The sequence below is a fragment of the Opisthocomus hoazin genome, chromosome 32 (genome assembly GCF_030867145.1).
Source record: "Opisthocomus hoazin isolate bOpiHoa1 chromosome 32, bOpiHoa1.hap1, whole genome shotgun sequence".
In the NCBI taxonomy this organism is placed as follows: Eukaryota; Metazoa; Chordata; class Aves; order Opisthocomiformes; family Opisthocomidae; genus Opisthocomus; species Opisthocomus hoazin.
Window position 1 is genome coordinate 2,528,298 of NC_134445.1, and position 138,912 is coordinate 2,667,209.

The following is a 138,912-nucleotide window of genomic DNA, read 5'->3' on the forward strand; positions in this document are numbered from 1 at the left end:
CGCACCCCCTCCTGTGCACGCACCCCCACGCGTGTGCACCCCGCGAGGCCGCGTGTGCGCTGGGGGCACGCGGGCGTGCGAGAGGGTGCACGGGCGTGCAAGGGGGAGCGGGGGCGTGCAAGGCCGTGCACGAGCGCGTGTCAGCGCGTGTCAGCGCGTGTCAGCGCGTGTCAGACCATGTCAGCGCGTGTCAGACCATGTCAGCGCATGTCAGCACGTGTCAGAGTGTGTCAGCGCGTGTCAGCGTGCAGGGCCATGCGTGAGCGTGCGAGGGGGCGTGCAAAGGGGCGAGGGGAAACTGAGGCAGGGCCGGGGAGGGGGGCGGGGCGAACCCAGGCGTCCGGGGGGGCCCCCAGGGGCTCCGGGGGGGGGGGTTCGGGCCCGATCCGGCTCCCTTGGCAATGGGGGGGGGGGGTGTTGCCATGGCAACCGTGGAGCCGGATGAGGTCATCACTAAAATTAGGGGGGGGGTGTGAGTCACCTCAGGGGGGGGGGGGGCGTGGGCGGGGCTTAGCGTCACCTCGAGGGACCCAGGCCCGGGTGGGGGTGGAGGGGGGCACGACCCGCCCCGCCCCTCCAGGTGTCGTGTCCCCCCCCCGTGGTGACATCACGTCACGCGGTGACGTCATCCCGGCAAGGGATGGAGCCTCCCCCCCCTGCGCCCCCGCCCCCCCGCAGGAGGCTCCGCTCGGGGAAACTGAGGCAGAAGCGGGGAACCAGCGGGGGGAGGGGTGGGGGGCGGGGAGGGGCGTCTCTGTCACGACATGCGACAGCGCCGGCTCCCTGTCGCGACAGAGCGGAGCTGGGAGGAGGCGAGCGGGGGAGGAGAGAGCGCCCCCGCGCCGCCCCCGCTGGCGCGGCATGTCGGGACACGACGCCCTGTCGCGACAGGGGAGGGGTCCGGGGGGGGGAGGGGAACACGCGCGTGCAAGCAGGTGCAAAGGCCCGCGGGGGGGGGGGACGGGGGGTGCAGACCCGCGCGGGGGTGCGTGCACGCGCATAAGGGGGGGGGGGGGCTCCCACGCGCGCGAGGGGCGCGCCCACGCGCAGGGGCGTGCACGCGCGTGCGGGGGGGAGGGGGGCCCACGCGTGTCAGGGGCCACGCACTGCCCGCCCGCACCTGCAGGCGTTGCACACGGGTGTGCAAGGCGCGGGGGGGGGCCCACGCGTGTCCACGGGGGTGCAAGCACGGGGGGGGGGTGTGGGGGGGTCCCACGGGTGCAGAGGAGCTGCCCACGCGCGTGCAAGGCCCCCCCTCCCACGCGCCCCCGGCGGGGGGGGGGACCCAGGCGTCCGGGAGGGGGGAGGGGAGGATGCCCGCCCCCCCCCCGCTTTGGGCCCGCTCCGCCGGGGGGGACCCAGGGGTGGGGGAGGGGAGCACGTGACCCCACCCCCCCATCCCGGCCTCATCCCTGGTCCTACCCCCCCCCCGTCCCCCCCCCGCCCCCCTCCCCCGCCGTACCTGGGGGTCCGGGCCCCCTGCCCGGCGCTGCCGGTGCTGCCGCCGGGGCCGGTGCAGGCGGGGGCGGGGCCGGTACCGGGCCCGGTGCCGCGGTCAGGGCGAGCGGAGCGGAACGGCCCCGCCCGGCGCTCGGCGAGGCCCCGCCCCCCCCGCCCCGCCCCGCCCCGCCCCGGCCCCGCCGGCACCGGGAGAGGGGCCCCGGGACCCCCCGACCGGCACCGGCACCGGGACCACTCTACCGGCCCCGGGATCCCCCGACCGGCCCCGGGACCCCCCCAGCAGCACCGGGACCCCCCGACCGGCCCCGGCCCCGGGACCCCTCGACCGGCCCCGGGACCCCCCCCAGCAGCACCGGGACCCCCCGACCGGCACCGGGACCCCCCCCAGCAGCACCGGGACCCCCCGACCGGCCCCGGGACCCCCTCAGGAGCAGGACCGGGACCCCCCAGTGTCCCCGGGACCCCCCGGGCACCGGGACTGGGACCCCCTGGTATCTCACGGTGCCACACGGGGGTCCCAGTTCAATCCCAGTGCTCCCAGTATGGGTGTCCGCCTGTCCCCAGTGCTCCCAGTCCAGGTGTGATTCTATCCCCAGTGCTTCCAGTTTGCTTCCAGTACTCCCAGTCTGGGGTGTCTCTCTGTCCCCTATGCTCCCAGTCTGTTCCCAGCACTTCCAGTCTCTTCCCAGTGCTCCCAGTCTGGGGTCTCCCTCTGTCCCTTCTGCTCCCAGTCTCTTCCCAGTGCTCCCAGTCTATTCCCAGTGCTCCCAGTCTGGGCTGTCCCTCTGTCCCTTCTGCTTCCAGTTTGTCCCCAGTGCTCCCAGTCTATTCCCAGTGCTCCCAGTCTGGGCTGTCCCTCTGTCCCTTCTGCTTCCAGTCTGTCCCCAGAGCTCCCAGTCTATTCCCAGTGCTCCCAGTGCAGGTGTCCGTTTGTCCTCACAGCTCCTTGTCTGTCCCAGTCGGTCCCAGTCTGACCATTGTCACCGCTGGCCTGTCCCTGTCACTGCCCGTCCCTCCCAGTCCGTCCGTCCCAGTCATCGGTCCCCATCCCCGTCCCACCCTGTCTGTCCCCACCTGTCACCGTCCACCTGTCCCGTGTTTCCGTCTGTCCCACCCCATCTCTCTGTCCCCATCACGCCACGTCCCCACCATCTGTCCCCATCCACGGACCCCTGTCCATCCCTGGCCCATCCTGTCCGTCTGTCCCTGGCTGTCCCCATCTCTCCCAGCCCGTCCGTCTGTCCCTGTCCCACCCTGCCTGTCCCCACTGTCCCCATCCATGGCTCCCTGTCCGTCCCTGTCCCACCCCGTCCGTCTGTCCCCGTCCCATCCTGTCTGTCCCTGCCTATCCCAGTCTGTCCCCTCCGTCCATCCCCACCGGTCCCCCCATCCGTCTGTCCCCATCCCATCCCACCTGTCCCCATCGTCCCCATCCACTGACCCCTGCCTGTCCCTGTCCTATCCTGTCTGTCCGTCCCTGTCTGTCCCCATGCCACCCCACCTGTCCCCACTGTCCCCATCCATGTCTCCCTGTCCATCCCTGTCCCACCCTGCCCATCTGTCCCTGTCCGTCCCCATCTCTCCCAGCCTGTCCGTCTGTCCCCTCTGTCCGTCCCCATCAGTCCCCCTGTCCGTCTGTCCCCATGCCACCCTGCCTGTCCCCATCCCCATCCATTGACCCCCGCCCATCCCTGTCCCACCCCGTCTATCTGTCCCTGTCCCATCCCATCTGTCTGTCCCCATCCCACCCTGCCTGTCCCCATCCACTGACCCTTGTCCATCCCTGTCCCCCTGTCCTTCTGTCCCCATCCCACCCCGTCTGTCCCCATTGTCCTCACCCATGGCTCCCTGCCCATCCCAGTCCCCTCCCTCCGCCTGGCCCCATCCCACCTCGCCTGTCCCCACCATGGCCCCCTGTCCCCCTCCACTGCCCCCTCTCCATCCTTATCCCCCCCACCCCCGTCCAGAAAGGGGAAACTGAGGCACACCCCCACCCGCGCAGCCACGGGTCCTCCACCTTCCCAGCGTTCCCAGCGCGGGGGGGTGTGGGAAACGTAGTCCGGCGAGGGGGCGGAGCGGCCGCTCCGCCCCCTCGCCGGACTACGTTTCCCACACCCCCCCCGCGGCGCCCCGCTTTCCCATCGTGCCCCACGGCGCGGCGCGGCGGGCGCGGCGCCGGCGCCCCCTGGCGGCGCGGGCGGCGGGACGGAGCGCGGCGGGGATGAGCGAGGAGGGGGCGGGCGGCGGGGCCAGGCGGAGCGGCGGCTTCCCCAGGTACCGGAGAGACCCCGGGATAACCCCCTAACCCCCCTCCCTCCATCCCGGGATACCCCCAGACACCGGGATCCTCCCCCTTCCCAAACCGGGAGCGCTTCCTCTCCTCACGGCGGGGGGGGGGGGGGGGGGGGTTTGAGGCCTAGGCCAGGCCTCTCGGTTACCGGGCCCTGAGGCGGGGGGTGGTTTGGGGCCTAGGCCAGGCCTCCCGGTTACCGGGCCCTGGGGCGGGGAGTGGTTTGGGGCCTAGGCCAGGCTTCCCGGTTAGCGGGCCCTGGGGTGGGGGTGTGGGCTACAGGCCTGGCCCTGTGTCCCCACGCTGTAGGGGGGGCTCCAGCCCTGTCCCCGCGGTGTTCGGTGGTGCCACCCGTGTCCCCGTGCCGTCTGGTGATGCCAATTCTGTCCCCAAGTTCCCATTGCCACATGGTGCTGCCACCCCTATCCACATCTCCCTACACTACAGGGCAGTGCCACTCCTGTCCCTGTGTCCCCGTGCTGTTTGTCGGTGCCACCCCTGTTCTTGTGTCCCCATGCCATCTGGTGATGCCATTTCTGTCCCCATGTCCCCATGCTACATGCTGGTGCCACCCCTGTCCCCATACCCTAATGCTGAGTGGTGATGCCACCCCTGTCCCCACATCCCCACGCTGTGTCACACTGCCATCCTCTCCCACCAGCCCGCTTTCCTGCCTCACTGGTCCCCTCTGACCCCTCCTGGGGCTGGGGACAGCCCTGTCCCCACATCTCTTTGCCATGTGGTAGTGCCACCCCAGTCCCTGTGTCCTAATGCTGTGTGGTGATGCCATCTCTGTCCCCACCTCCCCATGCCATGTGGCAGTGCCACCCCTGTCCCTGTGTCCTAATGCTGTGTGGTGATGCCACCTCCGTCCCTATGCCCCCATGTTACATGGCAGTGCCAACCGTGTCCCCTGTTTCCCCCCCTCGGTCCCCTCTGACCCCTCCTGGGGCTGGTGACAGCCGTGTCCCCATGCTCTGTCACGCTGCCATCCTCTCCCACCACCCCGCATTCCCACCTTGCCAGTCCCCTCTGACACCTCCTTGGGCAGGTGACAGCCCTGTCCCCATGTCCCCGCACTGTATGTTGGTGGCAGCCCTGTCCCTGTGTCCCCAGGCTACATGGCAGTGCCACCCCTCTCCCCGTGCCGTGTGGCGGTGCCACCCCTGTCCCCATGTCCCCGTGCCGTCTGGTGATGCCACCAAAGTCCCCATGCTAGATGCTGGTGCCACCCCTGTCCCTGTTTCCCCAGGCTACATGGCAGTGCCACCCCTGTCCCCTGTTTCCCCCCCTCGGTCCCCTCTGACCCCTCCTGGGGCTGGTGACAGCCCTGTCCCCAGCCTGGAGCAGATGCTGGCCGCCAACCCCGGGAAGACGCCCATCAGCCTGCTGCAGGAGTATGGCACTCGCATAGGGAAGACCCCCGGCTACGACCTCCTGAAGGCCGAGGGCCAGGCCCACCAGCCCAACTTCACCTTCCGTGTCACCGTTGGGGACATCAGCTGCACCGGTGGGTCCCCGACACTCTCCGTGGCCAGGCTGTCCCCCACCCCTCATCCCCACCCCGGCGCGGGCCCCGCGCCGGGGTGGGGATGAGGGGTGGGGGACGTGGAGGGGGACAGTGGGGACGCGGGGATTGTCCCCAGGGTGGTGGGGATGTGCTGGAGGAGCCCTACAGGTGGGTGTGGTGGTGGGGAGATCCCCTGGGATCCCCAAAAAAGTGGGTGCTGGTGGGGGACTGCTTGGGATCCTGATGCTTGGGATACTTTAGATCCCTTGGGACCCCCAAAAGTGGGTGCTGGTGGGGGATCGCCTGGCATCTTGATGCTTGGGATCCCCCAAAAGTGGGTCCTGGTGGGGGATTGCTTGGGATCCTGATGCTTGGGATACTTTAGATCCCTTGGGACCCCCAAAAGTGGGTCCTGGTGGGGGATTGCTTGGGGTCCCGATGCTTGGGACACTTGGGATCCCCAAAAGTGGGTGCTGGTGAGGGATCGCCTGGGATCTTGATGCTTGGGATCCCCCAAAAGTGGGTGCTGGTGGGGGATCACTTGGGGTCCCGATGCTTCAGATACTTGGGATCCCCAAAAGTGGGTGCTGGTGGGGGATCGCCTGGGATCCCGATGCTTGGGACACTTGGGATCCCTTGGGATCCCCAAAAAAATGGGTGCTGGTGGGGGATCACTTGGGATCCCGATGCCTGGGATACTTGGGATCCCCAGAAGTGGGTGCTGGTGGGGGATCACCTGGGATCTCGATGCTTGGGATCCTCCAAAAGTGGGTGCTGGTGGGGGATTGCTTGGGGTCCTGATGCTGGGGACACTTGGGATCCCTTGGGATCCCCAAAAAAGTGGGTGGTGGGCGGGGGATTGCTGGGGATCCTGATGCTTGGGATACTTGGGATCCCTTGGGACCTCCAGAAGTGGGTGCTGGGTGGGGAGTCGCTTGGGATCCTGTTGCTTGGGATACTTGGGATCCCTTGGGACCCCCAAAAGTGTGTGCTGGTGGGGGATCACTTGGGATCCCGATGCTTGGGATACTTGGAATCCCCAAAAGTGGGTGCTGGTGGGGGATTGCTTGGGATCCCGATGCTTGAGGGACTCAGGGATCCCTTGGGACCCCCAAAAATTGCTTCCTGGTGGGGGCTGCCTAGGATCCTGATACCTGGAATGCCCAGGGACCCTAAAAAAGTGGATTGTGGTGGGGGATCCCCTGGGATCCCTAAAAATGCAGGGGCTGGTGGGGGATCGCCCGGGACCCCGATGCCTGGGAGACTCGGGGAACCCTTGGGACCCCAAAAAAGTTGGTCCTGGTGGGGGATCTCTTAGGACCCTGATGCCTGGGGATCCCCTGAGACCCCAAAAAGTGGGTCCTGGTGAGGGATCCCCTGGGACCCCCGCGCCTGGGACACTCGGGGACCCCCTGGCGCCCTGCTGCCGGGCTTATGGCAGAGAGATCCCCCGGGACCCCAACCCCTGGGCCATGGCAGCCCTGCCCGCAGCCCGTGGTCTGCGTTGGGTTTAGGGGGGCCCCAGGCGTCCCCCCACCCCACTCAGCCCCCGGCTCCCCCAGGGCAGGGGCCCAGCAAGAAGGCGGCGAAGCACAAAGCGGCAGAGGTGGCCCTGAAGCTGCTGAAAGGGGGGGACATGCTGGAGCCCACCACCCCCGAGGAGCCCAGGTGACGGGGGACGGGGTCCCCAGGGTGCCGGGGGGGGTCCCCAGGGTGCTGGGGGGGTCCAGGTGGGGGTCGGGGTGCAGCGCAGGATGGGCTTGGAGGGAGCTGGGGGGGGTGTGAGGGGTGCTGGGTGCACAGGGGAGGGCACTGAGCGTGTCCGGGAGGTGCTGGGGGAAGTTTGGGGTGGTCTGGGGGGCGGTGGGGGGGTGCCCAGGCGGTCTGGGGGTACCCAGGGGTGCTGGACACCCAGGCCTGGTGAGTCTGGGGGGGGTTGAGGGCACCCAGGGGAGTTTGGGGGTACCCAGGGTGATTGGGGGATGCCGAGGGGGTTGGGCATCCCAAGGGATTTGGGGGTGTCCGGGGGGGGGGGAGTGAGGGTACCCAGGCTGGTCTGGGGGTGCCCAGGGTGGGCCCAGGGGTGCATGGGGGGCGGGGGTTAGGGGTGTCTTAGGGGGTGCCAAGAGAATTGGGGATGCCCAGGGGCCTGGGGGTGCCTGGCAGGATTTGGGGGGCTGGGGGTGCACGGGGGGGGCCGTGGAGGGTGGTTTGGGGGGGCCCGCTGGGGTGTTAACGTCTCACCTTTTATCCCCAAGCTCTCCTTTCCCCCCAGAGCCCCTGGCTGAGCTCGGCCCCGCAGCCGCCCCCCTGGCACCCGCCGTGCCCCCCCCCCTCGCCCAGGTAACGGGGTGGGGGGCACCCACGTGCCGGGGCTGGGCTGGGGGGAGCACCGATCCCCCCCAAACCCTCAGCTCCCGGCACCCCGTTACGCCTCCTTGCCTCCTCAGCCTGGGGGGCCTGGCATGGGGGGGCTCTGAGCGGCCCCCCCCTCACGCCGCGCCCCCCTGCCCCACGCAGGGGCACCCCCCTGGAGATGAAGACGCCCGTGGCCCCCCCCCAGTCGGAGTGTAACCCCGTGGGGGCTCTGCAGGTGGGTGACACCACGGGGCGGGGGGGACGGGGGGGACGTGGGCCCCCCCCCCCCGGCTCGGTGCCCGGCCCCAGTTTGGGGGTGATGAGGGGGTCCGCTCCCTATCCGGGGGGGGGGGGGCATGCTGCTTTGGGGGTGACCTTACCCATTTTGGGGGTGGCGATGACCCTTGGGGGCTGCCTCTGCGCAGCTCGGGGGGCTCTTGGGCATTTGGGGCCGGTTACCCCCGTTTTGGGGCCGGTTACCCCCGTTTTGGGGCCAGTGGACCCATTTTGGGCACAGTTATCCCCATTTTGGGCACAGTTTTTCCCATTTTGGGGGCGGTTATACCCAATTTGGGGGTAGTTACCCCATTTTAATGCCAGTTGTCCCTGTTTTGGGGATGATGGACCCATTTTGGGGGTGGTTATCCCAATTTTGGGGCCAGTTATCCCCATTTTGGGGCCAGTGGACCCATTTTGGGGCTGGTTATCCCAATTTTAGGGCCAGTTATCCCCGTTTTGGGGCCAGTGGACCCATTTTGGGGACGGTTATCCCCATTTTGGGGATGGTTATCCCCATTTTGGGGCCAGTTATCCCCGTTTTGGGGCCAGTGGACCCATTCTGGGGACGGTTATCCCCATTTTGGGGGTGGTTATCCCCATTTTGGGGACGGTTATCCCAATTTTGGGGGTGGTTATCCCCATTTTGGAGCCAGTTATCCCAATTTTGGGGCCAGTTATCCCCGTTTTGGGGCCAGTGGACCCATTTTGGGGCCAGTTATCCCCTTTTTGGGGCCAGTTATCCCCGTTTTGGGGCCAGTGGACCCATTTTGGGGATGGTTATCCCAATTTTGGGGCCGGTTATCCCAATTTTGGGGGTGGTTATACCCATTTTGGGGATAGTTATCCCAATTTTGGGGCCGGTTATCCCTGTTTTGGAGACAGCGGACCCATTTTGGGGATGGTTATCCCCATTTTGGGGCCAGTTATCCCCATTTTGGGGATGGTTATCCCAATTTTGGGGCCGGTTATCCCAATTTTGGGGGTGGTTATCCCAATTTTGGGGCCGGTTATCCCTGTTTTGGAGACAGCGGACCCATTTTGGGGGTGGTTATCCCCATTTTGGGGGTGGTTATCCCCATTTTGGGGCCAGTTATCCCCTTTTTGGGGCCAGTGGACCCGTTTTGGGGCCAGTGGACCCATTTTGGGGACGGTTATCCCCATTTTGGGGATAGTTATCCCAATTTTGGGGCCGGTTATCCCTGTTTTGGAGACAGCGGACCCATTTTGGGGGTGGTTATCCCCATTTTGGGGGTGGTTATCCCCATTTTGGGGCCGGTTATCCCAGTTTTGGGGGTGGTTATACCCATTTTGGGGATAGTTATCCCAATTTTGGGGCCGGTTATCCCTGTTTTGGAGACAGCGGACCCATTTTGGGGATGGTTATCCCCATTTTGGGGCCAGTTATCCCCATTTTGGGGCCAGTTATCCCCGCTTTGGGCCCAGTGGACCCATTTTGGGGATGGTTATCCCAATTTTGGGGCCGGTTATCCCTGTTTTGGAGACAGTGGACCCATTTTGGGGGTGGTTATCCCCATTTTGGGGGTGGTTATCCCCATTTTGGGGCCAGTTATCCCCATTTTGGGGCCAGTTATCCCCGTTTTGGGGCCAGTGGACCCATTTTGGGGACGGTTATCCCCATTTTGGGGATGGTTATCCCAATTTTGGGGCCGCTTATCCCTGTTTTGGAGACAGCGGACCCATTTTGGGGACGGTTATCCCCATTTTGTGGGCGGTTATCCTCATTTTGGGGGCAGGTGACCCATTTTGGGGCTGGCCCTGCCCAGCTGGGGGATGGCTCTCCCCATTTCGGGGGGCGGCCGCGGCCCTGCCCTCCCCAGACCCCCCCCTCGTTGTGTGTCCCCCCCCAGGAGCTGGTGGTGCAGAAGGGCTGGCGCCTGCCCGAGTACACGGTGACGCAGGAGTCGGGGCCGGCGCATCGCAAGGAGTTCACCATGACGTGTCGCGTGGAGCGCTTCGTGGAGATCGGTACGGGGCCGGGGACCCCCCGGGGGGTTCGGGGGGGGGACGCAGGACGGGGTGCCAGGCTCACCTGGGTGTCCCTCGTCCCCTGGGCGCAGGCAGCGGCACCTCCAAGAAGCTGGCGAAGCGCAACGCGGCCGCCAAGATGCTGGTGCGGATCCACAACGTCCCCATGGAGCCGCGGGAGGGCAGCGAGGCCGAGGTGGAGGAGGACCAGTTCTCCATGGTACCGGGCAGCGAGCGGCTGGCGGGGGACACGGGCACCCCGGGGGGTCACCGGGGGGGGACAGGCACCCCAGGGTGGCCCTGAGGGGTTAGCAGGGGACATGGGCACCCTGAGGGGTCACTGGGGGGGGGGACAGGCACCCCAGGGTGGCCCTGAGGGGTTAGCAGGGGACATGGGCACCCCGAGGGGTCACTGGGGGGGGGGGACAGGCACCCCAGGGTGGCCCTGAGGGGTTAGCAGGGGACATGGGCACCCCACGGGGTCATGGGGGGGGGGACAGGCACCCCAGGGTGGCCCTGAGGGGTTAGCAGGGGACATGGGCACCCCACGGGGTCATGGGGGGGGGACAGGCACCCCAGGGTGGCCCTGAGGGGTTAGCAGGGGACATGGGCACCCCGAGGGGTCACTGGGGGGGGGGACAGGCACCCCAGGGTGGCCCTGAGGGGTTAGCAGGGGACATGGGCACCCCACGGGGTCATGGGGGGGGGACAGGCACCCCAGGGTGGCCCTGAGGGGTTAGCAGGGGACATGGGCACCCCGAGGGGTCACTGGGGGGGGGGACAGGCACCCCAGGGTGGCCCTGAGGGGTTAGCAGGGGACATGGGCACCCCGAGGGGTCACTGGGGGGGGGGACAGGCACCCCAGGGTGGCCCTGAGGGGTTAGCAGGGGACATGGGCACCCCACGGGGTCATGGGGGGGGGGACAGGCACCCCAGGGTGGCCCTGAGGGGTTAGCAGGGGACATGGGCACCCCGAGGGGTCACTGGGGGGGGGGGACAGGCACCCCAGGGTGGCCCTGAGGGGTTAGCAGGGGACATGGGCACCCCGAGGGGTCACTGGGGGGGGGGACAGGCACCCCAGGGTGGCCCTGAGGGGTTAGCAGGGGACATGGGCACCCCGAGGGGTCACTGGGGGGGGGGACAGGCACCCCAGGGTGGCCCTGAGGGGTTAGCAGGGGACATGGGCACCCCGAGGGGTCACTGGGGGGGGGACAGGCACCCCAGGGTGGCCCTGAGGGGTTAGCAGGGGACATGGGCACCCCACGGGGTCACTGGGGGGGGGGGACAGGCACCCCAGGGTGGCCCTGAGGGGTTAGCAGGGGACATGGGCACCCCGAGGGGTCACTGGGGGGGGGGACAGGCACCCCAGGGTGGCCCTGAGGGGTTAGCAGGGGACATGGGCACCCCGAGGGGTCACTGGGAGGGGGGACAGGCACCCCAGGGTGGCCCTGAGGGGTTAGCAGGGGACATGGGCACCCCGAGGGGTCACTGGGGGGGGGGACAGGCACCCCAGGGTGGCCCTGAGGGGTTAGCAGGGGACATGGGCACCCCGAGGGGTCACTGGGGGGGGGGGACAGGCACCCCAGGGTGGCCCTGAGGGGTTAGCAGGGGACATGGGCACCCCACGGGGTCACTGGGGGGGGGGACAGGCACCCCAGGGTGGCCCTGAGGGGTTAGCAGGGGACATGGGCACCCCGAGGGGTCACTGGGGGGGGGGACAGGCACCCCAGGGTGGCCCTGAGGGGTTAGCAGGGGACATGGGCACCCCGAGGGGTCACTGGGGGGGGGGACAGGCACCCCAGGGTGGCCCTGAGGGGTTAGCAGGGGACATGGGCACCCCGAGGGGTCACTGGGAGGGGGGACAGGCACCCCAGGGTGGCCCTGAGGGGTTAGCAGGGGACATGGGCACCCCGAGGGGTCACTGGGGGGGGGACAGGCACCCCAGGGTGGCCCTGAGGGGTTAGCAGGGGACATGGGCACCCCGAGGGGTCACTGGGAGGGGGGACAGGCACCCCAGGGTGGCCCTGAGGGGTTAGCAGGGGACATGGGCACCCCGAGGGGTCACTGGGGGGGGGACAGGCACCCCAGGGTGGCCCTGAGGGGTTAGCAGGGGACATGGGAACCCCATGGGGTCATGGGGGGGGCACATAGTCACCCCAAGGTGGCCCTGAGGGGTTAGCAGGGGACACGGGCACCCTGAGGGGTTAACAAGGGACACAGGCGCCCTGGGGGGTGATTGGGGGGCACTCGGGCACCCTGAGGGCACCCTGAGGGGTTAACAGGGGACACGGGCACCCCGAGGGCACCCTGAGGGGTTAACAGGGGACTCGGGCACCCCAAGGGGTGATCGGGGGGACCCAGGCACCCCAGGGTGACCCTGAGGGGTTAACAGGGGACACAGGCACCCTGAGGGGTGATTGGGGGGGGCTCGGGCACCCCAGGGTGACCCTGAGGGGTTATCAGGGGACATGGGCACCCCAAGGTCACCCCAAGGGGTTAATGAGGGACACAGGCACCCCAAGGTCACCCCGGGAGGTTAATGGGGGGGGGACAGGGGCACCCCAGGGGGTTAACGGGGGGGACACAGGCACCCTCGGGGTCAGTGGGGGGCACGGGCGCCTCTGTACCCCCTGTTTCAGTAGGGCAGGGGGACACCCAAGAGACCCCCCGGTCCTCCCTGGGTCGGGGGGACCCTCTGGATTTCAGGTCCTTGGGTGGGTGGGGTCCCCACGGAGGGTCCCTGAACTGGGGGGGTCCCGCAGTCCCCAAGCCCCCACATTCCTGGCGTGGCCCCCACAAGGGGGTCCCCAAGTCCCCTTGGCGCCAGGGTGTCCCCACGTAGGGTCCCTGTGGTCCCTGAGCCCCTGTACTTGAGGGTGCCCCCGCTCGGGGGTCCTGGTGCTCCCTGGGGGGGGGTCCCCACGGCGGCGTTCAGAGGGTCCACGAGACCCCCTGTGCCTTGGGTGTCTGGGTGGTCCCTGAGCCCCCCCAGTCCCTCGGTGTCCCTGCACGGGTGCCTGGGTGGTCCCCGAGTCCCCCTGTCCCATGGGTGCCTGGGGGGTCCCCAACTCCCCCCATGTCCCTTGGGTGTCCCTGTCTGGGTGGTCCCTGAGCCCCCCTGTGCCCCTGCACGGGTGTCTGGGGGGTCCTCGAGCCCCCCTGTGTCCCTTGGGTGTCTGGGTGGTCCCCGAGCCCCCCTGTGTCCCCAGGATGTCCCTGCACGGGTATCTGGGGAGTCCCTGTGCCCCCTGGTGTCCCTTGGGTGTCCTTATATGGGTGTCTGGGTGGTCCCTAAGCCCCCCCCATCCCATGGGTGTCTAGGGGGTCCCTCAGCCCCTCTGTGTCCGTGGGGTGTCCCTGGGGTGTCTGGGTGGTCCCCGAGCCCCCCCATGTCCCTGGGGTGTCCCTGTACAGGTTCCTGGGGTGTCCCTGAGCCCCCCCTGTTCTTCGGGTGTCCCTGGGGTGTCTGGGTGGTCCCTGAGCCCCCCCATGTCTCTTGGGTGTCTGGGTGGTCCCCGAGCCCCCCCATGTCCCGCGGGTGTCCTTGTACGGGTTCCTGGGGTGTCCCTGAGCCCCCCCTGTCCTTTGGGTGTCCCTGGGGTGTCTGGGTGGTCCCCGAGCCCCCCCATGTCCCTCGGGTGTCCTTGTATTGGTTCCTGGGTGGTCCCTGAGCCCCCCTCTCCCCGGGGTGTCCCTGCATGGGAGCCTGGGTGGTGCCCGAGCCCCCCTGTCCCCGGGGGCAGTCCGGGTGCCCCCCGGGGGGGTGGGCTGCCCCCCCAGCGCCCCGTCCCCGCAGGCGGGCCCCCGGCTGGAGGGGCTGCGGGGCCGCGCGCCCGGCTGCACGTGGGACTCGCTGCGCAACTCGGCGGGCGAGAAGATGGTGCAGCTGCGGCGGCACCCGCCAGCACCCACGGGCGCCGGGGCCTGCGCCCTGCTGCAGGAGCTCTCCCAGGAGCAGAGCTTCGCCATCAGCTACCTCGACATCGGTGAGCGGGCCCCCCCGGCCCCCTGGGCGCCCCAGCGTGGGCGGGGGGGGTCGGGGAGGGTGGGGGGGGTCTCCACCTCTGGGCACCCCTGGGCCCCGTGGGTGCCCCAGTGTTGGGATTGGGGGGGGTCTCCACCTCTGGGCACCCCTGGGCCCCGTGGGTGCCCCAGTGTTGGGATTGGAGGGGGTCTCCACCTCTGGGCACTCCCCAGCTCCATGGGTGCCCCAGCACCGGGTTCGGGGGGGGGGGACTGGAGGGGGGTCTCTGCCTCTGGGCACCCCCCAGCCCTGTGGGTGCCCCAGTGTGGGGGGGGATCAGGGAGGGGGGGGTCTCCACCTCTGGACACTCCCCAGCTCCGTGGGTGCACCAGCACCGGGTTCAGGGGGGGTCTGGAGCGGGGTCACTGTCTCTGGGCCCTCCCCAGCCCCATGGGTGCCCCAGCTCTGGGTTTGGGGGGGGGTCTGGGGGGGAGTCTTGGCCTCTGGGCCCCCCTCCAGCCCCGTGGGTGCCCCAGCAGTGGGATTTGGGGGGGGGGGGGGTGTCTCCCCCTCTGGGCACCCCCCAGCCCCATGGGTGCCCCAGCGCCAGGATTGGGAGGGTCTGGTGGGGGGGGGTCTTGGCCCCTGGGCACCCTTCCCAGCCCTGTGGGTGCCCCAGCTCTGGGATTGGGGGGTCTGGGGGAGGTGTCTCCACCTCTGGGCACCCCCCAGCCCCGTGGGTGCCCCAGCGCCGGGCTCGTGGGTGCGGTGGGGGGGGGCTCTGGGCTGACCGTGCCCCCCCCCGTGCCCCCCCAGACGCGCTGAGCCTCAGCGGGCTGCACCAGTGCCTGGTGGAGCTGTCGACGCAGCCGGCCACGGTGTGCCACGGCGCGGCCCCCTCCCGCGACGGCGCCCGCGCCCAGGCCGCCCGCAACGCCCTCCAGTACCTGCGCATCATGGCGGGGGGCAAGTGACCCCCCGGCCCCCGGACGGACCCCCGGACGGACCCCCAGCCCCCGGGCGGACCCACGGACGGACCCCTGGACAGACCCACGGCCGGACCCCTGGACCCACGAACAGACCCATGGACGGACCCCTGGACAGACACCTGGACGGACCCACAGACACGCCCCTGGACAGACCCCTGGACGGACCCACAGACCCACAGATGGACCCCCAGACCCCTGGACAGACCCACGGACAGACCCACGGACCCATGGATGGACCCCTGGACCCCTGGACAGAACCACGGACAGACCCACGGACCCATGGATGGACCCCTGGACCGACCCATGGACAGACCCACGGACCCATGGATGGAGCCCCAGACCCCTGGACAGACCCACGGACAGACCCACGGACCCACGGATGGACCCCCGGACCCCTGGACAGACCCACGGACCCACGGATGGACCCCTGGACCCCTGGACAGACCCACGGACAGATGGAGCCCTGGACGCAGCGAGCGGGAGCTCTGGGTGGGCGCCTGCACCCACCCGGACCCTCCCACAGACACCCCGGCCCCGCGGGCAGACGGACGGACGGACGGACACGCTGACAGACAGACGGACATGCAGCCCCACCCCCCCCCCAACCCCCCCCCCGACGGAGCCCGGACAGAGCCCAGCGCCGGGGGCGAGGGGGGGTCCCAGGCGCCAGCCACCCCCTGCGAATAAAGCTGGGGGGGTTTGTAAACTTCCGGCGTTGGTGTCTGTTTGGGGGGGCAGTTGGGGGGTGTTGGGGGGCAGAAAGGGGCCGGGTCCCCCCCACCACCAACCCCTCACCCCCCCCTCACCCCCCCAAATCCCCCCTCACCCCCCCCAGCCCCTGCGCCCTGGGTGCAAAACCAGAGTGAGCGGTCGGGGGGGGACGACTGGCACCAGTTTATTGGGTGTCGGGTGGACCCACGGACGGACGGACGGAGGGACTCACGGACGGCTCCCAGGACGGACAGACGACGGACAGATGGCCGGCAGGACGGACGGACGGACGCTCAGCGGCGGCGGCCGAAGCGCTGCGGCGTCGCCATGATCCAGAACGGGGCGGCCGGAGGGTCCCAGCTGCGGGGGCTGAGCTGGGCCGGGGACCCCCCCTGCGGCCCCTGCCCCAACCTGCCCGGGGACAGCGCGGCGCTGGCTGGGACGGACGGACGGACGGACAGACGGACACGGGACAGGCAGGGCTGGGTGGCCGCGGACGGACAGGCGGGAAGGGGACAGACTTGGTGCCATGGACACGGGGACAGCGGACGGACAGGGACAGACGGACGCGGGATGGACAGACGGACAGGGACAGACGGACACGGGACGGACAGACAGGGACGGACAGATGGACACGGGATGGACAGACAGACGGACAGACAAGGACAGACAGACGGACGCGGGACGTTTGTGGACAGACGGACACTCTCGGGGACCCCCCCCGTCCCCGCACCGGCCCGGCCCCCGCCCCCCCCGGATCCTTCCCCACCGCTGGGTACCCCCGGGGTCCCCCCCGGTCCCCCCCGCTCACCTCTGCGGCGGCCCGGGGGGGGCCGGGCTGCGGAGGGAGCGGAGCAGCGCGCCCAGGGCGGCGGCGGGGGGGGGCCCCGGGGGGGCGGCGGCGACCTGCGGGGAGGGGTGGGACAAGGGGGGGGTCACGGCAGCGCCGGGGGCGACCCCCTTCCCCCCCCCCCAGCTGCCCAGCGCCGCGGGGCTCACCGGGGCCGGGCCGGGGGGCGCGGGGCAGCCGCGGGCCGCCCGCAGGGTCCCCGCCAGCAGCAGCAGCAGCAGCCGCCGCCCCGCCATGGCCCCGCCGCCCGCCCCCGCCGCCGCCTCTTATGGCCGGGCCGGGGGGTGGGGGGGGCCCGGGGGTCCCGGGGGATGGCGGGGAGCGGTCCCGGCCCCGCCGCTGATGGAAGCCACTGAGCGGCCGCGACCGGGGCGGGGGGGCGGCTCCTCACCCCCTCCCCGCCTGGGCCCCTCCACCCGCACCCGGGCCGAGCCCCCCCCCCCCCCCGGCCCGCACCGGGACCCCCCTCTCCCCGCTTCCCCCGCCGCCGCCGCTCGCTGTCGCCCTCGCGTGGCCGCGCCGCCATCCCGCAGCCCCGACGGGGCGGCCCCAGCCCCGCCGCTCCCCGCAACCCCCCAGGCTCGGGACCTCCCCCCTCCCCGGGAATCCCCCCCCCCGGCCCGGGACATCCCCCCCCTCCCCCGGCCCCCTCTGCCCCAAACCCAGCTGGAATCGCCCCAAACGCTCAGCCCGAGGGGGTCGTCCCCGTGTGTGTCTCCCCCAGCCCCACCCACGGTGTCACCCAGAGGACGGTGACACCCAAGGGTGACACCAGGGCTGTGTCCCGTCCCCCCCCCCACCCCTCCCAAGCAGAGGGCAGCAGCCACCGGCTCCTGGGTAATATTTTAATGTGATATTTGCAGCATAAATAAAAGGCACATTACATGTTTGGTACGACGCGGCCCGGGGGGGGATGTGGGACGTGGCCCCCCCCCCCCCCCCCCCCCCCCCCCCGCACCCCCCCGGGCCCCCGCGGGGGCTGTGAGGACCCGCTCACAGGAGCCCATGGGCAGGGGGTCCCTCGGGGGGGGGGGGTGTCACAGCTCGCAACGCGTTCGGCTGCGGCGGGAGGCGCGGTGCCGGTCGCTATAGGGCTGGATATATGCGTAGATACGTGCGGGTATAGATACTGCGCCGCGGGGTTAGTTTTTTTTTGGGGGGGGGGGCGGGGGGCAGTTTCCTTTTTCTTGGCTTCTTCCCTTACTGATCGTCAAAGCTGCTGGGGGGGGGGATGCCCGGGACCCTCCTCCCACGCCCCACGGACCCTCGCGTCCCGCTGTCGGAGCCCGGGCGTGCACAGAACCGGGGTGGCGGGGGGGGGGGGGGGGGGGGGGCGGTGTGTGGCGGGGAGAGACGACACCAACCCAAAATGGGGCCACAAGTCCAAAAATCACAACTTTCCCGGCTGAGCCATCGAAATCCGGACCCGAGGAGCCAATCTGGGGGGCAAAAGGCGGCGCCGAACCCTCCCAACCCCCTCAATCCCGAGGGATTTGGAGCCCAGCGAGATCTTCGTCTCCCCGCCCCCCCGCCCCGAGCCCTCCCCGGGGTTCAGCCACTCGTTTCTGTCCCCCGTTACGGCGATGATGGAGCACGAACCCCAACTCCTGAGGGCCGACGTCCGCGCTTGGGCTCCCCCCAGCTCAGTCGCGCGCTCGAGGCGACGCTTGAAGGCCGCGGGGCTTTCCCGGGAGGACCCCGAAGGTCGCTGTTCCCCCCCCATTACGACCCCTGAGACCCAAACACTGCAGAGACGGGGCCGGGGGGGGGACACCCCAACACGAAGTGGGGGTTCGGGTAAGGCACCGTGGCCGAGGGCCGGCAGAGGAAAGCGCAGGTGCCCAGCGAGCGACTGCCGACCCCGGGAGCCTCCGAAAAGCCGGAGAAATCCTCCTAGAGCAGAAATGGGGGTTGGTTTTTTTCCCCCTCCCACCCAAAGACACCCGCGAAGTCTTCAAGCCAGAGTCGAACCAGCGTGGGAAGAGGCGAAAAAGCCGCTTCCACGCTCGCCCATGCTCACGGGTCGGGGGGGGGAACCCTGCGCCCGCCAGAAGTTCGTCTTCCCACCCAAAAACCCCCCAACCGCCACCAAAACCAGAGCACGGCCCGCGCTGGGCTGGGGCAGAACCGGGGAGCGAGGAGACGCCGGCGCAGACACCCAGCCGCCCTCCGCGCGGGTTTCCAGGCCTCGGAGCCCGAAGGCTCCCCGGGAGAGGAGACCCCACCGACGGCGGGGTTCCAGCCGCCGGAGTTCACCCCCCCGGGCAGCCCGAGGTATCGGAGAAAGGGCGGCTGGAAAAGGCGCTCCCCGCGTAACGCCCGCTGCGGGGAGCCCGGGACGTCGCCTCCTCAAATCCAAACCTGTCCCTGCCGCCGGAGAAGCGACAGCCGCCCCGCTGCGGGGACCTCCAGCTCCTTCTCCGGTCTCGGACCGGCTCTGCGACGCCGACAAGGGACGGACCTCACCGAAGGGACGCGGACGGCTCGCGACGTCCCTCGCCGCACCGGGACGCCAGCGGAGCAGCCCCGAGGCTACTGGCCGAGGGCCACGCTGGGTTTTTTGGCTGCCTTGGGGATTTTTGGCTGCCTTGGGGATTTTTGGCTGCCTTGCTCACGGCCCGGGAGGATTCCTGCGCCGCGGGGACGCTGCCGGCGAGAGAAACGGGGACGCGAATCCTGCTCTGGGCCCTGCTCGGCGCGGGTGTCGAGCGCTGCGGGGGTCAGACGCCGGCGGAGGGACCGGGGAAAGCCGCAGCCCTGTCGGTTCGGGAAATAAAGAGGTTACGGTGCGGCCAAACGCTGCTTCCCTGATTATCGGTGTCCGGGCAGGGAGAGCCCCGCGGGGGGACGCCGGCCGGGGGGTCTGCGCTCGCCGATCGCGCAACGTCGGGTCACTTCCAGGCCCTAACGGTAAAAACGAGGGGCGGGGGACGCCGACGCTGCCGTCTGTCCTTCTGTCCCGGATCTGCTGCCGCTCCGACGTCCCCCTTCGCCCCCTCCTCCGAGCTCGCCGGCAAAGCCACCGGCTGCTCCGCGGCTCGGCCTCCTGCGCCGGAGCCGACAGCACCCAGCGGGCACGCAGCCCGGAGCCCAGCTCCTCCTTCCTCTTCTTCGAGGAAGGCTTCTCCTCCGGAGCCGGGGCTTTGCCGCGGAGCTCGGAGGAGCTGGAGAGCTGCTCCCCGCACGCCGGCTCCCGGCACCACGGGACAGGGACCCAGCGCGGAGGAAATCTCTTTATGTTTTTGTCCTTCCTGCTGCTCCCGCCCGTCCCCAAGCCCCCCGAAGCCAAGGGAGCTGCTCCGACCACCGGCACAAGCCCCTTTCGCCGCGAAACGGGGTCGTTTTGACGTCGTTCCGGACCCCCACGAAGGAGCGCGGGGTTTTCGGCCGCTCCCCGTCGCGGCTCCGCGCCCCGCAGCAGCTCCGGGAGGGGAAGCGGAGCCGGGCTGGACCTCGCACCTCCTGCGAACCCTCTGCCGTAGACCCCGGCCCCCCCCCAAAAAAGGGTCCTGACCCCCCGCCGCGCCTCGCCCGGCTGAGACCCCTCATCGTCCAGGTCGCGCGGCGTTCAGGCGCGCGGGAAACCCCGCGTCCTCACGGCTTGCTCTCGCCGCAGACGCACACCCCGCGTCGGGACAGCCGAAGCCTCTGCCTGCACGCCGGCCCCGCGGCAAGAGCTTCCCAGCAGCGGGCGGCGGGGCCGGGGGGGCTGCGCGGGATCCGAAGCAGAACGCGAACGGCCGAGGCCAGAAGCGAGCGCGGTTGCACCCAGGACGACTCTCGAGACGAGCGAGAGCAGCTCGGCGTCGAGACAAACCAAACCCAGCCGACGCCGCGGCCGCCGAGGAGAAGCTGCCGAAGAGCGGAGCGGGGAGCGGGCGGCTCGCGTCGAGCGGAGGAGCGAAGCGCTCGCCGTCCCCACCCTGACGGGAGCCGTCCCCGCGCTCAGACTTTGGGCTCTGCTGTCCCTGGGAACCTTCCAAGTCTGGCTACGCCAAACGGAACCGCTTTGACAAACCAACTTGGCTCGAAAAGTGGCGAGTGCAACCTGAGGTGGGCGAGAGCTCGGGCCAGGAGGGACCTCCCGAGGAGGAGAGGAAGACCAAGGGCTGATGAAGCTCCGCGGACTCTGACGAGGTTCCTTCGCAAGCCCGAACGCACGCAGCACCCCTTCCCCTTCCCAAACTTGCCCAGGGCCAGCGGCGGCCCCGGGAAGCAGACACAGAGACGCCCGCCCGCTACGCCCGCCCGGCAAGACGCCTTCCTGCACCGGGGGTGGGTTCCTCACCCGCCCCACGGAACTGGAAGCTCTGCGAATCCTTCGTCCGCTCCGGCTGGGAAGCGGCGGGTGCTCCAGCGCCAGGAGCAGAAGATAATCGTGAAGAAGAGGTAAAAGATGGGGCAAAGAGACACCGCTTCGTGCTCCCTCCTCTCGGAGCAGGCAGCCAACCCGCGATTTAAGGCCACCATTCTTAAGGTCATCGGGGTTATGCATCAAGGAGAGGGTCCTTGGGGATGGAGGGGTTGGTTTGCTGCGGTGGAGCTGGGAGCAGACGATGGGTTCCGGGACTCACGTTGTCTGGATGGCTTCTCCTCCCGTGTACCTCCCAGGGAGCCTTTCCAGCGGCCCCAGCTCGGCACTGATTCACTGAGGAAGACTCGGAGCGGCCCCTCGCCGCTCGAGCAGACGGTACCGTTCCTCCGGCGACCGCCGCACCCCGTTCCGAGCGCCGCACGCCAGCAGCTCCCGGTGCCAGGCACCAGGAACACGCGTGTGCGTGTGCGTGCCTGGCCCCGCGTCCCCCGCTCCCAACCGATCTACGGCCGTTACGCTCCCACCGCCTCCGAGTGCGCTCCAGAATCCACCGCCGGCACGCTGGGAGCTCACGTGCGACGAGGCTGAGCTCGCTCCCGGTAACCTCAGAGCTGAAGGAGGCTTCTCGCGCGGAGGTGCGACGTTTCAGGCAGCGAGAGCCAAGGGGGGAGCAGATGCCTGGAAGCAGCATGCTGTTAAAAAATAAAATGCATTGACAGCACGGCGAAATGTCACAGCCTCCCAGGAGCTGCGTTTTCCTTCGCTGAGAGAGGAGGAGGAGGGAGCCGGGGCCGGGGGGGGGGGGACGTGGAAGAGTGAAAGCGCCAAGGGGAGCGGCCAAGCGCGGAGGTTTAGTGTTAACGTAACTGATACCTGGAAGCGACCCTTTCAAGGTGCTTTGCAAAGTGAGGCTCTGCGTGCTCGGCGGCCTCTGCGAGTTGACGGATCGTCAACCGAAGGACCGAGGACAGGGCTCGACCCGCGGCCGTCCTGCGGGGACGGGCGCTGGCCGGGCAGCGGCTGCGGGCTGGGAGCTGTACAGGCTACGCAGCGTAAGAAGCGCCATAGCTGCCCTTAACTCGCTTGGAAAATCAAAAAACAAAAGAAAGAAGAAATAAAAATCCTTACGGGCCCCGACTCGTCAGGGCCTCGGTTATGCTCAGTCTCTGCGGCTGTGAGTCCGTGGGTGGCTCCGCGTCCCCGGCACGGGCTGTGCCATCATCTGCCAGCAGACTGCGACTGTGGAGCCATGATGACGTGTGACGGGATCGGCAGGCCCAGTTCTGTCCTTTGGCTCGCCATCTGCGTCAGCACCGACGTGGCCACGGCTTCCGCCGCCGAGCGGACGCTGAGCCCGTTGGGGGAGGCCGTCACGGAGCTGTGCTGGATGACGGGAGCGGGTGAGCCGGTGGGCTCCGAGCTCTCCTTCGGGCTTTCTGCTTGACCAGAGGAGAAGGGGATGGAAAAAATAAAAAGCAGGTTAGAGAGGGGCTGCGCGCGTGGCTCCCGGCGTTCGCGGCGAGGCGACGGGACGGGAGACCGCTGCTGCCTCGGAGGGCGTGCGGAAATCGGTCAGGTATTTAACTCCACGCTCATCTTCCCCGCCGGGAGCGGAGCGGCTGATCCCTCCCGGAGTCCCAGCTCCCCCCACCAAGCCGGGCCCCCCCTTAAGCAGCTGCTTGGCAAAAGCAAACGAGGACTGGAAATGAAAGCGATCGGAGTCGGGAGGTAACGACGCAGCGGGTGCGGCCGGCCCCGTGCCGCGGAGCATCGCCACCGCAGCTCAGCGCCTTCGCGCCGGGGAGGCATCGAGCGCAGGCTCCCGGGGCGGGACGGCAGACCCGGCGCAACCCCTGCCGCAATAAATCCGCTTCCTCGTTACGACAAATGAACTTTCCTCCGCGTCGCTCCCCGGCGTGGCACTTGGTTCAAGGCCATTTAGCCCAGGGACGGAACGGCTCCTTCCGAGCCCTCACCATCTGTCGGGCGAGCGCACCGGAGAGCGCGCGGCACAAACCCTTCCGCAAAGGCAGGGGCAGGGGGGGTTTTTTTGGCTATTTTTTTCTATAAATTACCAGGTTTGCTCTTTATCGTTCTCTAGAACATTAAAATCAATTAGAGCCCATTACAAACTGCTCGATTTCCTTCGGCGACGCGAAGCAACGCGACTGACCAAGGCAGAGCCCTTCTTCCGCGCTCTTTTCCGAGCGACGCAGATCGGTCTCCGCAGCTCCAGCTTCTCTCCCACCCGCAGCCCACTGCGCCCAGGCAGAGCTCCTGACGCGGGGGATAATTTGCGACCGCTCAGACGCCGAGGCGAGCGCGATCAGGCCGCTCTCTTTGGGGGTACGCACTCATCATCTGCGGATGTCAGGAGGAAATTCCCTCCTGTGCACTTGGCTAGATGAATTACGGGCAAGATGCAGTCACCTTCCTTTAAAAGAGCAAAATAACGGCAGGAGCCGGGATGCTTCTTCCACGTCAAGAGGGTAAAACCCCACGACACCGGGGAGGGGGTGGGGGAACGAATTAAAAAACTAGAGGAGAGGTTTACAACATTACTGGGCACCCGTGAGCACATTTTAGGGCTCAGTTTTCTCCCAGGAGCGTGGCTATTGCAGCCCTTTCGCAGACGGGCTGCGCCTTCCCCACGAACCCTCGGCTCGGCCCCCGCCAGCGCGCTGAAAGACGCGCCCGGCGCCGCAGGTCTGCAGACCGGTGAGCGCGAAGGTCGAGCGGAGCAGTCTGGCACCCCAAAAAAGGAGATTTACAGGGTATCACCAATAAAACGTCCCGACTGCACACGGGGCAGCTGTAGCTCCGTCGAGGGAATCTGGCGTTTTTGTTTCAGGACCTGCTCGGTCACAAATCTCAATAATAAAAAAGGCAGCCAGGGAGCTGGGGCGGGGGCACGGGGAGGGAGGTGTGAATTTCCCTTTTATTATTCAGCTGTGTGATGAATTCCTGTGACTGGAGCAGACGGACCGCGAGGAGTCATAACAGGAACCGTAAACCCTGGAAGCTAACAGGGAAAATCGTGTTGCCTCTCCGCGTCCCGCGCGGGGCGAACCCCCGTCTGCGCGGGCTGGGGGACAGCGAGGGCTTCACCACCGCGTTGCTCCAGCTCCCACTCACCCTAACGAGTGAAAATAAAGCGGCTGCGCCGGGCCCTGCACGGCACCGAGTTGTGCCTCGCCGCGCAGGCGAAGAGCGTCTCGGAGACCCCGGAGATGGGAAGCGGGAGGTGATGGGGAAGGAGAGCGCCTGCCTTCCCGGCTTTTGTTTTCTCCCCCTTCCTTTCCTTCCCTCCATCCATCCCTGCCCGGCGTCCCGCTCAACCCAGGCGACGCGAGGGGCCTCCAGCACCCTCCCACAGCCTCGGCGCGACTGCCACAGCGTGGAATTGTTATTGCAGGGATGACATCAGAATCCAGACATAATGTTTAGCTCCCGGGTTGATTATAATGAAATAGGCAGCATTAAAAAAAAAAAAAAGAGAAAAGCAGATAAAAAAGAGGCTTTCTTAGTTCCAAACCCGAGCCAATTTGATGTGAATTGCAGAGAATGAGCTATAGAGCCCCATGATGTCATTTATAGAGTCTGGCCTTTCCCGACTCCGGCTTCGCCTTCAGAGCAACAGTTTTTAACTTCAAAGCGACTACCGAGCGCCTGGCGCGCTGCCTGGGAGCGGGCGGAGAGACGCCGGCCCGCGCTCCCGGGAGCAGCGGCGACACGGATCTCTTGTCCAACATCCCACCCCACCCAGACGCGGAGAGGGCCGCACCACCTCCCTCCCTCGGCGCTCTCGCCCCGGGGTTGCCCTCGCTGCCTGGCTGCAAAACCTCCCAAACCGGGTTAAAGCGGCAATTTGCAGCGCAAATTCGCAGCTCCGGCCCGGGCGACCCTCCTCAGCACCGAGGCTGTGGAAGCAGCAGCAGACAGAGGACCAAGGTCTGTCCTGTCCTGCTGGGCGCAGTCGCTGGAAGGCGACGGAGCAGAGACTGAGGTGAAGACTCCCCTCCTTCACACCTCAGGCAGGTTTTGTCTGCTTGGAGCCGCTTAACGGGCCGGAAGGAGCAGCGGAAGGCATCACTCACCGAGATAGCCCTGTGTTTTCTTCTGTAGTGCAGTGACGGGGCAGTCCTTGTGGGCCAGCAGGAGCTGTTTCAGTTGAGCAACCTCGTTCCTCAGTAGCGTAACTTCATTCTGAGATTGAAACACAAAACACGCACTTAGGCGTCGCTCACGCTCTCGACAGCAGCCTCCGGTAACGGCAGGATGCTCATTTACGTGCCCTGGAAACTTCTAATTTGTTGTCTGATTTGAGATGCCTCTGGCCCAAGAACACCCAGCAAAGTTTCTGGGTTTGGGGGATGCGGTGTGCAAGAGACGGACGGCGGCGTTTCCCTCCGGCAGCCCTCACCGCTGGCTGCAAAGCCCCTCGTTTCGTTAATCATCTGATCCCGAGCCCTCCTGCTAATGCCAACTGCTTGAGCCAGACGCTCCGGCGTGCCGCTGGCTCCGACGGAGAACCAACCAGAGCGAGGAGCCGAGTGCGCACCCAGCTCAGCCCCTGCCAGGTCGTGGGGAACATCAGGGCCCCTCCAAGCTCTCGGTACCTCTGTGAGCTGCCGGGTCTACTCCCCTGAAAACTGTGCAGCGTGCAACTCCTGCACTGAAATGTTTGGAGCAACAGCTGAAACTGAGAATCCCAGAATCCCAGCATGGTTGGGGTTGGAAGAGACCTCTGTGGGTCCCCCAGCCCAACCCCCTGCCCAAGCAGGGTCACCCAGAGCAGGCTGCACAGCACCGCGGCCAGGCGGGGCTGGAATATCTCCAGAGAAGGAGACTCCACAGCCTCCCTGGGCAGCCTGGGCCAGGGCTCCGTCACCCTCAGAGGGAAGAAGTTCTTCCTCATCTTCAGCTGGAGCTTCCTCTGCTCCAGTTTGTGCCCGTTGCCCCTTGTCCTGTCGCTGGGCACCACTGGAAAGAGTCTGGCCCCGTCCTCCTGGCCCCCACCCTGCAGATATTTAGAGGCATTTCTCAGGTCCCCTCTCAGCCTTCTCTTCTCCAGGCTGAACAAGCCCAGCTCCCTCAGCCTCTCCTCGTAGGAGAGATGCTCCAGTCCCCTCAAACTCAGTCAAAATTTCAAAACTGCCTGAGGAAACAGTTTCTATAAATGTCTTGGGAAAAGAATAAAAATACCATGATTGAAAAAAACCCCAGCGCATGAGTCACCGGCCACCAGCGAAAGAAAAAGCCCAGAACTGACACCAGTTCAGCCTCTGCGGCCCCTCAATCCCTGGCCAGACGGCAGTGGAAGCAAACGCTGTATTTTCAGATGCGTTGCACTTCCGTCAGGCACACAGAGGGTGCTGCCAGAGAGCCAGGGAAACCCAATTCTCCAGCAAAACCAGTAAGGCTGCAGCTGCAGAGCTGCCAAGAAAGCCACTGGAATCCTGGGGTGCATCAAGAAGAGTGTGGCCAGCAGGACGAGGGAGGTTCTCCTTCCCCTCTACACTGCCCTGGTGAGGCCCCATCTGGAGTACTGTGTCCAGTTCTGGGCTCCCCAGTTCAAGAAAGATGAGGAGCTGCTGGAGAGAGTCCAGCGCAGGGCTGCGAGGATGATGAGGGGACTGGAACATCTCCCCTACGAGGAGAGGCTGAGGGAGCTGGGCTTGTTCAGCCTGAAGAAGAGAAGGCTGAGAGGGGACCTAATAAATGCTTACAAATATCTGCAGGGTGGGTGTCAGGAGGATGGGGCCAAGCTCTTTTCAGTGGTGCCCAGCGACAGGACAAGGGGCAACGGGCACAAACTGGGGCACAGGAAGCTCCAGCTGAACCCGAGGAAGAACTTCTTCCCTCTGAGGGTGCCGGAGCCCTGGAACAGGCTGCCCAGGGAGGTTGTGGAGTCTCCTTCTCTGGAGATATTCAAGACCCACCTGGACAAGGTCCTGTGCAGCCTGCTGTAGGTGACCCTGCTTCGGCAGGAGGGTTGGACTAGATGACCCACAGTGGTCCCTTCCAACCCCTACTATTCTGTGATTCTGTGATTCTGTGCAGAGCCTCCACCGTGCAGCGCAGGGAACTGGGACCGCTTCTGCTGACCCAGTGCTGGCAGAGAGCTCTCCCTCGTGCAGGGGAGGTTTCCACGCTGCAAATACAGCTGGGTGCCCTGCTCGGAGGCTGGCACCGCTCCTTGAGCCGCGGTGGGGAAACGCAGAGCCCTTTCGAGGGCCGCAGGGCTTGAAATGACAGCACTGGAGCGCTCCTTCCCCATGGCCTGCTCGAGGCAGAGCATCAGGATGGAAAGCAGGGAGTGAAATCTGGGCGCAGAGGCAGCAATCCCGCTCCGGAGAGCGGCATCCGAACGCGCGTTGTCTCTGCGGCACGGGGCAGACGTTCCCTCCGGAGCGACGGTCCTAACGCTGGCAAAGGGCTGCGCTCAGCCTCCACGGTTACATACTCACGCTCAGCTGGATGTTCTGGGTCGTGAGCTCCTCAGCTTTCTTCTCCAGGGAAGACACCCAGAGCTTGCGTTTCTGACGGCAGCGGGACGCGGCAGCCCGGTTCCGCTCCAGGAACCGCTGCCGGCGCTCGTCCGGGTCTTCGTCAACCGTGCGTCTCCGTCGCCCGCCGGTGCTGGGGGTGGGCTGGGCAGGGGAAACCTGGAGATGGGGCAAGTGGAAGAGATGGTGAAAAGCGGGCAGACACCGGCGTCACCGAGGTTTGGCAGAGGAGACGCCAGCTCTCGCGGCTGGGGCAAAAAAGGGGATTTGCTTCCGTGGAATCGCACACTGCGGCGAGGGACCGAGGGCAGCCCCTGGAGCTGGGGACAAAGCCCCCTTCACAGGCACAGCCGAGGCCGAAGCACCCTGCAAACTCACGGCATGAACTGACACGAACTCCCCCAGACCCTGAACCCGGTGAATGCCAGGGAACCAGTTCAATCCCAGACTCCTCCGGTCGGCTAACGGCACGCAACCGACAGCAGAAGCTTCCCCCCCTTCGCGCCGAGGAGCTAACGTGGCAAACGATCACGGCAGCAGCCTTCCTTTTCATTTCACTTAAGAGATTTTAAAAAGCACTTCACACTGCGGCGGCTTGGGAGGTTCCCCCACGGCCAGGGACGGGCTGGGAGCCCTCGGTCCCGCTCTGACGCACGGACAACGCGCCGTCTCCCTCTGGGTTCAGTAACTCGCCCGCGGAGCGCAACCAAACGACAGCTTTTTGAGCGGGCAATTTGGCTTTGAAAATTAATCCGGGTTCAGTTTTCCCTGGATTATCTTCAGCTAAGCAAGCTCTCAGAGGCAAGCAGTCGAAAAAGGTTCTGTAACGCCCCACACTGCCCGGTTTGTTCGGGAGAACAAAGGAAAAGTCAGCGAGTGCAGAGTCCTGCGGCCGCAGCCTCGCCGGCGCTCCGGCGCGGGCTCTGTAATTACACCGCCGCGACCGGGGAGCGCGGTTACGCTTCGGCACTCGCTGGCAGGCAGCATATGGATATTAAACTTTTGGAAGCCTGTCGGAGTGCCGGAGCAGGTGGCGATCCTGATGGAAGGCTGGCATTTGGTTCGCTGGCAGGAGCCAGCGGAGCTGATTGCCTAAGAGGGGAGCGTTTAACCCCTGTAATTGAGCAAGGAGAAGAGAGCAAAATATTCTTTCGAAACTCCAGACCTTGTCAAGCAAATTAACATGTTGCTGAAGTTTTCTGCCCGGTGGTGTCTGAGAGCACTAGTGCTGAAGCAGCACTGAAAAAACAAGCTTTTTAACCCATTCTGCAAACCAGGAAGCCGCAAGGTTTTCCTGCCCTTTCCCCGAGGCCCAGAAACCCCCCAGCACCCCCAGCCCAGCCTCGCGGGCTGAGCAACACAGCAGACCTGTGGCTGGGCTGGGGAAGGGGCGTCGGGGTGCTGGACAAGTATCTGACTCTGCTCCGGACGTGCGGTCACCATCGTGCTGGCTGAGCCCACCACCAGGTTGCTGCCATTCAGCGAGGAAGATGCTGTCAAGCTGGCCTTCAGCCTCTGTGAAGGGAGAAAAAAGGACGTCAGTGGGCGTGTTCTCCACGCTGTTAAGGCTTTAACCAGCTCTTCTGTCGCTGCAGGAGCCAGGCCGCCGGGGAGCTGACTTCTGTTCATAAGAGGCCAAACTCGGCCCTGTTTACACCTGGGACCTAACTGGCTCAGAACCAGACACATGAACCAAAGAATTAACAGCAGTTTCCACCCCAAAACTCCCTTTCATCTGGCTCCAAACAGAGAAAAATTGACGCTGTTTGTCTTTGCTAAATATTCATATCATGTCAATTCTCTTCACCAGGGTTCAGGTTTCTCTGCATGGGTGTATCTGCCATCCCAGAGTTATCCCCGTCAGCCTTTTCACGCTGTCTGGTACTAGAGTTTTGTGACCATATTCCACGGATATCGTTTCTCTGACATAGCCTACTGCAAAACTCTTGATAACAAAGTTTTCTGATTTTGAGTAATATATAAAGCCATTTATGAATCCTCTAATTGCCTTAAGGAATGGAGAGTGACTTTTCTTCAGTCTTTGTTGGGGGGTTGGACTAGATGACCCACAGAGGTCCCTTCCAACCCTGAATGTTCTGTGATCCTGTGAACGGGCCCTTCGGGGACTGCGGCCGATTCCAACCCAACTGAGAGCCGTCACCATCTGGCCTACCCAAAGACAGAGAGCGGCTGCCAGCTTCGGCCCGAGCAGACAGGTGCCTGCATCCCCAACCCGCGACGGCGGCTGGCACCGCTCCGCTCCCCGGCCGGCAGGCTCTGAGCAGGACCACGGGCTGAACACTGCCGAGCCCCAACCGCCCGCTGAGGGGTTCTTCTGGGACGGAGAAGGACCTACGCGTGATGACGACCACGTCTTGCAAGCTCCTTCTCCGGGCAGCCAGACACACGCCGGCGGGGCGGGATGGCTGCTCCACGCCTCAGGCAGCGTTTCGGGTCCCTCATCCCACTTGTAGCTCGGATCTGCCCACGAATGGCAGATCCGGGCACAAACTGAGGCACAGGAAGTTCCGTCTGAACATGAGGAAGAACTTCTTCCCTCTGAGGGTGACGGAGCCCTGGAACAGGCTGCCCAGGGAGGTTGTGGAGTCTCCTTCTCTGGAGATATTCCAGACCCGCCTGGACAAGGTCCTGTGCAGCATGCTCTGGGTGACCCTGCTTGGGCAGGAGGGTTGGACTAGATGACCCACAGAGGTCCCTGCCAACCCCTACTATTCTGTGATTCTGTGATTCTGTGAATCCCGCCGGCACCTCAACAGGGTGCAACGGGAGCAGGGATGACACGATGGTGAGCAGCACCGCCGTAAGAGGGGGGTTTGCCAACGCCTCCACCCTGTCTCAGCCAAAAAGAGCAGGGGGTTTTGCCGCGCTTTGTTCGCAGACTCCGGTTTCCGTCCCTCCTCTGTGCGCAGCGAGGCTGAGCCATGAAGAGCCAGCGGAGGAAAATTCTTTCGTAAACTTTTATCTAAACAGGGCTCCACGAGCAGCACTACCAGGATCCTTGGATGACAGCACATCTTTCCTCTTGGCTCTCCCTTCCTCACGCCCACCTCCAACCCATCTGTTATCTTGGAACCAGAAGCGCCAGCTTTACAAAACAGCCGCGGTTAGGACGGGGCTGAGGTTCGCCTCGACCGCAGCGTGCCTGCTCTGCCTGCCAGAGCCGCAGCGCTGATGAGTCTCATATTCCTGGTGGCACCGGGACCACCTGCTCTCGCTGCGGCCAGGCACTCCGCTGCGATGGCTGCGCAGGGGTTCGGAGCGGCGGCGGCACAAGGCGAAGGCTGCAGGAAAAAAAAGCCTCCGGACGCAGTGTCTTCCGGAGGAGCTTAGGGACAACGCCGTGGCCGTGACTCCCTCCCCAGCGTGTGTGTCGGACACTTACCATTTTGGCTTCTGAGTGCACTGGAAGTCCTGATGGTGAAATGGACCCGCTGCTGTTGATGGGCGGCCCAGGAATACCGGGAATGTTCGGCACCATGGACATCGGCCGAGCCAGCTATCGGGGAGGAAGCGACGCACGGGTTTTGGAAGCTGAGGTGCTTTCGCTAGCACGCTCCGCGAAGCGGCTCTGTAATAATTCCCCGACCGAGCACATTTATAAAACTTGACAAACGTTCAGCGTTTAACTGCTGCCATCAGTCATGCCTGCTGTCACCGAAGGCCAGCAGCCACTCCTTTGGTGGCCACGGTGGCTGTTCCGGAGTCACCCAGCCGTACCAGCCTAGTGCGGAGGAGAGGGAGGAGGGCAGCCCGAAAGCCTCCCCCCTTCCCTTCCCTCCCAGAGGGCTTCTCCCCACCACTACAGGAGAGTGGATGGAGAAGGAGGGTACGAGAGCCCCTCTGGTTCTCTGCCCGGCTCTGTTCCAAAGCTGCCGTAACACCACGGGTAAGTCGCGGCATCCTCTCCTACACACGGAGAGCTTTCTCCCTCACCAAAGAGGGGAAAAACCAGACTTTGCGCTTGCTTTTCTTGCTTTTTCTTTGCAGCTCAGGTAGGCTGCTGCAAAGCACTCCAAACGCAAGGCGTCTTTCCAGAGACCAGCAAGGCGCAAAGACGTTTCCGTGCCCGCGAGCTACGCCGAGCTGCCTGCGGTCTGCCGGCTTTGACCTCAACATTCCTGTTACATTCTCCACTACGAGGAGAGGTTGAGGGAACTGGGCTTGTTCAGCCTGAAGAAGAGAAGGCTGCGAGGGGACCTTATAAATGCCTACAAATATCTGAAGGGTGGGTGTCAGGAGGATGGGGCCAAGCTCTTTCCAGTGGTGCCCAGTGACAGGACAAGGGGCAATGGGCACAAACTGAGGCACAGGAAGTTCCGTCTGAACATGAGGAAGAACTTCTTCCCTCTGAGGGTGACGGAGCACTGGAACAGGCTGCCCAGGGAGGTTGTAGAGTCTCCTTCTCTGGAGATATTCAAGACCCGCCTGGACAAGATCCTGTGCAGCCTACTGTAGGTGACCCTGCTTCGGCAGGGGGGTTGGACTAGATGACCCACAGAGGTCCCTTCCAACCCCTACTATTCTGTGATTCTGTGATTCTGTTACCCGAGGCAGCAGGTCTGGGCTGTACTCACTCAAAACCCAAAAGACACGTCCGGCAGGCCAAGCAGGACTCGCACGGGCTGCTTGGTCGGGAGCCGAAGCGCTCGAAGACGTACCAGCCACCCAGCAGGCAAACCTGCTCGCGGGTTCTGCACCACGGAAAGGCCTCCGTATGCAGAAAGCACAACCGGCAAGGCCGATTTTCAGAGCGCTCTCTAGCACGCTGGCAAGGTTAGGGTGGCTTTCCTGGCCTGCAAAGACCAACATGTTCTCTGCAAGCTTGAATGGTTTCAATTGAGGCACGCTGTTCCAAATGGAAGCAGCTAATCAGAGATCCTACAGTTCCCAGCCCTGGATCGATGGCATGAGCCATCTGTCCAGGCAAGGCTTTGTTTTTTTCCAGACTTATTGCCCTCTAGTGCGATCGACATGTTGTTGCTACCTTGCCAGAGCTGGCCCCCCTCCTCCTCCTCCTCCTCTTCCAGTCTTACATAGCACAGAGGGGGAGATATATTTTAATTTTTACAAAATGGAAGTGCCTGCGCAGATTTGGCAGGGGAAAAACACTGTCCCCTCCTCCGCCACGCAGAGCTGTGCTGGAAGTTCCTCTCACCGATATAACAGAAGGCATCTGTACGGGAGGGCCTGGGAGGACGGGCATGGTCTGTCCGTTTGCGAGCTGCACGACAAGTGGCAGGGAACCTGTGGGAGACCTGGAGAAACAACAATTCAAGTTCTCATGGATTATTCCAAGTTTATGCCGTCCCAGCAGCCCCGTGAGCTCAAGGGCAGAAGCGTGAATTAATTCTGGTTAGTGCATTTGGGCTCGTTTTCCCGTTTCTGAACGGGGGGGGTGCGAAGCCCAGCTGAGCACGCGTTACGGGACTCAGCCTCCCGCACGGTCACCACACGGCAGCCAGCACGTGCCAGCGTCACGCCGAGGAGACCCAGGCTGCCGCTCCTCGCTCGGGGCCGGCAGCGACGGGGTGGCCAGCGCTACGACGTGCCCTGGTTAACTCCTGGGCGTACCACGGCTGCCAAAGCCCCGAGACACGATGCCCACCTGAACACGACAGCAAAGCACGCCCGGGGGGCTGCTGCAGCTTCTCTTCGGGGAGATCAGAAGTGCCCGCCCGGGCTGAGCTGGTCTGGGCAGCTGCTCCTGCCCACCAGTAGCTTCTCGGCCTGCGAGCCACGTCTGCTGAGCTCCCACGAGAGGGTTTGCCTCCTAAAACCTCCTAAACCTCTTAAAGATGGAGTCGATGTGGGGCTGGCTTGTGTCTGCCTGGACAATGGCTCCGGGAGATGGGGACGGCCCCGCGCACCGCGGGCTGCGGCGATCGTGCCAAAGCCCGATTGTGTCAAATTAAAAATAATACCAAGGACTTTTTCCACCGCAGATCACTTCGCAGCAAAAGGCGGCGTTTCTGCACGTGGTGACAAACCAGCACACGCACCCCGGCCTCTGTTTCGGGGCGTCACAAACCTCGCCGGCTCTGACCCTCCGGACTCAGCCTTTCTAGGAGAGCGGAGGAGAAGCGGGAGCCGCTCCGCTCCGGCCGATGGCGAGAGGAGGGAAACCATCGCTGCCAGCAAGGGCTGATCTCCCGCTCGCCCTCAGCCCGTGACAGCGCAGCAGGGAGCCGAATGGAGGCAGAGACGAGCCGTGCAGGGAAGAGCAGAGCTGCTGGGAGCCTGACTCTGGGGGAGGGAGAAGAAAAATTTGCTGCTGCCTCCTCTACCGAGTCCAGGGACGGACAAGGCTGGGCTGCTGGGGATCCTCGGAGGAAGCCGCACTGGCACGGGGAAGCAGGGGATGTGGGTCAGGGCGGGGAGTTCATCGCGCCAATAACTCAGGCTGGAATTTTTAAGGCTGCCTTGGGAACGTGAGCGCTCGACTCCTTCATTTCTATTGGGCGTCCCAAATCCTCCAGGCTGCTTTGAAAATCCCAGCCTAACAAGGCGAGTTACAGGGAGGTCACAGCCTCCCCTCCATCTCTGTCACGCCGACAAGCCCACCGCGTCCGCTGCGGCCCCAACGCAGGGACCCTCGTTAAAGCCGCAGCCCGACCTCTCCGCAGAGCAGCTCGCACGCCCTACGAGGGACCTACCCCTGTGGGCTGCAAAGGGCGCATAAAATCATATTAAAGTCTAGCTCGCTCCAGTTCTCATTTTTTTTTGGTGCCCTCCAAGCGCGAGGGGACCCGGTTCCAAACAGCCCCACGAGTCTCTGCCTGCGCTGGGTCACAGAAGGAATACAACTGCCCTTGCAGAACCCCAGGACAACCACTTAACCCCTTAATACCTCAAGACAGGATTTAAAACTTTCCGTCAGGAAGCCTGGATTGATGGTGCCAGAGGGTCAAAGCAAAAACACACACAAAAATATGAACTGACAGTCGAAAAAAATGGCCTGGTTAATGCAAGGAGCCAGCCTCGAACAGGGGGAATTAGCAAGAGGCCAGGACCACTGCGACAAAGACGCATCCTGACACCAGAGAACCGACGTGGGGCTGCACACCCGTCTCCTGCGGGCTCGCCGTGATGTGCTTCCTGCACCCTTCAGGCTCCTGCCTCTGCTGTGAGGGCCGGAGCTCCCGAGCGCTGCGGCAGGCTCGCAACCGCAGCGAGTGCTCCGGAGCCCCCGCTCCAGATTGTTAAAGGGGCAGAAAGGAGCAGGTCATTAGATCTGCCGAAACTAACAGCTCCCGAGGCAGAAGCTGACCATGAAGGAGGCCAGCAGGTTGCAGAAGAGGTTACACTTCAGAGGCAACAGCTGTCTGAGAAAATCCCAGAGCCATTAAAGAGCCAGACAATTTCCTACGGCCGCTGTAGCTGAGCTCCCTCCACCGCACCAGGCTGCAAAAGCGACGTGGAAGTCCCCCGTCAGGCCACGCTCCCGATGCAGACAGCCAGTGTCATGCCAACGTGTTTGGGGATTGGCTTTAATTTCTCCCCGTGGTGAGTTTTGCCTCGTTTCGTTACACTACGACAATTAGTTCCTGCTTTCTGCACTTACACCCCATTCGGCTTTCGTTGACAGCGCTGCAACGAGGCCCTTATGCCCAAGCAGCCGCAGCAGGAATCGCGGCACCTCAGTTGTTCTGACAATCAAGGAACTTATTTAGGTACCTAATTACTGCCCAGGAAGCCTGACGGTACGGGAGAAAAGCCTCAGCACACGCATCCCTCTTCCACACTTACCCAAGCTGCCTGTTGGAAGGGGGAGCCTGGGTAATGACCGAGGTCGGGGAAGGCAGCGTAGGGTGGAGCGGGTCGTAACCCAAGTGCAGCGGCAGCGAGCCGGGACGCACGATGGTTGGAGTCGGCGTAGAAATGATGACAGGCTTGGGGGTGATCTCCTGAAGAGGACCAACAGACACAAGGAGACACGCTCTTACTTATTGGCTTCATAATCACCTGGCTGGCTGCTCCTTCTGAGGGCTTAAAAGCGATTTAGTGAAAATTCAGGCGCCTCTGCCGCAGACACTGAGGCACAGAGGGGAGCAACTCACCCAAAGCCACACGGATTTTATGTCAGTGCGGGGAGCGGGGCAGGGAAACGCCAGGCTCCCACTGCCTGCAGCGGCCTCTGGGAAATAACCCCCTCTCCGAATGCCCGCTCCAGCCCCAGCAAGCGACTGCAGAGCGGGAAGTTGTTCAGACGGAGACCGCGTCACCCGGACCGCCGGGCTCCGAAGCCCCAGCCAGCCCCCCAGCACACAGGGAGCCGGCCTCGGAGCACACGCGCTACTTCTTTGGCACTTTCGCCCCGCCAGAAGAGCATTCCCAGGGTGAACAGCGAGGTTTTTTCGTTAGCCAAGTCCACGGGGAGACTTCAGGGCAGCAAACGTGCATTTTGGCGAACAAACTTTCCTCTTTCTTTCTAAAACGAGGGGAAGCTCGCAAGCCCGAATCGGGCCTTGGCACCCAAGTGGAAAAAAAGCTTGTCCTCATGGGAGAGACGAGACAGGCCGTGGTCAGGGGGACCTACCTTCTCCTTGGTGGGTGGTGACTGCGGGTTAGACACAGGGCTGTCCGGCGGGGAAGAGTCCACCTCCACCGGCTCTTCCTCCTTTATCTTGACGTCCAGGGCGGAGGGGAGAGACATGTCCAGGGCTCCGGCACTCTACAGGAAAACCAGCCACGGATTGAGAGGACAATTAGCTCATATTGTTTGTGAAACATTCGGCTGCTCCCAGAGGAAGAGCTACAGCTCTGAGCTCTTGCCAAATTATTATTATTTATTTGTACTGAAGTAGCATCTGGGAGCCCGAGGCGGAGAGCGGTGCCGCGCCGGCCGCGTCCAAGCAGAGACGGAGGGCTAGGGAAGACGGTCTCTGCCCCAGATGGCACCATTTTGTGGTTTCTCAGTAACACACACCCCAACAATTCTTTCCACGGGTTAGTCGGGGTTTTTTTTCACATAAACGGGCTCTGCTAAGGAGAACAGGTAACAAAGCCAAATGCCTGCGAGTTACAGAAGGCACTTTCATTCACAGAAGAGCTGTAAAGCATTGTATAAATCAGCCTGAATTATTTTATTACCCGATTATCAAAAGCAAACAAAGAGCCATGCAAGTTATTAAATATCTATGAGCGCCCCATTAAAATAAAACCCAACCATATGCCTGAACCTGGCAACTTGCCACCACCCTGGGTTCCAGCAGTGCCACGTGCCCCATTTTAACCAGTTAATGACTTGCTGGGGATGGGAAAAGGGCAGGGTGACAACAAGGTGGGGGGATGACTAAACCAAGCAGCCACCTCTCCCATCCCCAGGTCCTGGAGGAGGAGAAGACCTCGGAGAAGATGGCGTACGCAGCGGAGGAGCGCACATCGGAGCGAGACTCCGACCGCGGGATGCCGCATTCACCGGGCTCCAACCCACCTCGCAAATCACCCGGTCCCTCCCTCCGTCCGGGGCCAGGAGAAACTCTCCCTAAATCAGTCGTGACGGCTGTTTGTCCAGCCTGCTCCCCCTCCCTCCACAATCAATCCCAGCGCTTTCCTTCACTCGCCCGACCGCTGACAGTTTGTCCCAGCGCCTAACCTAAGCCTCCTCCTTTGCTGCATTTTAAGTGCTCTCAAGGGAGGGAAAATTGCAGCAAGGGGGTAAATCCGGGCGCCTGCAGATGCTCTGGGCTGGGGTGCGGCTCCAGCGCCTCTGCACTGATTTACGCAGGGGCTTTGCTCGCAGTCCGCGCAGCAACCGTTTACCTGCCCTCTTCGGCAGGGATGTTGCACTGGGAATCACAAAGGAGAAGGGATTAACACGCAGGAAAGTTTCAAACCACTTAAAATGCCTCCAGGGAAGCTTCTGCTGCGCCTATGTTTTTAATTAACACGCTGGTGTCGAGACCACCCTCGGAACTGGAGGACAAAAACACAACCGGGCTGGACGCGGCCAAATGTGGAAAGCATCTCGGCAATGCGGCAGGCGGCTGCGGCCAGGTTCGGCGCGCGACAAGGCGTCTGGGGCCGGGGCCCTCGCCTCTGCGGAGATTTTCTAGGGGGGATACGGCTTTCCTTAACGCCTGAAACCACCCCAAGCTTCACGCCGCCCCGTTCGCCCGCCCGCCGGCAGGAATATTTAGACTGCAGTCATCCGAAAGCGGAAAAAAAGAAAACACCGTGCAGCCGCGGCACCTTAGGTAGCACGGCGCAGGAGATGGGTGGTCTCACACATAAAACGACTGGCTAGACTGCGGGCTGCTCCACCATTTAGACGTGAAACCGCAAACGAGAAGCCACCTTCTCCCAGCGCTCGGGGCTCTGGGCTGCAGAGAACAAAAGGCAGGGAATTCAGAGCATAAAACGCCCCGCAGCCCCGCCAAGGCCCTGCAGCATACCAATGAGAGAGATCAATTTATGCTTTAAAGAGCCCTGTTATTAGGAGAGCGGGTGAAAGACAGTTTTCAGTTTTAATTCTGAATTCCTCCGTTCCCCATCTCGGGGAAGATTTACGCGGCTGTGCTCCCGCAGTTTATTTCCGAGCAGCGCCGCTGACTGTGAGCGTATGTACGTACATACATCAATTTAGTAAATGTATGTGCCAGTCTAAGAGCCCAATACGCATCTGCTGCTCCTCAGATTCTAGCAAGGAGGGGGGAAACGTCCTTAATTAGCTGCTATCTGATGAGATCCCGTTGTCCTTCAGACCCCTGCGCTCCCCAGGTTGGCAGGGCAGCCGGAATCGATACCGCCTGCGTACGAGGGAGCTCTTTGTTAGAAAAAGCCTCACTCCTCCATGGAGCCCCTCTCTGTCTTTGCACGTACCGTGACATCGCTCCAACGCGAAGGGCGCAGGGCTGAGCTCGGTCCCTTCCCTCCTGGCTGCACCTTAAAGGCATCATCGTTAAGGATCCCGATCCCCAGGGAAGGTCTGAGGGAGCTTTTGCTCACATCCTGAGCGCTTAACAGAGTCCTGCCCTGTTCCTGCATCTCCCTCCCACGGTGCGAGGCATTTCGGGCACTGCCTTTTTTTCTTTTTTTGGAGTGAAAAGCCAAAGGAATAATAAACCATCAAAACCCGCTCTCACCAGGCCTCCTCTTGCAGGACAGCCAGCCAAAGTCACCCGAGTTTAAAAAAATCAAGTCCCATGTCAGCCAGCGGATTAAATCGCGGGCCACACTTTGTCGCCCTGCCAGGTAACGCCTTCCCCCAGCGCAGCCCCGTCCCCCCGCCAGCCCCCGCAACAGGCACCCCCGGCTCGGTTTTACGGCGACGCTGGCCTTTGCCTCTTGCCTTTTTCTCGTCATCCTCCGCTGCTTTCTTGAACTCATGCTCAAAGGAGCTGGCCAGTTCATTGAAGAGTCCCACTTCTTCGCAGTTCTTCAAGAACCTAGTTGGGGTCGGAGTCTGATCTGTTTGGGTTGTAACACCAAGCATCGGTCAAAGAGAACTCATTTTAACCACCTTAGTCCTCTCCGGGGACCCTCAGCAAGCGTGGCCTCTCTTGTGGGAACCCTGGGTGCGTTTCTGCTAAGGTGTGTGTCACGTTCACAAAGCAAGTGACAGTTCTGAAAGGGGAAAATGATTCCTCGCCGTTTTTCTTTCTCTGGTAAACGCCGTTTGAAAAAATAACCATTGTGGTGAGAGGCGTGCAGTGATTTCTGAGAAATACCTGCCTGCGGGTCGTGTCCCGTCCCTCCCACCCCGGGATTTCGCTTGTCCTCGTCTGAGCTGCTGCTGCAAGGAAGGGAAATAGCGGGGTCTGATCTCCCTGAAACAGCAGATCTTAAAAATACGGAGTGATGAGAGGGGAACCGGCTGATGGGAGCAGCTCCACCGCTGACGTGGAGCAGAGCCGGGCAGAGCCACTTCCCTCCCTGTGCCGGCTCCGTACATGAACGCGCATCCTAGGACAGACGCCTACGTGGGAGTGCTAATAATTACCACCACTGTCCAAAGCAATCCCTCCGGGGCTCGTTTTCCACCATATTAACACGTTGAGTCATGATCTCTCTGGCCATCACCCAGGCTATAAAGCAGCAAGAAATCTCCCCGCTCCCAGGGAGCCTCGTTTTTCTGCGTGACGTTAGGTCAGGAGTCCAGGTACTAGCGGGAGCCCGGCACGAGCACGTTACACCGAGAGAATCCATCTGGCAGAAAACTACATAGATTTTTAAGCACAAAGGGGATCCCTGGGATAGTTCAGCCTGACCTCCTGCATAAAACATCGGCTGTTTGGCACGGAGGCTCCCCGCTCGAGTGCAGTAGCTGTGCTCCAGCTCAAGCGTCTACGGAAAACATCCCGTTTGCTTTCGAGCTGGCCAGCGGTGGGGAGTCTCCCGCAGCCCTCGGGAAGCGACTCCGGCGATTGCTTCGCCTTGCTGTGGCAGAGCCACGCTTTGTTTCCAGCCTGACTCCAAACCCTGCCCTCTCGGTGTTGTTCACATAGCAAAGGCCTCCTCCGAGCACACTTCGCTTCCCCCCATATCTCTCTTCATTAAACCAAGGAACTTTGTCAGCTACAGATCTCAGCAGGAGGCTGTTTTTCCAGCGCTTTAACGGCTCTCGGGGCTCTTTTCGGACCATTCCCCATTTAGCAATGTCCTTCCGAGCCGCGCACGCCGGCCCGGGGCCCGCATCTCCGGCAGACGTTTGCAGAATGCCGCGAAGCAAAGCCGCGTCACCTCTCTCGTCCTCCCCTTCCCCAGTTTGTACCTCCAGGAACTGCAGCAGCTCTTCCGCCCACAGCATCACCCCAGAAGTGAGCGTTCTCATTTAAATGAGTCTCTCTGCTGCCAGCCATCACCGGCAGAAAGAGAACAATTCTTTACGGTTCTCTTTAGCTGAACCGCAGAGTTACGGCAAGAGACGCACGCTGAATCCTCCTGCTCATTAACACACGGGCTGCTGCCCCGGACTCAGCACAAAGCAAGAGGCAGGGAGAGAACGAGCAAAACCCAGAGACAAAATGGTGGCTTAAAAAAAAAAAAAAAAAGAGGGGACATTAGGAATGTAGGGCAATAACGCCCTGGGTCTCACTGCTCAGAGCCAGCACGCTTTACAGCCCTCGCAAACCCCCCCGCGGCTCGACCTGCCGTCCGGATCTCAGCCGGGGAAGCCTGCGTGAAACGGGCTGGTCTCGCGCCGACCACAGCTGAACAAGTTCAGGGGGGGGGGGGGTTTCGCTTTGCGGGTTACCCCGGAGCAAAGCCACCGAGCATCAGCCCGGAGGAGCTGGGAGAGGGGGTCGGACCCGCTCTCACTGCTGTTCCTTGTGCTAAAACCGAAGCGTTTCACCCCACCCGCAGCTCTGCCCGTGAGCACCCGCGCGCAGGAGCGACGCAGAGCTCCGGGAGCCGCAGAGACCAGGGCTGTCAGTGCCGCAGCCCTGCTCGAGCAGGCGGGACCTCGGCTGGAGATGGGACCGTGCCCCACGTCTGCTCCCCCATCCCCTACCTGGGGTTTATCAGGCAAAAGCTAACTCTCCCCCCGCGCACCCTGATTAGAAAGGGGGGGGATGACTGGGGGGAACTGGAGGAACAAGGACCTTTAGGAACCTGAGGTTTCTTTCAGCCCCTGCCCCAAATTCTTCGCCATCAACTCCCATTAGCCTGATCCCACCTGAAGTTCATTCTCCCTCTGGGAGCCCGTTTCGTCTCCGAGCCCTCCCCGGGGGAGGCTTTCTGCCCCTCCAGCACAGGCTGCGGGAGCTCTCTTCCGACCCTACCCACGCCCGCAATTAACTTGCAGGCTTCAAGAAACCGCCTGAATTGCTCTTTCCTACTCCGACAGCAAATCCGGGCTGGAGATGAAGCAGGGAAAAGGCTGCCAGGCTCCCGCAGCAGACCCTTCCTTTCCCCTTCCGAACTCTCGAGGCTTCAGAAAGCATCTCCTCCTCTCTTCTTGTTCTCAGCCTTTTCCGGCAGCGGTAACGCAAACCTCACGCCCTTTTAAGCTGCCTGAAGCAAAGGGGACTGACAATGCAGGAGAGTATCCGTAACCGGCAGCGATCTGCTGCCAGACAACAATTTGGGGTTTTTTTCCCCCCCCCCAGTCTTATAAAGGGTGCATTGACCGTGCTCTGCCGGGGTGCCTCACTGGGGCTCCGCAAACGCGCTCTCGGCAGTAGCCAGTGCACTCGATGGCATTTTAATTTATTAACTGCTAGCCTAAAAGCTCAAGAAAATTGACACCTGGGCTGAGGAGAGGAAGCTGGGTTTGTCAGGTTTTGTTCATCGTCCTCAAAGCACACGCAGAAACGCGAAAGACCTTTTGTCCATAAATCTTCCAGTCTTAATAAAAAGGGCGAGAGCTAAAAAAAAAAAAAAAAGAAAAAAAAAGCCAAAAAAAAAAAAAAAAGCCCCACAAAACCTGATACTACCATAAAAAAAAAGAAAAAAAAAATAGAAACTTGGAAGCCTCTGGCTTTCCTTTCCTCCTGATTAAATGCAGATCACAAGAGCTTTTTATGGGAGGTAGAGACGTTTCTCAGTGCATCTGGTCCCCGGTATTAATCTTGCAGTCATGCTATATTAATGTGCACCATTTTCAGCGCTGGCCTGGCTTGCACGCCGCATACCTGCTATGATGACTGAGTCGGTTCGAGCGGGGCCGAATTTCAATGTCATCTCATGCTTGTGTTTATGAACCGCCAGGTGGTCCTCGTTTGTAAACCTCTGAAATGAAACAATTTAGAAAATCGTGAATAAATGCATTTTGCGTTTTACGGGGAGGTCCTGCAGCGGGGTGGGGGAGCGAGCCGCCCGGAAAGCCGCCGTAACGCAATCGCCGCCGAGCGTTAAGCAAAACCAGAGCGGGACAGATTGTGTGAGAAGCCGCCTGCGAACGCATTGCTCCAAATGAAAAAGCTGCCGCGCGGGGCTTCGGGGGAACGGAGGACAAATCTTTTTAATAATCCGGTTTTCGAGGCGGCGGGGCCACGCGGCGGCCGCGGCCGATCTAGGAAATGCAAATCCGCCCGCTCGGCGAGACGCGCCGCTTTATTGCTGGCTAACGGGGGGGATGAATTAGGTGCTGTTAGGGGGGGGGTCAGGCAACTTTTTTTGGCCAACGTGCAGCGGAGCTGGCACTCGCCCGGCAATTCAGGCCGTGGCTTTATGGAGCAGGACGGAGGCGGCTGCCCGCGGCGGCACGGAGCAGCCCCAAGCGTGGCCGCCGTCGAGCTGGGCGTGGGATGCATTTCGTGCGCCGTAAAGACGCACGAAAATCCCACCTGCGGGAGAAGACCCCGCCGGCGACGGCTTTCGGGATGCGCTGGGTCGGGGGGCTCGCGTCCACAGGGGCAGGGCTGGGTGCCGAAACCCAGACAAAAAGGCAGCGTCGCCTGCAGCGGGGCCGCTGCGAACGGCCGCGCCGGCCCCAAGCATCGAGGCTGAGAGGCAGGGACGGGGTTAAAGCAAATAATCGTAAAGAGCCGAGGATGGATTGCGCCTCTCCTAATAGACTGCGACAAAGCGGGCGGCTGAGGGCACGGCACCCGGCCGCGCCGCAGGGTTTTTACGCGCCCCGGAGCTGCGCAGCACCGCGCTGCTTGGTTCTAGAAAGAGCTGCCGCTGCAGCAAAGGCTTTCTGCCCTTTTCCCCTTCCTTTTTTCTCCCTCTTTAACCCGACCAACAAACAAAACCAACCCAACGCCACCCGTTTCGGTGAACTGGCTCCAGCGTGACGCCTCGGCTCCGCTGCTCTCCCCGACGCTTATTTACGACTCCATTTTTTTTTTTTCAGTCGAGCAAAGCTGCGTTTTCCAGGCTGGAAGCGGCGGGGATGTCGAGGGACAGCGCTGCCCAGACAGCGGGCGCAGCCCCGCGGCCCGTCGGCCGGCCCCTTCGGTGCGGTAACGCGCGTCGCGCGCAAAGCACCCTCCGAGCAGGCTGTCGTGGAAGGCGCTTCCGAGGGCGACTCGTAACCGGGGCTCAAATTAAAAGTAATTAGAGCTGGCGGGTCTTAACACACTCGCGGGGAGAAAACCAAAGAGGTTTTTGCTGGTGTAAACCCAGGCGCACGCACACACCCCCCGGCGCTCCCAGCCACCGCGCCCCGATCCGCTCCGTAACGAAACCTTAAATAACGTTTCTTGAGGGTTTTGCTAACGACACGCGTGCGGCCGGCTCCCTCCCTCCCCGCAGCTCCCGAAACCCCGCTCCAGCCCGAACGCGGCGCGTTCCCGCACAGCGTTACAAATCTCGGCGAGGCCAAAACGCCACCGAACAAAGGCGAAGCCAGCGACCCGCGGCCGCTTGCCGAGGGAGACGGAATCCGCAGCATCGTGCCGCAACGCACTGGTGGAAGGGGGGGGACTGGGGAGAAAGGGTGGGCACTGGCACTTTGTCACGTTTCTGGCCCAAAACCGCCCTGGTTTTTAACGTACTCGGCTGCCAAGCCCGCTCGCCCCTTGCGACGCGGTGACGAGCCGCTAGCGGAGGAAAATAGGTGGGTTACGGTAAGCGGAGAAAAATAAATGAGGTTTTTTTGTGAGGACAGAGGAGCAGCCGGTTCCAGATGAATATTTAGCAGGCAGGCGGCCGCTGCGTCTCGAAATAACGAACAGCCAGAGACAGGGGGAAAAAAGGAAGAAAAATCCCAATTCTCCGACTCCGTTTTGTACTGGGTAAAGAAACGGGAGATTTTTTAGGTCAATGAGGGAAGCAGCGAGAGGATGAGGTAGGGAATGGGGTCACATTTCTCTCCCGCCCCAGCCCAGCGCACGATCCAGCCCGGCCTCGGCACCACTGAATTTATTTTAATCTTTTCATTTTGCTCCATTGCAGGATTTTTTTTTTTTTTACTTTTTTTTTTTTTTTTTTTTCTGGGGCACTTTTCCTGCTTTCGGCGTGCGTTACAGCTCTATTTAACATCTTTATGTGGTCTCCCTAGCTCGGGAGCTCTCTCCTTCTCTGCACAGAAATGCTCACAGACACAATATATCTTTCTACGTGCATTTCCAAACGCCGAAACCTAGAGGCTGAGTCTGGCACTTCGGCTCTAAATCATGTCATTTTACACCGAGAAGAAAGCCGGGGGGGGGGGAGAAAGGGGGAAGAGCAGGGGGGGAAAGGAAAAAAAAAAAAAAAATTGAATGAGTTAAAGCCACAGCACCGGCTTTAATATTTAATCTCCTTCCATCAGCAGCTGACATACAGCAGCGTTATTTCAGCCCGCTATTTTGCGGGTGTCTGAATTAAAAAGGAGACGCAGAGTGTGAACTCTTTGGGGCGCGGGCCAGGCAGCGGGCGAACGCCGCCATGGCGAAGGGCTCGAACGCCGCCCGCAGCCCCCGTTTCTGCCTTCCTCTCCCCCCCCGTGACGGCCCTGCGGCCGCCTTCGGCGCAGGGGACGGAGCACACGGATGGCATTTGGGGTCTGGGTAAACGCGGGGCTGGGTTTATTTACCCCGAGGACTGCAACAGCTTTTTGGAGAAAACAGATTTGAGGCAGACTAGGGCTGGCCAGCTCGCATTCTTTACTCAACAGGCTGTGACAGCTCGATGAATAAATGTGCTCATTTAAAAATCTTTATTTAATCGGACACAATACTTCCAGCTGGACCAACGCTCCATCTCCATTAGAGCAAGAGAATAAATGCAGCAGGCTGAAGCCTGGATCTTTTGTCAGAAGGAGATTTTTCCATCGCTTTAATAAGCACAACATGAAAAATCAAGGGGTGGCTCAGGGTTTTTCCTTGCTTTTGTGAAGCCTACCGCTGCACTCGATGCAGAAGGAGGGTCAGCGAGCGCCGAAGCCGCCGCATCCAAGCCTCCGGCCGGGCAGGAGCCCAGGCGCTCGCCGGCAGCTCTGGCGCACAAGCTGCACGGCTATTTTTTAACCTTGACAGTAGTTTTCAGAGAACATAAACACCGGCTGCGCACGGAGGCAGCTGCCTGGCCAAAATTCAGTTTTACTACAGACTGGTTAGAGGCTGTCACAGCACAAACTGTTCCTTGGGCACACGCTTGGAAAAAGGGGTCTTTACCTTGCCCAAACCACGCGCCCTGGTACGGTCTCAGCAGACCCGAAAGGAGCGAGGAGCCAAACCCGTCTCACCAAGCCCATCACACGGCTGGATTAAGAAGCTGTCACAGAATCACAGAATAGTAGGGGTTGGAAGGGACCTCTGTGGGTCATCTAGTCCAACCCCCCCGCCGAAGCAGGGTCACCTACAGTAGGCTGCACAGGATCTTGTCCAGGAGCGTGGCTCCAACCCTCACACCGGCAGAGCGGCGCGTTACCTCGCCCACGGGCACCGCGGTACTGCCGTGGCACGGCTGAAACGCCTGGATACCGGGGCAAACAAAAGAAATCGGCACGTGTCTCGCAGCGGCAGTGCGGGAGGCAGACGACTGCGCTGCACGCTCCGGTGTCAATAAGCTGAGCTCAAAGTCACCAACTTCCTAAGGAGCCACAAGTTTCGCTTCCAAAGTCCGTCCGGCTGCTGCGGTGCCCTACGGCGAGCGGCTGCGGTGCGATGAGCCCGGGGCGAGGGGACGGGGGGATGCCCGGGGTCTGCCTCGCTCTCCCGGCACCACTTTAGGTGAGCGGCACCCACCTCCTTCATTTGGGGACCTCCTGGACCTCCCAGCCCACCCAGCATCCGACGCAGCACCTCCTCCCCGCGCTTCCCGGCTGCGGCAGACCCGCTGCCTACGCCCTACCCATACATCTCGCCGTGACAGGGCTCAGATGGATTTCGAGCCACGTGGCAGGCTGGATAGATACTCCCCGTTCAGCTCGGCACAGCCGCAGAGGTAACTAATGCGGGGTCACGGATGCCCCCAAGGGCTGGGTGCCCAAAGGTTAGCTGTTACGGCTGTGAGTGATGTGACCCCCCAGTTCTCGCGCAGATCTGGGCTCCATCTCACCCATTTCCCATCTGAGCAATGACAACGATAATTCCCTCCCTTGCAGAGAGGCTGTAAGGATTAATTCGCTAATGTGCATAAAGTGCCCAGATACTGGAGTGATTCATAGATTTTAAAGGCCGGGGGGACCATTACAATTATCTGCCCGGGACCACGTGAATCCCCAGCTGGGCCCATTTCCATAGGAAAGGAGGTGTCACGAGACGGCGAGGAGGTACCGCCGCAAAGACTTGTTGGTCTGAAAGAATGCAACCACAGCTGTCTTATTTTTACACTTACGAGAGACGACCCGCAAAGATTTCGGACCCGTTTTCTCCCGGAGGGTTCCCCGTACGGCAGCACGCACCGGGCCAGGTTTCAGAAGAGCTCGGGGCCCTGGTGCTCCCACGGGAAAGCTCGTGGCTACGTTTTTCCAAAGCAGCCAAGGCACTGAGTCCGTGCAGCTCGACAGTGGCCGCAGCAACGGTTACCGAGCGCTTCTGCAAAGCTGGTTTCAGCGGCAGCATCCTTCTGCCAGAGGAGGGACGAGACAGCACCTCCACCAGCCTGAACGAGGACAAACGAGAAGAAGAGTGAAGGTTTACGAGCCATCAGCTCGAGAACAAAAAAAAAAAAAACCACCAACCCACCCACCCCAGATCACGTAGTGCACGTACACCGATCCCACGAGCGCTCCGCCGTCCCCGCTCGAGCACAAAGCCTTTCGCAGGAGGGGGAGCGGCTGCTCGGTGGGCTGCGAGCGCAGCAGAGGCTTTCTCCCGAGAACGCCCCTGAGCCAAGGTCGTTTCACCCCAGCCCACGCAGGGGAGAAAAGCCGACAGAGGGGAGCGAGGGAATCCGGACCCCAGCTCGGCGTCCGCTGCAGGGCTCGGCTCTGTCGCTGCCGCGGCGGGGCCGTTTCTCGCATTGCGGCAGGGATGCTCGCCCGCAAAACGTTCGGGCATGAAGTGCCCGGTGCCCTTCCCACGTTGGAGGCGGCAGAAAAAAAAACCAAATTATTTCTGCTCTCTTGAGTCCTGTGAAAATCAGCAAGGCCACAGCCAGCTCAGTCGCTCTGGAGAGGAGTGGGCTCGGATGCATCCTGTGCGATGCCCCCCTGCAGCTTCCCCCCTCCCCAAACTGCATCGAGATTAAACCTTGAAATGTTATGCTTGGCTCAGGCAACTCCAGGGACCCATGTGGCTATGCCTTCTACTTCAAAAATCTGCTTACATCCTGCCCTGTGATTAATTCACGTTCCTTTCCCTGTTTTTTAAAAAAAAAACAAGAAAGAAGAAGAAAGGATAAGAATAACAATCAGAAAGCTCAGCCTGTTCGCAGGCGGCACCCAGCGCGGGTGCCAGGAAGCCCCGTCCAAGCAGCCAGAAAGCCCTTTAACGAGCACTTTGTTTAGGATCAACATTGTGCAAACCACAAAAATTTGCCTTTTTGTTTTTTTCCTCTTCTCGTTAGAGAGAACCACCCTCCTTCAGCTTTCGCTTTGCCGGGGGCCTGCGCGTCCCGCTCCTAGGCGGGCTCTCACAGACCGGCGCTGCACAGCAGCATCTTCTCAGTGCCACGGAATCCACCTCCACGCCAGCCTTCGCCCAGGGAGAGCAGCAGCAAGGTGAAGCTGCCAACGCCGGACACCGGCCACTTCGGTTTCCCTGAGATCAGCACCGGGGAGGTGATGGCCGAGCTCTGTTTTATAAAAGGCAGCGAGGACCAAGGCTGGAGGGAGCGGATTTTTATGGGCAGCTCGGTAATCAGCTCCTACCAAAACCCCCGGCAATTAGTGCTGAGATACCTGGGTTGCTCCACGAACTTCCCTGCAATTTAAACAAAGAGTTAAGCAGGTTCTGGAGCCCGTCCCATCCCGTTCCTCCTTGGCCAGAAGGGCAGAGCGTTTAACTCGGAGTAGGTAAATAATTTAATTTACATTTCTATAGCTTCACTCCTCCCAGAGGGCTTCTCATACACATGCCCCTCCGCAGAAATGCAGGTGTTTCAGCAGGGGGGAAGGCAGCAACCATCTGGCCCACAGCACACCGCGTAGCGCGAGGAGGGAAGCATTCGGCCAAGGACATACGGGGCAAACTCTTTAATAAACTCTCCATTCAACTTTCGCTTCTTTTTTCATTTTAATAAAGTCTCCTCGGGTAGACACAGCCCCTCCTTCACCTCCAGCGCACCTGCGTTGAGCACCAGCACGCCTGGGTGCGGACAAAACCAACGGCCAACGCTTCGGAGCGGGCAGCGGCCGGCCCGCTCGGCCAGGACGGCATTTACCCCCGTGGGATCGAGCCGGGGTCGGACAGTGGGCGCTGTACCTATCAACCCGACCCTCCGCCACCAAGGAGTTTCTCTGCGGCAACACCGAAGGACCACGAACCAACCTTCCCCCCTTTTCAAAAAGGAGCTTCTGTAGAAAAATAGCAGATGGTCGAGGTGGTTTATGAAGCACCCGGGAGGAAAGCAGCCCCTTGTTTTGCCCAAAGTACCCCCAGCCCCGCAGATGAGGAGCCCTCGGTGCCTCGTAGGCACAGCTCCTCCGGGACGGCCACTGGAATTACAGCCCAAACGTTAATTGGAATTACAGATGCAAACCTAAGCTGGGAAGACCGGGCTCCTAAATCTCCAAGGGGTCTACGCTACGTGGGCGCAGGCACGATTTCCTAAGACGCCGATAGCCGCCCCGGCTGCTGGAGGGGCACGGACACCTCGAGGGGTCTGTCTGCTCCTCCCGAGCTCTCCCATCCCGCCGGGAGCACATCTCCGCAGCCAGACGCGGGCGAGCGACGCGGGGACCTGCCCGCAGCCGCACAAAGCCCGCAGCGCTGGGCTTCGAACCTGGAAATGCAATAATTATTGACTTCCACAGGGTGGAGCATTTTTAGCCTTGTTCCGACAAAAGTGAAGGTTATTAAAATACATGTATTAATTACCGCTGCCACATAACTTAAGAGGAGAGGCACAGCGGTAATTAACGGAGGTGAGCGAGGGGGTGGAGTTGCAGAGCGTCAGCGACTCCGCAGCCTGCGCCGACGGATCCGCGCCTGCCCCACGGGAACCCCCCGATAGCTCCGGCGTGGATGTGAATCATTATTACGTCCCCGGCTCGAATCCCAGCAGCACCGCAGCTTTTCAGTGTGACCTTGGGCAAGCCATCAATTCTTTCCCTACCTACCCGAAAGAGCACATAAAAAGGGAAAAGCGCCCATACTTCACGAGGGCGTTAGGAGAGGAAGCCGACCGCGCATGCAAGTACCGGGAACCATGTGAGAAGCACTGCAGAAAAAAAAAAAAAATATGTATTAACAAAGGCAATTACAGCTGTGTTTCCCCAACCGTATTTCAAGCACGGGCGCTCGGTGATTCATTAAGAGCTCGGCATCTCCTCCCATCACAGGAGCTGGGGAACAGAGACCAGGGAAAACGGGCAGAGGCACGGCGGAGGGCAGGGAGCTCGGGCTGAGTGAAATTCCTGCCCTGCCCTACCGCAGCGAGTGGCTCAGGCCGAGCAGTCTCGGAAGCTCTGCAGCGTTGGGTGAGGAACAGGGTGAATTACGCACCCGCGCCGAGGGGTTATTCCCGGGGCCCTGCAGAAAACGAATCGTGAGCCCTAGAGCTGGTGGTAGAGAAGAAAGGGTAAAAAAGAGGGGGGGAAAAACCCCATGTATACCCCCCAAAGGCTTCCGATCGACCACAGAAACCCAATCTGGGCTCCTGCCTTCCCCTGCGAGCCTCTGCTGTTTACCAAATGAGTCACCCTTCCTGCCTTGAACGCTCGACAGCTCCTGAATGAATAATCGGGGAGCAAAGACTCTTTCTCAGCAAACAAACGGCGTCGGCAGCAAGCCCCGCACGACGCACGCACGCACGCGAGAGATAATTTATAGAGCGAAAAGAAAAGAATAACAGGAAACTCCTCTGCGTACCCCGAGAAACAAGAATGTACGTGCGAAAATAATTAAATCCGAACTGGAGTCGATTAATTTGTCTCCGGGGCTGAGGATTTGTGCTTCGGGAGGCTGCGTGGGGATCTTAAAAAGTCTCTGGACAGTGGCCAAGCCCGTCGATACCGCCCGGGCGAGGAGAGGCTTTGGCAGCAGGTGCCGGAGCACGCGCGGCACCGGGGTACGAGCCGCGCCGGCTTCCCCGCTCCCGGCCAAACCATCCATCGCTGCCGAGCGCTCGGCCTCGGTGGACACGCAGCCCTCGAGCCCGGGGTGACAGCGGGGAGCTGTGCACCCGGCAGGGATGCCGCTGTCGTAGGGAAAGGGAAACCGAGTGGTTTGAGCCAGCAGAGCCGAGCCGAAGCCAGGGCTCGGAGGCGTCCCTTGGACCCGAGCTCCCCAACGCGGCCGTGTCGGAGCAAGGGGCTGCGGTGGGGTCCTCGAGCGGCAGGACAGCGATATCCCTCCTTCTGTACTTACCCTGGGAAGAGCGCAAGGGAAAGCTGCGCTGGGAGAGCGGGACTCCGGCAGCGGACTCTGCTCCGAAGAGCCGGTCCCTCACCTCCAACCCAACCCCCCTACGGCCATTCCCAAAGCGGGTTCTCACGGGGCGAGGGAGCGGAGGTTAAATCTGGTCTCATCCGAGAGGTTTGGCAGTTGGCCTCTCGGAAGATGCCTTGCACCAGGCTAACACCACCCTCTCGGCTGCACTATTGTCTCAGGGCTACAAGAAAGCTGATCCTAAAAAAAAAAAAATCAAGTTAGCTCCAATGGAAAAAAGCGCTCATGGTGCCAGTACGCCGCGGCTCGAAAAAGCCGGCGTGACTCAGCCTTGACCTTTGAACAACACTGCAATCAGAGGGAGGATGCCAGGGCCCCCATTCAGTTTTTTCACGCACTACAAGGTCGATTTCCTTCAATTCATCGGCGATATTGGGTCCGTGCCCGCCCATTCACGGTGTGCGAGCCTCTCCTCGCAGGCTCTACTGCCTGAAAAGAGGGGTGGCTTTGTGTGGACCCCAGCTAGGACCTCACCTGGGGAAGCTCCAACAGCGACCGTCTGGAGAGGGCTTCATGTCAAATGAAGACAGAACCGAAGCGGCTTAGGAGCTCGGGTTTCTCCCCCTGTTAACATCGGCCTTCGCTAGTTAGAGGGAACGAGCTGTAAGGAAGTGCAGACCCACACCACCGGAGGTGGACTGGCCTCAAACACACTCACGCAGCCTAAAAATCGGGAGGGTAATCGCTGAGGGTGGTGGATGGGCTATCACCGGGCGGAGAGGGACAAAATACAGGAGGTAAATTGAGCTTTATGGATCCCTGGCCAGCTTGAGAAGCGACTGGGGCATTCTGGAAACGAGCCGTGGAAATACCCAGGGTCTGGCCCCCCGGTCTCTACGGGAGGTACGAGCTCTCCACAGGAGCCCAGCAGGGATGGCCTCGGCCAGCGCAAGGCGCGAAACGAGAGAGCGAGGAATCCACCAAACCCCTCGTGCCCCTTCCAGCCATTAACAGAGCTCCCAGATCCTACCCATGGGTGGGATTTCCCCCCACGACCAACCCCCTCGGTAGCTCCCTTCGTCTTCTTGCTTTCGAGGAGCCCCCGAAGCACCAGCAGCTTTCCAGCACCGACCTCCCCAATGCCACGGATGGAAGCGCACCCAGCCTTGGTGCCTCTCCACCCTCTTCCCCCGGAGATTTCACCCAACCCGCAGAGCCCTTTTATTCTTTCTCTGCCCCTGATCTGCAGACACAGACACAAAACTAAGCCCTGTATTTTATAAAGGGCTGCGACTGCCCATGATGAGTGGTCAGATGTCAGCGCACCGCGGTAATTAAGCTTTTAAAAGGAGATAGGCAGCAGCAGGGGGGAAAAAAAAAAAAAAAATCCCCGGCGTTTGACTATTTTTGCCTCTCGGAAGAGCCACCTGTTTTATCGTAACAGGTAGATTTATGGGCGTATTAACGCGGCGCTGCTGCTCCCACCCTGATGAGGTTCTCGGTGACCCTCTTCTCTCTTGAGATTTATGAGTTCGCAGAGCAGACGACTGCAGAGAGGTCTCACTCCGAGCTCTGCCCGACTCCGTCCTGCACCCGGCGGCGTGCCGGGAGATGTCCCGCAGCCAGGATCTGGATTCCTCCCCCCAAATCCTCCGCAATCATTAAGCAGCCGCGCCGTCTTTCAGAAGGTGCCCAGCTCTCCCCGGCAAGCCGGGTCAGCTTGGTGGGGAGGCAAAGCCTCCTCGCTCTCCTCACGCGCGCTCCCGAGCTCCTCGCTACGCCTGCCGTTGTGGGAGCTCACGCCGGGCAGGGCGCAGCTCTCCGCACAGCAGGATTACGCTCGAGGAGCGCGTTAGCAGGCTCCCAGCTCTCCGGCGCTTGGCTGTGCACTTACTGACCCGACCAAAACCCCGGCCAAAGCCTCTCTGCGCCTGCAGCAGACTCCCCAGCTGCAACTCGCACCAGCCCAGGGCTCTCGCTCGCTTCTAATGCCTCCTTTGCCGCTCCCGGCTAACGTTAAACCCTTCTGACATTACTTTCACAGAATCACAGAATCACAGAATAGTAGGGGTTGGCAGGGACCTCTGTGGGTCACCCAGCCCAACCCCCTGCCCAAGCAGGGTCACCCAGAGCAGGGGGCACAGCACCGCGGCCAGGCGGGGCTGGAATATCTCCAGAGAAGGAGACTCCACAGCCTCCCTGGGCAGCCTGGGCCAGGGCTCCGTCACCCTCAGAGGGAAGAAGTTCTTCCTCGGGTTCAGCTGGAGCTTCCTCTGCTCCAGTTTGTGCCCGTTGCCCCTTGTCCTGTCGCTGGGCACCACTGGGAAGAGTCTGGCCCCGTCCTCCTGACCCCCACCCTGCAGATATTTAGAGGCATTTCGAAGGTCCCCTCTCAGCCTTCTCTTCTCCAGGCTGAACAAGCCCAGCTCCCTCAGCCTCTCCTCGTAGGAGAGATGCTCCAGTCCTTAATAAAAATTAAGTGGATAAACTCTGAAGTGCAAGAAAAATCAGGCGAGATGGAGCCAAGCATAACGCAAGCAGCTTTCTCCCCGCGCTGTTTGATCTACGGCCCCCTCCCCAGCCCCGGCTGCGCTCCCGGCCTCGCGAGCAGAGCTTGCCCCCGCCGAGGTGCCAACTGGGTGATGATTCAGCGATGTAGAAATATACAGCTGAGGTCACCAAAAACGCTTTACTCGCATCCTTAGGGTCTTAACCATTTTTTCCGCCTACGTTACGGGCCGCAGATAATAAAATTTCGCATGCGGTCAAAGCAAAACGCATTTAAATTTTCTTCTAAAGCTTACAAATGCTGGAGGTTTATAGCAAACATCGCACAAACCTCTTAAAAGGGAGACAAGCTAACGCAGCAATCGCAAATTGCGTTTAATACCTCGAACGTGCGCAGCGAACACCTCCCCCAGCCGCAGCAACAAAAGCTGGGATTAATACCCCCGCGAGCAGGCGCGTCGGCGGATTTTACAAGCGCAGAAGCCAGAAGGAAGACGGCGAGCGCGCCGCGGCGCAACGGGGAGCGGGCACCCGCATCCTCAGCGCGGGAAGGAGCTGGCGGCACCGCGCGCGGGGCCGTCGCGGGCGGCCGGGGCGGCAGCGGGGAGGGCAGGAGTCTGGCGACTGGAAAAGCAGAGCAAGACACACACAGGCAAGATGACAGCAGAACGATCTGCTCCTTACTTTTAAGTCTAGCTTGGATTGCTCAAAATCCAGTCCTTTGAATATTTATTCTTATAACTGAGCTTTTTCGGAGATCGAACCGCTCGCCTCCCCCCCTGAAGCCCGCAGGCAGGGGGTTTAAGCAGATGAACACGACGGGTGATGCTCTGAATTCCTGCCCATTATTCCGGTGACCAGCAAACCCTCCCGCCTACCCCCCAGAATAAACCCCGCTTCCCTGCCTAAAAGCGGCGACTGCCACAGCTACCCGAGACCCATTTCCCATTTATAAATAACCCGAAGAAGTTAAGCAGCCAAAAATCTCTTAACTGCCCCAAAGACAGACTGATTCAACATTTTGCAAGAACTTCATTTTATGAAATGGTTTAATTTAGCAGGCTTTACTGCTGAGATTAATTTATAGCTTGTTTTGTACTGCTGCAGAACTCCCCACCCCATCCCCTACACACACACAATTCTTTATTGTCTAGATGTTTACTCTCAGGGGGAATTTTAGGACTTTAATGCCTTTATTGTTTTAATCCGGCATATAAAAAAATTATTTGAGCAAAACAGCTGGTACAAGCACTTGGGAAGTGGTGGTGCAGCTTCTCAGCTTGCATCATTAAGCAGGTGTTAACTAAACACGATGCCACGCTCCTCCCGAGATTCACCACGGCCGGAGCTTTGCAGAGGGGCAGGGACGGGACCCAGCCGACAGCTCAGCCCCTCGGGCCGCTGCTCGGACCTCTGCTCTCCTGCCAGCACACCCAGGACCTGCTTTAGCCCAAATTCCTCCCGACAGCACCAACCCAGGGCAGGGGCGAACCGTGGCAAAGAAATAAAAATCCCCACTTGCTACCTTCTGTAGACAAAGGGGGTTTCTGCTGGTTGGCCACGCGCCCTCCTCTTTGCACACAGAGAAGAAAAAGCCCAAAAGGCACTGGGTTTTTTTCCCCCCCCCCCTCTTCCCGACACGCACACACCAGTGCTTTGTGCGGCCGCGGCATCGCCAGCCCCCAGCGGCACGCAGCGTCTGCCCAGCCGTCCTTCGCAAACCTCCCGATTGCTCCCGTGCCGGAAGAGCTGCTGGAAATAAATGTCTTTATTGGGAGCTTTTACACCTCAGCCCAAGAGCCGACTCTTTAAGGAAGGTTCTCACGCAAAGCAGCAGTCACCGAGGGGGAAGAAGCGGTAGCCAAAACCCCCCTAAAGCTTAAAAAAAAAAAGCATGACTAGAAATCACTTCCACAAATAGCTCTGCTCTCACTCTCATGTCTCACATGAAATATCTCTAGAAAGGACCCGAGATATTACGACTTCAAGGTGTTTTCCCCACCCTGCTCTCCAGCAATGAGGTGCTGGGTGGGTTTTTTTTTTCCCCCTCCACCGAGTGCAGAAGGACGCGGCATCTCCCGCTCGCCCGTGCTCCGGCATCCCCGCATCCATCGCCCAACGTCAGCCGTGCCGGCCGGGCTGCCGCAGAGGGGCGGAGCGGCCTCCGCCATCCAACAATGCCCGGCTTCGGCCCGCCGAGCATCCTTGGGAGGAGGAGAGGGGAAAAAAAAAAAAAAAAAAGAGGATTTTAGCTGCCTTTCCAATTACCGAGAGCCATCTCGAGCTGCCTCCTCGCATCTGCGCAAACCGCGGGCGAGGCTTTCTGGGATTAGAGAACTGGACAGGGAAAGCTGGCTCATGAAAAAAAAAAACAACCCCGTTACTCAGATATTAAAATAAAACCAGGTCACAGGCTCGCTGGGTACCAATAACTCCACGCCAGGTCCAAGGAGCCGAAGGAAAACACGCCTCTCTCTCTCCCTGCGACCCAACGCAGCCTCTCCTCGGCGCTGCGGAAGGACATGGACGTCCCAGGCTGAGTCCCCCACACTGATTTGTCGTCTTTAAGTGACAATTTGGCTAGATTTTATGCAGAAAAAATCCTCCAAACTCGTGCACCTTTTTGAAAATTCAATATATCCATGCTGGCAGAACAAGGCCTTTGTCAGAGCTCTACGCTGCATCCACGCTTCGGGAACGAGCGCTCTGTCCACGCAGTAAACCTCAAAGCTTTCCTAATTTTCTCAGAGCTCAGTAGACAAGGAGCAACTGAAGCTTTGAGCAACAACAACGACAAAAAAGCCCACAAAAACAAACAGCCTTGTTTCCAAAAGACTGCTTTTAAAATAAGGAAATCTTTTACAGGCCAAGAAAAAAAACCCAGAGCTCAAGAGAGGGAGGAAAAACTCCACGCTGAGCGCCAGGCAGGCTTTGGCTGTACCCTCCGGTCTCTCTCGCGTTTCCCACCCAGCCCTCCGCCGCCTCCAAGCCCAGCGAGGGTTGGACTGGATGACCCACAGAGGTCCCTTCCAACCCCTACTATTCTGTGATTCTGTGATTCACGAGGGCCGGCGGCTGCCGCGCGGCGCGGACGAACGCCGGGTTCGGCTAGCACGAGGTTGGGCTCGCACGGCGCGGGCAGGTTGGCAGAATCACAGAATCACAGAATCACAGAATAGTAGGGGTTGGAAGGGACCTCTGTGGGTCATCTAGTCCAACCCTCCTGCCGAAGCAGGGTCACCTACAGCAGGCTGCACAGGATCTTGTCCAGGCGCGTCTTGAATATCTCCAGAGAAGGAGACTCCACAACCTCCCTGGGCAGCCTGGGCCAGGGCTCCGTCACCCTCAGAGGGAAGAAGTTCTTCCTCATGTTCAGACGGAACTTCCTGTGCCCCAGTTTGTGCCCGTTGCCCCTTGTCCTGTCGCTGGGCACCACTGAAAAGAGCTTGGCCCCATCCTCCTGACCCCCACCCTTCAGATATTTGTAGGCATTTATAAGGTCCCCTCGCAGCCTTCTCTTCTTCAGGCTGAACAAGCCCAGTTCCCTCAACCTCTCCTCGTAGCAGAGATGCTCCAGTCCCCTCACCATCCTCATAGCCCTCCGCTGGACTCTCTCCAGTAGCTCTTCATCTTTCTTGAACTGGGGAGCCCAGAACTGGACAGGTGGCTTTCTGCCCCTGTTGGGCTGAAGACAAGGAGCACGCTCCTCGATCGGTCTAATTTCGAGTTAATCAGAGCGCCTGGCTCGATTTACGGCTCGGGGCTAGCGGCACACGCAGTCTGCGTGTCTGATACGGAGGTGAGGACCGGGCTGAGCTTCCTGCGATCAAAGCAGAACCTCCGTTAAACCAAAACGAGAAGAAGCCATTCCCTGCAAGCACTCGGCCGTGTTCCCTCGCAGGTATTTCTGCAGAGCCCTGCTCATATTCCCAAGAAAGTGGAAACCCTCCCTCCTCGCTCCCTCCCGCCGCTGCAGAAAGTGGAAACCGTCCCATAACCTGGGAATGAGGAGGATGTAGCTCAGCTACAGAAAAAAAAAAAACAACCTAAAACCCATAAAACAAACCCGAAATTTAAATTTAAACCATTAGAAACCTGGCAGCGTCTGAGAAACTCCAGACCCAGCTCGATGGGCTTGGCTGGCCTGCGAGCGGCCCGACCGACCGGTGCCGCGGGACCGTGCACGGGGAGAGGGGGCAAAACGGGCAAACCCCCTTCTCGGGAACGTCGCGCCCCGAGCGCGGCGTCGAGGGATGCCCTGCGAAACCCGCGCCGCGCTGAGGCCGCTGTCCGGGCAGGGGATGCTCTCCTACATCGGCGGCCGGAGTAACGACCGCGGCCGGCTTTCCCTCCCGCTGCCCTCGAGCGGCTCCAGGAAAGGGGGACTGGTAGCCAGGATACATTCATATAAATATAAATGTGGATATACATACACGGCTGCTTATATAGGAACAGAGCCTGGCGTGTGCGCTCTCTCTGTATCGTTATATTTAGAGTTGCTGAGTCTGCAGCTCAGCCATCGAAAAGCAGATGGCTTCTCAGCCCAGCCTTCCCTGGAAACCCGGCTTGATGCCCCGCAGCACCCCTCAGCGCCCTTCCCCTGCAACGAGGAAGGTTGTAACGAGTTTTCCGGGGCTCTGCAGCAAGCCGTGCCGCTGCTGCTGAGCCCCCGGCCCCCGGCTCGCTCCCTCTGCACGCGCCGACGCTCGGCGGTAGCTGCGCTTCTGACGTGATTTGTGACCGGCTGAAGAATCCTCCGGGACAAGAGGTGCTCCAAAAGGGCAATTAGATCCATTACTGGCTATTCTATTGCCGCATGAAATGGGTTTACTGGTTGTGTGCCGCCTCATATACTTCATTTTTACGCCAAAATGAACGAGTATGCTAATGAAGCAGCGGAGAGCGCGCCCGATACGGCGGCAGCGGACGGCGAGCCGAGGCTCTGCAGCACGGCTCAGCCTCCGGCAGCCTTTTCTTTGACAGGACCTGCATTAAAGCCGGCTTCTGCATATTTTAAGGCGTTATTAGGTATTCTGCAGCCTCGGCACCGCACCGCTAAGCAGACAGAGGGGAAAACCATGCAGCTATTTCTTCAAATCCAGAGGTGCTCTTTCTTCATTTTAATTGCCGCAGCAGCCAACACGGCTAAGAAATCCTAACGAGGGCTTGTTCTAGAACGGGCATTCACCCGAACAGACACCTAAAGGCCATTGCCAAACCTCCCTGCACCTCCAGAGCAAGACACCAAAGTCGCAGCCCAGACGCTTCCGAGAAAATCCAACCTAGAAAGGAACTAACATAAGTTGTTCATCTCCTCTCTGTACACGTTAAACCAATTTGTGCTAGTAAGAAATTGTTTTGCACATCAAACCTCCCCAGAGATATTTCGGCCGCCAGATCTGGGGGGTTTCTAGCGAAAGCTGCAGCAGAGCCTCGTCAAGCACGTCCACTGCGGCTTCCAGAGACCTTCTGCCAGTCAAACGCTAGCGCCGCACGCACGGCACCCGCAGGAGGAGGACGCTGCGACAGCCTCAAACACACACAAGTAACAATTTCTGAGTAAATTTTCCTTCCACGCCTGCCCTTCCGCAGAGTCCCCTCCCCGCGTGGCCCCAGGGGTGGACGTCCCGGCTGTCCCTGCGTCGGAGGGAGACGCCGCTCCCGGCCCTTCGTCGCGGCTGCAGCAGGGAGAGCAGCTCCCGCGGCTCCCACGGAGCGGGAGGGCGAGCGGCAGCGCGCGCAGGGTCCAGCGGGCTTGGCGCATCGCAGAGCTTCACCCACAAACGTTCCCCATCTCCAGGTTACGCTGCCTTCTCCCTAGCGTCGTCTTCCGATGAAGGCTTCGTTAGAACAGCCCTGTACGAAACGTACCCCCGCCCAACAGATCAGGGCGAAGATCTCCCGGGTCTCTGCGTCCTGCCAGCAGCAACCCTGACGACACGGGCTGTCCCGAGAAGGGATCTGGCAGCAGGGTCAAAGCCAGGAAGCCCATCCACCTGCAGAAGGCCAGCAGCGTGCCAGAAAGCCAGCTGGGAACCGGGGAGGACGCCGTGCCCCAACGGTCACTCTCCCAGCGCCGGTTCCACTTTCGACCGGCCGCAGGCCAGTACGGGAACCGGGCGTTGCGACGATCCCTGCGTCCGCGGCACTGCAGCAGCCACCCCGGGGGTTATTTTTAAACGGCAGCACTTCAGGTGGGGAGGGAGGGACGGAGAGAAAGGCAGCAAAACAGAGGAATTCGCAGGTCCGAGAAGCGGTGCGGCGACGAAAACCAAGCCCCGCGCCGGGCGCGGGAGTGCCAGCGGCGCAGCGCTGTCGTGGCACGAGGCCATCGCCCGGCCCCGGCGCTAACGAAGACGGCACCGGGGGGGTCTGCGGCGCGGGGCTGCAGCAGCCAGCGCACCCTCTGGCAGCGGGGTCACAGCTGCGCAAAGCCCTGGTGAAAGAAAAGCCGCTTCTCCTTCCTGCGAGGACGGCTCCGAGCCGCAGCGCAAGGGGCTTCACCGCGGCCAGCCCGGCCGCTCGGTCCCCGGCTTTCCGAAGCGCCCCGAAAGGCTGTCGGCATGCGCTCAGGACACCAAGGCAGCCATCACGCTAAAAGCACAGCTCCTAATTAACACCTAATCAGCCAGAGCGGATGCAAACATGTTTTCCTGCGACGAACGAACCGCCGGCGTCGCGCGGTACTAAAGGTCAAGTCTTTGGCAGAGGCTTGGGCGGCCGTTTCTTCCCAGAGCCGCAGGATTTGCGCAGGGGTCCAGCGAGCTCTTTGGCTCTTCTTGAGGAAAAGGGAATTTGGAAAGCTGTCCAGACCCGCTCCCATCTGACGGACAAGCGGCGGTGTCGGTTCAGCGCTGCCCACGTGCTTCAAATGCAAAGCGGAGCTGGCATTCTCCAAACCGGCGATGAATCCCAGCCATAGGAATGATAAAGACCTTAACTTACAGGAAACGCTGCTATTAAATAATATTTAAGTCTTAATTATATTTTAAAACAGCCATTTTCGAAAAAAAAGAAGTTCTATTATAGTGCTTTTGTAGTTAAAGGTCTGTCAACATTTCCATTTTAAACCTTCATTTCTAGGGGGTTTATAATTTGGTCATAAAAATTCATTCTAGACTGGAACTTGGCATACAGGGGCTCAGCCTAGGAGCAATATTTTTTATTATCCAATTTGGTTTAAATTGGTTTGGCCGTTTTTAAGTTATAGGAGTGTAAAAAATAAACGTTTACTGGTTTCAGATGCCTTCTCGAGCTTATTATTATTCAAAATTAGCTTTCCCCTCCCCACCTCCAAAAATACCTTCAGCAAGAGGGGGGAGACGCCGTTTTACTCTGCTGACAATACATGAGTTACAATTCAAATTAATTCACCGCTTTTGATGCTAACAACCCAAAGAGTTACTACAACCCACCACCACTTCTACGCGGACCCATTACATACTGCAAGCGCTCGGAGATTTGCGGAGCATCTGCCATTTTGCGCTTGACGTGCAGGTACTGCAGCTGTAAAGGCCTTAATTCCAAATAAATAATTAACTCTGGAAACCTGCACTCCTGTAAAACAACAGAAGACCTTTAACCAAGATGTTTCTCTGTAGAATTTTATTTCAGCTGTGGCAGCTTCAAATAAAACGCTGCAGATGTGAAGCAAGCAGGCGTGTGCAGCTAGGAATTCCTCGCCACGGAGCTTCAGACGTTTCCTTCGATTTAGAAAACCGAGAAGAAACTCTCGTTTATGGCTCAGCTCTCCAAACCACCTGGGTGCAGTAGGGACACAACACGTACGTGACTTTGCATGCTAACTACAGACAAGGGGTATCTGTGCCCGAGCACAACACAAAGCTCGGAGAAGGATTTTATTCCCGCTCCATCGTTAACGGCCACGATTTTTTATTTTCATATTTGGCTGGTACAGGGAGGGGATCAGTCGCAGCTGGACCCCAGCGGGGAGCGACCCTTCCGGGCATGCAGAGGACGTCTTTGTGCCGTAAGGGCTTGCGTGCGGATGGGAACGGCTTCCCGTGAGATCCAGCCCGTTGCTCGGGTTCCCCGCTGACCCACGGCACGCAGCCCCACGGCACCGCGGTGTCCGGCTCACCGGGGGAACCCCTGCGGCTGAGACCCGATAACAATGGTGCCACGTAACCCTGGAAGGGGCAGTTTCCAGTGCTGACCTCGGCTCGCCGCTCCCACCAGCCCTACCAGACGTTGGCGACTGACGTTCTCCGCCCTGCTCCACAGAAGCCGTTCTCCTGGTTCATAAGGCTCCGATTTCCAAAGACAGAACGGCTCCTACCTCATTAAGCCAGCGGCGTTCGGAGCCCGAGTTCTGTAGGAAAAACACCCCGCGTCTGCGTCCAAGTCCAGTCCCACTCAGTTCCCGTGCCAGGACAGTAACAATTTCTACTGGAGGACAGGGTGTCATAACTCTGCTTAATAACCATTTAAATTCCTGTTTGCTCTAACAGCAGGTAGCCATTTGGGCTGAAGTTTCTCAAAGATTCGATTTTAACTCTCTGAATTTCTTCTGCAATGTGTCTGGCTTCCCTCCATAAGCTCCAGGAACAAAGTCTCAAGAGGCAGAGCCTAAGCAGGCTGTTCAGTCGACACACAAATCTTCCTTTCTGTAAATGCTCATATTGAAAGCGCACGCGCTCGTGGCCCTGGCCGGGGCTGGCAGCAAGCTCCAGCGGAGCCGAGACAGCCCTGCGGATGCTCTCACGTGAGCGAAGGTGCAGCTTCGAGACGGGGAACACTCGCTTACCTTTCGCTTTACACCGTAACTGGAAGGAGCAGGACGGTAACGGAGCAAACCTTCAAAACTACAGCAAAAGAAAGATGCTTTCTTGTAAAGCAGATGGGCATGGGCGCTTCCTTCCCCTCGCCTCCGGGCTGCTCTGCACACACACCTACCTGCTTCACTAAATTATTCTGCCTCTTTTCATCATAACAGCTTTGCCTTCAAGGAGCTGCTTCCACCGAGGCCGTCCAGCCCCTGACAGACCTGCAGAGACAGGGACAAGGCGCACACCTCGTACCGGCGGAGCTGGTCCCCACCCGAAACCGGGGTGCAGACAGACGGGTACGAATCGCAGCGACAGCTCCACGGCTGGAAACCCCAGGGCAAACCCCCGAGCGGCCAGCGCACCGCGCACGTCCTGGGCCCCGCGGAAGTTAGAGCCGTGACGAGGAGAGCCGACCGCTTCTGGGGAAGAGAAGGCCATTTGTTCCCCCTCTACGCCAGGACTCATATAAAAAGAATAATCTATATTCGTTTGGATTATACAAGCTACAAAGCACACCTTAGCTTCAGTTCCACATTTAACCAATCGCAGGAGCCATTTGTTGCCTCGTATATTACAAAGCAATAGAGATTTAAGGGATAATGGTCATGGCGGCAGAGTATACAAAGCAATAAACTGCTTTTGAGGTTGGTTAAATGCCAAGTGATGCTGAGGCCTCAATGCCATAAACATTATTTCTATTATATGACAAGATAAGAGGATACAATAAACCACAAAGAAGAAAAATAATTTTCTGGCCTCGTGAAAGTTCTGGGCTTCGCGTTTCTCGGACACTGCACGAGCATCACCTCAGTGGCACGGGTTTAAGGGGAATAAATTGTTAAATTAAGGGTGGGTTTAAAAAGCAAACGATTGTTTGAGGAAATGGCCTGTATAACCGCAGCGCGGGAATTAGGACCTGAGGGATGATTTGTGTCACTTATCAGAAGTGAAATGGCGTGGAGTGGGGAGGCCGGGGCGAGGCAAAGTCCTGGTCCCAGCAGAATCTATTCAGTATTACGGCCCCTCCATTAGTTTGGGCAACAGGAGTGGACAAAGTAGTTTTATTAATAAAGATGTTCCTCTGTTATGAGACTTCATAAAGCCTCCAGCATCCAGCACACCTGAAGCCTGCAGGAGAGGAGCAGCGGGAGCACGACTGCTGGAGAGGCACGTCCACCCACCAGCCCACCCCTCCCACTGCCGGCCTGCCCGCCCAGGCCACCCCCCGGGCACCCCGAGCAGGGTCTGACGCAGCTTTGCAAGGGGGGTACAGAGCCAGGCGTCGAGCGACTTCCCCCTGCCACCGCCAGCTCTGGCTAACGAAGCAGAACCAGCACATCCGAATGCCCTGCCTTGCTCCCAGACCTTTGCTCTAGATGCCTTAGACAGGACGATGGAAGTTTTAATTACCTTGTGTTAATGAGTCAGAGCTGCCTCGTTATACAGACTTAGTTAATACCTTTCAATTTTAATGGCAACGCTCAAGTTTACAGCTAACAGGCGGTCGTGCCGAGGCCGCCTTTCATCGCTCCGTGTGTTCTAAAGGGGATCAGAAGATTTTAACAAGGGTTAGCAGCGCACACCACCCCCAGATTAGTTTCACTTCACAGATTCAACGAAAGCCTTCCTCGAGGCACTGCTCTGCGGCTCCTGGGGCATTTCGGAGGCAGGGGCCTGCCTCCACCTCCCTCCTCGCCTGCGGGCGGTGGCACGGGGGGGCCGCGGCCCCGCTGCGGAATCGCAATCCGGGCTCCACGCAGAGAGGGCCAGGGGAAGGGGGTCGGGAAAAAACGCGTCGCTTGTCCTCTTCGGGAAGGGACCCCATCAGCGACCTTGAGAAGAATCTTTTTTAAAAGCAGTGTATGCGGCACATGTGGAAGTCAGCTGTGTCACGGCAGACCGGGAGGCGATCGCGTACAGAACCCAAAAATAACCACCACTAAAGACCTAGCAACCAACACATGTTTACACACCCACCGCAAGCCCACGAGCTGTGCTGATACGGGGGGTGCAGCAAGACCTGCTCGTCTATTTTCGGTTGCCGTTCCCTCTTCCCCCTTCTCACTTCCCTGGAAAGTCAGCCTTCCAGCCGCCTTCTACACAGAAACAGCGAAGGAAAAGGAGGAAAAAGGGCAAACAACATAAAAGGCAGGGCCGGTACCAGCTACAGAGGGAGAGCAGCAGCCAGCGGTTCAAAGAAATTACACCGGGAAGCAAAGTATATTTTTTTTTCTTCTTTAAACGAAAGAGGGAAAATCATCACCGGCTTCACAGTAATTGTCCCCAGCCTCCTGTTCCAATTAGCCTGCCTCTGCTTTCCCTCCTCCCGTGACCTCTCCTGCTACCCCGTGTCTCGACGCAGCGCTTGCAAGCAGCGGATCACCGATTCTAGCGCGCGGAAAAGGACCGGGCGCCCTGTGCCCCCGCCCGCTGCCCCAGCCGATGGTGAAGTCCAGCAGCCCGTCCCAATTTACCCAGGACCAAAGCACCCTGCTCCCACGGGGAACCCACCAAAGTGGGGTGGGACCAAGCCCACCAAAACCAGAGTGCACCCCTCAGATGGGGGAATGCCCAAAAGAGCAGGAACCCGCAGGGATAAAAACACACCCGTGGACTGGGCATGGGATCAGAGGTTCAGAAATGAGAGAAAGGAACGGAGATGCTGCAGCGACCGTGGTGAAAGAACGCAGTGAGCCAGGCGTTATCCCAAAAATGTCAACCCTGATAACCAAAGAGGCTCAACAGCCACGACACCTCCCACTCCAATGGCTTTTTTCCTAAGCAAAATGCACTCAAAGATCTTAAAGAATCAGGCAAAAAAAAAAAAAAAGGCTGAATCCTGCAGGGAAGTCTCCCTCTCCAGTGCCAGCCAGAGTCTGGCTTGGTTTCGAGCTGGGAAAAAGCTTCCCGTGCTGTAAGGAACAACCCAGCGCTGCCTGGGCCTGCGTTTGTGTGTCTGGGTGAAAAAAATCAGCTTACTTTCCAGCAAGCTCACAGCTCTGGACGGCACAGACTCTGACGGGAGCCGCGGGCACGTCGGGACGTTTCCGCAGCAGATCACACGCAGCCGACTCGCCCCTTTTTGTCCCCATGTCTGCAGGCAAGGGTCTCGATCACCGGGAACGAACCGAGCTAGGCGCAGTCCCCGCCGACCCTTCCTAAGGCTTCACTTCAAGGCGAGTCCCACAGAGCAGCCGTTTCTGACGGGATGATCCACAGCGGCTTCTCGAGGGTCAGGGTTCAGTGCCCAGCCCCAGCACAAGCTGCCGGGGAAACCGAGCCCCACAGACAGCTGCTGGCCACCAGCAGCCCCTCAGCTTCAAATTCGGATTTATTTTTGATATTCAAAGCTACCCATGGCGCTACCCTGTCCAGCTCATCGCAACGATCCAATTTTACTCCGCTTGCCCCAGAGAGCGCAGCTCACCGAATGTGAATTTGAGCTGACGATCCTTCTGCGACAGTCTGTACGGCTCTCGGGTACCGCTGCGCTTCTGCAGCGGTCCTGCTGCGTCTTAGTGCTGAGCAGGATTTGTCAAGGCTCTTAAAAACCTTCAGCGAGAAGCTGATGTACAGAATAGAGGACAAAAATAAAACACGTAAGATGCTAGGACTCACAGGGAGAGGCTCGGGGCTCCCCATCAGTCCGAAGGACTGTTCAGGGGTGACTTGATCGGTCAGCGAGCACCCACAGGCATCAGAAATTTGACAGGAAAGATCTTCCGTCTAACAAACACAAATTAACAAGATCCACAGCCTGGAAGCTGCAGCTGAACAGGTTTAGACTGGAAATAAGGCATCATTTTTCCTTCACCAGCGAGAGCAATTAACTATTAGAACAACTTAACCAAGGGCTGCGGTGAATTTTCCATCACTGGAAATATTTTAAATCAAGCTTGGATCATCATTATTTAATACATGCTCTGGTTTGAGCAGGTATTGAAGGACGTTCTAGGAAACTGTGCGCGAGGTCAGGTTAGATCACCATGAATCATTCCGGTATGAATTACCCGGATTCTAACATTTCAATATTAACATGAAGAATTGTCAGAATTACCCATAAGCAGCAGTCTGGAACAGCGAAAGGAGGAAGCAACCACCTTTATATGTCATTTGTGGGAGATTGTGGGAGATTAAATTTAAATACATTGTTGTTTGCCTTAATTGCTTGTTTGAATCCGATTTTAAGGTTGTATGATTGAAGTCCTCACATCATTAAGTGCTCAAATACAGCTAATACATTTTATAAATGACTTGCACAATTTCACAGGCAAAGAAGTTCAAGATAAAAAGCAGCCTACAAAAAGAGAAAAAAAAAGAAAAGAAAAAAGAAAGAGGACGATCACCTGCAAGCAGATAGAAAATGCTCAGATGAGACTAGTGCCAGAACGGCCAAGAAGCTGAGAAGTCCTGACCGGGGGTTTTTACAGAGCTCTGGTCCCGAGGAGTTATCAGATGAGATTTTTTTTACCCATTTCTCTGCTATAAATATAAATGCGTCACAGGAATCGCACGCAGTCTCCGAGGACGCGCCCTGGGGATGCGGAATTCTCTTTCGTTTCAATTGCAAGACCCACAAGAAGCATTCAGATATTAAACACACTGCAGAATGGTGGGGGGAGCGGGGGGAGCACCCTGGGGTCGGTTAGAGCTCCCAAACGCGTCACAGCCAGAACACTTTGGCAACTCGACATCCAGCAGTTGCTGCCAGGAAAACAAAACTGTGTGCGCATCACTTAATATCTAATTAAAAGCCACAATTCCGCCCCCTCCTTCCCCTGCGAAAAGCATCTTGGCATTTCGAGGCTCAAGAGCTTCGGAACAGAGAAACCCAGCTCTCCCTGGACTCGGCACAGGGCTGCGCGCCCGCAGAAGCCCCCAGTTTCCGATAGCCCCCATCACAGTGATTGCGCAATGGCCCTGCTCCTCCCGTTAATCCAGCGCGGGAGCTGCCAAGCTGCCGCGCCGCCGCGTGCCGGAGAGCCCCTCGGCTCAGCTTCGGGAGAGCAAAACCACGCTAGACGCGACGGAGAGGTGCCTTCCCCGGCAGGCGAGCCCACGGGAAAGGTCGTAGGGCCGAGCAGGGGATGTGACTTGTTCACAGCAGGAATCCTCTGTCCTGGGAAAGCGAGCAGGAGTTTTGCAAGGCCGTAGCCAACTCCAGCACGCTGCCCAAGGAGGAAAAATTCACAATGGGTCTGTCCGTGTTGGTTTTTTTTTTTTTGCCCCAAGCCCAAAATAGACCACGGCAGTTTGGGGTTCGCGTAACACAAACCATCAACTGTCACATTCTCAGCTGCTTTACAGAACAGGCTACAGCAGCTAACTCATCCCCACGGAGCAGGAATATCTGTCCTCTGGTTAAACAGCCTTGAAAGAAGATGAGCAGCGTTATCAGCAAACATTAACAGGAGATCAGCGTGTTTTCTCTGGGCTGTGTGGGTCTCCTGGAAAACACCAGCGGAATAACAACACGCCACGAAGCAAGGCAGATTTCATTACTTTGGAGTGCCTGCACTTGCTCATAACCTGGATTTACACACTGCAAATCCTCTGATCTGATTACCTCCAGTGATCACGTAAAACACCGGCTTTAAACTCTTTGCCTCTGTGATAAAACAGCCACTTTGATTCACAACGACACATTCACAATAAAGTATACTGTAAACGTACCTGTCCACAGCCGGGGGCATTGCACACAAACGGCCTGTCGTCTCCCATATTTCATGCAGCTGAGCTAAGCTGAGGAGAAAGGAGAGAAGAGGAAATTGTTAAATAAGCTAAAAAAAATTTAAAATATCAAGAGCAGAAGCTGCCCTTTGCAGGTCTGTAATTAATCAACTCTGCGCTGGCAGGGAAGGAGGATCTCTGTGCCCTAGACACAATCAGGGGAGAGAAATGAATCCAACCCAAGTTTAAATAAGACTTCGGCGGGCCCAGTCGAGCTTTCACGCACGAAGAGCGAGCGCTGCATCGCAGCTCGAAGGGCTCGCTGGGAACCGTGACAGTGAGACAGCGCGGGCCAACGGGTGGGAAAGGGCAGGAGTTCTCCATGCCCAGGCCCACCACCGATTCTGCGCAGGGCCGAGGGGCTTCCTGCATCTCGGCATCGCCACCTGCAAGATGGGGACACGGCTCATCCCTCGCCGAGGGCCGCCAGGCGCAGAAACACCCCCCAGACGCAGGGCGTCGAGGCAGGGCGCAGCCCGCTTCCCCCTCCCGCCGTATTGATGGGAGCAAGCACAGACCCGCGAGCAAAGACAGTGACAATCTGCAGAAAGAAAGAAAGAAAAAAAAAAAGTGCAAGCAAGAAGCGATCAAATAAATCCAAGTCCTCTCTATGTACAAGTTATATTTTCAATGGGAGAGAACTAAAATTTGTCATTTAATTAATTAAGGGATTATAGGAGTGGTGCTCCGTTTTACAAGGCAATAATCTGGCTCCCTAGTGGGTAAACTACAAGGCTGATGGCAGGGGTAGTTTATCACAGATTATAGCCAAGGATAACAAAACACTCAGTCCTATTATGCTACAAGTGAAGCTATTCTTATTAATAAAAAATAAGAGTAAATAAAGTAACCCCCACCACCTCAAATCCAAGAAATAATGGTTCCCTCCACCCACTGATACTTTTATAGCAGGATTTTAAAAAGCTATAACAAAGCAAACGCTGTCTCTTCGGGGGGTTTTACTGCACGAACATGTTCTGGCTGCTCACGTTGCTTCCAGCATCTCTTACTCCAAGTTCGGCACTCGGCTCCGGCGACGCACGGCAGCTTGCTCCAGCCAAGAGCGGAAACGAAACCAGAACGCGGCCACGAAGACACAGGCTCCTTCAGCGAGCCGTTTGCGTTTCTGACCGTTACTACATGCACTGAGCGGCGGCGAGAGGGTGGGGAGACTCGTTATTTTTAGGAGCTATATGAGAAAGTGCTCCAAGAACGCGACTTAGCAGCAGAGGGTGAATGCATGCGCTGCGGAAAACAGCCCCTTTTTGCTTCTGTTGAAAAGGCACAGAAATCAATTATTGCTTAATATGAAAAAAAGACGGTTTTTCTGTTACCATGTGCTGCGGCGGTGTGCGGCTAAAATGGGCGGCTACAAGAAGAGGAATTCCCCTCCCCGAGGGCTGCCTCCGCCGCAGCACACAACAGCGACAACCATAAGCGATGAGAAAGTAGCTGCCAGTTCTGGTCCCACAGAAAGGGGAGAGGCATCCGCAACGCCGGACTGCGTCTGGATTTGTTCAGCGAAACTCCCGGGCCTACGCAAAGACGTACTCGGAAAGGATACAGAGCCTTCTCGCCAGTGGAACGGGAGAGCAGCCAAAACGCTCCCCAGCATCGGACAAGCGTAAGAACGGAGGCAATAAAGACGGCCAGGAACATCCACCCACCACAGCAGCCCCCCAGGAAAGCCCCCCAGGAAAGCCCCCAGAAGCACAACGGGTCTTGCGGAACTGGAGGGTGGCAGCGGCTCCGTATCGGAAGACGAAATCCCGAAGGCTAGCCTTGAGGTGGCACGGGTGCAGACGACAGCAAGATGAGCCCGAGTGAGGACAAGTAAAAAGATACGACTCTTCGTACCGCCGGAGCTCCAAACTGGGAACTCGAGACGCCAAAACACTGAACCCTGGCTCCTGCCCGCTCTACAAACGGGGATCTCGTCTCCGTCCCCAACCAACCGATCCTCCTCCTCCAAGAGGAATCTCCGCCGGGCCCCGAGCAGCTGACTTACGTGGCTCCGCTGCATCTAATAGTGGACATACGAGCCGCTGTCACGACCGGCTCCGAAGGCACGGAGAAGCCCAGGCTTCCTCAGGAAGTTTTACATGCAAAAGCAGTCTCGAGCAAGGAGGGATGAAGGGGTCAAACCTTCTTATACTACCAAACCACTGCTTGGATCAACTTCCTGACGCTGCAAAGAAGAGAAGCACAAAACTGATTAAACCCTTTTTATCGCCTGCGCTTGAGGTCCAAAAATCTTGTGCCTAAACCTTCCAGTTAGCGGCACAAAAAGCCGCAACTCTGAGTGAGTCGAGAGACAGGGCTCAGCCCTCCATCACCCGCTCCTGGCAGAGGGCAGCCCCACCACTCCTCTGTGAGGACATCCCAGGAGCAACCGGCTCAGACACCAGGGGACACTCACCTGACGACTGCCGGCGTTACTTCACCATCACCTTCGCGGTGTGGTGGCTGATAAGACCACAACACCAGGACACAGACCAAATAAAAATCCAGAATTGCTTTCTTGGGCAACCTGGGCCTTGTCGCAGCCAGGCTGGTGCTGGAAGCCTTTGAAGACTGTTTAAATCGCCCCCACGCACTGAAACTCGGTTGCGTGGGATGGAGTTGGGGATGTGTTTATTCCACCACCAAAGAAACCTCATTGTTAAACACGCAGCGTAATTATAACGGAGGGAGACTGCTGTGTTTCACAGGGCAGCCAACCCTACGCTTTTTTAATTAACACAGGTCAGGGGTCTGTCCTCGCTGCCGGCACGTCAGCAGCCTGCTGCCTTCGCCAACACGAGGAACTTCGGGGTCTCTCTACCTCACATTCGTGCTTCCGATACCGACAAAAGCTATTTGAGAAATTAAAGAAATGGATCAGCCGCCACTCCCGGGGCTTCGATAACACTGACTGAAACAGAGAGCAGGAAAGGAAAACAAAAACCCAGTGGCATTTCAGGCTGCCTGCCAGCTACTTCTGATGGCATAACAAGCAGCTCTAGTGAAAAAAAAAAAAAAGGGACCAACACACTGCAAAAACCTCAGTTTACTTGATCTTGCAAAATGTCAGGAGGATTCACTCATTCTTTAAGGAAAGATTTAGCTGCTCGTTCACTACAGAATATGACTGGTATGTACATACGTGTGCTCAGATTTATATCACATTTAGCCAGGATAAATTGCTTCAATAAATTCTATTCTTCAGAACAGGCAGAATAAGCAGATGATTGGATACTGGGAACACATTCTCATTCCTCTTCCTGCAGCCGCGGGACAGTATTTCACTGTTTTGATGATTTTTAGCATGTTGGAAACAGCAAGGGGAAGCTAAGAAACGCAGACAGATTACTGAAGCGTGCTTCCAAGTTCCGTCAGCGCAGACCTGACAAGCAGCTGCCGCCTCACGGAAAACCGAAAAGACATTTTCAACCAAAACAGACCGTGCTCCCCAAGTCCATATGTGTTTTTTCTCTCTCTCTTGCCTTATTAACTCGTGCAAATAACCTATAGGCTGTCTGCAAAAAGAAGTAAACCCAGCGCCGCGCTTCGCAGCGGTCTCCAGCGCGTGTTGTGCTGATAACCAGGCACCCCTTGGAGTCTGCACAGGGCATCGGAGAGTACAAATTTTCTGAACACTGGCTCGCACGGAGCAGCGCTCTCAACGGGAGCAGCTCCTCCGGAGCGTGCACGGCGTGCGGAGAACAGAATGAACGCGAGCTTTGCATCCCCGAGTGCATCATCTGCTCTGCGGCGGGTCTCATCCCCACCTCCAGCCGCAGCTTGAACTCCTCAGCAGAGCAGCTGCGGCACGGCAAGGGGATGTTCGCAAAGGCGGACGGGCGCAGCCAGGACGACAGCCACGCTTCACCACTCCTCCAGCACGGCTCATCCCCGGGTGTCGGCGCTGACAGAGCAACGACGACTTTCTCCTGAAGTTCATCTCATTCCCTATTCGTTGGGGACATCGCCTCTTCCTACTTCTGACATGGAGATAAATGAGCAATCGTACGTGGAGCGGTTCAGTGCAGGCCAGGACGCTGGGCGGACATCAAGCTGACGCAGGAGGCACGTGTTCGATAGCACCTGAGAGACGAGGGCTTCTTCTGCCAATGAAATGAGGCAGAGCCCCACAGCACCCTTCACCCATGTCCTGCTCCCAGCTCCGTCACTGCCTTGCGCTGCCATCTTGGGCAACCCACTCACAATTTTCCATCTGAAGATGAGGAAGAACTTCTTCCCTCTGAGGGTGACGGAGCCCTGGCCCAGGCTGCCCAGGGAGGCTGTGGAGTCTCCTTCTCTGGAGATATTCCAGACCCGCCTGGACAAGGTCCTCTGCAGCCTGCTGTGGGTGACCCTGCTTCAGCAGGAGGGTTGGACTAGATGACCCACAGAGGTCCCTTCCAACCCCTACTATTCTGTGATATTCTGTGATATTCTGTGTTCGATAGCACCTGAGAGACGAGGGCTTCTTCTGCCAACGAAATGAGGCAGAGCCCCACAGCACCCTTCACCCACGTCCTGCTCCCAGCTCCGCCACTGCCTTGCGCTGCCATCTTGGGCAACCCACTCATGATTTTCCATCTGAAGATGAGGAAGAACTTCTTCCCTCTGAGGGTGACGGAGCCCTGGCCCAGGCTGCCCAGGGAGGCTGTGGAGTCTCCTTCTCTGGAGATATTCCAGCCCCGCCTGGACAAGGTCCTCTGCAGCCTGCTGTGGGTGACCCTGCTTGGGCAGGGGTTGGGCTGGGTGACCCCCAGAGGTCCCTGCCAACCCCTGCCAAGCTGGGATTCTGTGATTGCTTTGCAGCCAGAGAAAACGAACCCTCCAGCGATTAAATGCGTGCCCGCGTAGGCTCCACTTACTCAGCCGCCGCATGAATCGTTGGTTGTAGGGTGCAAAGAGATCTGAAGTTGTGATTCCGCAAGGAACCCGCACGCAGAGCCTTCTGTTCAGTCAGGTCCTGAGCTGGGAGGGATCGCATGCGTTTTTAAAGGAAGAAGTAATCGAGTCACAGCTGACGCGTAATAAAGTGAAGTATTTTGCTGCGTGTGCCATGAGGCATCGTGCTTTCAATGTCCATTAACAAGAGAGCGCCCTGGGCAGCCTGAGGCCTTACTGACAGCAGAGGGCTTCTATTAAGTCCAGAAGAACTACAAGACGTTGTTTTGGAGACGATTATTGGTCTGATGAAGAAAGAATTTGCGACAATCTGCTGAGGCTTTGGAAAATGGGAGTCAAGAGTGGGAAGGTGGCGGTGCAGCCACGGCATCAATTCTGCGTGCAATACACCAAGCGTGCTGCAGATTGCTTCATAAATAATTCAGTCAGCAGACCCACCTGAAACTTGCTGGAAGAACTCCCTTGTGAAGAGTCGGGAGGATTAAAAAGGAAAACCCTCAAACAAATCAAAATATCGAATTAGCACCTGCAGAACTCCAACCACACAAAAATCCCCTTAGAACCACGGAGGCTCGTAAATGAAAAACCTATCACGGGCTGATCCTGGGCGCAAGGGCTTGCTCTCAGCGATGAGGAAGGCGGCAATTCGCCCCGGTGACGGGCACCGGGAGAGCGACAGGCTCGGACACGGCCGCACGCAAGGGGAGACGACTGCTTTTGAACAGCTCTGTTCATGGCTGTGCTGCCATTCAGCGTGACCTGGATAGGCTGGAAAGTTGGGCAGAGAGGAACCTGATGAGGTTCAACAAGGGCAAGTGCAGGGTCCTGCACCTGGGGAGGAACAACCTCATGCACCAGTACAGGCTTGGGGTGGACCTGCTGGAGAGCAGCTCTGCGGAGAGGGACCTGGGTGTCCTGGTGGACGACAGGGTGACCATGAGCCAGCAGTGTGCCCTGGCTGCCAAGAAAGCCAATGGGATCCTGGGGTGCATCAAGAAGAGTGTGGCCAGCAGGACGAGGGAGGTTCTCCTTCCCCTCTACACTGCCCTGGTGAGGCCTCATCTGGAGTCCTGTGTCCAGTTCTGGGCTCCCCAGTTCGAGAAAGATGAAGAGCTACTGGAGAGAGTCCAGCGGAGGGCTACGAGGATGGTGAGGGGACTGGAACATCTCCTCTACGAGGAGAGGTTGAGGGAACTGGGCTTGTTCAGCCTGAAGAAGAGAAGGCTGCGAGGGGACCTTATAAATGCCTACAAATATCTGAAGGGTGGGGGTCAGGAGGATGGGGCCAAGCTCTTTGCAGTGGTGCCCAGTGACAGGACAAGGGGCAATGGGCACAAACGGAGGCACAGGAAGTTCCGTCTGAACATGAGGAAGAACTTCTTCCCTCTGAGGGTGACGGAGCACTGGCCCAGGCTGCCCAGGGAGGTTGTGGAGTCTCCTTCTCTGGAGATATTCAAGACCCACCTGGACAAGATCCTGTGCAGCCTGCTGTGGGTGACCCTGCTTGGGCAGGGGGGTTGGGCTGGGTGACCCACAGAGGTCCCTTCCAACCCCTACTATTCTGTGATTCTGTGATTCTGTCCTCTCGAAGTTTCAACCTAACAGAGGGAGGTCTTCTCCACATTTCAGAATAGACACCTACTACCTCAGGCCAGATACGCCTCGAACTGCGTGTTAACTAACCTGTTTGCAACGCCTGGTGCGGACAGCACCGGCTGCAACCCAAGGCAGCGGCGAGGACGCCGAAGCTCGGCAGGCCCCTGCAGAGGGAAGGCAGACGGATGGCAGCGAAGGGTTTTGCCGCAGCACCAGCGCCAGCACAGGAAGAGATGACACGCCGCCATGTTCGCCGTGCCTCCTTCTGCGCCACGGGAAGAGGAGAGCAGGGTCTTCCCACGGAGCTGTGCAAGACAAGAGCTGGACAAGCCTTTGCCAATTTTGTGATGGCAACGCGTACTGTAACTGGGAGGAGACGCACAAATCCCCCGCCGCCACCGTTTCAGGGATGTAAAGCTCCACGTACTTTTCAAACGGGCGCTTTGGAAGCTGCTTTGTTGTTATTCTTCCTTACGACTTCTCTCAGCAGTCCGCAAGGAAACAAGAGAGTGCAAATGAGTTGCTGGGATTGGGAAGCAGGAAGGGGGCCCAGTCTAGGACCTTCTACTCGAGAGGCTTTTTAGCAGACAGCTCATTTCCCCCAGCTCAGGTCCTCCCTCTCCTGCACACAATTCTCCCCAGCCTCATAGGAAAGCTCTCCCTTTCCCACCACCACCGCCACATTTCTGATGCTTTTCCCCCCGTCACCCACGCACGCGCACCCCCCAGCCATCCCAATCCCCCGCCACCTCCTCGGGTAACGGCATCCGCTGGCAGCTACACGAAACGCTAACGAAAGCTATAGTGTTACAGTTGGCAACGCACCACAACCTAGGTGGGAAGATCTAGAGAGGTTAAAAGTGGACGCCCAGGTTTGTACATTGACAGGATGACGTTGCCATCTGTAAAATACATATTTTAGCTACTGGAGAGAGTCCAGCGGAGGGCTACGAGGATGAGGAGGGGACTGGAACATCTGCCCTACGAGGAGAGGTTGAGGGAACTGGGCTTGTTCAGCCTGGAGAAGAGAAGGCTGCGAGGGGACCTTATAAATGCTTACAAATATCTGCAGGGTGGGTGTCAGGAGGATGGGGCCAAGCTCTTTCCAGTGGTGCCCAGCGACAGGACAAGGGGCAACGGGCACAAACTGGAGCAGAGGAAGCTCCAGCTGAACCCGAGGAAGAACTTCTTCCCTCTGAGGGTGACGGAGCCCTGGCCCAGGCTGCCCAGGGAGGTTGTGGAGTCTCCTTCTCTGGAGATATTCAAGACCTGCCTGGACAAGGTCCTGTGCAGCCTGCTGTAGGTGACCCTGCTTCGGCAGGAGGGTTGGACTAGATGACCCACAGAGGTCCCTTCCAACCCCTACTATTCTGTGATTCTGTGATTCTGTGATTTTACCCATCTAAACAGGTTCTGGGTACTTGCAAGAGCTGGATGGGAACGGGCTGCAGGTACCCAGTGAAAGCTGCAACCTCCCCTTCCCGCCCCAAGGAACCGAACTGCCCATCAGGTCCTCGTGTTACGATGAAGAGCTTGACTGGGACACCGGTCTGGGGATAAGCTGGTTTTGCTTACCTCAGTAATCGAAATTTCCACTTATTTAAAAGTTTAATTCTTCCCACAGACATTAGAGTCGGCCCATATGCTACTTTCCCCCTGGTATACCAGTCCATAAAGCGAAGTGGTCCCACAGCATGTTAACTAGCCCATTAAGGAAAAACGAAGCCTGTTATCCTAGTCTAGACAGACACCTAGGGGTAATATTTTAACTCCCTTAAAAGGAATTAGACGTATTACACGCATCAACAACAGCGATGAAAGACCAGCCTTCCTGAAAAGGCTCTCCCCCAGGACGCGTGTTGGCATCTCACGGAGCCCATTTTAAAAACTTCCATTTGGAAACGGTTTAGGAAGAGACAGGAGAAGCAGGATGCACGCGTCCAAAGGCACGTTTGGCATCTACGGATCCTTTCACCTGAGGTGCTCTACAGCCTTTCAAACGCGCTCTTTTAGCTTTACAAAGGAAAAGGGATCCTGAGGTACGCCTGCAGCGACCGGACGAGCCATGGTTTGGGTTGGCAGCATCAGCCTGATGCCACAGTCTGACTCCTAATTGCCTTTAGCATCGTTACCCACAACCACGCTTTGCGAAGCGCGTGTTACTGCAAATGTCCCACACCCTCGTGGGAAGCACACCCCAATACGTGTCGGGATCCAGGTAGGAGAAGCGTTGGGTTTTTTTGACCGTGAAGCTTTTACGGACCTGTTCCAGCTGAACTCCTGACAAGTGGCCGAGGTCTGGAAGCAGCCCCAAGCCAAGATTTGTAAACCTGAGTCATTCCTCTTGTGGTTTGTGAAAGTCAGGAGCAACCGTGCTGCCAGAGAGCAGGGGACCCGATGGCCCCTCATCCCCTCCGAGCACGCTGCTGGGTCTTTCGCCCTCCTACGTCCAGCTGCCTCCAAAGATGGCCCGACACCTCTCACGCCCAATACCGGGACCCTTACAGCTCCCACCGACTGGCAAGCTTTTTTTATTTTCCCAGATCACCACAAATTCCCATCAAAAAAAAACCCCGCTCTTCCCTAAACCTCAGAGCTAAGACAGAAGAAGCTCCCAGGTCATTAACTCTGCTGAATGCTGGGGGACAGCGCTGGTATGAAAAATGCTCTAAAAATAAGGCTCTATTGTCGTACTCGCATGTGACTATTGTTATTGCAGGAATGCTTCTGCCCAGCATCTGTGCCTTGCAAGACAAGCTGAAATACTTCGGATCCCAACGAACGCTTGGGTGTAGGCAAAAATTGTTCTGCTTCTCGTCTGCCAGCACAGCTCTCCAGCACGAATGCACTTACGAGTGTACCCGTACAAGCACATTTATGGTTTCTTCCCATAAATCATCAGGGTAAACTTTACATTAATATGACCACAAAATTAAAGCTAGAGGTTGCACCAACTATGAAACAAAACCAGAGGAGCTGCAGAGCAACCTCCTAAAAATCGGCGAAAAGTAGAACAGAAGACAAAAGCAAACTGCATGCTCTGCTAAGATTTACTCGCCTAGGAAGACCCGAGTGAAGAACGAGCTGCAAAATGAGTCAGGAGCAGGAGAACTGCTGGAGACAGGGACGTGCAGAGCAGGACGTACCTAGGGAACTGCCTGCAAGTTAGGAGCAGATGTCGGCGACCGGCGCGGTGCAGGCACAACAGGGCTGTCAGCTTCCCGCAGACGAACAGACGCCTGCAGGTAGGATCAAGCCGTCCTCGCTCCGCATTCCGTCCGTGCGTGAGTTTATCTACGGGTATTTTTCAAACCCCAGTAAAAAGCTCCAGTCTCCCACTGCCCTCTCTTACCCCTCAGATTTGCAGCCTCCAAAAGAACAACTGCTTGAGCGCTGCGCTGCGAAAAGGGACAATTTAAGGAATTTCAGCATCAGTTTTAAAACTCTGCCAAGAGTTATGGCAACGATGGAAGAAGAAGTGGTGAGGAAAAGCAGACAAATCACACAGGACAACTGCGCTGGTGCCTCGGTGTCAGGATCGGTGCCGACACGGCGGTGACTGCGGCATCCAGCAGCACCCAGCACCCCAGAAAAGCTCTTACCAGGGGCTCTAGGAGGAGGGAGCTCATCCGAGACGGGCAATGCCATCTGCAAGCAAAAAGAGGACACCCAGAGGGTTCAGCGCAACTGCCCCGTCCCGTATCACTGCAGGACACGTACTGGCACAGAGCTTCTAACTGGTTTACTCCCCAAAACGAAACAGCACCCTCCCCGTCAGATGTAAAACCCATCGCAGGCATCAGCTTCAGGCGTGCAGGAACAAGTCCAAGCAAGGGTGCAGCTAAAGGTGAGATGTCTTTCCGCCAAGAGGCAGCACAGAAAGCCTGTCTGCAACTGTCCCAGGCTATTAAACAGGGCAAAGAGTTTTCAAGCAGGGTGGAGGATCCAGGGAGGGCTGCGACTTTTGTAGGAAAACTGCAGTACTCAGCTGATAGCAGGAGCAAAGGCAGAACTGGGTCAAAGCCGGATCAATAACAGGCACAAACTGGAGCAGAGGAAGCTCCAGCTGAACCCGAGGAAGAACTTCTTCCCTCTGAGGGTGACGGAGCCCTGGCCCAGGCTGCCCAGGGAGGCTGTGGAGTCTCCTTCTCTGGAGATATTCCAGACCCGCCTGGACACGGTGCTGTGCAGCCTGCTCTGGGTGACCCTGCTTGGGCTGGGGGTTGGGCTGGGGGACCCACAGAGGTCCCTTCCGACCCTGACCATGCTGGGATTCTGTGATTCTTAGAATAACCCCCATATTCCCCCAAAACAGAGAAAGCAGTCTTCCCGCAGAAGGCTTCATCACCTGGGATTATCGCGAGGTACAGCATGGGTACTGCTGCACCTACAGCAGGCAAAGCTTGTTTTCTCCGTGATCGAGTCACCACGTTCCTCGCTACTCTTCTGCTTCTGGCATGCCACTTTTATGGAAGAGGTAAAACAGAGCTAGGAGTTAACTTTTTATGAGACTGAGCTGCATGGGATTAATTCTCAGAGACTAATGAGTCGCAAGGCCATCCCAGATCAATTTGGGTAACTTTGCTGAGACCTGGGAGCCGTGCCAAGAGCATTAACAACCAGAGCTGCGATACAAACAAGCCCATTCAAACACAAATAGCGCTCAAGACACCAGACCAAGCCCCAAGGACAGGCAGTACGCTGCTACTGGGAAGAAGAGATAAAACCACAATAAACTAGATTATTATAGATGGCTGCACAGAACCTGTGCTGTAGCATACGTCTTCCTACAGGAGAATATACAGGATCGCAGGCAGACTGGAGACAGAATCCATAATTGCCACAGGGAGGTGGAACTGGAAGACGGGTTGGCTGCAATCAAGAGCCAAACCACTTTCTGGTAAGTACGAAAGTCAGGCTAAGGTGGCCATTTCTCCTCAGCTAGCCAAAGGAGAAGGAAGTATAAGGCACTGCCCCAAGCTCTCAAAAATAGTAAGAGATTTCCCACTAAAATGCAAGGAAGGAAACATGCTGCTTTGAGACGGTTCCAGGAAAGGCTCTTTATTATTTTTCTAAGTGCAGTCATTAACAGCTCTCCGCCTCGAGCTTCCTGACCATCCAAATGAATATTCAGTGCTCCGTGCTCGGAACAGGTCGGGATCAGCAGGGGCACAGAGGCAGCAGCAAGAGGCAGCCGCACCCCGAAGACGCGCGGAGGGGAACCCAGTCCTTCCACAGCGCTTGGCCAGGGTTCAGCGTCGGCATTCCCCACGCTGCCCTGGATTAACGCACAACGCTGCAGCGATGATTCAGAGCACCATAATCCACAGTAAAGTGGGGTAAAAACTAATAGCTCGAGTTCTTCCTTAAAAAAAAACCCCCAAAAAACAAAGCCACTCTGACCTGCAGGCCTCCTTGTCGCAGGGTTCGCTCTACAAGACAGAGTGCAAGGTGCCCAACCTGCTTTTAGGTGCTTCCTAAAGTCAATTTGGCACCTCATTTGCACCGGCGAATGCCTGCTGACTCTCAAGCTAAATTAGGTGCCTGCAGGGACTTAGGAACAGAGCTTGTTCTGCACCTTCGGGTGCCCACACCTCTGACTACTGCCAGCTGTTATAAACACAAAGAGGTTGCGAAAGATTTTAAGTTTTACAGGGAGAGGCCACCACCGAGCTTAGTGAAAACGCGCAGGCTGCCGTTAGTCCTAGGCTTTGACTTTAGAGTTATTTTGGGGTGCGAGGGAAGGAGTGAGAATGTTTGCTTTGTAACCAAAAAGCTACAAGAAAGCTTAAAATTGTCATCTGGGAAAGCAGGCCAAAAGCCGACGCTATAAAATCTGCTTCAGAGGCGTAACACCCTTACGCTTTATAAGCTTGATAAAGCAAACCCAACTGTATAAACTGGAATATTGGCAAGGAACTCCCTCGAAGTAAATCTCCAACAGACACACAGCGTTTTACAAGTCATTCAGAGTCAACCTGCAGCGCGGGGTGAAAGTCCAACCCCTCACCACCTGACTGCACCCTTCTGGGTGCTCGGCGCTGCTCTCGAGCTTGGAGAGGATCCCCCACCCCCAGGAGCACCCCCAAATAGCTGGGACATGGTCTCCTCTCTAGCACCCAAGATGCACTACACCCTCGCTCCTCACTTGCGAGTGCCTTAAAGCAGCCTTGGAGCTCCTCCACCCCAGCGAGCGGCAGTGGCTGCCGTCCGAAGAACGGCCTTGCCCACCAGGCGTGGCATTGGGCCCCAAAGCGACTCAAAAAGCGGCTCTCCCCGGTTCACACGGGAGCAAACTAACAGCCCGGTGGCAAAGAGCATTTCCACGGGCTCTGGGAAAAGGGTCAAACCTCACGTGAAGCAACAGCCATGAACAAGAGTCGCTCTCCCCCTCTCCGTGCGCGAGCGATGGGACAGGGAGGCACTGTCAGCGTCCTGTCAAATGTCAGACAAACTCCGGTGAAAGGAACAACACGGGCCCCAAACCAGCGCGTCAGCCACCAGCGACCTACCCGAGACCAAAAAAGCTTTTCCCCTGCAGCGAGAGCAACAAAGCCCCTCAGCTGAGGGCTCCGGGCAGGCACGGCTTCCACCAGCCCTCCCAACTACACGACTCACACTGTTTATACCCTCTTAGAAACAGCAGCGAGTTTACTGTTACCATAACAAATACTGTAATTTGTTAACGTTGCCTCCACATCAGGGTCTGGCGGGATAAAAACCACCAGAGAAGCTCCAAGAGCCTCCTCGCGCTGGCCAGCCTCCAGATCAGATCTGGCCTGGCCTCCGACTTCGGAGCAAGGTGTTGGAGAAAGGCTCGTGTCATCTCGGCGCGGCCGGACCCCAGGGCTGCCTGCACATCACAGGCAGCACAAAGGGAAGGATACTGGGGGGGGGGTTAATCTATGCAGAACACCATGGTGAAAAAAAGCAAGCAAGACCAACAGCAAGAAGCTCAAGTGATGTGGAATTGTCTTCAGGAGGTCCTTCTGCTCTCTGACATGGAGCTGAGGGACACTGGGGCGCAGATGCCTTGGGAGCACGTCTCACGCTCGGTGTCTGAGGTACAAGGAGGTCAGATTTCACCTAACAGCACGCATCCTCCTGCTCCTCCTTTCACGGTCAGATTGCTGAAGGAGAAATAGCTGCTGCTCTTCAAATACCTACTTCAATCCTTGCCAAACATCACCGAAGCAGCCGTAGCTTGGCAAAACACGCTTTAAGGCAGGCAAGGTTTCTCCAGTTCGGTGCCAAGTATCAGATTTCTAACACGAAAAGGCATCTGTCCAAAGGGTTTCGAAGCCTTTGATGAGCACGAGACAAAATCCAACATAAACCAGCAAGTCAGCAACTTCCCCAGGCCAGAATATGGAGCAGGACCATCTCTAACTCATCACCCAATTACTCATAACCCAAAGCTGAGCTTCCACTCCCAGCTTCTGGAGGAAAGATGGACTCTACAGGACACCCCTAAGGGATTTAGACCAGGACACAAAGGAGAGAGCGAACTGCAAGACCCCGACAGGGACAGAGTGGGACTCGCTGCAGTACCTAGGCAGAGTATTTGACGGGGGCACCTCGCCAGCTCCATCCAATACAGCATCCGGCCTCAACGCTGCAACGAGCAGCGAGGCCCCAGGCGTGGTTTAGCACCAACGGGTTGCTCCAGGACCTCCTCCAGAAGAGGAGGAACTCCCTGGAAGTCCCCGAGCCTCTCCAGTGAGGTCAGACAAGACTTCCCACCGCTGCTATCACCTCTGAGAGCAGAACAGACCCCGCATCTCGGGCTAGACCCAGAGGTACGTCTGTCACCGGGAGCAAGGTGACAACCTAGACGTGAACCCAGCGCGACAACAGGCGAGAGCACATCTGTATCCAACCCTAGCCAAAGCGACACGGCACTGAACTTCCCCACAACCTCAAGCAAGATTTTCTTTCCTCCTGCACACCACAACCGGGTGAACCCTTGCAGCCCGCAGAAGGTGCTCTAAGCAGCGATCACCAGGTAGGACAGGTTCCCGGCGTCGCTTGCGGCACGCTCGAATTCGTCGCGTGACGGCCCACTGAGCAAGCAGACACTGAACGGCAGCCTCCGGATCTCGGCACTGCAGCTCTCGGGTCGCCCCGCGCTGCTTCATTAGCGGCGATACGGCTCCAGCTATATATGTCTTCACAGCAGGGACAACGTATTGCAAGAGATCTACTACAGGAGAGAGAAATAATTCAAGTTTAAGAAAGGAAGGAAAAACCTAAGAGACCCACTGTTTCTTACTGAGCAGAGATAATTATGAGAAAGCCATGACAAGCCTCAGAGAACGCATTATTTTACCTAGGAAATGCCTAAGTGACCTAGAAAGTGGAGTCCCATTTCCTGAAATTATTTAGCCGCTTAAGAGCCCTTGTTTCAATGAAAGTGAGAAAAAAGCCTGCTGAAAATGCGACGTAAGAGCCCAAGTCAAGCTTGAACATATTTTCCCCACAATGGTGTGTGAATAGTTTTAAAGGAAGATGCGAGTCGAGGCTGTATGGAGTGAAGAACAGGAGAGCCTCTTCTGTAAGCGATTACCTACGGATAAAACTCTTGTCAATGAATTAAAATAACTGAAACAGCACCGGCAGGAGAGGGGACGGAAAGGCACGAGGCTCTTGGATGTACACATGGCCATAAAGTAAAAATATTTTGTCCCACCTGTTATTATTTACACCACATGTGGGCATTTTTATTTATTTAGCATTCAGAGGCACACACATTTTATGGCGGCATTATTTGATATGCGAGCCCTAAAATCAGAGGGGAGCAAGAAATATTCCAAATACACGCGTCGTCTGGAAATCTGGTACATTATTGTGAGTTGTTTAACCAGAACTGCGTTCTGCCTCCGGAGCGACTGCATTCAGCAGCCAACAAGGCAATGATTTCCTATCTGTAGTTTACATAATTCAAAACGTGAAATCTTACGCAGATGAAGGATACAGCGTCCTAAACGTGGATCATACAAACAGGCGCTCTGTAAGCATTAAAAATAGAGAGCTTTCCAAAAATCTAAGGAAAAGCAAGCAACGCGGGGTAGAAAGATGAAAAACATCCGCACGAAGAAGAGTGAGCATCCCTCCGGGAGGTCCTCGCCACCTCCACCAGGAAACACAGCTGCTCATTACAACGCTGCCAACGCGCTCAGGATTACGTTCAAAAATAAAATCACGTTTCACCATGCTCGCTTTGCGGACGGCTCGGTCAGAGCGAGGACCCGGGCGACGAGCAGCGCTCGCTCTTACACGGACTCTCCAGGTTCGTACCCGTGCGCTCTGCCATATCCAGACTTCTAACCCGATTAAGGTTGCAGATAAACTTCCTCAGCCCTGTTTGCATACGGTAAATCCACGCTGCGCTGCTGCGGGATGCTCAGCCAACTCGCCGCCCTCACGTTTTTGGGACCCAGCGGTTGACCCCAGGAGACCCAGCTGCCGTCACCCCTGGTGACAATCCGCCTTTGGGTTTCACTTCCCTCTGCTCCTCCAGCTCTGTTTTACTCAGAAAAAATAAGGGAATATTCCTACGGCAGGAACAGCGGAAGAACAGCCCGCGCAAGGCTGCCAAGCCTGCCTCCAGATCCCGCTGCAACGAGAACAGCGTGAGGCAGAAGAAAGCTTTCTGTTTCACTGCAAGGAGATTAACCAGCCGAGCTTTCCCTCCCCACACACAACCTGCTTCAACTTCCCCAGCAGCGGTCCAACCTCACTGCCAAAACTTTGAAGGATTTCCAGCACCTTCAGCTGTGGACACGACCACACACACCTCTAGAAACAAGTCTATTTTAAACGCCGGCTATTTTAAATAATCGCAAGGATCATCTGCTTGGCGATTTGAAGATCTGCTCCCTTCATCTCAGCAGACTCAGCACCAATGAGAGCTTTTTGGCAGAGAACCCCAAAGCTGTGTTCTGCTCCAAGCCTGGTTTACTTGCTTTGGAAGGAGTTAAAGGGGATGGCACAGCTCAGCACGGGTAGTTACACAGGTATAAAGACGCTCGTTCGGGCATCGCCTGTTCCCCAGCGCTGCCAAGTCCACCTCTAGCCAAGTCCTTCCCACGCTGAAGTCTGTGAAAGACAGCTTTATTATTATTATTATTATTATTTTAAACAGTAACAATGGTATTCAGCACGAGGTCTCCGCCAGCCAGGGCTGAAAACATTCTCCATAAGCACCAAAAAAAAAAGGCGAAACTCTGCAAGAGCTGTGCTAGAGGCAGCGCCGTGTCCCCAGAAGGCAGGGAAGCGCCGAGCTCTGCCGCTTTACTCTCTTTTGAACTCCAGGCACGACACGCATTTCACATGAAAGGAGTCCAAACGTCTCTTTTTGGGGAGAAGCGAAGGAAAACGTCTTCGTCTGGCTTCTCGGGAGCCGTGCCTCCCGAAGCGAGCTCAGCACTCTGCAGAGCGCGCACAGAGAAGCACCCGCCGTGGGCAGCGCGTCCCGGAGCTGGGACAGGGGCTTTGTTTATTCACGAACCGGCTTGCAGCGGCTGGCACGGCGTCTCCACCGCCGCTTTCTTCCCTCGCACAAGGGTGGGACAGCGGAGCGGCATTCCAGACCCGCTGCAGGCTCTCCACGGGCTGGCTCGCTCCCGCGACGAGAGCGGCAGCGCCGTTCGCAAGCCCCCGGAGCCAAGCGCTTTGCCTCCGTCGGGAAACTTCAATAATCGGCGGCCGTCGCCTGGGAGCTCAGCTCTGTGCTTGGCCCGAGGCGGGACGGCAGCCCCTGCTCCCGTACAGCAGCAAAAGGGAGATGGGGAGGAAGGAAAATTCACCCCGGCCTCTCACCGCCACCCCAGCAAAGCATGCAAAGAGCTGAGAGGAAAGAAAGAGGTGCAAGCCAAAAATCCCGCTCCGCTAAATAATCAGCCTGCGTTACAATTAGGCTTAGCCTCGGTGAAACCACGCTGCGTTGGAGCTGGATGAGGTGCTGAGTTTGTCAGGTTTGAAAAACAAACGTCAGACTTTGGCCACGCGCTAGACACGGGCGACGGCACGGCCGACGTCAGCACCAGCACGTGCCCCTCTGGGTATAGCGGGGAGATGGGGGGAGAAAAGGGAAGCAGCTCTTGGAAGGTTATGAAATTGAACTTCAGAGGAGCAATTCTCTGGAGAAGAGAAGGCTGCGAGGGGACCTTCGAAATGCCTCTAAATATCTGCAGGGTGGGGGCCAGGAGGACGAGGCCAGACTCTTTCCAGTGGTGCCCAGCGACAGGACAAGGGGCAACGGGCACAAACTGGAGCAGAGGAAGCTCCAGCTGAACCCGAGGAAGAACTTCTTCCCTCTGAGGGTGACGGAGCCCTGGCCCAGGCTGCCCAGGGAGGCTGTGGAGTCTCCTCCTCTGGAGATATTCCAGCCCCGCCTGGACAAGGTCCTGTGCAGCCTGCTCTGGGTGACCCTGCTTGGGCAGGGGGTTGGGCTGGGGGACCCCCAGAGGGCCCTGCCAACCCCGACCATGCTGGGATTCTGTAATTAAGCCAAACTCCCACCAGCCAAGACTACTTGCAGCAAAACACACTGTGAATATCAGCTCTAACGAGGGAGAACAAACCCGGGTGCACGAACAGCAACCAGCAGCTCGGAGAGGAACCTTGGTGGACACCGGCACCTCCCAGGGCTCCGGATCGGGAAATCCCGGCGTCCTCCAAGCTCCGTGCTCCCCACGGCCCCATCCCGCGGCTCACCCGCCTGCGCGGGCAGCGCTCGGAGCAGGGCTGGGGCCACAGAGGCGGCTCGGCCAGCCTCACGCTCCCGCTGCTGCTGCCGGGAGGGCACGGCGGCGCGCGGGGAGGTCTTTACTTTTCCGATTCGGGCAAAGAGATTCGAAGGAGCAGAATGAAGGGAGAGCGATCCATTGGGGACTTCACGTGACACGGCGTAGGAATTCGTCAGCCGGGCTAAAAGGTGCGAGAAACCCTGCAATGCGAAGGCTGAGCGTTACACGGCTGATTAAAACCTCAGGTTTACGTGCCAGGGAGGCGAGGCCATCCACGTGCTCTTGTGCCGGTCTCTGTCAGCAGCTTCCCGCACGCCTCTGCACCACACAGAAACCTCTTCCAGCTCCCCAGGGAAACCCTCGCTTGCTTCTCTCCTCAGCCTACGCTACTCCGCATTCACCCGTTGTGTTACGAGGTCCTTGAAACCAAAACCAAGAAATAGGATTACTTTAGAAGGGGGGGGGGGGGGGAAGTTACTTGAAGCAACAGGTCCCCAGTCCTGAAGCTCTATTACAAACTAATATTTTCTCCCAGCTTTTCCTCTCAGAACACATCGTAGTTGGGTGCTAAATGACTGGTGGAAGAGCAGTTCTGGAAATCTGGCCTCAATTCTTCGTGCTGGGATCGTTTAAACAACAAAAAAAAGGCCCCAAGAAAGTCAGAAGGATAAATAAAACCAAACAGAACGCAAAAAAGCATCACATGTGATGCAGCAGAAAAGGAGTCCAAAACAAAATCCAGCCCAGAGCTCCTCTACTCACACACGCTGCAAAAAAAAAAAACCCCACACGCACCACGAGGCCTGCCAGAAGCGGAGCGTGTTTCACTAAGCCATTTTAAAAATCTTTCCACCAGAAAGATGCAGCGACCGGCCCCGGGCGAGGCCGCGTCCCCGCTCCCCGCTGCACACCCTCGGCAGAGCTCCAGTTCCTCCCGGCTGCCTCAGCGGGGGAAGCCAGCGGACCCTGCAAGCGGGCTCCCGCGCGTTCGAGGAGGACGGAAGGGAGATTTGGTTTCCCCCTCCTCACCCATCCACTCGCGCTTCCTCTCTCAAACTTCCCCATCTTTCAAAACGGGCGAGGGAAATTTCCTGCCACGTCCACAAGCCCCCGTCAGCCGTCCAGGGAACGTCCTCCACAGTCGGCGTCTCCTCCCGCCACGCTCCGAGGGGTTTCACAAGAGACGGCAATAACGACATTAATGAGAAGTTTGATTTTTTTTTTTCTTTTTTTAAGCCATGTCCTTTTATTTTTGCCGTCTTCCTACACCGCTTATCTACGCCGTCATCGCCGCCGCGGTGCCACACCGCTTGCACGGCGCTTCCCAGTTAGCTCAGACTCGCAGCAGTCCCGTCAACCGGATTAGAGAGGGTAACAACACTTGCAGCCTGCCAAGGTGGGCTGAGCATCCAACAGCGGGACTCAGCAAGCTCATTTCCACCTGACATCTCTGTAAATCACACGGAGAAAAAAATCAGAACGCTGAACATCTACGGTGGCAAACACTGGAGAAGACTGGAAAATAAGGAACCTTGAGAACACAGAAGTACAAGCAAGAACGAGTACAAACTAATGTTGGAGGTACCCTCCAACGGGGGAAAGCGAAGTCAGAGCGACAGACAAACTGCAAGTGGAAGGTTTAACACATTCCCAAAGTTGGTGTAAAGCTCCTCCTTCTTATAATCTGAGCAGACAGCCAGCGAGGGGGGAAAGTCCCGATCTCCAGCGCTCCGATGCAAACCACTCTGAGCTATTCGGTATCAGGAGGATATTGGCAAATTGGAAGGCATTCAGGAAAATATAGTTCAGCAGCTGGAGGGATTGATTTACAGGGAAAGATTAAAATAACTAGATGCCTAGTTTGGCTAAGCGGTAAGGTGGACACGGTAGGTTTTTTACAGCTAGTTGACAGGCAAGTGCCAAAAGGGAGAGGAAACGTTTAACGTACTACAGTTAGGTATAACCGAAGGACTGCACGCCATGAAGGAAACTCATGGCTGCATTAAAAAAGTTCTTGGAGGTCTATCAGCTACTAAAATAGTCTCTCACTTCCCAACCAACTTCTAGGATCAGAGATCACAGCATGGTAGGGGTTGGAAGGGACCTCTGTGGGTCACCCAGCCCAACCCCCTGCCCAAGCAGGGTCACCCAGCGCAGGCTGTAGAGGACCTTGTCCAGGCGGGTCTGGAATATCTCCAGAGAAGGAGACTCCACAGCCTCCCTGGGCAGCCTGAGCCAGGGCTCCGTCACCCTCAGAGGGAAGAAGTTCTTCCTCATGTTCAGACAGAACTTCCTCTGCTCCAGTTTGTGCCCACTGCCAAATAAAATACTCTTCTGAGAAAAGACCGTCCCGGCCGCAGGCGATCGCTACAAGCCTGGCGGGTCACTGCCTGACCAGCTGCTTCCACCAGCTGAACCCAGTCCTGGGTTGAACACCAAGAGCAAACCAGCACTCCAGCAGCCTCCAGCCCACCCAGCGACTACAGCTGGCAACCGCAGCCACCCCACTCGCGTCGCAGCAGGTGAATACCACCTCCGACTTTAAGGAAGCGAGGATGTTAACCCTGCTGGTTTTCCGAACGGGAATCCAGCCGGTCGATCCACCTCCCACCAACTTCTCCTCCACATTCACACCGTGAAGTTATTCTTCGTCTCCGCTGAGAAAACCCCAATCCAAAACAGCCACCCAGCACAGCCAGCGGTTCAGAACTGCTGCTGAGTTCCTCTCCAGGAATGACTGCATTTTGGCGACAACTATTTTGAAAGCCTTTTGCAAAGAACGAGACAACCCCTGCGGACCTCGCTCGGTGGAAGAGAGTCCCTGCCCAACGAGCACTGCAGCGAGGCAAAACAAACCGGGCGGCCCGCTGCAGCGTTAGCGACACTTCTGTGTTGTGCTCCTGAACGTTCACTTGAAATGTTGTCTTTAGAGGGACCTGAGCAGGGGAAGAAGCAATAACTTCACAGAGAAGGACAACGATGGGACTCGGTGAAGAAGAGGCAACAAGAGCAAAACGGGGAAAGCTGAGCAGAACGAGGAGTTTTCGCCGTCCCACACATTTCAGCTCACACCTGAGCCAGCCGATCTCTTTCCCCCAGCAAGGCCCAGGGGCTCCACGCCAACGCTTCTGGCAGAAAGAACAAACCAGCTCCGCGACGTGACCCAGGCTGTGCTCGCCCAGTCGGGGCTACCGAGAGCCAACAGACTTCACAGCGCCCGACGAGCACGTGCGCGGTGAAACCTCACCGCTTCACCGAGCTCTCAGAAGTCTGAGCTCTCAAAGTCCCCCCCCCCCATGGGAATTAACCACTGTTTCAAGCTTGGGAAGAAACTACTTCATTCTCTCGTTCCTGCTGTCTGCGTGTCTTCCTTTACCGGGTGCTGTGCGAGCCCCCGATCCCCCTGGGACTGCACGGGGCGGGACAGGGCTGAGAGCCCCCCCTCCCTACCCCCCCACAGCCGTACCCCAGCCTGTTCCCCGCCTCACCCCCATCCCCACGGGCACCTACAGCCCCTCCGCAGCACCCTGACAGCTGCTTGCCACGGGACCCCCCCCCACCCAGGCCTGGATCTGTCCCAGGAGAGCCGGGAGCCACCGGGCCGAGCCCCCCAGGAGGACAGAGGGTCCTGGGGTAACCAAAGCCCCCCCCCCCCCAGCTCCTGCACCTCGGGGGTCCCCCAGAAGCTCCCTCCCAAGACTCCTCTAACCCCCGAGGGCCCCAGATCACTCCAGACCCCCCAGGACCCGCACACCCAGGAGCCCCCCACACCTACAGCCTCCAGAGACACCCCCCCCACACACACAGCTCTCCCCCCACAAACCTCTCCGGAGTTCTCTCCTCAGGCTCCCACCCCAAGACCCCCCTCCCCTTCAAGCCCCCCGTATCGGCAAACCCTAAGGACACCCCCCCCCCCCTTTTAAAATCCCTCAAGCCCCCCCCGCATTCTTCGAGGCCCCCCCCCAGTCCCCCATCCCCCAAAGGCCCCCCCTACTCTGCTGACCTCCTCACACCTCCACATCCCCCCCCCCAGGCCCCCCCATTTACCCGGGTTTCCCCCACCCCGGGGGGCCCCCCGGCCTCCGGGCTCCCCCCCCCCCAGGCACCGCCCGGGCCCCTCGCTGCCTCCAGCAGCCCCGCCCACAGGGGGAGGGGCTTACCTCCTCGCGGCGCCCCCTAAGCCGCCATTGGCGGTGACGCCCGCCACTCCGGACCTGCCGGCGAGCCGATTGGCCAGGGAGTGGCGCTGTCAATCAGCGAAGGGGCGGGCAGAGCGACTGCCTCACGAAAACTCGGGGAGAGTTGTGGGGGGAGGGGCCGGCCGGGGCTCCCCGGGGCTCCCCACTGCCACCGCCCCCGCCGCCTCTCCCGCCGCCGCCCCCGCGGCCCGCCGAGCCCGGGCACCGCCGGTTACCTGAGGGAGCGCCGGGCCGGGCCGCGCCACCGCCGGGGCCTCGCGCTGGGCCGCCTCTCGCGCTGGGGCTCCCGCCTCCCCTCTGCGAACCGCCCCCCCCCCGTCCTCTCCCCACGCGCGAGACTCTCGCGAGACCCGAGGGGAGGTAACGGCGCCGGGGCCAATGGGGGGCTGCGGGGGGCGGGGCCACGCCGCGGAGGGGCGGGGCTGACCACGCCTCCTCGGGTGTGACCAGCGAGAGGGAGGCCTCCGGGAGGGGACAGAGAGACCGCCCGCGGGGCGCTCCGGCCTGCGGGGACAGCGAGACGGGGGCGCCCCGCCCCGGGACACCGCCACACGGGGACACCCCGCACCGGGACACCCCGACACGGGGACACCCCGCCAGCCGCCTGACACCCACGCCCCAACCCCCAGGAGCCCCCCAAACCCCAGCTCCCGGCCCGGGGTCTGCCAGGCGGCCGGTCCCGGTGGAGGTGTCCCCCGGGGGGGCATGGCCCTGGGCAGGGACAGCGGGAGGTGACAGCCCTGGCTTCGTTCCCCAGGGCTCCCGGCTGTCTCCAAGGCTCCACGACGTCCCCGTCCCCTTGGGGACCTGGCTGAGGGGTCAGGGTGGCAGCGGGGCTCAGCCCCGGGCACCTGGTGTCCCCCGCAGGGACGCTGCCACCTCCCCAGGGTGACCTCGGGGGGGGTGGGGTGCGAGCACAGGGCAGCGTGGTCCTCACCACACAAGTGACACCAGATGGGGCCACCAAGGAGACACGAGGAGCCCAGACCCCATCATCAAACCGTCTTTATTCCCCTCCCGCCCGTGGCGCGGCTGGGGCTGTCCCCTGTCCCCCAGCCGGCGCGGGACCGGCCGCAGCGAGGTGCCGTCACCATCACATGGCGAAGAGGATGAGGAAGGCCACCATCAGGCAGAAGAGCCCCATGGCCTCGGAGAGGGCAAAGCCCAAGATGGCGTAGGAGAAAAGCTGCTGTTTGAGCGAGGGGTTCCTGTGGGGAGAGGAGAGGCCGGTCAGCGGGGGCGCAGCCGGCCCCCGACCCCCCCATTCCCACCCCCCCTGACCTGGCGTAGCCGATGATGAGGCTGCCGAAGACGGTGCCGATGCCGGCCCCGGAACCGGCCACCCCCACGGTGGCAGCACCGGCGCCGATGAACTTGGCGGCGGTGTCGATGTCCCGGCGGGCTGCGCTCGTCTGGAAGGCCCGGTGGGCGCCCGGCCGCGCCTGCGGGACGCGAGGGTGGGCGAGCGGGTGGGAGGGGGCCTCGGTTTCCCCCCTTCGAGCTCCCCACGGCCGCCCAGGGCAGCCCCGGAGCGAGCAGGGAGCACGTTCGCTTCCCTGCGCCCCTCCCAGGGCCGATGCTCGCACCCCCTGGCCTCCCAGTGGCCCCCAGTCTGAGCTGGGCGCGTTACCTGCTCCGTCCGGGCCTCGGGGCTGCTCAGCATGGAGGCAGAGAGGGGCTGGCACAGCACCCGCGAGCTCCTCCTCACCTGCAAGGCACAGCCACCCTCAGATCTGGGGGGGGACGCCCCACTGGGGCAGTGAAACTCCACCCGGGGGGTCCCCTGAGGTCACCTCCGGTACCCCCCAAACACACTCAGCCCCTCGGGGCACCCCGGAAGCGGGCAGCACCCAGCTGGGAGAGCCTGTCCCAGCACCCGGCACCGAAGCAGAGCTCCCAGGCGCCCCACGGCCCCGCCACCAGCACCCCACGGCCGCAGGCGTCGGCGTGCGGATCCCGCGTGCTGCTGGGGCCGGCACCGCGTTACTCCCAGCGCTGCATCCACCTCCACGTGGGTAATTAGCAACCACCGAGGGATGGCAAACGATCTTTAACCAGAGCGGCTGAGCGCCTGCGGCTCCGCTCACCTTCGGGGCGGCCCAGGGTGGCTCCAGACCTGCAAAAAGCACCCCCAAACCTCTCCCCCTGTCCCCGAGGGGGGCACAGGTTCCCCCCGCGGAGGGGACACGGAGGGCGAAGCCGGGGGGGGGTTGTCACTACTCACCAGCGCGGGAGCGGAGACGAACTTTGCGCAGGCGTACATTGCGAGGGACGGAGGGACAGGCGGACGGACACGGCTGGAAGAGACGCACGGACGCCGGGGCGTGAGGGGCCGCGGCAGGCGGGGTGCGGCCGGATGGACACGGGGTCACCCAGGGACGGGCAGGGGACGTGGGGACACACGGGAGGTGGGAGCCACGCAGGAATGGCGGGGCAAGACACGGCTTTGTCACCCAGGTGACTGCGCCGGGCTGAGGGCCGCTGCGGGGGCAGTTCGGGGCTCAGGAATTTGGGGTCCTGGGAGGGGGTAACAGGAGCTCACAGGGCCCCCGGTGCCCACCAGGCAGGACAGGCCCTGGGGGGTCCCGCCTCGGCCCTGCCTCCCGGGGCAGGCGTGGAGAGACCCAGGCAGCGTGGGGGGGTCACGGCCTGGGGACCCTCAGCCCGAGCAGGGGACGCGGGGGCTGGAGAGGACAGAGCATGGCGGGGGGCGGGGGGCAACCCCAGCGTGGAGGGCGGCAGAGGCAGCGTGAGGGGATATGGCCCCAAAAGTGGGGGGGCGGCACCCCAAAAGTCTGTGTGGAGAGGGGGGGGATGCCCCAAAACTCTGGGGGGGGGGGAAGCCCCAAAACTCGGGGGGGGGATGCCCCAAAACTCTGTGTGGAGGGGGTGATGCCCCAAAACTGGGGGGGCCACCCCAAAACTCTGTATGGAGGGGGGGATGCCCCAACCCCAGCCAGATCCGGGGAGGGGAGGGAGGAAATCGCCTGTCCCTGTCCCCACCCGGGGCGGGGGGGGGGGCTGTGTCTTCGCTGTCCCCCACCCCGAGGGGCCTCTCTCCGCCTTCCCTCGCCCCCACCAAGGGGTTTCCCCCCCGGGGTGCCCCCCCCCCCCCCCAAGCCCCTCACCTCGGGCACCGGCGGCCGGCAGGTCGCGGAAGCACGGAGTGCGCAGGCGCGCCCGGAAGCACCGCCCGGAAGCACCACCGAGAAGACAGCGGTGCCTCCGCGCAGAGCGCCGCCAGCGCCCCCCGGCGCCTCCTGCGGGACGGGAGGAGCCGCGGGGGCCGGGGGGCTGCGCGCCCTCTGCGGGGCGATGGGGGAGCAGCGCCTCCAGGGGGAGGGGCCGGGAGGAGGAGGGGGCGGGGCCGCGCAGCGCGCCCCCTGGCGGCTGCGAGGGGCGCTGCGGGCGCGATTGGGGGGGGCTCAAGCAGGCGGGGAGGGGGGGGGCCTTGTCACCCCAGGGTGCTGAGGGGCCGGGAAGTCCCGGGGTGCTGTCCCCTCCCCCACGGTGCTGGGGGACCCGGTGTCACCCCAGGGTGCGGGGGAACAGGGGTACCCCCGGTGTCACTCCAGGGTGCAAGGGAACCAGGGCACCCCAGGGTGCTGGGGGGGGGCCCCCCAAGGGTGCTGGAGGGGAAGGTGTCACCCCAGGGTGTGGGGGGACAGGGGCACCCCAGGCTTCTGGAGGGGACACGGTGTCACCCCAGGGTGCTGGGGGGCCCCCAGGGTGCTGGAAGGGGTGGTGTGACACCAGCGTATGGGGGGACCAGGGCACCTCAGGGTGCTGGGGCTCCCCGGGGTGCTGGGGGGGACACGGTGTCACCCCAGGGTGTGGGGGACCCCGGGAACCCGAGGGTGTGGGGGAACGGGGGGACCCCAGGGTGCTGGAGGAGACAGGGTGGCACCCCAGGGTGTGGGGGGGACCCGGTGTCACCCCAGGGTGCTGGGGCTCCCCGGGATGTGGGGGTCCCGGTGTCACCCAGGTGTGGGGGACCCAGGGCCTCCCGGGGTGCTGGGAGGGACACGGTGTCACCCCAGGGACCCAGGGCCCCCCGGGGTGCGGGGTCAGGGTGTCACCCGGGGGGGCGGCGGGCGCTGTCAGCAGAGTATTGATGGGCAGCCCTAATGCGGGAAGCCATAAAGGCAGCGAGCGCCGCTGTTAATTAAATCATGGTTGTAATTAACTTTCATTAACGGGAAATCAATAACGAGGAGCCGGGACTGAGAGGCGGCCCCTGCCGCGGGGGGAGCGGGGCCGAGGGACACGCGTGGGGGGCTGCGTGTGCGAGGGACACACGTGGGGGGCTGCGTGTGCGAGGGACACGTGTGTGTGGGGCTGCGTGTGTGAGGGACACACGTGGGGGGCTGCGTGTGCGAGGGACACGCATGGGGGGGCTGCGTGTGCGAGGGCTGCGTGTGTGTGAGGGACACGTGTGGGGGGGCTGCGTGTGCGAGGGACACGTGTGTGCAAGGGACACGTGGGGGGCTCCATGTGCCAGGGATACATGTATGCGCCGGCCTGTGTGTGCAAGGGACACGTGTGTGTGAGGGCTGTGTGTGTAAGGGACACATGTGTGTGAGGGCTGCGTGTGTGAGTGGCTACGTGTGCAAGGGACACGTGTGTGTGAGGGCTGGGGGGGCTGTGTGTGTGAGGGCACGTGTGTGCACGGGGCTGCATATGTGACGGATACATGGATGTGCAGGCCTGCGTGTGCGAGGGACACGTCTGTGTGAGGGCTGCGTGTACGTGGGGCTGTGTGTGAGAGGGACACGTGTGTGCGGGACGTGTGTGCAAGGGACACGTGTACGGGGGGCTGCGTGTGCGAGGGCTCCATGTGTGGGGGGGCTGCGTGTGCGAGGGCCGCGTGCGCGTGTGTGCGCACATGGATGTGAGCGCGGGGGCGTGCATGGGGGGTGTGCACGCGGGGGCTGCGCAGGGACACGCGTGTGTGCACCCACAGGTGTGGGACCGCGGGGGTGGGGGCGGGGGCGGGGGCGGGTCCCCCCCAAACCACCGCTGCAGCCCCCGGCGCCCCCCGGCCCCCAAAACCCCCAGCAAGGCCCCCCCGGAGCCCCCCACTCCTCCAGCTCCCGCAGCCTGTCCATGTCCACCCGTCCGTCCGTCCACCTGTCCACCTGTCCACCTGTCCTCCCTCCTCTGCTGGTTTTTTTCCTCCTTTTCTCTTTTTTTTAATTTTTTTTCTTTTAATTTATTTTATTTTACTTTATGTTATTTTATTTATTTAATTTTTTATTATTTTATTTTATTTTATTTTATTTTATTTTTAATTTTAATTTAATTTTATTTTTATTATTTTTTAAATTTTTATTTTATTTTATTTTTAATTTTAATTTAATTTTATTTTTATTATTTTTTAAATTTTTATTTTATTGTATTTTATTTTTAATTTTAATTTAATTTTATTTTTATTATTTTTTAAATTTTTATTTTATTTTATTTTATTTTATTTTATTTTATTTTATTTATATTTTATTTTATTTTATTTTTTATTTTAATTTAATTTTATTTTTATTATTTTATTTTATTTTATTTTTATTTTATTTTATTTTATTTTATTTTATTTTATTTTATTTTATTTTTATTCCCCGATTTCCACCTCGGCTCGATTTGCTGCCGCTGACCTTAACAGCTTATAATTAAACAGCAACGCTCTGCGCGCGCCTCCGCAGCCGCCGAGGCGGGGAAAAAGGGGGGGGGGGGACAGAGGGGGGGCCCCCGGGGGGGCCCCCAGACCCCGTGCCCCCCGTGGGCTCTGCTGGGTTTGATGTCCCCGTAACGGCTTTGACCTTGCCATTGCCGGCGCGGTGGGCGGAGCCGCCGCGGGGTGACGGCGCGGGGGGGGTCGGGGGGGTCCCCGCTTCTGGGGGGGGGGGGTGGGCGATGGGGGGGGTTAGTGCTGAGTGGGGAAACTGAGGCGCGATGGTGGGGAAGCTGGAAATGGGGGGGGGAGGGGGTGATGGGGGGTGGTGGGGGTGCGATGGGGGGGTGGGGGCTATAGAGGGTGGGGGGTCAGTGAGAGACGCGGGGGGGTGGCTTCAAGGGGGGTCAGGGAGCTGGGGGGGTACGGGGGTGGAGCGGCCGGGGGGGGCCGGGGGGAACCGGGTGCCCGCGGAGTGGGGGGTGTTGGGAGGGGGGAGGGCGGGCCCGATCCCGGCGCTGGCGCAGTCACCGCCCGCGCTGCATCCCAATGAGGGGGGGGCACCGGGGGGGGAGCGGCCCCCCCGGGAGACGGGGACGGGGCTGGGGACGGGGCTGCCTCCCGCCGCCCCCGCGCCCCGACGGACCGACAGACCCCCCCAAGGGGCAAGGGGCCGGGGGGGGGGTCGGGGGGGGCCCCTCTGCCCCCGCAGGGCTGGGGACAGGCGGCGGAGGGACCCTCCGGACCCACCGGCCACAACGGCTCAGCCCCGCGGGGGGGGGCACGGGCACACACACACACACACCCCCCCCCAGCCCTGCCGCACGGCTGGATGGGGGGGTCACCACTGCACCCACAGCTGGATCGGGGGGGGGGTCACCGTCACACCCACAGCTGGATCGGGGGGGTCACCACTGTACCCACCGCTGGAGGGGGGGGTTACTGTCACATTCACAGCTGGATGGGGGGGGTCACCACTGTACCCACAGCTGGAGGGGGGGTCACCACTGCACCCACAGCTGGATCGGGGGGGGGGGTGTCACCATCACATCCACAGCTGGTTGGGGGGGTCACTGTGACACCCCCAGTGTCCCCACGGCCTGGCCCGGGGGGGGTCGGGGTGCAGCGGGGTCCCAGCTGCCGTTTTGCCGTGGGAGGGTAGAGGGCACTGGTGGTCCGGCCATGGCGGGACTGGGCCCCTTTCTGGACAGTGGGTGACAGGGCTGTGGGTGACAGGGAGCTGCGGGTGACAGGGCTGCGGGTGACAGGGAGCTGCGGGTGACAGGGTTGCGGGTGACAGGGGGCTGTGGGTGACGGGGCTGCAGGTGACGGGGCTGCGGGTGACAGGGCTGCGGGTGACAGGGGGCTGTGGGTGACGGGGTTGCGGGTGACAGGGGGCTGTGGGTGACAGGGAGCTGCGGGTGACAGGGCTGTGGGTGACAGGGCTGCGGGTGACGGGGCTGCGGGTGACAGGGGGCTGTGGGTGACAGGGAGCTGCGGGTGACAGGGCTGCGGGTGACAGGGCTGCGGGTGACAGGGGGCTGCGGGTGACAGGGGGCTGTGGGTGACAGGGCTGCGGGTGACAGGGCTGTGGGTGACAGGGGGCTGCGGGTGACAGGGGGCTGCGGGTGACAGGGCTGCGGGTGACAGGGCTGTGGGTGACAGGGGGCTGTGGGTGACAGCTGCGGGTGACAGGGCTGTGGGTGACAGGGCTGTGGGTGACAGGGGGCTGTGGGTGACAGAGCTGCGGGTGACAGGGCTGCGGGTGACAGGGCTGTGGGTGACAGGGGGCTGTGGGTGACAGGGGGCTGCGGGTGACAGGGCTGTGGGTGACAGGGCTGTGGGTGACAGAGCTGCGGGTGACAGGGCTGCGGGTGACAGGGGGCTGTGGGTGACAGAGCTGCGGGTGACACGGGGCTGCGGATGACAGGGCTGCGGGTGACAGGGCTGCGGGTGACAGGGCTGCGGGTGACACGGGGCTGCGGATGACAGGGCTGCGGGTGACAGGGCTGCGGGTGACAGGGCTGTGGGTGACAAGGGGCTGTGGGTGACAGGGGGCTGCGGGTGACAGGGCTGCGGGTGACAGGGCTGTGGGTGACAGGGGGCTGCGGGTGACAGGGCTGCGGGTGACAGGGCTGCGGGTGACACTGCGTGTCGTGTGTGCGTGATCCCGCGCCCAGCCCGGCTCTGCTTTCCCCAGATTTGGGTGCCACCCAGGCAGAGGAACCCGCCGGTGTCCCCAAGGGTGACCTCCAGATGAGGGGACGCGGCGTGCATCCAGCCGGGCGGATGCTGCACAGGAGCCCCCCAGACCACCCACCACCCCCACGAAACCCCTGGGACCCCCACCCTCTGCCAGCAGAGCAGCACCCTTGGGTGCCCACCTCCTCCTTTGGCATCTCCCACCCCCTCCGCGGCGCTCGCCGGGACTTTCCCCAACCCGCGTTTGCACCTCGGAGCTCTGGGGCGGTGGCCGGGACACCCGGGGTGGCAGCCAGGACCCTTGTGGTGACAGTTGGGACCTTCAAGGTGGCAGCTGGGACCCTCGGGGTGGCAGCTGGGACCCCAGGGATGACAGCCAGGACCCCTGGGGTGACAGTTGGGACCCTCAGGGTGGCAGTTGGGACTCCCGGGGTGGCAGCCGGGACCCTCGGGGTAGCAGCCAGGACCCCCGGGATGACAGCCAGGACCCCTGGGATGACAGTTGGGACCCTCAGGGTGGCAGCTGGGACCCTCGAGGTGGCAGCCAGGACCCTTGGGGTGACAGTTGGGACCCTCAGGGTGACAGCCAGGACCTCAGGGTGACAGCCGGGACCCTTGGGGTGGCAGCCGGGACCCCTGGGATGACAGTTGGGACCCTCAGGGTGGCAGCTGGGACCCTCGAGGTGGCAGCCAGGACCCTTGGGGTGACAGTTGGGACCCTCAGGGTGACAGCCAGGACCTCAGGGTGACAGCCGGGACCCTTGGGGTGGCAGCCGGGACCCCCGGGGTGACAGTTGGGACCCTCAGGGTGACAGCCGGGACCCTCGGGGTGACAGCTGGGACCCTTGGGGTGACAGCCAGGACCTCGGGGTGACAGCCGGGACCCTTGGGGTGGCAGCCAGGACCCCCGGGGTGACAGTTGGGACCCTCAGGGTGGCAGCTGGGACCCCCAGGGTGACAGCTGGGACCCTCGGGCTGGCAGCCAGGACTCTCAGGGTGACACTTGGGACCCTCGGGTGCCACAGCCACCTGCCGAGGGTCCCACGGCCGTGGCGAAGCGCGGGCCTGGTGCCACCCCACACCTACGGGTGAAAACCCGCGCCCTGTTGTGTCTCATTGCTTAATTAGGAGACTCTTCTTCCTTAATTAGGAGACTCTTCTTGCTTAATTAGCAGACGAAGCGACGCGACCCAGAGGGCCCCGAACCGGGTGGCATCACGGGGGGCGTTGAAGCCGAGGGGGTCAGGCATTGGCGAGCCAGGCGAGGAGAAAAACCTGGGGGGGGGGGCGGGTATTTTTGGGTGGGATTCGGGGGTTTTTTTTGGCCTCTGGGGCGATGCCGGATTTCCGCGCCCGGTTCCTTCCCCGGCATTCGGGGTGCCCCTCGCCCCGCCGCCACGCGCCCGAGCCCTCCCCGTCCCCTCCCATGCCCGCAGCAGGGGCTTGGTGGAGTTTTTAGTTGGGGGGGGGTTAGAATAGGTGTGTCCCCCCCCCAGCGATGGGGACGGGGTACCCGACCCCCCCAGCACCCTCGGCCGCCGCCACGCTTCCCTCCGGCGGTTTTCTTTCCTTTTTTTTTTTTTCCCCTTTTTTACAGGCTTTTTTTTTTATGACAAACTTTACTTTCCGTGTGACATTTAAAAGCCGATCGCTCCCCGCTCCAGGACAGCGGGAAATGGCGATATTTATTGGGGTCTCAGCGCCGCCGCCAGCGCCGCCAGATTTACTCCGACAGCGCGGCAGGATTGCGGGTATCGTCTGGCCGGCCGGGACAGAACCACAGAATCACAGAATCCCAGCATGGTCGGGGTTGGAAGGGACCTCTGGGGTCCCCCACCCAACCCCCTGCCCAAGCAGGGTCACCCAGAGCAGGGGGCACAGCACCTTGTCCAGGCGGGGCTGGAATATCTCCAGAGAAGGAGACTCCACAGCCTCCCTGGGCAGCCTGGGCCAGGGCTCCGGCACCCTCAGAGGGAAGAAGTTCTTCCTCGGGTTCAGCTGGAGCTTCCTCTGCTCCAGTTTGTGCCCGTTGCCCCTTGTCCTGTCACTGGGCACCACTGAACAGAGTCTGGCCCCATCCTCCTGACCCCCACCCTGCAGATATTTAGAGGCATTTCGAAGGTCCCCTCTCAGCCTTCTCTTCTCCAGGCTGAACAAGCCCAGCTCCCTCAGCCTCTCCTCGTAGGGGAGATGCTCCAGTCCCCTCATCATCCTCGTAGCCCTCGCCGCGGGCGGACGGCAGCCATTTATCGGGGGCTTGGGCCTTGTTTTAGTCCCCCCGAGAAGGATTGCGAGGAAAGGGGGTGAGACCCCGGGCTGGCTCAGGCCATGCTGGGGCGGTGGGGATTCTCCGGCGGCAGGTATGGGGCTGTGCTGGGGTGACTGTGCTGCCTTCTGGAGGGGTTTTGGTGCTGGGAGGTGAGAGGTTTGGCTTTTCCGCATCAACCTGCTGCTTTCCTCCTTCCCTCCTGCCCCGAGGCTCTCTGGTGCCTCCTGGCTGGGGACATGCCTTGGGCTGGGGACAGCAGCTAGGACGTGGGGACACGTCCAGGGGCCGGGATGGTCTCTTGCACCTGAGGACACAAGTTGGAGACCACATCTTGGACCTGGGGATGGTCTCTAAGGTTGAGGAGCATGTTTTGGACTTGGGACGGTGTCTTGGGATGGTGCCTTGGAGCTGGGGACGTACCTTGGGTCAAAGGACGGTGTCTCAGAGCTGGGGACAGCATCTGGGGAGAGCCTGGGACCGCAGCATGGGGTCTCTGGTAGGGGACAATGTCTTGGACCTGGGGACATGCCTTGGCTTGGGGGACGGGATCTTGGGTCAAGGGATGGGGTCTGGGACCTGAGAATGATATCTGGGGATGGGGGACGGTATCTTGGAGGGAGGGACAGGGTCTTGGGGCGGTGTCTCGGACCTGGGGACAGTGTCTCGGACCTGGGGACAGTGTCTCGGACCTGGGGATGGTGTCTTGGACCTGGGGACATGCCTTGGATCAGGGACAGCAGCTCATCTTGAGAGCACCTCATCTTGAGGACACCTCATCTTGAGGACACATCAGCTTGAGGACATCTCAGACCCGGGGACACGCCTTGGGTGAGGGATGCCATCTCGGAACGGGGACAATACCCCACCCCTGGGGACACACTGGGGCCCAGCACCGGTGTCTCCAACCCTTGGGGACACATGTTGGAGGATGACATCTTGCAGCTGGGGTCCCCAGTGATGGGGCGGGGTGGGGGGGACACGGACTACCCAGGGACCCCCCATGTCCTCTTGGTCAGCTGCTTTTGGGCGCGAATATTCCTGGATGGGGGATTTGACCCTCGCTGCAAGCTTGGGGGGGGGGATCAGGCTGTCCCCCTCCGCTCCCCCCACCCAGATGCCCATCACCGGGGCGTCCGTGGGGTAGAGGAGGTGACGTCACTGCTTACCTCGGTGATGTCATCACTTTCTTCGCGCGCTGGTGATGTCAGCAGCCCCCTCCCCCCCCCGGGACCGATCCTGGAGAAGGTTCTTTGGCAGCGTCGCGCTGCCCAGTCCCAGTCCGAGGCGGGGAGAGACCCCGGGGGTGAAATTTGGGGGCAAACCCCCCCAAACTGGGCCACCTCATTCCCAGCAGCGCCAGCAAAGCCAGGCTCAGTTTTGGGTTCAAAACCACCAGTATTGGGACAACAACCCCAGGCTCCAAGCAGAACCCCCCCCCACCCCCGCCCAGCTGCACCGGGGGAGCAGGGCTGAACGGGGGGCTGAACCCCCTCGGATTGGGGACCCCCCCCCTTCTGCACCCCAAAACCCCCCCCGCTCTGGGGCTCATCAGGCAGAGCCCAGGGCCGGGCCCCACCGTGGGGGGAAATCGAGGTTTTTGGCTTTTCCTCACCAAAAAAGTCGCAGGTTTTGTTTCTCTGCTTTTCCCGTTTTCTTTCCTTTTTTCCCCATTTTCCTCTTCCCTTTTTCCTCCGTTTCCCTGTTTCCCTTTTCCCCCCGTGTGAGTGTGACCCCCCCCGTGAGAGTGTGATAACCCCGTGTGACCCCCCAGTGTGAGTGTGACCCCCCCAGTGTGTGATAACCCCGTGTGACCCCCCCAGTGTGTGTGACCCCCCCGCACGTGTGACCCCGAGTGTGATAACCCCGACGTGATTGTGACCCCCCCCATGTGAGTGTGGACCCCCCTGTGTGAGTGTGACCCCCCCATGTGAGTGTGATCCCCAACACGTGTGGACCCCCCTGTGTGACTGTGAACCCCCTCGTGTGAATGACCCCCCCATGTGAGTGTAAACCCCCCGTGTGTGACCCCCCCACGTGACTGTGACCCCCCACGTGACTGTGACCCCCCCACATGAGTGTGACCCCCCCCATGAGTGTGACCCCCCCCACATGAGTGTGATCCCCCCATGTGTGACCCTCCCTGTGTGAGTGTGACCCCCCCAAGTAAGTGTGACCCCCCCATGTGACTGTGACCCCCCCGTGTGAGTGAGACCCCCCCCACAAGTGTGACACCCCCCCCCCCCGCCAACGTGACCCCCTCCAAGGGTCTGGCCAGGCCCGGGGGTCCCGCGGGGGCCGGGGGATGCTGCGGGCTCCATGGTGACGGTTGCCAGGGCGACGGCGGGGGGGGGGGGGGGGGGTCGGTGCGTGTGCGTGGGTGTGCATGTATGTGCGCGTGGGCACACGCGTGTGTGTGAATGCATGCGTGTGTAAAGGCGTGTTTGCACGCACACACATGCGTGGGCACACGCGTGAGCATGCTTTTTTGCACGTGTGTGTGTGCACGCGTGTACATGCACACGCGTGTGTGTACGCACGTGGGCGTATGCCTGTGTGCCCCGCGTGTACGGGTGCAGATCTGTGTTTGCACGTGTAGGCCAGCGCAGGCACGCGTGTACATGCGTGTGTGCACGTGTGTGCGTGCGCAGGCAGCTGTGTGCATGCGTGTGCGCAAGCGTGCGTGCGCTGACACGCGTGGACATGTGTGCAGGCATGTGTCGGGCGTGCCCGTGTTGGGGGGGTGCGTGTACACATGTACACACGCGTGTGCACGCACACAGGAGCTGCAGCCGCGCCTGCCCTCGCAATTTCTGACCCCTTCGCCTCCCCCCCAGGAGCTCGCCCGTTGTGGGGGTGCTGGGGGGGTTCTGGGGGTGCTGGGGGGGTGCTGGGGGTTGTTGTGAGGGTGCTGGGCGTGCTAGGGGGGTGCTGGGGGGGTGCTGGGGGTTGTTGTGGGGGTGCTGGGGGGGGTTCTGGGGGTGCTGGGGGGGTGCTGGGGGTTGTTGTGGGGGTTCTGGGGGTGCTGGGGGGGTGCTGGGGGTTGTTGTGGGGGTGCTAGGGGGTTTCTGGGGGTGCTGGGGGGTGCTGGGAGTTGTTGTGGGGGTGCTGGTGGTGCTGGGGGGGTTCTGGGGGTGCTGGGGGGTGTTGTGGGGGTTCTGGGGGTGCTGGGGGGGTGCTGGGGGTTGTTGTGGGGGTGCTGGCGGTGCTGGGGGGGTGCTGGGGGGGTGCTGGGGATTGTTATGGGGGTTCTGGGGGTGCTGGGGGGGTGCTGAGGGTTGTTGGGGGGTGCTGGTGGTGCTGAGGGGGTTCTGGGGGCGCTGGGGGGTGCTGGGAGTTGTAGTGGGGGTGCTGGGGGGTTTCTGGGGGTGCTGGGGGTTGTTATGGGGTTGCTGGGGGTGCTGGGGGGTTCTGGGGGTGCTGGGGGTGCTGGGGGTTTTTATGGGGTTGCTGGGGGTGCTGGGGGGTTCTGGGGGCGCTGGGGGTGCTGGGAGTTGTTGTGGGGGTGCTGGTGGTGCTGGTGGGGTTCTGGGGGTGCTGGGGGGGTGTTGTGGGGATGCTGGGGGGTTCTGAGTGGTGCTGGGTGGGTGCTGGGGGGTGCTGGGGGTGCTGGCGGGGTGCTGAGGGATGCTGGGGGGTGCTGGGGCCCACCCATTGCTCACCCCAACCCCGCTCCCGGACAACCCGAACCCCCACATTTTTCCCCAGCCGCAGCCCAGCAGAGCTGCGCTCCCTTTATTCATGGGGGGTGAAAAGGGGGGTTTGAGGGGGGGGAAAAGGGGGGTTTGGGGGGGGGGCTCCCTTTGCCAACGCCGCTCTGCGGAGCGTGGGGGGCGGCGGGGGGGGGGGGGGGGCTGGGCTCCTTTCCCTCCTCCGCTCTCTGCACTGCACCACGGCGCTCCGGAAAATAATATCCCCGCAGCGGCACGCGGGAGGCCATAAAAAGAGATGGGAAAAAAAGAAGGGAGCGAGGGAGGGGATGGGGGGGGGCGAGCTGGGAAAGGTCACCCGCTCCGGGCAGAGCCGTGCGGGGACGAGTCGGGGGTCCCCCCCCCCTTGCGGCCTTGCCGTCACCCCGATTTTATCCCCTCACCACCCACCCTGCAGCTGGGAACGACGCTGAGCCCCGAAACCACCCCCCGCAGAATCTGGACCCTTATAAACACCCCCCCTTATAGACACCCCCCCAATAAACACCCCCTCTTATAAATATCCCCCCTTATAGAAACCCCCCCTTATAAACACCCCCCAATAAACACCCCCTCTTATAAATATCCCCCCTTATAGACACCACCCCTTATAAACACCCCCCAATAAACACCCCGTCTTATAAATATCCCCCCTTATAGACACCCCCCTTATAAACCCCCCCAGTAAACACCCCCTCTTATAAATATCCCCCCTTATAGACACCCCCCCTTATAAACACCCCCCCAATAAACACCCCCTCTTATAAATATCCCCCCTTATAAACACCCCCCCAATAAACACCCCCTCTTATAAATATCCCCCCTTATAGAAAGCCCCCCCTTAATAAACACCCCCCCAATAAACACCCCCCCCTTATAAATATCCCTCCTTATAGAAACCCCCCCTTATAAAACACCCCCCCAATAAACACCCCCCTTATAAATATCCCTCCTTATAGAAACCCCCCCCCCTTATAAACACCCCCCCCTAATAAACACCCCCCCTTACAATCCCCTCCCCTATAAACACCCAGTTTTGGGTGCCATCGGGTGCCCACGGCCAGGTGTCGGGGTGCCGGCACAGTGACAGCTTCGTTAAGGCCCCCCCCCCCAATTAGAGCAGCCGAATGAGGAGCAGTGATTTATAGGCAAAGCTACCCCCCCAGGCCCCCCCCCCCTCTCGCAACGCAAACCTGCGACAAAAGACTGGCGCGCGGAGGGGGGGGGGGAATCAATCCGGCGTCTTTTTCTCCCAATATTTTCTGCCGTTCCTTTGTTCTCCTAACGAAGGGCTTGGAACGAGCAGCGCTGCGGGGACGCTGCGCCCCGCCTGCCCCCGCTGCCGCTTCGCCCCCACTTTCAATATTTTCCCCTTCTTCAGGGTTTTCTACCTAAATCGGGATGGTTTTTTTTCCCCGTTGTCCCCCCCCCGCTCTGGACCCCCACCCCTGGCAGCGTGATGGGGTGGAGAGAAGATGAAGGTTGACGAGCCCAGGGTTGGGCGGTGGGTTGTGGGGTGGGTGGGGAGCGATGGGATGGGGTGGTGGGATGTGGGGTGGGCTGGTGGGACATGGGATGGAGTGGTGGGACATGGTGGAGGGTGGTGGGTCTTGGGATGGAGTGGTGGGTCATGGGATGGGTGGTGGGCCATGGGGTGGAGTGGTGGGTCGTGGGATGGCTGGTGGGCCATGGGATGGAGTAGTGGGTCATGGGATGGGTGGTGGGCCATGGGGTGGAGTGGTGGGTCATGGGATGTGTGGTGGGCCATGGGGTGGAGTGGTGGGTCATGGGATGGGTGGTGGGCCATGGGATGGAGTAGTGGGTCATGGAATGGGTGGTGGGCCATGGGGTGGAGTGGTGGGTCATGGGATGGGTGGTGAACGATAGGATGGAGTGGTGGGCCATGGGATGGGGTAGTGGGTCATGGGATGGGGACATGGGTTGGGGTGGGGGGACACAGGATGGGGTGGTGGTCATGGAGTGGGTGGTGGACCATGGGATGGAGTGGTGGGCCATCGGATGGGGACATGGGTTGGGGTGGTGGGTCATGGGATGGGTGGTGGGCCATGGGATGGGGACATGGTGTGGGGTGGGGGGACACAGGATGTGGTGGTCGGTCACGGGATGGGTGGTGGGTTGTGGGATGGGTGGGGAGCAACACGACGGGGTGGTGGGTCACAGGATGGGACACAGGCACCCATGACTGCAACCTGGAGCACCCAAAGGTGCTCAGGGAAAGCGATGCAGGACGGGAGACTCTGTGAGTCTCCTGGGGCGACGGGAGCACCTGGGGGTGCTCAGGTGGCACCCAAGGACCCCGCGATGTGGGCCCCCCGCAGCCCCCCAGGTGGGGGGGGGGGAGATGGCACCAGGAATTCCCATTTTCGGGACAACTGCTCCACCCTCCGGGCTCGTCCAGGAACGCAGCGACCACCCGGGGCCCGCCACCCCCCCGGGGAGGGTCCGCAGGGGGGCGAGGGCACGGCGAGGTTCCCCCCCCCCAGAAAACCCCAGGGACCCCAGGCACAGCGCAAGCCGGCTGCAGTGGCTTCTCTGATGTCTAATAAAGGTTGCGCTCGCTGGGCTGCTCCCCACAGGGTCACCCCGGCTTTTTGCCTCATTCCCCCCAAATTTGACCAAATGGGTGAACTCTTGTTGTTTTTTTTTTCTCCTCACCTCCAAAATTTGGTTAAGAAAAGCCAAAAAAGGGCAAAAGTTATTAAGGGGGGACAAAGCTGAGCTTTGAATTGGGGGGTACAGGGGGGCTGGCTGGGTCACACGCTGACAACCCCCCCTTCCCCTCCCGCCATCACCCCCAGCCCTGGCTCCGTATCGGGGTACCCCAAAGCCAGGGCAGAGGCTTTGCCCCCCAAAGCCAGGGCAGAGGTTTTGCCCCCCCAAGCCAAGGCGGAGGCTTTGCCCCCCCCCCAGCAGCGTTTTGGGGAGCCGTGAGCTCCCGGCCACCCCGACGCTGCCTCCGAAAGCCGCCCGTGCTCCGAGCGAGCTGGGAAATGGGATTCGTTCCACCGGCCCCGGTGACAAAAGGAGGGGAAAAGAGCGGCCGAGCCGCTGGAAAATGAATATTTAAAAGAGAAGGAAACCCATTAAACCGGCTTCATTTTTATTCTCATTACAGCCCATTAAATCAACGCCGGGGCAGGCAGAGGCAGGGCGGCTGTGGGAGGGGAAGGGGGGGACAGCCCTGCGCTGGGGGGGCCACAAATTCAGTCACCAGCTCTGTCCTGCGGCAACACGGTCCCTCCAGCACCTCCCTCCCTCCCCTGCCTCAGTTTCCCCATGTGCAAACCCAGGGGAACACACCCAGCCCCGTCCATCTCCCCCCGTTTTCCCACCCGGAGGTGGAACTGAGGTGGGGGTTAGAGGGGATGAAGCTGCCTTGGGGTCGGGAGCTGCGTTTTGGGGCTGGAAACGGCCCCCCCCCCCCAAAAATCCCGAGACCATCAAGGTCACGAGGCCGCGGTGCTGCCTGAACCCCGACGCCGATAAAACCAGAGCTGCCCCGGCACCGCCGGCTCCGCAGCCGCTTTTCTGGTGCCGAACATCAGGACTTTGGGTACTACAGGCAGGTCGTCCAGCCGAGACGAGCAGAGCCGCAGAATGGCTGGGGACACTCATTTTGGGTGGAAAACGGGCAAAATAGGGAGCGCTGCCCATGCCGCGGTCTCACCCTTCCCTGCGGGAAAGCTGCCCGGCGGGGTTCATCCTCCGGGGATGCGACGGGGGTCTGCTCCACCCTGAACCCCCTTTCTCATTGCCGGGGTGGGGGACGCCCAAGGTCACGGTCGCGGTTGCGTGGGGGACCCAGGTGTCCGGGGCTGCCCTTGGGTCCCACCGTGTCACCCAGCGCGTGGCGCGTCCTCGCCCGGCCCTGCCAGCCCTGGCCGGGGACCACGGGGACCACTTTCCAGCTGAACGGCCGCCACGTTGGCCGGGGATGCTTGGAAAGTTGAAGAGCAGCCGAGGGAAGGTTTCCATGGCAACGGCCAAAAAAAAAGACCTCTCCATTTCTCCATTTGGGGGTAAAGGCTGTCATTTGTATGCAGGGGGGCACGCGGCGCCTTTGAAATTCAAGCAGAAAATCAAAAAGGCGAAGGCAGGAGCGTAGCTGCCGGGTGATTATGCGGGAGGTGGGAGAGCGGCGCGACCCCGCTCGTTATTTAGTGCCGTCCCCGGCAAGGAGGACAGGGATGGGGACGGGGATGGGGACAGGAATGAGGATGGCGATGGGGACAGGGATGGAGATGGGGATGGGGATGGGGACAGGGATGGGGACAGCGATGGGGATGGGGATGGGGATGGAGACGGGGATGGGGATGGGGACAGGGATGGGGACGGGGATGGGGACAGCAGGGAGGTGTGAGGGGTCCAGGTGCTGTGGCCGGGCTGGTGTGGGAGCAGTCGAGGCCAAGGTGAAGGAGAGGGCTGCTGGGGAGGAAGGAGATGCACAGGGATGTGCCTGAGGAGAGAGAAATCCTTCTGGCCGTCTGTCCTTCCCATCCTGTCTGTCCTTCCCATCCTGTCTGTCCTTCCTACCTATGTATCCTATCTATCTATCTATCTGTCTATCTGTCTCTCTCTCTCTCTCCCTCTATCTATCTGTCTATCGATCTATCTGTCTGTCTGTCTCCCTGTCTCTCTCTTTCTTTCTCTCTCTCTCCATCCATCTATCTATCTATCTATCTATCTATCTATCTATCTATCTATCTATCTATCTATCTATCTATTTATCTGTCTATCTATCTATCTGTCTATCTGTCTATCGATCTATCTGTCTGTCAGTCTCTCTTCCTCTCTCTCTCTCTCTCTATCTATTGTTGTCTCCTTTCTCTCCTCTCTTTCCAGGTCTCCTTATCCGTACAGCCTTTCTATCCCTGTATCGTCCCTATCAAACCATGTCTGTCCTTTCCATCCGTCTGTCCATCTTTTCTATCCATCTGTCCTTCCTACCCATCCATCTACCTTTCTTATCCATCCATCCATCCATCCATCCATCCATCCATCCATCCATCCATCCATCCATCCATCCACTATTTCTCTCTACCTGTTCATCCTGTCTGTCTCTCCTTTCTATCTGTCTGTCCTTTCCCTCCATGCACCCTTTGTCCTTCCAGCCTACCTAGCCGTCTGTCTGTCCTTCCTAACCATTTCTTTTCTGTTTATCCCTCCTGTCCGTCCATCTGTCCATCCTATCCCTCCATCTGTCCTTCCTATCCATCTCTCCGTCCTTCCCACCCCACCACCCACCCTTCCTGTCTGTCTGTCCCTGCTCTCCCTCTGTCCTTCCCGTCCACCCCTCCCCTTTCCAGCTGCCCTCCCTCCCCTCCACCCTCCGCTTTGTGCTCTCCTCTCCTCGAACTGGGGGTGCCCCCCACGGGCCCTCCACCAGCCCCGAGGGTGACCTCCCCCTCTGGGTTCCAAAACCCAGATTACGACCCTGGGGGCGCTCCCAGTCCCCCCCATCCTTAACCCAGTGGGTTTGAGCCTCCCAGTCCACCCCCCCATCCTTATCCCAGTGGGTCTGAGTCTCCCAGTCGTCCCCCATCCTTATCCCAGTGGGTTTGAGCCTTCCAGTTCCCCCATCCTTATCACAGCGGGTTTGAGCCTCCCAGTGCCCTCCACTCCTATCGCAGTGGGTATGAGCCTTCCAGTCCCCCCATCACTACCCCAGTGGGTTTGAGCCTCCCAGTCCCCCCATCTCTATCCCAGTGGGTTTGAGCCTTCTTGTCCCCCCCCATCTCTATCCCAGTGGGTTTGAGCCTTCCAGTCCCCCCATCTCTATCCCAGTGGGTTTGAGCCTTCTTGTCCCCCCCCATCCTTATCACAGTGGGTTTGAGCCTCCCAGTGCCCTCCATCCATATCCCAGTGGGTTTGAGCCTTCCAGTCCCCCCATCCCTATCCCAGTGGGTTTGAGCCTCCCAGTCCCCCCATCCCTATCCCAGTGGGTTTGAGCCTCCCAGTCCCTCCCTCGTTACCCCAGCGGGTTTGCCCCATCCCAGTTTCTGACCAGTTTCCTGCAGGTTCAGTGAGCTGAACCAGCCGGGGCAGGGACCAGAGGGGGACAGACGCAGCCCAGACCCGGACAGACGGACACGCATTAATCCTTCCATCCCACAGCGATGCCGGCACAAGGACCAAACCCCCACCCGGGAGTGGGCAATGCCGCAGACCCTCCCCACCCCGGCGAGCGCGGGTGCTTGGCGGTGGGTGACGCCAAGCCGGGGGGTCCCCAGACCCCCCCCTGCGCTTCCAGCCCCGGGAGCGGAGCAGCACCGGCACGATGGTGATTTACTGGCGGCGGCTCCTCGGGAGACATCTGCCTCCTGCCCAGGCTTTGTTTCTGGCGGGCGCCGCAGTCCTTTGTCCGCATCGCGCTCCCAGAATGGGGGGGTTTCACCTCTTTTTCCCTCTCACCTCAACGATTTTCCTTTTCCCGCAGCTTTCCCGGGGAAACAGGGGTGGGGATGATGGGGACGCGGCGGTGCGAAGCGCTGCGACCGCCGTTTCGCCTTGGGCTCGAGGCTTGGGGTGCAGTGGGGGACGCAGCCCTGACGCCACGGCGAGGGACGCCTGCCGCCTCCACCCCCTGGTTCACGTCCCTCCCTTCATCCCCCCCACCCTGAGCAAATGTCTGACAGGATCCTTTCGGGTTAGAAACACCCCAAAATACAGCAGAGCAGAGCTTCGGAACGGTCGCTTGGCCAAAACGCCCGTGGACCAGCACCCACGAGGGGGTGGGTGCCGGGGGGAGGCGAAGGCCAACAGGTCCCGATTCCTCCCGAGCCTTCGGATTTAATCACTTTTTGCCCAAACGAGGAGGCAGAAGCTCCTCGGAGGTGTTCTGGGTGCTCCTTCCTCCCCGCCACGGGTGCTCCCCAGGCGCGGGCGAGACCCGGACGAGGCAAGGGGTGCTTTGGGCAGGATGCTCGGGGAGCTTCCCAGGGAGATGCTCGCTCCTCCGGGACGGGATGCTCCATTTTCTTCCCCAAAACCCAGCCTTCTTTCCTTGCACCGGCTCCTCCCCAGCAGCAACGCTCCCAGGAAAACGCCAAGATCAAAAAACCCAGCAGGATGATGGCGAAACAGCAATTTTCCCCACCATTTTCCAACCCTTTTTTTCCCCTCTGCCTCATTTTTGGGCACGGGCGTTTTTGTTAGAAGCGCCGCTTCCCTTAGAGGAAACTTCTTTTTGGTGAAGAAACCCCAAATTTGGCCGTTTTCAGCTTCAAGATGGAACATTTGGGAAAATCCGTCCGTGGGTTCAGGTCTGGTTACAGCAGCCTTGACCCCCACAGCGTATTTTCAGCCCCCAAACCCCTATTTTCTGTTGACGGAAGACAATGAAGGGACCGTTTCGGGTCCCAGATTTTGCCCTGGCGGCTTCCGAAGCCGCTCAGGGTCCGGCAGCCGGTTTTTGAGTGATTTTTCGACGTTTAAAAATTCCCATTGCAAATGGCTGTGCACTCTCCAGGCTGGAAAATCCCCCCAAATCCCAAATATTCACCCAAAAGCATATTTCCTCCAGCCTTTTTTTTTAGCCAGCATTTCTGCTCCTCACGACAAGAGGAGGTGAAACCTTTTGCCGATGGGAGTGGGGTGGAGGTTGGCTCTGTCCCTCCAATATATCATTTTTATTTCCTGTTGTAACTGACAAATTGTTCTGTATTTTATATCGGATCCCTCCAGGCAAAGGGGCTGCGGGATGGGCTTTTTTTTTTTTTGGTATTACCTGGGAAAAAAAAAAAAAGGAATCGTAAAATCAAATAATAAAATAAAAAAAAAAAGTTAAAATAGTCCAAAAGAACAGGTATGGTGGTAATGAGCACCGCAGAGATGCTCTATAAACCTGAGCAAGGCTGCAGGGATGGGGAAGGAAGGGGAATGAAAAGCAGCCGGGCAGAAATCCCCCCCCCCTCGAAACCCGTCCTCGCCTCCAAAAAGCGCTGGGGACATTTTCGGCCCCCGCACTGCGCCCAATTACCATCAGCAGGTGCAAACGCACCCAAAAACCCGCTTATTTCCCCATAAACCAGAACCGCCCGCGGCATCGTGTCACCTGGCAAAAGAAAAAAAACACTCTCCTTGGGAAAAAAAAAAAACAACCCTGATTTTTTTCCACGCAAAGCTTTGATTATTCTGCTTAAAACGCCGTTTCTGTCCGGATTTTAATTGTCTTTGAAAAGGTCAGGCAACGCTCCTTGCCCAGGTTTCATTTCGCTTTATTTATTTGCCCCCGGAGAAAAATGGCGTCGGCCGCGTTCTGCTCGAAAATCTGCCGCTTTGGAAAAAATAATGCTAATAAAATTAAAAAGAAATGAAAAAAATAAGAGGTTTTTTCCCCTAGTCCGAAACCCTCTTCTGGCTCTTGCCGATCTCTGCTGCCAAGGGCTGGCTGGCTCCGGGCTCCCTGCAATGCTCCCCCAGGGCAATTTTTCCCCCTGGATCTATGAATTTTCCCCCTTTTTAAGGAGATTTGTGGGATTTTGCGAAGCTGATTTAATCGGGGGGGGTTAAGCAAAGCACAAAGCCACCCCCACCCGTCCAGCCTGGTGCCAGCCTTGGACACGTGGACGCGACGGGACGGACAGACACGCCAGCGCTTTCCCATCACCCTGCTCAGCAGCGACCCAAAATCCCTGAGAACGACCCCGTTTCGCTTTTTGTGCTCCTTTCCGGGCGATTCCGGCCGTCGCCTCAGCCGCCGCATCCCGGGGGCTTTTTGGGGTGAAATCTGCCCTTTTGGGGACGCGGAGGTGGCAGCATGGGGGTTTCAGCTGTTGCACACCAGTGACCAGCCCGTATCCAAGAGCCGCTGAGACTCTTGGGGGCATTTTTGGGTGGAAAATCAGCATTTTCCAGCCTGAAGAGCCAAATCCCTAGGGAAAAAGGAGCAAATCGCCATCTCCCGATGCCCCGTGGCCGCAGGACGCTCCACGATGCTGCAGACCCCGGTGGGCTTTTCCCCCCCTGGCTGCGTGCACCTTGCAAATCTCCTTATTTTTATGGGTTGTTCGATCCGTTCGGAGCATTTCTGGCTTGTTTATAAATATCCTCATCTATAAATAGCTGCACGGGGAGAAAGGAGCCGTTAGCCCAGGGCTCTTCAATCAGGCCAGCGAGCCGCAGGTGAATAAATTCAAGCAGGAAACGAGATGCTCCTCGCCGTCAGGGCAGCAGCTTTGTGGCAAATATGGATTCACCGGGCGTAGAGGCTTTTTATTTGAGACAAGGTGGCTGCGCTGTGAAATGTCACCCCTGGGAGAGCCGTTCACTTTGAGAGCCTGGTGGCAGTGGCTGGGGAGGGGGACCGTGGCCGCATGTGGTGGCAGTGGCAGAGGAACGTCCCCATTTTTTCCCAGGGTTGGCTAGTGCGGGGTGGTTTTCCTGGATCAAACGAGGAATTAAATGGTTGTCTCGAGGGAAAATTAGTAAATAAATGCAACTTGTGGGGCTGTGTGAAGGATGCAGGGATCCCAAACTCTTGGGGAAACAGCCCCACACCCCTCCAGGCACCCAGAAAAGGGACCGTCAGCAGAATTAATGCCCCGTTTCCAGCCTGGCATCCCCCCGCAGCCGCTCCTCCCTGGGCTGAAGCCGCTTCCCTGGGGTCGTGCCTCTCCCTGGAGCTTTATTTCTTTGAGGGAAAAACATCCAGGACATCAGGCAGAGTGGAAACGCTGAAAATTTGGGGGTGATGGAACGCCGCGCCGAAGTCCCGAGCATCGAGCAGCATTTCTGCGATTCAGCTTTTGCCTTCCCGAGCTTCCAAAGGGCTTTGGGGGGGGTGGACGTGGCACGTCACGATGGAGACGATGGGGTTTTGGGGGTGAAGCCCCCCTCCCCAGCCCCGGTTTCTCCCAGGGTGGCTGGGAGAGGCAGCCCCGGCTCTGCGGCAGCGCCGATGGATTCCGGTTTTCCAGTCGGTCTTCGACAGGGGGAGCGTTGTGTCCGCGCATCCTCAGCCCTGCGCGTCCCTGCTCACAAAGGGGACGTCGCCAGCACCCACCACGGCACCCCCGCAGCACCCAGCACCCCGGGGTGATCCTGGTCCCCTGCTCCCCCTCCCAGCTCCTGTTTCAGAGCATTTCTTAACACTTTGAGCAAGCATTCTTGCAGGTAGCTCATCCATCGCCAAAATCTAACTGAAATCAGCCAATTCTCAGCCATGTTCACAGCAGGGAGAAAAGCTCTAAATTATCCCAAATGAGGCAGCTGGGAAAAGGGAAGACGCTGCACCAACATCCTCTGCAGAGGGCCAGAGCACAACCTCATATTAGACACTAGAGAAGCCAAGCAGAAGGCATTGAGCCCCAGGGAGGCAATTCCAGCCGAGCAGCCTGGCCAAATCCTGCCGCAGGCGCTCGCCCAGGGGCGAAATCCTGCAAAACCCTTTGCCCTTTGCAGAGGAGCATCGCTGGCAGACGCGGGACCCGACCGCTTTGAGTGAAGAAAGGACGAGAAAAGGGGGGAAATAAAAATTAAAAAGGCTGAAACCCCCCTGTCGGTCTCTGTGCTGATGGAGGAAAAAAAAAAAGGAGAGATACACACACACCCCCCCCCCCACCCCCGACTAATTATATTTTATTTGCTGATCAAAAGGAAAGCGACTCGCTGGAGGCAAGGAGGGAGCGGGGTTTGTCAGGGCGTTGGGTGGAAAAGGCGGCGTCTGAAGGTTGGCGTAACCGGCGAGGGTTTTACCTCTCCAGGGCGCATTTTCTGGGCAGCCACCTCCTGTCTGGGCTCTGCTAGTCCCAGCTCGTCGCTGCGCCGGCGTTTCGGGCTCCGCGGCGGGTTGGGCTCCTTTGTACGCCTTCCAAAGCGGCCGGGCTGAGGGAAAACGCGCGAGGGCACACGGGGAAAAGTCCCTGCGTGGAAACGCCGGGGTAGGAGGCAGCGGGGGCGGGCGCTGGTGGGGTTTATGTGGGGCTGGGGGTGCGGAGAGGCTGTGGGGCTGGGGCGGGACCTTTCTGGGTTCGTTTCCTGTGGGGGAACATCCCTGCCTTGGGTTTGCTTTTGCATGGGAGGAGCGTCTCTGTCTTGGGTTTGCACCACGGGAACATCCCCATTCTGGTTTTGTTCTTGCACAGCAGGAGCATCCCCGTGTCAAGTTGATATTTGCCTTGGGGAACCTCCCAGATCTGGTTTTACTTTTGCACTAGGGGAGCCTCCACCTTGGCTTTGCTCTTGCCCCACTGGACATCTCCATGTCAGCTTTGCTCTTGTCCCACTGGACGTCCCCATCTCAACCTTGCTCTTGCCCCACTGGACTTCCCCACCTTGGCTTTGCCCTTGCTCCACTGGACATCCCCATGTCAGCTTTGCCCTTGCTCCACTGGACATCCCCATCTCAACCTCACTCTTATCCCACTGGACATCCCCATCTCAACCTTGCTCTTTCCCCACTGGACGTCCCCATCTCAACCTCGCTCTTTCCCCACTTGACATCCCCATCTCAACCTCGCTCTTTCCCCACTGGACGTCCCCATCTCAACCTCACTCTTGCTCCACTGGACATCCCCATCTCAACCTTGGTCTTGTCCCACTGGACATCCCGATCTCAACCTTGCTCTTTCCCCACTGGACATCCCAATCTCAGCTTGGCTCTTGCCCCACTGGACGTCCCCACCCCGGCTTTGCTCTTGCACCGCTGGACATCCCCACCCCACCTACACTTCTGCGTTGGGGGGACACCCCAACCTTGGTTTTGCTGTTGCCCCAAGGAAGCACCCACGTTGCAGCGTTGCTTTTGCCCCGCTGGACATCCCCAGCTTGGCTCTGCTCTCGCACCGCGGGAGCACCCAACCACCACAGCAAAACCAAGCAGAGACCCCACCCGGCTTCTGCACCCGCTTCGCACCGACCTCTCCACAAGCTCCGCTGGGCCTTTCTTTGCAAGGATTACATGAGGATGCCAAAGGGGGGGGGGGGCGGAAAAAATTTGAGCAAAACCGTGAGGAGAGCACGTTTCTCCCTGCGCTGCGTCCCGCGCGGAGCCGGGGCGAGCTGGGCGCAGCGGGCGGCTGTAGCCTGGGCGGCTCGGCCTGTTGTGGCTTGTTCCCTGCATATTTGACGGATGCGTCGGCAAGGTTCTGCTTCCCTTTGGGGCTCCGCGAGGCTCCAGAGGCTGCAAAGCAATTACCCGCTCCTCGCTCCTGCCATTTCGGCATTCCTGCCGAAAGACGGCCCCGAATTTCCCTGCCTGCCTCCGCCCTACACCCCGTTTGCAGCCGGGATGGAGCCCCCCTGCATCAGGCAGGCAGGAGAAGCCCTGTGGCTTGTTTTTTTTTGCATGAAAATTAAGAAAAACATTAAAAATTGATGAAAATAAACCCGCCAGGGGCCAACGCGCGACCGAGCCGCGGCCGCGCAATCACCCCCGCGTTAACCTATAATTAATGCCGTGATGAAATTCAAACAGGTTTCGCTCCACGAAAAGTCCGTCTCGCCTTCCAGTAAACTATCTCGGTTTAATTGGCTCTAATTTGCATGAAAACAATTATCGGCCGCGTTTTGCCTCTGGAAAGGTTGGGAAAGTTATGGAAGTGTGGAAAAAAAAGGGATTCGTGAATCACCGGCATCAGCAGCCGCCTTGCATCTGGGGAGAGCCGGAGCCTTTGCATCTTGGGGTGTAAAGCCTGAAATGATGCGTGAGGTCAGGAAGGGAAGGGGGAGGCTGGAAGGACGGGGTTTGTCTGGAGACAGAGCCAAGGATTGGGTTGGGGGGGTGGGAAATAGGTGCCCTGATGCCCGGGGGATGGGCTGGGGGATGGGAAAGCCAGGCCTAAGCATCGCCGAAGCAGGCTGGAATGAGCAAAAACGCTCCCTTGATCCCCACATCACCCTAAAGAGGAAAAAAGGGGGTGAAAGAGCCTAAAATCAGGGTTCACCCAGGTGTCTGGGGTTCCCCACGCAGGTGAGGGCACCCCCAGCCCGTTCCCAGCCCAGCTGCACCCTCCAGATATGGAAGAAATCCTCGCAATCACAGCAGATTTTTGCTTTTTGTTTTTTTGCTTGCTTTCTTTTTAAAGCCAAAAAAAGCACTGTGCGCGGTGCAAAAAAAATAAAAAAATAAAAAAAAAAAATCCAAAAAATCCCCTTTGTGCATTCCGTCGGCCTCCACTGGGATTCTGGGGGTTCGGGGAGGGCACCCACGGGAGCTCGGCCACGTGGCAGCGTTTCGGCGAGCGCCGTAAATCACAGCCAGCTGCTGAGTGGGGAAAGCGGAGGGAAAACCCCGCGGCGGCCGCTGCGGTTGGAGCCGCCTCGCGCTCGAGGCCTCCGGGGTGGGTGAGGACGCCTCGGGGTGCCCCGTGCAACCCCAACTTGGGGACACGAGAGGGACACGACCCCTCCCTTTGCACGGCTTTTGGGTGGCCTCGCACGGGTGGCTCAGCCAAGCGCCCACCCGAAAGGTTTTGATTTTAGAGGAGGGGGTGTTTTCCAGGAGCTCCCGTTCCGTCCGGTGTTTCTTTGGCTCCGAAAGGATTTGGGAGCATCCCAAATAATTCGCGGCGTGGTGCATCTTGCTATGCGAGCCGTGGTCACTAGATGGGGAGAGAACAGCTTAGCATGAGCGCGCCGAGCTGCTGCCTCAGCCGTGAGCCGGAGATGGGTGGGTGCTGCAGATGCACCCCAGCACCCATGCGATGGGCGCCCATCAAGCTTCATCCCAGCACGTCCAGGTCCGCTGAGATGGGGGTTTGCGGTCCACGGCTTGTCCTGGCCCCGTGGCCGCCTGGATCCTGCTGCTCCCAGGGTGGGAGGTGATGGAGGATCCCCCCAGCCCTAAACGTCTGGCCCAACACCAAAACCCAACGGGAGCAGCTGCAGGAGACGCAAGGGAGGCTCCATCGGCAGTGACAGCGCGGTGCCACCTCCTTCCTCCCCAGGAGGCGAAGAGGATGGCAAAGCCGCAGCATGGCACCCCAGACAGGATGCTCGAACCCAGCATCCCTCCCACACCCTCCCCTCCCTCCTCTTCCCCATCTCCCCCTTCCGCAGGTCCTGAGGGTCCCTGGTTCGGGGCACGGAGCCCTCCCTGCCATCCACCCGTGGCAACCGGGGAGCGACAAATCCTTGGTGGCCAGCGCTGAACGACCATCCGGAGCCGTATCGTCCCGGTGCTGCGAGACTCCTCTCTATCTCGCCTCTCCAGGCATGAGTTATAATGTGCAATAAAAAGAAAATCAGTGCATTGATGCCAGTTAGCGTGACTAATCCAAGCCCCAGCCTATTAACTGGCGAGTGGAGCATCCGTCTTGGCTCTCGTTAGAAACTCAGCCAGCTACCCAGGGATAAATCTTGCAGCGCATGTGGGAGCACGGCTCGGTGGTCGGAGTGTCCAGGTTACTGGGTTTTTGCTCCTGGAGCTGGATTTGGTGCTTGGAAGGAGCCAAAGGGTGTTTGGGGTCCAGTTGTTAACTGGGGGATGCACTGGCATGGATGGGAGGGGCGGGAGGGGAGCGGAGTCGTTGCAGTGGGGGATGAGGAAGCAGCAAGAGCCCCAGGAGCATCCCATGGAGATGGACATGGGGAAGGGAAACTGAGGTATGGAGCAGCTAGAGCTCAGGCAGTGCTGGGTGGCACCCCATCACCACCAGCATCCCATCACCACCAGCATCCCATTGCCAATGGCATCCCATCGCCAATGGCATCCCATCACTAGCAGCATCCCATCGCCACCAGCATCCCATCGCCACCAGCATCCCATCATCACCAGCATCCCATCGCCACCAGCATCCCATCGCCACCAGCATCCCATCGCCACCAGCATCCCATCACCACCAGCATCCCATTGCCAACGGCATCCCATCGCCAACGGCATCCCATCACTAACAGCATCCCATCACCAACAGCATCCCATCACCACCTGTATCCCATCACCAGCAGCATCCCACCACTAATGGCATCCCATCGTCAACGGCCTCATCCACCCTTCCCTGAAGGACACGGCAGCTCTGCCGCAGCGCTGCCGCTCCCGCACGTGCCCTTATTTGCTTTATCTTCCGCTCTCTCCATTAATCTCGGCGTGATTTATGGGGATGTGTTATTTATCTTTTTCTCCCTCCTTCGCCAGGCTGGACTGGAAGGTCCGCACCTTTTTATAGAGCAATAAAGCCCGCACAATGAAGAGGATTTCGTGAGGTTTTCCAGCTGCGGGGAGGGAGGGGGATGTCGCAGGAGGTGAGTCAGGGACCTGGGACACTGCAGCCGCCCATGGGAGGAAGCAAGGGCTCCTGGATGGAGGCATCACCCATCCAAATCGCCTCACAGGGGTCTTTGGTGGCATCTTGCAGTAGACTGTGGCTAGCCACGAGGGATGTGGGTCTTTATGCCTCAGTTTCCCTCCTGGCCCCAAGTACTTGTGCATTGTGGCTTTACCAATGGGGACTTGGAGAGCAGATCTGTGGAGAGGGACCTGGGTGTCCTAGTGGACGACAGGTTGACCATGAGCCAGCAGTGTGCCCTGGCTGCCAAGAAGGCCAATGGCATCCTGGGGTGCATTAGGAGGAGTGTGGGCAGCAGGGCAAGGGAGGTTCTCCTTCCCCTCTACTCCGCCCTGGTGAGGCCCCAGCTGGAGTACTCTGTCCAGTTCTGGGCTCCCCAGTTCAAGAAAGATGAGGAGCTACTGGAGAGAGTCCAGCGCAGGGCTATGAGGATGGTGAGGGACTGGAGCATCTCCCCTACGAGGAGAGGCTGAGGGAGCTGGGCTTGTTCAGCCTGGAGAATAGAAGGCTATGAGGGGACCTAATATATGCTTACAAATATCTGAAGGGTGGCTGTCAGGAGGATGGGGCCAGACTCTTTCCAGTGGTGCCCAGCGACAGGACAAGGGGCAACGGGCACAAACTGGAGCAGAGGAAGCTCCAGCTGAACACGAGGAAGAACTTCTTCCCTCTGAGGGTGACAGAGCCCTGGCTCAGGCTGCCCAGGGAGGCTGTGGAGTCTCCTTCTCTGGAGATATTCCAGCCCCGCCTGGCCACGGTGCTGTGCAGCCTGCTGTAGGTGACCCTGCTTCGGCAGGAGGGTTGGGCTGGGGGACCCCAGAGGTCCCTTTCAACCCCTACCGTGCTGGGATTCTGTGACTTCCCTCCATCTGGAGGGTGGTGTGGTGGGGACACCTCTCAGTCCAGCAATAACCACAGTGCTGTGGTCACAGTGGTCCCCCCTACCCATCCCAAAGCAACAGAGCTTGGACCAGGCCCCCAGATTCACTCCCTTAAATTCAAAAGGCTTCCACAACCCCTTCCTCCCTGCAAAACTCTGCCGCCAGACCCCACCTTTGTTTTGAATTTCCAATAAAATCCCATTACGTTTTCTCCCAGCCCAGCGATGGCGCAGACGCTGGCTTCCAGATGACCGGCACTTTACGGGAATACCTCCCTATTAAGCTGCCAGTGCCAGCACTGTGTTGGCCAGGGGTGTTGATTTAAAACCGCCTTACGGCTGCTTAACATCAAGCGATCGTCAACCGACTTCAGCGAAATCAATAGAAAGCAGGTTTGAATCAATGTGAAAGTACCCAGATCCAGGGCCTGGGTGCCGTAAATCAATATCAAAATCAGACGTCGAATTAAACAGGTGCAATCTGGAGGGGAGATGGGGAGTTCAGATCTTCCTGCGTGTTTCTGAATATGGCCAAGAGACTGCCTGGGGAGCATGGACGGTCCCACCTCGCTGGGGCTGCGTTGCTCTGGTGTTGTCTGGAGAGTGGCTGCAGGGTTTGAAGACCAATGATGGGTAGCAGGAGGTAGAAAGGGACCTTTGGGCCCCCCATGCCAACTAAGAGACAAAGCTGGGCTCTAGCTGAGGCTCTTCAGGGTGTCACAGAGAGACTGGGCTCAGCTGAAGTCGCAGGGACCAGCAGCATTGTTTGGAAGGGACCCTGAAGGACTCTCCACCAACCTTAGACCACTGCAGATGACCAAGGTTTGAAGATCTCAGGGACGGAGGTGCCAAGGGTGGAGATTGTCCACTTGCCCTGGGGCTCCCATCCTCCTTGTCCCATGCTCCTAGGGCTGAGCTAGAGTCAGAGCAGAGTGTGAGGACCTTCATGATGGTTCCTCTGACCTGGCTTCAGTGTCTCCCCTCCAATGGGAAAAGCTGGAGGATGCCCTTGGCTAGACACCACTGCCGAAGATCAGGGAGGTGAGACCCAGCCAACGCATCTTGGGCTTGGATAATGCCCTCTTCTCTCCAGCCTGGAGCAGACCTCGTCTTTGATCTTGAACTGGTCGATTTTGGGAAGTTTTCCGACTCACCTGCACGTCACAGCGGACAGGGAGCCGGCATTCTGCCGCCTGCCACCAGACCTCCTCCTGGAGGACCTAAATCTTTTTTGGAAGCAAGTCGTAAAATCACAGGCACAGAGGTGTTTTTACAACCCCCCCTTCCCACCCGCGGCTGCGGCTGGGGCCGGCGCGGAGCAGTGTCCCCGCGGGGAGCTGGCCCTCGCCTCTTGGCCGGGGCTCATCTGGCATCGCCGCGTGTGAGTAGTCGCCTTGTCAAGGAGCTGGAGCGTCTCCAACCTGATGTTTTTCATTTCGCTGTCAGCTCCTTGCCAGTATCCGGACTTGTTGGCTCTCCAGCAGCAGCTGACCACGGGGGGAGCGTCCATCGGGTGGGAGAGACCTGCCAGAGTGGCTGGTGGTACCATCCGGACTGCTGCTGAGCACCCCCCAGCCTGGGCTGCCCCACTGACTGGTTTCCCCCAGGTGCCCTTCTTTTATTGTTTTTTTGCAGAAATACCACCTGGGCAGGCTCTGGAAGTTGAGTCATGGTTTCTGGATGGTCCCACCACAGAGGACGTATGTAGTTCTTGGTACGGTGCATGTGTGGTGGGACCAAGATGTGCTGGGGGCTGGGGTCGTTGCACCCACATGTTGCACCATGTGCATGGTCATCTTTGGGTGATCCTGCCTGCTCTTCCCAGCACCAAATGCAACGGCATCATCAACTCCATGGTGTTGAGCTGGGAATCCATCATCGTGGATTCGGTGACCTGGGGGACCCCATGGGGATGGTCTCAGCCCCTCGTGACGGGGACACTTCTCAGCTCCCCAGCGCACAGCCCAGCTCCTCATCCTCAGCCAAACAGCAGCCTGGCCAAGCGCCCACATCTCCCGCCTCGTTAACGTCGGGGGGATTGATGGGACTCTGGTATCGCCCCAAACGCCTTGACCTTGGAGAACCGGCCATTTCACACGGGCTTAACGGATAAAACGCCGGCAGAGCATTGGCCGGGCGCGGGCGGCCTTATCGCTGCTGCAGGCTGCGGCGTTCGGGGCTCTGACAGCAGCATACTGCACCGCAGTCGCTTTATAAGGATGGATGGTTAGACAGAGATAATAAAGCCCGAGAGCATTAAATCTTCCCGAGACACCGGCCACACTGCCTCATCCACCGGGCTGAAAAGGCTATATATGTTTTTCATAATTTGTAATTACTTTTTTACAGTTCTCTCCCATAACTCTGTCCATCATCTGGGTCAAAATATACAATGTGTGTGGGAGCAGGAGTCATAAAAACGTGAAAACAAACAGTTTGTCTTCAGGGAGATTAACGCACAGTTAAAAGACCCATTTTAACACCCTCTCCATGCCGCCAGCCAATTAGCCAATATAATGGGCTCCACTTGATATTTTAGTTTTATTTTATTTCGCAACGGTACCAACGCGTTTAATTGTGAACACATGATCCCTAATTGGCGGCGGTGTCATCCCCGAGGTATGCGGCTTACGCAAGAGAGCAGCGATTTGGGGCTAATCCGGAGGGGATTGGGCAAGGGAATTCTCTCTGAAATTCCGCCGCTGGAAACAGGCATCCTGGGTGGAAAGATGGGCTCCTGAATGGCCGGTGGGACATCTTTGGGTGCACGGTAAGTGACTGCGGTGGACGAACTGCAGTGTGGATTCTCTGATGTCTACAAAGGACTGAGGGTCCTCCTTTGGGGATCTTTCTTCTCTGCTCTGCTGGCTCAATGAAATATGGCAGATCTGAGCATCGCTGCCGAATCCTGGTGCTGGGCTGCAGGTTCAAAGTTCTTAGCTGACGTACACACTCACACGCAGAGGACAATTGTATAAATCACCATTTTCTATCCCTTCACCTTTTCCATTTTTCTGCTTTTAAAATAAATGACGTTGGAGATGTCTCTCAAGGAAAAAAAAACAACAAGCCCGCAGGCCTCCTGCCCCTCCTTCTGCTCTTTGAGAATCCCTTCAAAAAATTGTGACTGGTTTCCAAACATCCCATTCATGGGAGCTGGAAAGGGGCCACATCTGACTCCGACGGAGCCGTGTCTTTTCTTGGCTGCAGCTGGAGAGATCTGGGGCAAAATATCATGTGTTTAATTTCTCTGCTGGCTGGAAGGGATGCTGTGATGGAGGGAAGGGGGTAGGGAACGATTTTACCCCAAGAGAGGAAGCCGAAAACCATAACTCTTCGTGAAAGAGATATTTTTGGAAAGTTTGCCTCGGCTGGTGGTGCTGGAATGTGGCTCCTCGCGGCGAGTGACAAGGAGGAATTATGCTGGGACAGAAAATGGCCTTTCTTCACCCTCTGCCCAGCTCACGTCAGGGCTGACACCTCGTTTTTTTGGGCTTTTTTCAGGAGAGGAATGGCTGCGTTTCCCGGGACAGTCCCAGCCCCTTCCCACCTCTGTGGCTGCAGGGATGGGTTTGCTCGGGGACAGCATCGTCCCTCCCAGATGTCCCGTCCCACAGTGTCCTTGCCCAGCAGCCACCCTCCTCCCCCCAGACCCCATCTCCAGCCCCACGTCCCTTCTGCAGCCACAGCAAACCACTTGCTTCGATAGATGGGGCCACCAGTGGAGCTTTTCCACCATCTATTCCCTTCCCAGGGGCTTTTTGTGAAGAACTTCCTTCTTTGCTTTAGATTAATCCATCCTAGCAGGAAAGCAGCCCCTGAGCAGGACAGATCTAGGCTTTTTCCCTTAAAAAACAAAAGCCAGCTCCTGGCAGGGGATGGCTCCCTAAAGCCTCCCCCATCCCGAGAAGTCCAGGGCTGCCCACCTGTGCTGGGAGGACTGGGGTGGAGAGAAACGGCTGAGAGGGACCTTTGGGGGATGGCGTGGTCCTCGGGCACCCCCATGGCCTGTGGATTTGGGGTCCTGACTTGTTTCTACTTCCGTGACATTTAGAAAGACATTTTGGGCTGTGAGAACCGCCTGGGGCAGGGCTGGAGGGAGGTTATCCCCGACGGAGGGCTGGGGTTACCCCTGCGAGGGGGGAGAGAGCATGTGGGGTTTGTAATTTGGAAAGCAAACAGGAAAAAAAAAAGCGCATATGGGAAGGGAAGAGAGGGGGGGGAAAAAAAAAAGAAAGCAAGAAAAAAACCCATTAGGAAAATGAAAGCAACTGATGACTAAATTGCTTTGGTTAAACATCTGCAGAGTGTTATGGACACGGCGCTGTCTTCAAACCAGACACGCTGCTCCAGCCGCTCCGCTTCGCCTCTCCCAGATTGTGTGAGCGCTGCTCGCCCTCCCGCTCGGCTCTAATGACAGCAGCAGCCTTTATAAATAGCAGCTGAGAGGTCCTGGAAGGGAATTCGCCTGACTTAACAGTCCTCTATTTAGACTACGTTTTGGCAGCTCCTGTGAAGGGGAATGGAGCGTGAACGGGCATCCCAGGTGACCCTATCCCAGCCCGCCCGGGAGGTGGGAGACGAGGGTCTGGGGGAGAGGGTCAGGTTGAGTTTCCATCTCAGCAGCTTGGTGGCACCCCCTGGTCACCCACAGCCACAACCCACTGCCGGGCTTCATCATCTTCAGCGCTAGGAGCTCCCTGCAGGGCCATGAGAAAAGGTGTATTTTGGGTTGGCTCTCCTCTCCCATCACCATCAATAGATAATACGAGGGGCTGTAGATCAAATAATCACCCTGATGTCTCCAGAAAGTCATCGCAGGCTGAAGTTCTGGCTGGCAGCAGGTGAAATCCCCGCCGACTGCTCCACACTTCGGTCCATCTGGATGGATCATGGGCTGCTCACTCACAACAGGGTCCCCAGCAGCCCCCGTGCGCCCGCCGTCACGGGCGCAGCAAACCCCACCTGCATCCCGTCGGGATTTCGGGAGCACCGCGAGGAAGGACGGCAGCGGTCGGGTGTCCCTGCCGCGGCGCGGAGCAGCCCGAACCCCCCGCAGAGGCAGGGATGCTCAGTGGCCAAGCAGCCGTGGGACGAGCCAAGAAACTGTTTATATCCAGCAACCCGAAATCTGGCAACGGCTCCGTCTGCGCAAAACTTTTCACTTGGCTACCAGGCTGTTTTCCATCCTCGGGTTATTTCTCCAGCTCGGTTCATGTTTATAGTGGATTAACCTGCTGCGAGGAGCCTAGGTATTATTTATGGCTAATTATTGGCATTTGGCTGTCTGAGAGGATTGTAAGAATACGAAACCGTGGTGCTTACGCGGCTTGTTCCAAGCCGCGTTCAGCTCCTCCGTCTGAGTGTGCGTGTTTACGATGCCAGCTCACGTTATTTTCATTACCCTCTTTCCACTAATAAACTTTCAGTTGAACCAGACTTGAGAAGAGAAAATCCTTTGCAGAAGATGTTCTGGTGTCTTTCCAAGGAGCCATTGTCAAGAAATCCAGGGCGCAGCCTTACGCTGGGATGTAAGGAGTTCAGCTGCGGTGGATTCGCCGCATTTGCATCGTATTAACTCCGGCTGCTGGCTGCCAAACGGCTCGCTCTTTGCATCTGAAAATAATAAGGCTGCGGGAATAATAGTCCTAAAGTGAATTTTTCAAAGCTTCTTTTAAAAATACCAAGGCCAGGGTTCTGTTTACACTCAGGGCTCTCTGCACGGTCGGGAGACGTCGCCTGCTTCAAAGGCAGGAAGAGAAAACGTCGTCAGGTCAGAGCTCGACCTGCAGAGTCTGTGGAGGGAGATGAGCAAGAGGTGATGTCCTGCAGATCCCATCCCTGGGACCAGCTGGAAGGGGCTAGATGCCAAAATACAAATGGCTTGGGAAATTCAGGACGGTTTTGCTGACCAGTGGTCAAATGCCATCCTGAATAGCATTCGGCTTCCTCGGCTGGACTGGGTGGAAAACCCATCCCTTTTGGCCAGGAGACTAAGAAAAAGGTGATTCAACCCTTGGGCCAGCAATGAATCAGCACCAGGCAGCTCTGATGCAGCTACCTCCACCCAAAATCCCCAGATCCTGCCCCAAAACACAGAGTGCTGCTCTGGAAGAGGCATCCTGCCAATGCAGCCTTGGGTGATCGAAGGGGAAAAGGCAGGAGCAGCAAAGCGGGGAAGGAGGCTCACCTTGCAACTGGTTTTGAACAGGTTTGTGAGCACAGTGGCTGGGGAGATGCTGCCCATGGGACCACGCGGTGGCAAAAAGAGGCAGCAGCAAGAGGTTTGTTGGCCATCATCCTTGGCAGCTGCCTCTGCTGTGCCCACAGCTCCTGCTGGATGCTTTTTCAAAACTCATTTTGGGGAAGAAAATGCCCCTTTGCTGACCCATCTCCATGGACATGACCTCTCCGACCAAAGGAAAAGCTGCACAACCCTACAAGTCATCAGAGAATCCACACCAGGGAAAGACAGTGGGATATGGAGCACTGAGCAAGGAGGATTTTTGGGAGTGGGTGATGGTGGGTGTGCTACCAGGGGACCAAGCCGCTCCCACAGCTTCTCCATCTCCCATCCAAATCCGTGAAGGGACACCAGGTCCAGTGCAAGTGACACTTCTGTCCCACCTGGAGCCGGACGCGTCCCATCGCTGTTGGGGACAGGGGTGTCACCGCAACGACGCGTCTCATGGACTGTTTTTAACCTCCCTGGGTTTAAAACCCAGCCTAAAGACCCTGGCAGGGTGGCTAAGCCCTTTGCGTGGTGCTCAACTCCCAGCCCTGAAGCACCTCCAGACCCAAGCTCCCTGGAAAAGCTTCCCTGCTCTGCAGATGGACGCGAAGGGTGTGTTTTCAAAATTTTAAAAAGTGCTTTTTTAACAAATATAATTATCCCGTCGTAAGTCCTGGCTGCAGCTGATGGTTCTTCAAGCTCCACTTCTCCGTAGCATCTTCAAAAGTGACAGCGTCAAGCCCCGAAAACGTTTTTGAGGAATACCCTCCCATGGTAACCACCAAAGCAGGGTCTTTTGGAGGTCCATCACCTGCTCACGGCACGTCCAAGGGTCATCCCCCAGCTTGAGCGGCTGCATCCCTCAGGAGATGACGCTGGAGCACGCTTTCCAGGTTATCCCACAGATTTCCCATTTCTTCCCAGCTGCATTGCCTGCCCGGAGAAGATCTTTGGGATAAGGATCCTGAGCTCCGGGCAAAGAGCAACCAAATGACCTCCGCGTCCACGCTTGCCTCTGGCAGGAGCTGCTTTTTGTTCCCCACGCATCAGCACAACGAAACACTTTATTGCTGTGCCTTGCTAAGCAATTTTTATTTATTTCTTCAAAATCTTAAATAAACCTGTTTTTCAAAAGTACCTCTGGAACAAGGGAAATGTATTATTATGGTAATTGTCTGGTGCTAATTATACTTATTACTATAATAACCGTTTTGTTGTCACACAAATAAAGTGGATTACATCATTTGTAAGTGCCAGAGGCAAGTGATGGCTCTGGAGCAGCGAGCAGGCGAGTTATGCGGGTTTTCTCCTCGGGCTTGGGTGAGATGGTGCCCAGAAAAGGCAGCTCCGATTTGGGATCCACAGCGAGCGGGCGGATCTGTTCGGCGGGGACGACAGAGCCTCTGCACACGCAGATCTGCTTGTGGGGATGATGAGAGGTCAGTGACGAAGGCAAGATGAAAGTTGGGTGGTGAAGGCAAGATGAAAGGATCTGACGTTCCTCCGACACTGCCTTCCCGCTGGCCTTGGTCACCTCCCTCATCCTTGGAAGGATTTTAGCTGTTATCAGATACGTGATTGCGAAAGCACCCACTATGTAATCCGCCTCGTGGTTGCTTGAGTAGATGGTGAGTGAGATGCCACCTCTCCTCCCCGCTCACCGTTGCACGCGGTGCTCAGCTGCCCAGGATCTGGGATCCCGTGGCCACGGCTCCTCCAGAATCTCCCCGATGCGAGGCTGCGGGTCCGCTCTCCCACCCGGCCTCTTTCCTTGTCCAAAGCTGGGAGCTGCGAATGCCTCAGCGTGTTGCAGCAAGCCGGCTTTGCCTGTGTTACCTACGTGACCGTTTCGGGAGGATGCCGACGGCCGCGCCGGGCTGCGCCCGCATGCGCCGTCCCGCGGCCGTGGGCTTTGGCTCTCGCGTGGTTTCGAGGGAAAGTTTTTCCCGGCTGCCTTCAACCAGCTGCCTTCACCTCTGCACCCACCACCCCTCATCCATCCCCCAATGCAACCCCGCATCCTCCCCCCCTGCACGACATCCTCCCCCTTCCAGCCTCATCGCCTACGTAAAAAACCACCAACCCCCAAACAAGCAAGGTCCTCGTTTTCCAGGGTGTTCGCCAAAAGCAGGTGTTTTGCCTTTTTTTTGTGCGTGCACACGTGTGCCTGTGTCTCTCGCCTCCTCTCTCCCACTGATGGGCCCCTGGAGCTTATTTTACACGAAAGCAACACAGGTTGATGTATTTTTAAATGGCTTGATTTTATCACCCTGCTTAATGATTTGTCGCGTTATTTATTAGACAGTGTGATATCCAGAGGGATTCATCGCATTAACGTATAAATAATGTGGCAAATAGTTCAATAGAGCCATAAAAAAGGGGATTTAGAAATAAATTGACCTATGTTTGCTACATGTAAACGAAGGTGGTGAATGATAATGTGTGTCATGCCCTTAAGCGTGAAAAATGGGGGCCAAGAATAAATCAGAAAGTTTCTTTAGCGGGTAAAACCACAAAGCAAAAAGAAAAATCCCAAACTCTCTGGGTTTTTACCCACTTTGTGCCCCCTGCTCCAGCCACGCTGGTGTTTGGATGCAGCCGTACATCTCCCGCGGGCTCGGGGACGCGGCTCAGCTTCTCGCCGCAAAGGCACGTCCCCGCCGGGAGGTCTGCAGGATCCGGCGCGGAGCCGAAACGCGCTCTCACCTACACAATAAATAAGACCCCGCGTCCTTATCGACACCCTGCAGCGCTGATTAAAGCAATAACCCAACCGCTCCGCGTTCCCACGCTGACTTACGAGTTCACAACATCGCCTGCTGCTGGGCAATAATTATTTTTGAATAGGTTTTCCCATCTCCTGAAAAATCCCTGTCCATGGCGGCAGAGCCGGAGAGCTTCTCCTTCCGCCGCGGGGGCCAAATCCAGCACGGGGGTCACCCGAAATCCTGCAGATCTGCCGGGCCACCAGCCCCAACCCGCGCCCAGCTTTGGTGCTGCCTCTTGCCAGAACGATATCTGATCTCGACGACGGTGCCAAATGATTTTATTCCGCAGCTGTAAGGCAGAATGTTATTTTTTTCCTCTTTTACAACGTGCTACGGTTTAATTATTTAACACCACGGGGGTACGCGAGATGACACAGTTGCGAGGGAGAGCGCACCAAGCCAATTGATGGATGGGCTCGATGAAGGATGGATGGCGGTGCCATGCAGAAGAGGAAAGGGGAATTATCTACCAGCGTTGCGAGGCACCGTCGGGAGAGCGGGAGGGAAGAGGTGGGCACTCCCAGGTGGGTCTCAGCCCCCCCGGAACCTCTTGGTTGCTGGCACCAGCCTGACTTGGACCACGCGCCATAGCCAGAGTCTTTGCAAACGTTGGAGCTCTCCGCTTCGAAACGTTGAGGTTTGCAAACCCCAGGCTCGAGTTCTCAAGCTTTGCAAAATTGAAAAATGAAACAAACTTGGAAATTCCACCCCGGGAGCCTCCAGCAGAGCCCGCGCATCCCAGCGCTGCCAGGTTTCAGCAGCAGAGCCCCGGTCGACGCAAGGCTCTGCTCCTTGCCTGGTACTGGCTGCAAAACCGGGGCTCCAGCTTCAGCCTCGCTCCCTCCTCCCTCGCCAACGCAGCAGGATCTGAGGCTCTAGTGAGTCAAACACCCCTCGTCCTCCACCCCGCACCACGGAGCCGGCATCGCTCACAGCCGCGGCCACAGGCTGGGAACGTGCCCTGGGCTCCCGTTTTAAATCTTCTTGCCTCAGTTTCCCCTGCTCCAGCTCACCAACCCCCCATTGGAGGGCATGAGGATGCTTATGGATAAGAAGAGATTAGTATTATTTGCATTTCAGGGGAGCTAAAGAGTTAGGCAAACAAATTTACCCCATTTTTTGCCAACAGCAGCTCTGCAGGGTGGTTACTGTCTCCCAGCCGTGTTTCTGGGTCTTGCTGGAGTTCACCCCAGCAGCAAACCCCCCCCTCCCGGCTTTGGCACCCTGGGCTCCTTTGCGATGTATTTATTAACCTTGTGCACGGGATGGGTTTTCCAGCAGGTAAATGTGTCCACTAGGCAAATATTTCTTCCCTTCTTCCCCTCCTGGCTGCCTCCGGCTCCATCCAGCTCTCGGAGAAAAACAGCCCTCAAGGGCTAAACCTTCCCAAAACCTGGAAACAGCTCGGAGATCCCTTCCCGGAGAAGGAGGACAGGATCTTCCAGCTTCCTTCACAAGGAATAAACGCTCATTTTAGTAGCCAATTTGATTCACTTTTCAAGGAACAGGTTTTCATGCTTTGTGCATTTATTTCCTAATTTTATTATGCCATTTAATTAGATCATGCACATTGGTTTTATTGTTAAAACATGTCCTTGTTTTCTTTATAACTGGATTTCATGGCACTACAGGGACATTTAGGAAAATATCACATTCCAGCATCGACCGTCGAAATCAGACCTAGATCTGAACGGAGCTGCCGGGTCGTAAATCTAGTCACAGATGGAAAAAGCGGAATATTATTCACAGCATGCAAAGCGCCAGCGGTTCCAGGAAGGGACGCACACCCCCTCCGAGCCCTTGAATTACAGCCCGAGGAGGGACGAAGCGGAGCAGCAGCTCCCTTGGAAGGACACCGAGAAGTTGTTTGCAGGATTCCTTTTTACGGGCTGACAACGGTCGGGGCTACCCCCCCGAGATGCCCCGTTACACGGCACCGTGGATGCTACCGAGCTCGCCCTCTCCCCCATCCGCCGCTCCCCGAAAGCTTTCCGCTCGCTCCAGGTTTCCTTTGAGGTCCTCTCCTGCTGAGGAGCCGTTTCCCACGTCCCTTGCAAAAACCATGTGCGACCCAACCGGGCTGGATTAACGCGGTTTTTAAGGGGAGTTTGGGAGGAAGGGAGACTTTTCTCGCCGTGGGTCGGAGCAGATGGCTGGAAGAAATGAGGAATGGTTCTGGGAACTTCCCTGGGGATGCCTGAGAAAAGGGAAGGAAAAAAAAAGAGAAATCCACACAACTTAAGACACTTGATCAGATGTTTGGAGGTTGACTACAGGAAACTGAGACCCTGGGGCTTTATCTCCGGGTTCCTGAGGGCTGGGGACTAGCAGGGGGCTGAAAGGGAGCCGGCTGCAAGCAGAAATCAATTAGTGCTGGGGAGAACTTGAGCCGGTTCAGACGGATCCGTTTGGAGAAGGCACGCAGCGAGCTGGGCTGGGCCAAGCTGCAAATCATCGCCGCCCCGAGAATGCACCGGCAGGTCCTCGCTGGGCTGGGGCTCGGCAGCCCCACGGCTGTAATTCATGGCAGAGCGGGGGTCCTGGTCCCATCCTGCTCCCCTTCCTGGCTGTGCACCATAAGATGGAGGAGCTATGACCTCAGCTTGCTCCCGTTGGGCACCTATAGTTTTGGCTGATGGGTGCAGTGTGGGGCGGCCCCCCTCGGGTGGGATGCTGTGCAAAGGGATGTTCTTCTGCACGCTGAAAGCCCCAGTCTTCTGGCTGAATGAGGTGGGAGAGGGGCTTTGGGGTGATCGCGGGATGCCGGGAGATCTCGGCTTCTTCCTTTCTTTCTTCCCAGCTGCCGTCACCCAAGGAGACCCAAAGAAAACACCAGGGCAACCAGTGCTGGTGGATCTAGCAGAGCAAAGCAGAAGACCTGTAGTTGACACTGGGGGGAGAAAGGACATCCTGGGGAGGTGACCACTCATTGGGAAAACACCCCAAGGAAATCACATCCCTTTTCAAAATCAGACTTGGGCCCCAAGGGGGAGGGCTACCCCATGCTCTGACACAGAGACGCACGGCCCAGTCCATCCCGGAGAGCACGGCGATCTACCTAAAGCACTGCTTTCCCTGCAGACCTTTCTCCAGATGGTTCACCGCGTCGCCTGGGGCCACGCCAAGGTCCCTTCTTACCCTTCAGCTCATCCTTGGCTCTTTTGCCTCTCGGAGCCCGAAAAAACAGAGCCTCAGCTCAGACATTGCACATGGCATCAGCACCTCCAGCCGAGACGCCTGAGCCCTCCTAACGCTCTTCACCCCCTGCCACAACTGGGGGGGGCTTTCAGGGCATCCCCCCAACACGGGGCTCTCTTTGCAGCCTTGCCCTGGCCACGGCTGCCATCTCATGCCAGGAACGGGCAGCTATCGGCGCACACCGGCCCCGGGGAGCAGCCCCCAGCCCCGACCGCTGTGTCCTTTCGCATCTGCCCAGCCGCGGCTTTTACAACCTGGTGTAAACCCAGCGGTTCAGGACGTGTCAGCCCTGATTTATACCGGCATAAACAGCGAAAAAACCCCGCCGAGGTGCAGGTACTGAGCTCTGTTACGCCGGCAGCGGGCTGAAGGCACCCGCAGCAGCGCTGCTTCAGCTCCAGCCAGGCTGAATTTGGCCCGACTTGTTTAAAATTCCTTTCTCTGCACACGAAACCATTTTCTGCGAAGTTTAGCCTTGGGGAGATTTATTTCCTTGTTAGCTCAAGATTTTCCTATTAGCCCATCTCAAAGAAACATGGCTGCATTTTCTCCAGCGCACCAGCTGTTGTGCGAGATGCAGGTACATATTACAGCCGTCATTAAACGGCCTGTCATTCCGAGCTTTCTAATTACCGTATGAATAGAGAGTAGCACGAACAGAGCCGCCGATTGTTCCACTGTGACTTACAAGGGGAATCAAAAATGGAAGACTCAGCCATCGCGCTTGGGTTTGTTCCCTTCCAAATCTAATCGACAAGGAAATTCGGGTCGGCTTCGGCTGTGAGCGTAGCGCCGTGCCTCATTTTTCGAGATGGGTTTGCGAAAGGAAAAGCCCCCGGTGTGTTTCCAGCCTCCCCTCTCCTCCTTCCTTCTTTGGTTGGCTTTAAACATGTAATTTAGCAAAGCAGCACAACCTAAAATGAGGGAGGACAAACATATGGTAAAGTAGATGCAGAGAATATTCCAATAAGCAGTAATATACTGCGAAGATGTGTCTTGGTTGCAGTCAGCAGCTTTTTTCTTTTTTTTTTCTTGCAGTAATTGCTCCCTCCTTTGTTGCAGGAAGTCATGGTTTAGTTTTGCAGAGAAATGATCTTTTCCAAGCTCTTTTCTGTGGAAAAAAAAAAAAATAATCAGCATCACTGTGCTGGGGTCACAAAGAGCCCATTGGCGAGTGGCAGTGTGTTTAGCATCCAGACACCCTTGATTTGCAGCACCTATTACTGCCATTTTATAGACTGGGAGAGAAATAAAAATAAAAATACAACAAAAGACGGCATAGAGGTACCAAGGGCTGGTCCTGGGAAAGGGACTGATGAAGCTTTGCTCGAAACATGATCCAAAAATGAGGTGAGAGCCAGCCAGCACTTGGGCTAGTGGTGCAAGAGAGATGCCGGCAGCTATCCAAAGACTTCGGCATCCATTTTGGGAAGATCTGGAGGAAGAGGTTGCTTGGACCTGGTTTGGATTTCTCCTTTGCTAAACAATTCAATGACAGGAGATGTCCCACGATGTCCTTTCTCCTGGAGGTGCCACCTCCGCGTTGGCTGTTTGGACTCGCTGATGTCCAAGGCAGGTTGGGCGCATGGCACAGCCGTACGTGAAGGCCAGATGCCAGGGTATCCTCTGCTCTCCCCAGCTGCCCAAGTGCATGAAACTTGTGAGAAACGAGCGCTTTGGGGGTTTCTACCTAACACAACCCACCCCACCCTTTACAGGGGCAGTTTTTGTACTGAAAGATGCAACGTGATCTTCACAGCACCCCTCTGAAATCAGCACATCGAGGTTTTTGGATCCAAGAGGGGGTCACATTTAGGTGTCAAGGGAAGCCAAGCAAGCAGACTTCCGCTAAGACATGTGTCTTCTCTTCCTCTCCCACTCTGCAGAGAGACTTTGGGTCCAGTGGGGCCACACCAAGGGCCATGTCTCTGCTGGAAGACGGGGCTGCGGTTAGGCGCACACCTAACCAAGGAGCCCCGCCGGGATGACAAACATCTGGAGGTGCAGCAGCCATCAGGATGGATTCAGGAAAGCCAAGAGCCCGACCTCTGCCGAAGAGGGCAAGGCGAGGAGGAGCGAGCTCGCAAACCGCCCGCTCTCAGGCTGCTCAGGTTTTATAGACCGACCCCGTCCCCTTCCCATTGCGCCAGAAACCCAGCGGCATTCTTGGGATTAACGATTTCCAGACATCCCTGCCGGCAGCCGAGGAAAGCAAGGCATAACACCAGCCGGCGGCCTCGGCTAGAGATCGGGCAAATATGGGGGAGAACAGGGCTTCAAGGGGCAAACCTGGAGGAGAACAGGGCTTCAAGGGGCAAACCTGGAGGAGAACAGGGCTTCAAGGGGCAAACCTGGAGGAGAACAGGGCTTCAAGGGGCAAACCTGGAGGAGAACAGGGCTTCAAGGGGCAAACCTGGAGGAGAACAGGGCTTCAGGGGGCAAACCTGGAGGAGAACAGGGCTTCAGGGGGCAAACCTGGAGGAGAACAGGGCTTCAGGGGGCAAACCTGGAGGAGAACAGGGCTTCAAGGGGCAAACCTGGAGGAGAACAGGGCTTCAGGGGGCAAACCTGGAGGAGAACAGGGCTTCAGGGGGCAAACCTGGAGGAGAACAGGGCTTCAGGGGGCAAACCTGGAGGAGAACAGGGCTTCAGGGGGCAAACCTGGAGGAGAACAGGGCTTCAGGGGGCAAACCTGGAGGAGAACAGGGCTTCAGGGGGCAAACCTGGAGGAGAACAGGGCTTCAGGGGGCAAATCTGGAGAACAACAGGACTTCAGGGTCCAAATCTGGAGGAGAACAGGGCTTCAGGGGGTCAAGGGCAGGGACCAAGAGAGCTGCCTATGGAGAAGCCGTGTCGCACCTCCCAGCGTCCTCAGATGGAGATGCCAAAGGCTTTTCTCGAAGATGCACGAACCCATGCGGGTCTTGGGCGTCCCTGGGTGAAACGGGTGCTCTGGGACGCAGGTAGAAAACCACCTCACACCTTTTGCCCTTGAGCAACGCCCTCCCCACCACCTCCCAGCCCTTTCTTTAAGCAGAACTGAGCGGTTTTCGGACACCTCCCGCCCCCCGGTTTGTCCTCACGCAGCTCAGCAGCGAACCCCCGCCCCAGCTCCTCCCGTTGTCGCCCCTCGGCTTTGCGGCACAGCTCGGGATCACTACGGCCACGCAAAACCGGGCGTTTTCTTCCCTCCCCTCTTTGTTTCTCGCCAGCTCCATCTGCCCGGCTCCCCACCTGAAGGCAGCGCGGTCCTCTGTGGCATCTCAACGCGTTGCCATGGAAACCATCATATCACGACGCGAGGATGATGGCTCGGAGTGGGAAGGGAACAGCAGGAAACAGTTTCCATGCAAATATCCGTTGCAATAAAAGGCCAATAAATAAACAAGCAAAGGAACTGGGGAGAGTCGAGGAGAAACAGGAGGAGAGGGAAAATATAAAATTAAAAAATGGGATGCTGGCTCGCTCCTGAAGAGCTCGTTACCTGGAGCTCGGCATGCAAATGAGCTTTGTTTTATTTGCGGCTTTGTGAGGCACGTTGGCAGAGCAGCAGCACGGGGAAGGGGTTAACGAGAGGCCTCGTGCCCGCGTTGGCTCTGGAAGGCAATTAGCACCAGGCGCTAACGAGCTCCGGGGGCCTTCCGGGGTGCAGGGAGCCCCTCTGCCTCACATGAGGGGCGGATTTGGGTGCTCTGGGGTGGCCTCACTGACCAAAAAACCTTATTTTTCCCCCTAAAAAGGGTTCCCACAGGTGCTCTGGGCCAGCGGCCGCTGGGGGGCGATACGGTCCTGGAGGGGGCAGCATGGGATTGGCTGGGAACACGGGTGCTAGCACGGGATTGGCTGGAAGCAGAGCCAGGTGGCAGCATGGGATTGGTTGGAAGCAGAGCCAGGTGGCAGCACGGGATTGGCTGGTAGCAGAGCCAGGTGGCAGCACGTGATTGGTTGGTAGCAGAGCCAGGTGGCAGCACGGGATTGGTCAGGACCACAGATGGCAGAGGGGGATTGGCTGAGGGTGCGGGGGCGAGGGGGGATGCGCCGTGGGACAGTAGGACCTGGGCAGGGTTCAGCCATGGGGATGCGGCTTCAAGGGGGGATCCCCGTGGGAACAGGGCGGGGCTGGGGGGGGATCCAGCCTCTGGGGTGGGATCCGGCCCCCCCAGGGCAGCGCTACAAGGGGAGACGCTCTGTGCCATCCAGTTCGCAAACTCCCCCCGTTCCTGGCTGAGTGTCCCCCCTCCTCCAAGCCCTGGAGAGCCGCTGGGAGGGGGACAGGGATGGGGGACAGTGCTGTGCCCCCATGTCCACACAAAAATATCTGCTGACCCGCAAACGCATCGCGTCTGGACAACACGGGATCCCCAGCTCCCCCAGCTTTGGGGCACCCCAACCCCCCACATCACAGAATCACAGAATCACAGAACCCCAGCATGGTCAGGGATTGGAAGGGACCCCTGGGGTCACCCAGCCCAACCCCCTGCCCAAGCAGGGTCACCCAGAGCAGGGGGCACAGCACCGCGGCCAGGCGGGGCTGGAATATCTCCAGAGAAGGAGACTCCACAGCCTCCCTGGGCAGCCTGGGCCAGGGCTCCATCACCCTCAGAGGGAAGAAGTTCTTCCTCGGGTTCAGCTGGAGCTTCCTCTGCTCCAGTTTGTGCCCGTTGCCCCTTGTCCTGTCGCTGGGCACCACTGGAAAGAGTCTGGCCCCGTCCTCCTGACCCTCACCCTGCAGATATTTATAAGCATTTCTAAGGTCCCATTTCAGACCCCACCGCAGCGCGGAGCCACCCTGCCCGGCCACAGCCGCACCAGCGGGGATTAACCCAGCTCCAGCATGTGCGAGCTTGCAGCATCCCTCCCGACACCGAGCCCTGGCTCCATTTAACAACCCAGGAGTCCTCACGTAGGATATCGTGCGAGAAGCTCCCGGCCGTGGGCTGCCGAGGAGAGGGAGGAATGTGAAACGCGGCGGCGGCGAGGGGTGAGGCCGGTCCTGAGAGTGGCTGGCCTTGAGCAAGCAATGGCTCTGTGCCTCAGTTTCCCTGCCCGTAAAGCCAGGACGGCAGCGCTGACGCCTTCTGAAGGTGCTGGGGTAGACGTGGTCTGCTGAGCGCTCGTTATCGCCGTACCCGTCTTTGGCGCCTGGGTGCCGTTGTAACCGTGTCCCCCATGGGGGTTTTCTTGGTGCAATTATAGTTTGTGTAAGCAGCCACACCTAGAACCAAAATATCTGTGCCTGAATTCAACCTGCGTGCGGGGCAGGTCTTGGATTCACCAAAACCAGGAGCCCCAAGACGAAAGGAAAAGCGGGAGGAGCAGAATGCTTTGCAGTAAAATGGTGCCTTTTTGAGCAAAAGTGATTTGTACAGCATTACTGCTTGTGTTTGGGTGGAGAGAAATCAAAGCACAACCCCCTGTCAGTGTCTCCACAGCTTCTCTTCGCGCTGTGATGCTCATGGATGTGACACGCTCAGCCTGGCTACCAGGCACCCAGAGGCCACGGTGATGGGCACCCTTGGAAAAGCCCAGCCAAGTGTAGGAGTTCCACCTCAACGGGGCCCTATCCTGCCATAGCCGCCCAGTATGGCCTGAGCTGGCCGGGCAGCGAGGCCGGGGCTGTTCTCAGTCAGTCCTTGCTGGTGGTGTTTTCTGAGCTGGGCTGCTGCCTGCTCACAGTTATGGGCTCCGATGACAGACGGGCAGCGGACTAAGTCAGCAATGAGCATCCACGGTCTGGGGATTTCCTAAACTCGAGATGATCTCTGCACCTGCGGGTGAAAGTCCTGCACGGCCGCTCACTCATGCATTTGCCCTGTGGGGTCTGATACTGAATTAGCATCGCTCCCGGCCCCATCTGCCCTTTCTGGGCTTGCATTTGCCAAGCAGTAACACTTGGGGTGCTGCCACCCCGCTGTCCTGGCCATGAGGGCCACCTCTGCCACCACGGAAGGTGCTCAGGATCCGGCCTCTGCCTTCCCTCCCCCTGGACTGCATTTGTTCCCAAACCTCCAATTCTCTAATTTTCCTTTTAAAAAAACCATTAGGGTTATACAACCACATTAAATGTCTCCTGACGGACAAGAAAGGACACGAATCCAACCTTTCATCATTCCCACCCCCAAATAAATCCAGACAAGGTTCCTTTGTAGCAGCTAAGCTGAGACACCTTAACATTTCCCTGCTAGCAAGCTCCAAGTTTCTTTACTCACCATATATTTCCCCTGACAGTTTGTACAGATACTTAAGACACCATATAATTATCATCACAGCTAAAAGGCAAGGGGTGATTTATTTGTGACAAGCACCACCTTTCCACGATGACGCCATTGACACTTACACCGAGGGTTTTTTTGGCGTGGGGAGGTGCAGAGAAGCAGAAGCCAGGCTGTTTTCTCCTCTTTTTTTTTTTTCCCCATGCTCATCCTTTTGCCCGCAGGCGCTTTGCTGCAAGACAGCAGGCACCCAGTCCCAGGACCGTCCCCACCGTCCCCGAGCCCCCAAGGGTCTCAGGATTTCACGGCTTGGGCCAACACAGCTCTCTCCGTCTGCACTTCTTTGACTCTTGGCGTGTGAACAATGCGCGCACTTATCTCAGTACTTATTTAGTGCCCAGCTCCACACCCTGAAATTGCCTGATTATAGCTTTCGGAGCCCGTGTGATGCGTTGGGTTAGGCAAACAGATGTGCCAAGCAGTCTTGTTGAAAACCCACATCCAGGCAGCAACTTTCAGCTTTCCAGGTTGT

The 138,912-nt window shown here is 59.2% G+C and overlaps 3 protein-coding genes across 9 annotated transcripts; 1 reads left to right on the plus strand and 2 right to left on the minus strand.

Annotated features, from left to right (window-relative positions):
* Window positions 1-1,954: 1,954 nt before the first annotated feature.
* Window positions 1,955-16,405, plus strand: TARBP2 (TARBP2 subunit of RISC loading complex). 3 transcript variants are annotated; one of them, XM_075445678.1, is made up of 9 exons: window positions 1,955-2,039; window positions 5,080-5,261; window positions 6,824-6,929; window positions 7,537-7,604; window positions 7,782-7,854; window positions 9,767-9,884; window positions 9,977-10,104; window positions 13,681-13,870; window positions 14,665-16,404. In XM_075445678.1, exons 1-9 carry the CDS (start codon window positions 2,004-2,006, stop codon window positions 14,820-14,822), a joined length of 1,059 nt encoding a protein of 352 aa, XP_075301793.1. In that variant the 5' UTR covers window positions 1,955-2,003; the 3' UTR covers window positions 14,823-16,404. The 3 variants fall into 3 exon arrangements, with proteins under 3 accessions (XP_075301793.1, XP_075301796.1, XP_075301795.1); XM_075445681.1 differs by lacking the exon at window positions 1,955-2,039 and adding an exon at window positions 3,651-3,735 and having other exon boundaries at window positions 7,520-7,627; window positions 14,665-16,403; XM_075445680.1 differs by lacking the exons at window positions 1,955-2,039; window positions 5,080-5,261; window positions 6,824-6,929 and having other exon boundaries at window positions 7,526-7,604; window positions 14,665-16,405.
* Window positions 15,733-90,328, minus strand: LOC104329134 (cyclic AMP-dependent transcription factor ATF-7). Of its 5 annotated transcripts, XM_075445663.1 has the most exons (13): window positions 90,242-90,328; window positions 67,523-67,591; window positions 41,820-41,916; window positions 38,534-38,652; window positions 35,780-35,914; window positions 34,990-35,147; window positions 32,399-32,498; window positions 30,626-30,739; window positions 28,591-28,737; window positions 27,184-27,381; window positions 24,811-24,919; window positions 16,360-16,454; window positions 15,735-15,959 (listed from the first exon to the last, which is right to left on the minus strand). In XM_075445663.1, the coding sequence occupies exons 2-13, from the start codon at window positions 67,568-67,570 to the stop codon at window positions 15,777-15,779; spliced, it is 1,503 nt and encodes a 500-aa protein (XP_075301778.1). In that variant the 5' UTR covers window positions 67,571-67,591; window positions 90,242-90,328; the 3' UTR covers window positions 15,735-15,776. The 5 variants fall into 5 exon arrangements, with proteins under 5 accessions (XP_075301780.1, XP_075301778.1, XP_075301781.1 ...); XM_075445666.1 differs by lacking the exon at window positions 30,626-30,739; XM_075445664.1 differs by lacking the exons at window positions 15,735-15,959; window positions 16,360-16,454 and adding an exon at window positions 21,925-22,149.
* Window positions 90,329-91,013: 685 nt separating this feature from the next.
* ATP5MC2 (ATP synthase membrane subunit c locus 2) lies at window positions 91,014-93,231 on the minus strand. Its single transcript, XM_075445647.1, has 5 exons — window positions 93,155-93,231; window positions 92,251-92,323; window positions 91,657-91,734; window positions 91,308-91,468; window positions 91,014-91,234 (listed from the first exon to the last, which is right to left on the minus strand). The coding sequence occupies exons 2-5, from the start codon at window positions 92,287-92,289 to the stop codon at window positions 91,120-91,122; spliced, it is 393 nt and encodes a 130-aa protein (XP_075301762.1). The 5' UTR covers window positions 92,290-92,323; window positions 93,155-93,231; the 3' UTR covers window positions 91,014-91,119.
* Between the last annotated feature and the right edge of the window lie 45,681 nt (window positions 93,232-138,912).

Excerpts from the sequence above, each read along its gene's own strand:
- TARBP2 (XM_075445681.1), top strand. The coding sequence starts at position 3,683 with ATGAGCGAGGAGGGGGCGGGCGGCGGGGCCAGGCGGAGCGGCGGCTTC. Across the intron at positions 6,930-7,519 it reads ACCACCCCCGAGGAGCCCAG|CTCTCCTTTCCCCCCAGAGC; the intron begins GTGACGGGGGAC and ends TTTATCCCCAAG. Across the intron at positions 7,855-9,766 it reads ACCCCGTGGGGGCTCTGCAG|GAGCTGGTGGTGCAGAAGGG; the intron begins GTGGGTGACACC and ends GTCCCCCCCCAG.
- LOC104329134 (XM_075445663.1), bottom strand. The coding sequence starts at position 67,570 with ATGGGAGACGACAGGCCGTTTGTGTGCAATGCCCCCGGCTGTGGACAG. Across the intron at positions 35,915-38,533 it reads CGGAGGATGACGAGAAAAAG|AGTGCCGGAGCCCTGGACAT; the intron begins GCAAGAGGCAAA and ends GTTTTCCTGTAG. Across the intron at positions 30,740-32,398 it reads AGATGCCTTCTGTTATATCG|CTGGCTCGGCCGATGTCCAT; the intron begins GTGAGAGGAACT and ends CCTCCCCGATAG.
- ATP5MC2 (XM_075445647.1), bottom strand. The coding sequence starts at position 92,289 with ATGTACGCCTGCGCAAAGTTCGTCTCCGCTCCCGCGCTG. Across the intron at positions 91,469-91,656 it reads CCGAGGCCCGGACGGAGCAG|GCGCGGCCGGGCGCCCACCG; the intron begins GTAACGCGCCCA and ends CGCGTCCCGCAG. Across the intron at positions 91,235-91,307 it reads CTCATCATCGGCTACGCCAG|GAACCCCTCGCTCAAACAGC; the intron begins GTCAGGGGGGGT and ends CTCTCCCCACAG.